The sequence below is a fragment of the Salvia splendens genome, chromosome 12 (assembly GCF_004379255.2).
Source record: "Salvia splendens isolate huo1 chromosome 12, SspV2, whole genome shotgun sequence".
NCBI classification, from domain to species: domain Eukaryota; kingdom Viridiplantae; phylum Streptophyta; class Magnoliopsida; order Lamiales; family Lamiaceae; genus Salvia; species Salvia splendens.
This window is the reverse complement of record NC_056043.1, coordinates 28,243,238-28,382,815: the sequence shown is the minus strand read 5'-3', so window position 1 is coordinate 28,382,815 and position 139,578 is coordinate 28,243,238. Positions and strand designations below refer to the sequence as shown.

At 37.8% G+C, this 139,578-nt stretch overlaps 12 protein-coding genes, 1 long non-coding RNA gene and 1 pseudogene across 20 annotated transcripts; 8 read left to right on the top strand and 6 right to left on the bottom strand.

Moving 5' to 3' along the window:
• The first annotated feature begins 4,794 nt into the window (after window positions 1-4,794).
• On the top strand, window positions 4,795-6,954 carry LOC121758814 (zinc finger protein ENHYDROUS-like). Its single transcript, XM_042154223.1, has 4 exons — window positions 4,795-5,131; window positions 5,219-5,615; window positions 5,707-5,900; window positions 6,163-6,954. Exons 1-4 carry the CDS (start codon window positions 5,023-5,025, stop codon window positions 6,831-6,833), a joined length of 1,371 nt encoding a protein of 456 aa, XP_042010157.1. The 5' UTR covers window positions 4,795-5,022; the 3' UTR covers window positions 6,834-6,954.
• A 25,669-nt stretch (window positions 6,955-32,623) lies between these two features.
• LOC121757314 (cytochrome P450 734A1) lies at window positions 32,624-37,067 on the top strand. Its single transcript, XM_042152857.1, has 4 exons — window positions 32,624-33,215; window positions 35,607-35,851; window positions 35,946-36,309; window positions 36,587-37,067. The coding sequence occupies exons 1-4, from the start codon at window positions 32,724-32,726 to the stop codon at window positions 37,001-37,003; spliced, it is 1,518 nt and encodes a 505-aa protein (XP_042008791.1). The 5' UTR covers window positions 32,624-32,723; the 3' UTR covers window positions 37,004-37,067.
• Window positions 37,068-40,050: 2,983 nt separating this feature from the next.
• On the top strand, window positions 40,051-46,279 carry LOC121759110 (probable protein phosphatase 2C 55). The gene is made up of 6 exons (XM_042154609.1): window positions 40,051-40,266; window positions 41,130-42,049; window positions 42,548-42,872; window positions 43,065-43,214; window positions 43,973-44,263; window positions 45,999-46,279. The coding sequence occupies exons 2-6, from the start codon at window positions 41,286-41,288 to the stop codon at window positions 46,026-46,028; spliced, it is 1,560 nt and encodes a 519-aa protein (XP_042010543.1). The 5' UTR covers window positions 40,051-40,266; window positions 41,130-41,285; the 3' UTR covers window positions 46,029-46,279.
• Window positions 46,280-51,115: 4,836 nt separating this feature from the next.
• On the bottom strand, window positions 51,116-51,702 carry LOC121757826 (annotated as a pseudogene).
• Window positions 51,703-60,818: 9,116 nt separating this feature from the next.
• LOC121759406 (thaumatin-like protein) lies at window positions 60,819-61,646 on the bottom strand. Its single transcript, XM_042154975.1, has one exon. The coding sequence runs from the start codon at window positions 61,617-61,619 to the stop codon at window positions 60,900-60,902; it is 720 nt and encodes a 239-aa protein (XP_042010909.1). The 5' UTR covers window positions 61,620-61,646; the 3' UTR covers window positions 60,819-60,899.
• A 7,343-nt stretch (window positions 61,647-68,989) lies between these two features.
• Window positions 68,990-71,179, top strand: LOC121759405 (arabinosyltransferase RRA3-like). Its single transcript, XM_042154974.1, has 2 exons — window positions 68,990-69,401; window positions 69,842-71,179. The coding sequence occupies exons 1-2, from the start codon at window positions 69,225-69,227 to the stop codon at window positions 70,952-70,954; spliced, it is 1,290 nt and encodes a 429-aa protein (XP_042010908.1). The 5' UTR covers window positions 68,990-69,224; the 3' UTR covers window positions 70,955-71,179.
• A 71-nt stretch (window positions 71,180-71,250) lies between these two features.
• On the bottom strand, window positions 71,251-72,021 carry LOC121759407. The gene has a single exon (XM_042154976.1). The coding sequence runs from the start codon at window positions 71,848-71,850 to the stop codon at window positions 71,374-71,376; it is 477 nt and encodes a 158-aa protein (XP_042010910.1). The 5' UTR covers window positions 71,851-72,021; the 3' UTR covers window positions 71,251-71,373.
• A 4,679-nt stretch (window positions 72,022-76,700) lies between these two features.
• Window positions 76,701-78,523, top strand: LOC121757335 (ricin B-like lectin R40G3). Its single transcript, XM_042152883.1, has 4 exons — window positions 76,701-77,181; window positions 77,268-77,390; window positions 77,887-78,115; window positions 78,230-78,523. Coding segments are annotated over exons 1-4 (756 nt in total). The 5' UTR covers window positions 76,701-76,779; the 3' UTR covers window positions 78,232-78,523.
• Window positions 78,524-83,025: 4,502 nt separating this feature from the next.
• On the top strand, window positions 83,026-85,613 carry LOC121757245 (J domain-containing protein required for chloroplast accumulation response 1-like). Of its 7 annotated transcripts, none has more exons than XM_042152770.1 (8): window positions 83,026-83,378; window positions 83,493-83,862; window positions 84,178-84,280; window positions 84,378-84,388; window positions 84,515-84,568; window positions 84,854-84,937; window positions 85,002-85,178; window positions 85,307-85,613. In XM_042152770.1, the coding sequence occupies exons 1-8, from the start codon at window positions 83,098-83,100 to the stop codon at window positions 85,343-85,345; spliced, it is 1,119 nt and encodes a 372-aa protein (XP_042008704.1). In that variant the 5' UTR covers window positions 83,026-83,097; the 3' UTR covers window positions 85,346-85,613. The 7 variants fall into 7 exon arrangements, with proteins under 7 accessions (XP_042008704.1, XP_042008703.1, XP_042008702.1 ...); XM_042152769.1 differs by having other exon boundaries at window positions 84,851-84,937; XM_042152768.1 differs by having other exon boundaries at window positions 83,027-83,378; window positions 84,842-84,937.
• Window positions 85,614-86,028: 415 nt separating this feature from the next.
• On the top strand, window positions 86,029-91,313 carry LOC121757391 (lysophospholipid acyltransferase LPEAT1-like). 2 transcript variants are annotated; one of them, XM_042152946.1, is made up of 9 exons: window positions 86,029-86,752; window positions 87,688-87,807; window positions 87,923-87,960; window positions 88,450-88,514; window positions 88,922-88,990; window positions 89,363-89,496; window positions 89,951-90,091; window positions 90,412-90,475; window positions 90,818-91,313. In XM_042152946.1, exons 1-9 carry the CDS (start codon window positions 86,264-86,266, stop codon window positions 90,835-90,837), a joined length of 1,140 nt encoding a protein of 379 aa, XP_042008880.1. In that variant the 5' UTR covers window positions 86,029-86,263; the 3' UTR covers window positions 90,838-91,313. The 2 variants fall into 2 exon arrangements, with proteins under 2 accessions (XP_042008880.1, XP_042008879.1); XM_042152945.1 differs by lacking the exon at window positions 90,818-91,313 and having other exon boundaries at window positions 90,412-90,701.
• Window positions 91,314-92,933: 1,620 nt separating this feature from the next.
• LOC121757188 (protein BRASSINAZOLE-RESISTANT 1-like) lies at window positions 92,934-95,031 on the bottom strand. Its single transcript, XM_042152704.1, has 2 exons — window positions 94,455-95,031; window positions 92,934-93,980 (listed from the first exon to the last, which is right to left on the bottom strand). The coding sequence occupies exons 1-2, from the start codon at window positions 94,746-94,748 to the stop codon at window positions 93,291-93,293; spliced, it is 984 nt and encodes a 327-aa protein (XP_042008638.1). The 5' UTR covers window positions 94,749-95,031; the 3' UTR covers window positions 92,934-93,290.
• A 13,765-nt stretch (window positions 95,032-108,796) lies between these two features.
• LOC121759155 (geranylgeranyl pyrophosphate synthase, chloroplastic-like) lies at window positions 108,797-110,348 on the bottom strand. The gene is made up of 2 exons (XM_042154661.1): window positions 109,689-110,348; window positions 108,797-109,513 (listed from the first exon to the last, which is right to left on the bottom strand). Exons 1-2 carry the CDS (start codon window positions 110,221-110,223, stop codon window positions 108,963-108,965), a joined length of 1,086 nt encoding a protein of 361 aa, XP_042010595.1. The 5' UTR covers window positions 110,224-110,348; the 3' UTR covers window positions 108,797-108,962.
• A 9,216-nt stretch (window positions 110,349-119,564) lies between these two features.
• Window positions 119,565-128,832, top strand: LOC121758328. Its single transcript, XR_006041414.1, has 5 exons — window positions 119,565-120,308; window positions 121,324-121,410; window positions 122,943-125,988; window positions 127,004-127,090; window positions 128,623-128,832. It is a non-coding gene; the product is annotated as an uncharacterized LOC121758328 (long non-coding RNA).
• A 2,016-nt stretch (window positions 128,833-130,848) lies between these two features.
• Window positions 130,849-132,520, bottom strand: LOC121758113 (pelargonidin 3-O-(6-caffeoylglucoside) 5-O-(6-O-malonylglucoside) 4'''-malonyltransferase-like). The gene is made up of 2 exons (XM_042153547.1): window positions 131,893-132,520; window positions 130,849-131,808 (listed from the first exon to the last, which is right to left on the bottom strand). The coding sequence occupies exons 1-2, from the start codon at window positions 132,351-132,353 to the stop codon at window positions 130,974-130,976; spliced, it is 1,296 nt and encodes a 431-aa protein (XP_042009481.1). The 5' UTR covers window positions 132,354-132,520; the 3' UTR covers window positions 130,849-130,973.
• Between the last annotated feature and the right edge of the window lie 7,058 nt (window positions 132,521-139,578).

Below are 139,578 nucleotides of genomic sequence, written 5' to 3'. Positions count from 1 at the left end.
CAAAACATATAGCTGGCATGAAAAATTTAATTTGTCATTTGCATACTGAAGTTGATTTTAGATTTAATCATACCATGACCAATTCAAGTAATTACAAACTGGATTTTAGATGAGAATAAGTACTAATATTATTTTCCAAACAATACATATGAATTTTCAAACCAAAATATTTTGATGTCAAATAACATTATTAGAGTTTAAGATTTTGATCACAAGATTAATAGCACAACGTTATGCTCAAGGAATATGTAGTAGTTACTCTTGTCAAAATTTAAATTAGTATTGTCCTAATTCTGATTATATAAATGACCGAACATGGGTGTCTGATTTGGATGACTTGATATAACTAAGATAATTAAGGTTTTAACTTTACTAGAATAATTAAGATGTCATGCATGATAATATGTTTATCAAAAGAGACTTCAACCTTTATCAAACTCTAGATTTTAATCGTATAGTTGCATGGAAATGGTAACTGAATGGTAAACTGATTCCATCATATTTATGACAAATTAATATGTTGTTAGCGCAACAAACATGAATAACGCGTTTTTATTATTTTCTTTATTATGTTCCGTAAAATAACCAACTTTGATATAGATGATTAAACTGATGCTTTAGTTTGATAGGCCTTTGTAATTTTTGATAGAAAATAGTAGAATCAAAACTTTGGAGGGCATTGAATCAAGCTTACGACTATATTATACTCCATCCATCCTTAAAAAATATGCACTTTGGGTTCGCCACAGATTTTAATGCAAAATTAGTAAAGTAAGAGAGAGGTAGAGAGAAAAAATATTTAAAGTATTGTTAGTGGAGAATGAGTCACACCTCATTAGAGAGAAAAAACTTTTCAAAATTAGAAAATGTGTATTCTTGTGAGACCGACTGAAAAGAAAAGAGAGCATATTCTTGTCATCTCGTGGGATGGAGTGAGTATTGGATTGGATGTTTTCTTCTATTACATAACACTCATGTTGAATATGAAATGTAATTCAAATACAACAATTTATTTTTTAAATCGTGATTTGGTTATGTCTTAACTAGACTCTAACTATAGGAGATATCTCCGTGATCCTTTATTTGATTCTTGTCTGGATCTTCTCTTGATTTTTAATTCTTACATTCATTTCAACATTTACCTCAAGTTGAGTATCATGATTCTCGATACATAACTTGAATCGATTTTCAATTTAAAATAGTTTATACTGGTATTGTTGAGTTTTGAATTTGATAAATAGTTTACATTCAGATTTATGATTTCTTCAGTTTTATAGTTTAAGTTCTTATTCATGAGCTGAGCTGCCCCATTGATAGTTTACAATTGCATTAGTTTTTTTTAATAGATTGTGTATGTTCTTTTCAAGAAGATGTCACATTCATAGTTTAGGCTTATACCAATAATAAGCTATCTCATTGATAATTTAGACTCATATCATGGAGCCGCTTCATTGATAGTTTAAGACCATATTAAAGAACTAATATTGATAATTGAGGCTCTTATTAAATAGTCGAGTTAGATAGTTTTTTTTATCAAGTCTAGGAGCCACTTCTACAAATATTGAGTTTTTTTTTTCAAAAAGCTATGAGGCCATTCTAAAATTTGTCAAAACCTCAAAGATTTGATTATATTTTCTAGAAACTGAAGGACTTGATTGTAAGTTCTGAAAATTAAAGAACTTTGTTGCAAAAGCCACAAGTGGGAAGATCTTGTTGAAAAAAAAAACCCTTTTATCTCATCCATTCGACGAGAATTCCCTTAGCATCTCCAATTATTGGGTTGACGTCCAAAAACACGCTATTAACATAAAACACACATATATTTTGATGCAGTTCTAGAATATAAAACTTGGTGGCTAGTTAAATTATATTTTTGGGTTTTATTTATTCTCTAATTAATAGAAGCAGTAGATGGAAAAATATTAATAGTTTTTTTTCTTTTACAAATTAGGGTTTTTTTTGTTATTTCCTTTAAGTATTATTTTTCCATAAGTTTATGATTTCTCTTTACATATATAAAGGTCTCATCGTTGAACTAAAAAGATAGACTTTGAATATTAAATTTACTTTGAGTTTTATACTCTATAGTTCTCAATTCATTGAGTTCTTTATTCTACAAGTTCAGTCATTCTCTATACGTTTCTGCGTCATTAATACTCCTCACTTCTCCCTTGTCACTGAAATAAGGGATTGCAATGCAATTTTTTGCATAGTTAATTCTCTCAACTTCTTGCCTTGAATTTTATTTGAAATTCTCCCATCTCTAAGATGTTATAAAAATCAACCGCTTCACATATGCTAATAATAGTTATGCAATTCATTAATCTTACAAGAGAAAGAGAGGATTGCATAGCTATTATTAGCATATGTGAAGCGATTGATTTTTATAACAGATTTTAGATGAGGGGAATTTCAAATAAATTCAAGGCAAGAAGTTAAGAGAATTAACCATGCAATAAATTGCATTAGCACTTCCTTATTTCAATGACAAGGGAGAAGTGCGTAGTATGAATGATGTAGAAATGTATCAAGAATGACTCAACTGGTAGTATATTTTTAATTATGCATTTATTGTTTTCTTATAACTTCATATTTTACAGTAAACAACGAATTAGTAATTCAAAAAGAAAATAAATGATTAACATTTGAGGATTTGACGAAGTTTTGAGTTAGGAAAAGAAGATACGTAGGAACGAGGGAAAGAGAGAAACATGCGTATCCTATTTTAACATATATTAGTTTTTTATTAATTGGTTTGATTCTTTAGTGTTGGCAATTGAAACTAAAAATATAACATATAACTGTCCCACATCGGTGTCAAGAGAAAACTGAAACTAGTATATAAGTCTAATGAGCCCCTCCTCCTATAACCAATTGGTTTTAGGATGGAACCCACGGATTGCTATCATGGTATCAGAGCGGGTCGCCGACTGTGGGTCATATTTAACTGACCCAGCTGTATATCTGGGCTGAAACCGAAAAAAATGACTGACCCAGCAGTATAACTGGGCTGAAAATTTGGGCCAAGTGGTCCCAACCGATCGAAAAAAAAATTGGACCGATTGTCCAATCGATTAGAAAAAAAGTCCAACCCCTCCAAAGTTCACCTTGAAGGGTTTGAGGGAGGGTGTTGGCAATTGAAACTAAAAATATAACATATAACTGTCCCACATCGGTGTCAAGAGAAAACTGAAACTAGTATATAAGTCTAATGGGCCCCTCCTCCTATAACCAATTGGTTTTAGGATGGAACCCACGGATTGCTATCATTTAGTGCATCAGAAGTGGCGCGGAATTCTCAAAAACACCTCCTGCCACGTCATACGGACTTCCCACTGCACTGCCACGTCATACGGACTTCCCACTGCACAGTGACGGAATTCCCCTGCGGAATTACCGACGAAATTCCCACATTAAAAAAATTTCACAAATTCACATATTAAACAATTTCCAGAATTAAACAATTTACGGAAATAAAATTTCGACACAAATAGGGGGAAAATTCAATTAAAAAAAGAAAAGTACATTTCACCAAATTAAAAAAAAATACATTTCAACGACGACCCATCGCTGCCATACTTCTTCAATAATATCTTTCTGGAGTCGAATATGAGCTTGTTTTTGGAGCATGTCGGCAAATGCACAGACTCGATCGACTTCGTCATGGGGTATCCCCATGCGTACATTGCTGGTGGCCACGCCGTGGCTTGGACCCGAAAAAAAAATATTTAATGCAATAAACGAGAATTCTGCGCGGACGTCCGTGGGAGTCAACGCAATGGCAGACGTCCGCACGGAATTCCCAGCGGAATTCCGCGGAAAGCCGCGGAACTGCGAATTCCTTGCGAGAATTTTGTATCCGTGCATGATACGCACAATAGCGGACGTCCGCCACGGAATTCCCGCACGCTGGTGGGAATTTCGCAGTGACGTCCGTCACTGCTGATGCTCTTAGAGAAAAATGTTTATTTTGATTATATACATATTTAAATTTTAATGCATGCATGTTTAAAAAATCTAATAAAGTCATTCTTCTCACGTTTTTCTTTCTTTTTCCAATCATCAATGAACTTCGACCATTTTTTGGTGGCAATTACCAAAAAATGAAGGGCCAGAGTTTTTGAGGATTTTGATAGAACTACCGACCAGTGAGGCGGCGACCGTGGTGGCGTCAAAGTCAATAAATCACAAAACACAACGTAATTAATTTATTAATATATAAATAAATATACGACTTGGGTCCTAAACTATCTCTGCATTTACAGTCGTTGTGACAATATATCCAATTATTTTTATTTTAACGACCGTGGTGGCGTCAAAGTCAATAAATCACAAAACACAACGTAATTAATTTATTAATATATAAATAAATATACGACTTGGGTCCTAAACTATCTCTGCATTTACAGTCGTTGTGACAATATATCCAATTATTTTTATTTTAACTTGTCGTTGGTGTATTTTTCGGGTGTGAAACAAAAATGGAAGTGTGGGTAGATGTGAGATTTTATTGAGAAATTTTGAGGTTTTGAATAAAATTCTCCCTATACAATGTGGTTCAAATCCCAAAGGAGCACTAAACGACAACCCAATTTGGCAGAACCCAGTGAGTTCCCCCGACAAATCTCAGACCTTGCAGATTCCGCCACGTGGACGGTCCGATTCACTCCACTGATACTTGATTGCTTCAGTCCGAAGAAGAAGCTGTAAACCGCGGTTAACTAGCTTTAACCATGGTTACCCACCACGCTTATCCGGAGCGATTTTAGACCTTGTTTAGTGATGAGCTTACACACAGCTTCTTTTCCCAATTATGGATTAATAAATTCAGTTTAAATCCATGTTTTTGTCTCTCTCTCTAGAATTATACACGTACAAAAGAAGTACCGTCGTGTGTGAACATTTGATGCTGGTCGTCGAGGGTGGCGGCTTCCTCACCTCCAAACACCTCAATTGTCAATCCTCTTTCCTCTCTCTCTCTCTCTCCACTTCGGAAGTTTCAACGAGTGATTTCGGAATTCCATGGTAGAAATGGAGATTTCATCACCGACTCGGAACGGAGCGAAATCGGAGCAGCTGGCGGAAGCAGCTCCACCGGTGAAGAGGAGGCGGAATCTTCCTGGAATGCCTGGTACCAAATATTAATGAAAAGCTCATCTCGTTATTTAATTAACTCAATGATTTTTTTTAATTTTATTTTTGGTGTTGAATGCGGCAGATCCGGATTCGGAGGTGATTGCGTTGTCGCCGAAGACGCTGCTGGCGACGAATAGATTCGTGTGCGAGATCTGCAGCAAAGGCTTCCAGCGCGACCAGAATCTGCAGCTGCACCGGCGCGGTCACAACCTGCCGTGGAAGCTGCGGCAGCGCACGAGCAAGGAGGTGCGGAAGCGCGTGTACGTGTGCCCGGAGGCGACGTGCGTCCACCACGAGCCGACGAGGGCGCTCGGCGACCTCACCGGGATAAAAAAGCACTTCTGCCGGAAACACGGCGAGAAGAAGTACAAATGCGAGCGCTGCTCCAAGAAATACGCCGTCCAGTCCGATTGCAAGGCGCACATGAAAACTTGCGGCTCTCGGGAATACCGTTGCGACTGCGGCACTTTGTTTTCGAGGTCAATCATTTTTTTTTCAATTTTTTTTTCTCTCTCGCATTTGAATTTTGTGATTGAGTAACGTTTTTTTTTGTTTATTTTGGGGGAATAGGAGGGATAGTTTTATCACGCATAGAGCGTTTTGCGATGCGTTGGCGCTGGAGATTAGCCGTCCGCAGCCTGACATAAAAGGCGGCGGAGATGTTGAGCCCTCGCCACCGCCTCCTGCTGCTTCCAGTCCGCCGCAACCGCCGCTGACTCCGTCTACTCTAGTGCTGTCTCCGGTGCTGTCCATACAAAGTTCCGGTGAATTCTTAATTATGGCTGCTTAATTAATAATGTCAGCATTTTCCTTGAATTTGTTGCTTTTAATTTTTGGAGAGAGAAAGAGAGAGAAGACTCATGTCAGGGATCTCAGTGAGGGGTTAGAAATCGTGACTGAAAGTAGGTGCTTGATTGCACTGCTTTTCCTCCCAATTTTACTTTTAACTTAGCATATGATTTCTTTTCAATAAAGACCTGCTGCTTTTCTTGTTTTATCCCTAATCTTTTCATCTCTTTACACCAGCTGGATTGCCGGAGAATCATCAGACAATCCACTTACAACCACCACCATCAACAGCACCCACCACCACCGCCGCCGCCGTCCCAAGCAGCTCTTCCGCCTCGAGCAGCCACATTCCCCCAAACGGAGGCGTTATGCCTATTATGCTAAACGCATCAACACCACCAGCCTTCTCTTCACCAGCTATATCACTCTCACTATCATCCCTCTTCCAATCCCCATCACAAAACCCCCCACGATCACACTACGCCGCCGCGCACCAGCCGGCTCTCTCCGCCACTGCATTGCTCCAGAAAGCGGCGCAGATGGGCTCCACCTCCTCCAAGTCATCCCTCCTCCACGGCCTCTGGCTATCGGGCCCGACCCCATCCGACTCTCCAACACCCGACAACGACTGCATCAAGCTCGAAAGCAGCTCCTTGGCATCCGGCCTCGGCCTCTCCCCCGGTGCCTCGGGTTTTACTGAGCTCATGATAAGCCCGCCCACCACTCTTGATTTCCTTGGGCTGGGAATGCCGGCCGGTGAAGCCCCTTCCGATGGCTTCTCCGCCTTCTTCAGCTCCATCGGTGGCCGCCTTCATCACATGCCGCCGCCTGCCGCTCCCTTTGCGCCGGTGAGAGCGGCCGGAGACACTTGGGATGAGGCGCAAGATAGGAAGCCTTCCATGCTATAGCTGTTTCTTTTTTGGGAATCATTTATATATATTTATTAATTTGGTTTTACTGAAATTGGAAGAGTTCTGTCTTTATGTTGTCAATATGCGTAGAATAATAAAATTCATATTTTGGAATGAAGCTCCAATTCCCTTTAAATTGAAAATGAAAGATCAACAAGGTTATCGAAGGTTGGATTTTGTACAAGATTGTCCCCTCTTGTTCTAATAGTCTCTATGTTCCATTTTAAGTGGAATGTTTCTATTCAATTCTAAATTTTTAAAGTTTTATTTTGTGAGTTAAGTGAAAATAAAATAAAATAAAATAAAATAAAATAAAAATAAGGATATATATTTTGAAAATGTGTTAATTAGAGTGAAATAATTGAATAGGTATCATTCCTGCATTGCAACAATGATTATTGAGACGGAAGCAAACTTGAAATGTAATGAAACAGTTTGCAGAGTGATATTTAATGTGTTAATATCGAGCCTAAAATATTAGGTTTCCCTTAATAATATTGATTGATTATTTGTGTTATGCCCTTTTACCATGCGATGCAAACACGTCGTCTTTGTATTGCAATTCAGATTCCTATGATTTCTGTATGTCCAGATCAAGATATATTAAAATAGGCGATATCTTCAACCATATACTAAATCTGATTTTTGATGTAGAATATTTCTACAATTATATTGCAAATTTAAATTTATATTTGCGTTTTTCTAAGAAACAACACCATATCCGGGTCTTAAGCAAAAATTTTTGAAAGAAATGCCCCCTCAAAAATTTATATTCATTTATTTTTCATTCTTCTTTAAATGCCTCTTTCTCAATACTTAAAATTTGCTTATAATATATTTTTGCTCCTCTTAATATCAATTTCCGACTTCGCCTCTGTCGAAGGTTTATCACTGTGAGAAATATGGGAAGCTCGATTCGGGTAGCAGAGGGAAGAGATCGAAGAGTGCTTCAAAAATACACCTAAGGACGTGGAGGTGAATCAAACAAGTAGAAGTCATCCAATGGGGCATAAGACAAAGACCGCATCTTCAACTTTCTCAACCGAAAAATAGGGTAATGAGCCTAATGACTGCTTAGGGATGTTTGTTGAAAATTGACTGTGATACAAAGATACACTAATCGGGCGTAATATAACCCAATGACGAACGGAGAAACTAAACGAAAATAAACTGAATTGAAATAACAAATTAGAAACTATAAACCGTAGATGTCACGGCCACCCTTACTAAGGATAGTGAAGACGGGGAAAACGTGACGAGGGGAGGGACTAAGGAGCGGGAAAGAAATGGGGGACACACAATAAAAGTTGATACTTAATGCAAAATTTGATTAACTTCCAAAAGGGAAAATACTTAAGTCTACAAAAACATTTTAGTTTATCAAAAGTAAGCAGAGGAATAAAGTCTCAAAGTATTTGACACAATAAAGTCATACGAAGTAAAGTAAACTCTTGTGACATCAGTTTTCAAAAGTAGCAGCGGAAATAAGTTATCAAAGAGAGTCATAGGATGACGCCTATGTATGAAGACACAACGCATCCAAATTTCCTAAGCCGACTCAACATCCATCGCAACATCCCACTCAACCTGCACATAAAGAAAACATATGCAGGGCTGAGTATTTGATATACTCAGTGAACACATGCCAAAATATTTGATAAAAGTTATGTCATCCATACCATAGTGAACTCGAGTTTTAACATTTTAGAAAGGAAGTATCATCGAGTATCACAAAAACATTTTCATAGCCTGGCCAGGCAAAACAATCTCCCCACTTTCTCAACAATCAATCATTCACATCCTCTTACCATAGTGCGACGAAAGTGTGGCCACACTATTCGCCCACGAGACCGGCCGACTAGCAAGGACGGCTCACGATCCCCTCTGTGTACATAGCCTGATAGGGTTTGCGGCCCTACTCAGATCCGAATTCGTTTATTATAGCCCTATAGCCTAATGGAGAGAACTCACAAACTAGGCATCAAGCACAATCTCAACATAGCCCTATAGCCTAACGGAGCAAGCTCGAACGAACTAGGCATCAGACAACAATCTCAACATCAAAACAATCACGGCATGACATAACACTTTAAACCACCCTTATAGCTCTACAATCATACTTTTGAAACGTAAAGAGTTTAGTAAAGAAAGCCCACCTCGCTTGCTTAGACAACACAATACACAACTCAAAAGCAACCTTCGTTCCTTGTGCTCACGTACGCACAACAACCCTTGTCAATATCACCACACAATCAGGTTTTCCATTATTACAATTATCATGCATGTTCTATCGTTCCTTTCATCCTTTTTTAGATTGCCCATCCCCAAACGTTCATCAATAAAAACGAAATGAACACTCAAGCATACATCAACATGTAACACATAGCCACATCATATGATACGTTTCTTATTCACATATGTATCATTTATTCACTCAAAACTTGACAACAAGTATTATTTTAACATGACAGAAATCTGGCAGAACTGCGCAGTCGTTTTGTAGAATCATTAAAAATCCATCCGATCTCCGTTAGGGCTGAAATTTTATCACAACACAGTATACACATCAAATATCATCCAGTTAAAATTTAACATCAAAATCACATCTTTAGGTCGTTCAAATAAAAAACGAAACTTACTGGACGAGAATACAAATTCTGACAGAACTACGCAGTTAACTTTAAAAATTCATTTAAAATTAATCTTTCGTCAAAAGAGGCTGAGATTTATACACAACATAGAAGACATCTCAAATTTTACTCAGTTAAAAATTCATGCCAAAATAAGATCGTTTGGTCGGTCAAACACACGTCGGAATCTACTGTCCGAACACCACAGTTTTTATGCTTCACAAATTCGAATTAGGGTTTATCTATCATTCATCCAAACACATATATTCATACTTCCAACACATAATCATGCTTCAAAATGATCTCACAACCAAGTTCTCATATATTCACATATCATTCACCAACGAATCATCCACAACCTCACACATACACATACATAAACGCATATCCACATACTTTCTCATGCAAAACATCAATCCCAACTGATTAATTTTTAAATCTATGATTTCTACACTCACTATATGCATGAGGGGATCAAGAAACATGGGTTCAATGGAAAGGATGAGAAAGAGAATTCAAATATACCTTTCTTGTTAAAAAACAATCGGTAAGAAAGATAATTGATGCGAATCTTCGATGAATCTTGAATTTCCAACTCCAAATTGATGCAAGAACAAAGGATTGGTGAAGAATTGGTGGAGAAGGAGAGGAAGAGAAGAAAAAAAAACGTGTGGGAGGAGAGAAGAGAGGGAGGCGAAAAATATGAGGGCTAGGGTTAGGGTTCTTTTAATTAATAGTCTAGGATAAATCCCACAATAAAATAAAATAATTAAATTATGGGGGAATAAAATAAAATCCCACAATTAAAAATGAAAGTAGGCGTGTGGAATGAGAGAGATCAAGGAAAAAAAATACTTAAATCCTCAAATCAAATAGGAATAGGATTTAAATTTGGTAAGATATGGTAAGATTTAATTGGATTTTAATTCAAGGAATGAGACAAACAAGATACCAATTAAATCCACAAAATAATTCCTTCTCCTAATTACTAGAAGAAGTCAAAAATCTCAAGGTATGGCCAAGGGGTCGAAAAACATGTAGAATAGCATAGGGATAATTAGGTTTGGATTTAATTTAGATAAATCTCCCAAAGCAATTAATTAAATCCGAGAAGAAAATATTGTTTCCAATAAATAGGAGGGCCGAAAATTTCAATACATTGGCTAGAACAATTATGCATGATCCCATTTAATTTAATTATACATTGGAAGCTTAATCACATTAACTCACAACAACTAATTTCACATAATTAACTCAAACACATAGAGACTCAATTTCCACAAAAGAAATTCTTATTCAACATCCACATAAATTAAAAATAAAATATAATAATAAGCCATCAAATAAAAATAATAATAAAAAAGTCAAAATTTTCCGGGGTGCTACAGTAGATATAATTTGTAAGCCGAGTCGAGGAGTCCTCTTTCCGCAAGATGAGATATGCTCCGGTAGTGCTCTCGGTTTGACGTGTCGTCCCCAAAGATAAACGGCTTCGTCTCTGAAGTAGCAGCACCGCTAGCAGCAGAGCTCCGGTTAACAGGAGTAAGGCTGGGGCAGAGCTTCGACGGGAAGACTATGCAAAGAGGGAGAGAGCTATGCAAAAGATATGAGTTTGTTGTGTGTTCAAATCGTATGCACGGCGTGCACCGAGACAATGATGTTAACACTTAAACACCTCAACTTCATTCGTTCTCACGTTTTGTGTCCATTTCATGCATTGGACACCACTTTAGATTCATAAGTGTATTGTTTGAAGCGGCCCCACTTCACACTTACATAGGTGATTCCTCGTTAAGTATCTTGCCATACTTGGTCTCCTTGAGAACATCATCTCAACAAGATCCTTTAGGGATCATTAAAAGTCATAGACTTAACCTCACCACTAGACAAGTTTTTCAACACTCGCTCTCTAGGGAATAGATGTAGATGAGTGTTTCACACGAACTCTCATAGCTTAGCTTTCCCATTGAACCAAGTTCTTGGGATCTCTAGTCATCATGGTTGGGTTACCACTATGACAATTCTTTAGTTTGTGGATTTTAAACCCATTCCCTCTAACAATTTATTCATTTGATCACGATTTAACCATATGGTTAGCGGATCCGCTAGATTATCCAATGACTTCACATAGTCAGATGTAATCACCTCTGTTGTGATCAAATGTCTCATGGTATTATGTCGTCGACGAGTGTGTCGAGACTTACCATTGTAAAAGCCATTTTTTGCCCTTCTTATAGCAGCTTAGCTATCACAATGAATTAACACTGGAGGCACCGGCTTAGACCACCATAGAATATCATCAAGGAATTTCTTAAGCCACTCGGCTTCCGCACTAGCTTTATCTAAAGCTATGAATTCCGATTCCATGGTTGATCGGGCTATACATGTCTGTTTCATGGATTTCCACGAGACAGTACCCCCCAATAGTAAAGACATATCCATTTGTTCAAAGTGAGTCTTTGTTATCGGATATCCAGTTCGCATCACAGTACCCTTCAAGTACCGGGGGGTATATCGAGAATTATAGCCCATGATTTTGAGTATATTTCAAGTACCTCAAAACTCTTACAAGAGCTTTCCAATGCACCTTGCTTGAATTGCTCGTGTAACGACTCAACTTGTTCACTACGCAAACAATGTCAAGTCTAGTGCAATTAGTCAAATACATAATGCACCCAATGACCTGTACATAATCTTCTTGTGCAACAGGCTCACCCTTGTTCTTGCTCAAGTGAACATTGAGCTCTATAGGTGTCTCAGCCGACATGCCAGCATAGGCGTTGAATCTCTTTAGTACTTTCTCAACATAATGAGATTATGTCAAAGATGATTCCTTTGAATTAGAATTTTTCATTCTAAAAAATCACATCGGCTAGACCCATATCCTTCATGTCAAAGTTTCCCTTTAACATGGTTTTCGTATAGTTAATCACTTAGGTGTTACTACCCATGATTAGCATATCATCAACGTAGAGACACACTATAACGTATCCATTATCAGTATTCTTAATATAGACACATTTGTCACATTCGTTGATTTTAAATTTATTTGATAACATCACACTATCAAATTTCAAGCAACGACGCTCGTTTCAATCCATAGAAGAACTTAACCAGTTTGCAAACCTTTCTCTCTTGTCTAGGCACTACAAAACCTTTAGGTTGTTCCATATAGATTTCATCTTAAGTCACCATTTATACTTATCAACTGTTCCAACGACCTTAAACTTGCTTTTAAGGAATCATTTGCATCCTAAAGGTTTAGCACCTTCAGGTAGATCAACCAACACCTAAGTGTGGTTTAGCAAAATTGAATCAATTTCGCTTTGAACAGTTTCTCTTTAATGCAGCCCGTCTGGGCCAGCAAAGACTACTTTTATCGATGTTAGTTCTTCATCCAACATAAAAGCAATATAGTAAGGACCAACTGTCTTTGGTGTACTGACCCTACTACCATGTCTTAGTATTGTATCGTTTGGATTGGCCTTGTTCGCTTGTGCGATTCTGGCTCTTCATCCGCCGATTCAGAACTAGTGGCTTCATCCTCAATTCTCATCTCAGAATTGGATGCAACATTTTCCTTGTCTTTGAGAGGAAATATATTTTTCAACAAATACTATATTTCTTGACTCGATTGTTATTCCTACGGTAGCAGTCGGTATTTCAGACTTGTAGACAACAAATCGATAAGCACTCCTATTAAGTGCATACCCAATAAAGATGCAATCAACCGTGTTAGGACAGATTGTAACTTCTTTCGGCAGAGGAACCATCACCTTTGTCAAACACCCCCACACTTTGAGGTATTTGTAGGATGACTTCCTTCTCTTCCACAACTCATAAGGAGTAACATCCTTATTTTTGGATGGGATTTTGTTTAGGATGTAGTTGGTTGTCAAAACAGTTTCCCCCCCACATGTTATGGGGCATCCCTAAACTAATTAGTAACGCATTATCATCTTTTTAAGAGTTCAGTTTCTTGCGTTCTGTAGCAGCAATAGATTGTGGTGAATATGGTGCAGCCGTTTTAAGAATTATACCACTTGTGTTGCATAATTCCTCAAACGGGGTTAAGTATTCACCTCCTCTATCACTTTGAATCATTTTGATTTACAATCCAAGTTGATTCCCGACTTCGTTCTTATAATTTTTGAACACTTCAATTACTTCATTTTTACTTCTTAAGAAATAAAGATAGTAACATCTTGTGCAATCATCTATGAACGTGATAAAGTATTTTATACCACTTCTAGTTTGCATGAATTTTAAATCACATATATCAATGTGAATTTTCAAGGGGTTTCATGTTTCGTTCAATAGAATGAAACGATAATCTAGTCATTTTAGCCTCAAGATAAGTCTCACATTTGTTTTGGGTATTGACTTCTTTTGTCTTTAGTAAATCCAAGTTTACTAAACTTTTATAGCATTATGATTCACATGTCCTAATCTATAATGCCACAAATAGGATGAAGTATTTGCATTTTCATTATTAGCCAATGGCTTTTCAACGCGGCGAATAGCCGATACACTTAGTTTAAAAAGAACCCTCGGTTACATAACATTTTCTGATGGGTTTTCCAAACTTATACACAAAGAACTTATCAAACTCAAATACAAGTTTAAACCCCTATTTACAAGTATTGATCCAGAAACTATGTTCTTGCGTATGTCCGGGACATGTAGCATTTTCTTAGAGTGATTGTCACATCGGACTCATCTTGAGGACCACATCTCCAAAGTCGACATATTTGGACGAGGCTTGGTTTCCCATGTTGAGCTTCCTCCCCTCAACAGTCTTGTAAGTGTAGAACTTATTTCTATAGGCACACACGTGGACAGTGACGCCCGTGTCGATATACCAACCACATTTGTTCTCGACGTGGTTGACTTCTTCAGTTAACATGGTGGCTATGTTTCATTTGGCATGTTTGATATAGTTGGCTCCACCAAGCTTCTTGGTTGGTGGTTTCATCTTTCTCCCGACATCTGGACGGGTGCCAAATGTCTCCCGACGGGTGTAAAAATTGCTCCCGACATCTCCTAAGGCACGGATGGGGGCAAAATTTCTCCCGACATCTCACATGGGATGTAAGGGTGCAAAACGTCTACTGACATTTCATAAGTCACGAATGGGGGCCCATGTCTCCCGATTAACGGGAGACCGACGGGTGCAAAATTTGCTCCCGACATTTCCAAAGGGACAGGCGTGTGCCAAATGTCTCCCGACATATTCTAAGGCACTAACGGGAGCGACGTTTTGAATACACTGACGGGTGAGAAATGTCTCCCGACATTTCCCATGCCACGAACGGGAGTCGAATGTCCTTCATGTCTCCCGACGAACGGGAGACGTCCCTTGGGACCAACGTGTGTCAAATGTCTTCCAAAATTTTCTACGGCACGGACGGGAGCAAAATGTCTCTCATGTCTCCCGATGAACGGGAGACGTCCCTTGAGACCAATGGGACACACCCAACGACCCTATCCATGGGAATGACGGGAGACGTCACGTAGGACTTACCGACCATTCACATTCACGAGGTCTCTCTCCCACATAGGAGTCAGCCGTGTTGATCCCAAAGGCATCAACTCTCGTGTTGGACCCGGCCACTCAATCCATTAGAGGATTCTATGGAGCCACTAAATGTGGAACCCCAGTTCTCGTGTTGACCCCTAAGGTCCCAACACACGTGTTGATCCCGAAGACCTCAACACTTGATCCGTTAGAGGATCTCAAGGAACCACTAACAGTGGAACCGTCAATTTGCGTGTTGGCCCCGAAGGCCCCAACACTCGTGTTGATCCCAAAGGACTCAACACACTATCCATTGGAGGATCTCGCGGAACCACAAAAAGTGGAACCGTTATTGTTCGTGTTGGTCCCGAAGGCCCAAACACCTGTGTTGACCTCGAAAGCTCCAACAATCGATCCTATCAAGGTTCCCACCACTTAATGTGGAACCATCGGTGCCACCAAAGGTGAATGCACCAATCAACCCAAACGGGTTAGTAATTTCTCATGGCTCTTTATGGGTAGTCATAGGTAATGATGTGGACTCGACGGGAGTCGTGGTCATGGTGGGGACCCAACGGGGAGCCAGCGGGGAACAGTGGGCACGTCGGTGTTGGAGTCGGGGAAAGTGGCGATGGCGAACGTAGCAACGGGATCCATCTCCATGCTAAGGTATTAGTTTCGAAAGTTTTAGATTTAATTTAAAGTCCAAACTCCTTCAATGACAAGTATATCTCGTCTTGCGATTGTTTGTTGAAAATTGACTGTGATACAAAGATACACTAGCCGGTCGTAATACAACCCAATGAAGAACGGAGAAACTAAACGGAAATAAACTGAATTGAAATAACAAATTAGAAACTATAATCCGTAGATATAATTTGTAAGCCGAGTCGAGGAGTCATCTTTCCGCAAGAAGGGATACGCGCCGGTAGTGCTCTCAGTTTGGCGTGTCGTCCCCAAAGATAAAACGGCTTCGTCTCTGAAGTAGCAGCACCGCTAGCAGCAGAACTCCGGCGAACGGGAGTAAGGCGGGGGCAGAGCTTCGACGGGAAGACTATGCAAAGAGGGAGAGAGCTATGCAGAAGATATGAGTTTGTTGTGTGTTCAAATCATATGCAATGCATGGAGTGACTGCCTATTTATAGGCCAAGTCCACCCATTGGGCATTGATGGAGTCAACAGCCATCATGTGTGCTCAACAGGCATTGATGGCTTGACTGTAACCGCCGGAGGTTAATGACTAGTGCACTAGCTATTGGGAGCAGAAGAGACTCGACGCATCTGGACACACTACACGACGGGATACACCATAGACCGTAGGGGTCCATCGGGGACCTTTTGTCTCCCGTTATGCGTCGGGGTCCAGCGAGGACCTTTTGTCTCCCATTATGTGTCGGGGTCCAACGGGGACATGAAGTGGACCAGGACCACCATGAGTCGGGGTCCGTCGAGGACAGCGTGGAGTTTGAGGTGGTCTAAAAAGAACAAGCGGGGCTTGAACCATGCTCAACGACCTGCTCTAAAGAGCAGCCCAAAGACCACCCAAAGACCAATTGCCAAGATCTAAGGCACACGGCGCCCGGCGCCCAATGCACGGGGCACGATGCGCGGCCCGCGCACGTGTGTGTGCGCGCGTGTGGGACCTGTCACCCATCTTATTCCACGGTAATTATTACACATAATAATTCATCTTATTAAATACTTCATCAAAGAAGTTTATCATCCCCGATGTGGGATAATTGACACTCAGTTAATTAATCCTTTAGTTTTTCTCATAGTTCATTTCTAGCTTTATTGTGACCAACTTTAATATATTATTTCTCACTCACCGGGAATCGGATTTGAGAAAATGAATATACTACGGTCATCTACTCGAAACGTAGATCGACGCTATTGCATTTAATTTCACAAAATTAAATGTCTTGTAACATTTATTATTAGTCAAAGTCGTTTGACCAAGTACGATTCCAACAAGAGATGTGTCTGATCTCAACAAGGAGCAGATCGAGTGATGGAGTACGTACTAAACAAGCCCAATAGCAGTGACGGCCCATCAGCCCAAAGCCCAAGGAAGAGTATCAGTTCGGCATTACCAAAGAGTTCGGCCCCAGCCTACAGCTCGGTAAAAGCCGACCAATCAAGCTCTACTCTCAGATCGGCAAAAGCTGCTCGGCAATAGTTCAGAAGTTCGGTCTCAGTATTCGACCGAACTGGGAGATAGTGGACTCATGCAGAACCTCCACGACCTCCACTACACGATCTATTTAGTGGTGTCAACTCATGCAGGATCTCATGCAGGATAGCGGACCAAACAAAGAGATAGTGGACCCATGCAGGATCTCATGACCTCCACGACATCCACTACCTAGTTAGTGGTGATGCCAGCCACGACCTAGTTAGTGGTGATGCAAGCCACGATCTTAGTTCAATGTATAAATAGAACTTAGATCAGATAGAGTTAGGTGCTCGAGAGATAAAATATCAAATAGCAAGTCTGTATTGTAAGTTGTAGAAAACAGATCAAGCAATACAACTCTGCCCTCTTTTCTTCCCGTGGACGTAGATTTACCTCAGTAAATCGAACCACGTAAATCTCTGTATCGTGATCTGTATTTTCCTGCATTCATCACCATCAAAAATTCGCCCAACCATCACTGGCGCCGTCTGTGGGAAACAGAGAACCAAATTTGTGATAAAGCGAATTTTTGACCCTTTTTCCACCCCAAAAAAATGCATACCAGATCACATACTACCCGTAATACCGTTCGTGAAAACCATGAGGAAGCTAGTCCAGCCCGCAGGTCCGGAAAACAGCCTCGGGAGACATCTACTTCCAGTTTTCACGATGAAGGAACAAGCCGCTCAAAAGGTCCACACACCGAGTCTTCCCAGCAGCCTGATTTGAATGAGGCTGTCAAGCTGTTCTTGGCTGAGAAGCAGGATGAGTTCTTAGCCTTCCTGCAAAAGAGCCAAGAGCCGAAGACGAAAACGGTGGATTCTCCTTCCTCATCCAGACATGAAAGTCACTACCGCAGTAGTGCCGTGTCTTCCAGGAAGAAGAATCCTCAACCCCGACATGTTCCTGTTCCTCCTCGGTACCGGAATCACAGGAGATCTCCATCTCCTCCATACCGAAGAGATGTCGGGTTCGCCATGTACGGAGCATTGAAGACTCCGTTCTCGGACGATATCACCCGAACTCCCTTGCCACAGAACTACCGAACTCCGTCGATGACTTATGACGGGTTAGTGGATCCTCATGATTTCTTGGGACGTTATCAGTATAATATGGCGAACCAAGGTCTCAATGAGGTTCACATGTGTAAGCTGTTTCCCGAGCTGCTTATCGGGAACGCAAGAAGGTGGTTCGATAGCCTCCCCCAAGGCAGCATTAGATCTTACCGAGATCTAATGGATGCTTTCCACAGGAGGTTCTTTCAGAAAGCGGAAGCCCGAATCACTTCGGCTCAGCTGCTTTCTACACGTCAAGGTCGCGACGAAAAGATCAGCGACTTTATGACGGGGTTCCACAAGGAATGCCTACAAGTAGATTATCTCAATGATCTACTTGTCATTTCGGCATTCCAAAATGGAATCCTGCCCGGAGCTCTCTACAGAAAGCTCATGGAATGCAGTCCGCAAACAGCTCAAGAGATGTGGGACATTGCGGACCAGTTTTCTCGTGCCGATGAGGCAGACCGTCGAAAACGGTCTTTAGACAGCTCATCTAGAGAAGACAAAAAGAAGCCCGATCATAGCGATCAGAGGCTTCCTCGCCGAACTCCCTCCCCACTAAAGGAGGGATAGCGGTCATCCGAGGTGATCAAAAAAGAGCGAGTGTTTGCAGATTGCGCTTAAAAGTGCCGAGCAATCAGCTCGGCACCATCAAGCATAGCAATCACAGCAGCCGGAGTCAGAGGCAGGCGAAATGACCGAAGTCACACCGGAGCCGAACTCGATGGTGTACGGCACTGAAGCCGTGATTCCGGTTGAGAACGGCATACCCAGTCCCCGAACTCTTAATTTCTCAGCAGAACTGAATGAGGACGGACTGAGAGCCGAACTAGATCTGGCCGAAGAAAGAAGAGAATTGGCCTGCATAAAAGCAGCCAAGTACAAGGAGCAAGTAGCCCGGTATTATAACCAAAGGGTGAAAAAGCTGCAATTTCAAGTGGGAGATCTCGTCTTGAGAAACAACGAAGTAAGCCGAGCAGAAAAGCTGGGCAAACTCGAACCCACATGGGAAGGTCCATATCGGGTGCCAGAAGTCCTCGGCAAAGGGCCTTATAAATTGACTCACATGTCAGGAGAACAAGCACCCCGAACATGGTACGTTTCCAACCTCAAGAAGTTCCATTTGTAAGAGACAGTCCGGTCAGTCAGTCTTGTGTCTAGTTCGGTCCTAGGGGTATGTGCTTTCTTTGTTTTTTACTTGTGTTTCATGTTTGTCTATGTGCGTTTTGTTTGTCTATGTGCGTTTTGTTTGTCTATGTGCGTTTTGTCTGTCTATGTGCGTGTCGTCTCTTACAAATGTTACTGAGGTATCTTGTTCTTCGAAGGCTGATCCCCTTTTTAGAACATATATAAGCCAACGATTGTGAGTCCAAGCTTCTAAGGAGGATACAAGACCACAATTCAGCTTAAGAAACAAGCAGTCCGTCTGAAACGAACTGCAACAAAGGGAAAGTCCGATCCACGCGATAAAACTCGCCGAATTAGGACAAGGGAAAGTCCGATCCAAGCGATAAAACTCGCCAAATTAGGACACAAGCTTAGTCCGGTCAAAGAAATTTACTTCATAAGACCAAAGACGAGTCCGGTCAAAGAAGTTTATTTCATAAGACCGAGGACCATGTCCGGTCAAAGAAGTTTACTTCATAAGACCGAGGACAAGTACGATGAAATTATTTCGCTGAGCTGTTAATACGCAGTGTTAGAGGCGAAATGAAAATTTCATTTATTAAATCTTGTTCGGCATACAACTCCGCTACCCTACAAAATGGCGTTACGCTATTACAAAGGACTATTCTACTGTCCAGGGTTGCTAAAGTTGAGCCACCTATTCACAAAATCCCCATGAAGCCGAGTTCGGGCGTTCCGGGCAGCTGAAGAATAAGCAGGTTGACGAGATGCTCTGATCGACCTGCCGCCTCTTCCCTGAGCCCGAGAAGCTCTAGCACCTCGGCGGCGAATAGTCTCTTCACGAATCATTTGCCGATCTTGCTCACTCATAGTCACCGCTCCTCTGCGAACTTCAGTCCGTCCTCGACTTGACGTCTCCGGTTGTTCCTGAGTTCGTTGCTGACTTGGAGTAGGATTTTGAGCAAGTGAATCAGAAGTTTGAGCTGGAGTGCGAGCATCTGTTGGCGGGAAATGCCTAAGGAATCTCTCGATTGAAGGACGCCGGGAAAGAATGATGTCGTACCGAGAAGCATAGCGCCGCAATGAATTCACGACTTGTTGGCAAACCGAGCTCTCCAGCGCATTGTTCCTCCGGAGTACATGATATTCCTCCCACAGTTCGTCAACTCGTTCCTGAACTTCAGAGATGGTCATTCCCCCGCGCCTGCAGATGAAATCCTCATACGCAGTCCTCTCAGCGACGGCGGTATTCAGCTCGGCCTCCAGATCTTTCTTTTCGGACTCTAAGTCCTTATTGTCGGCCTCCAGCTTCACTGAACGAGCCAAGAGTTCGTCATTCTTCACCTGGTCAGCTATGGCTCTTTTCTCAGCTTCGTCTAAAGCCGAAGAGTACAGCCGCTTCCAGTGAAGTACCTCCAGCTCCTTAAGAGTTCAGAATATAGAGCAGCTATGTCAGTTCGACATTTCAGATTACTGAGCAGGTAGTAAACCACAACAGGAGTAAAAGAGAGTACGAAAGGCTATACGAAGACACAAGAGCAGAAAGAAGATTTTTTTCATTCATAAGAAAAAAAATTTTCTACACAAGGGCTCCAAGGCCGTTTTACAAGAAGGAAGAAACTAAACTAAGAGAAGGGAGACGAAATCATACTCCGCCAGCTTCGTCTCCGCCTTCTCGGTGAGGTTCAGCTTCCTTCTCCTTGTCTGCTTCAGCTTCAGCCTCGGCCTCCCTGCTCTCCCCAGCCTGCTCGGCGCCACCGTAGCCGATCTGCTGCGCCTCCTGCTCGGCCTGCTCATCGCCGGTCTGCCGCTCATGCTGCTCGGTCTCACCCTCTCCATGGAAAATTGGAGCGGGTGAAACTGACCCTATGGAGGCAAAGATAGCCTCCATGTTCTCATCACGGTCAGCTCGGCAACTACGAACTTGGTCTGCAGAAAGCAGGACCGAGGACGAAGCAAGCTCCTCAAGCACCGGCAGACTCTGAAGCCGAGCTGCTATCTCTCGGCCGTACAGCGGCAGGATGACTTCGGGACCCTGCTCGGCTTTATCGGTCATCAGTTTCAGCAGATCACCGACAAAGGCCGAAAATTGGTTGCTCAGAAAGAGTTTCTCCGCGAAAGCACGGAGAGCCTCACCTTGGGCAACCACGGCGGCAGCATCCCTCCGTTTCGTCTGCTCTCGCTGGATGACGAGCTGGTTTTTGGCAAACTGAGCTTCATCCTGGGCCGAAATCCTAGCAGCTCTGGCTTTCTCAAAGTTTGCCTCAGCCTGCTCGGCCCGGTGACAAGCAGCCGCCAACTTCCTCTGCATCTCAGCATAGTCGTTGGACGCTTTGGAGAGTTCGACGGCGACGAGCTTGGAGAGCATATCGTTCCTCTGAAAATGGAAAAAGCAAAAAGTCAACAGAGGGGCTACAAAAAATACAGAGAAAAAAAAGCAAGGCCAGAAAATCAAGAAGAAAGTTCACCTCGGCGAAGTCCGTGGGCCATAAAAATGGCTCACAGATATGTTCCGAAGGAGGCGCCAAGACCACGTCTTTCTCTGGCGCTCTTGGGGGCTTCTGGGTCTTCCCCTTCCCCTTTGCCGAAGTGGACTCCGGCTTTTTTGGATCCGAAGAAGAGGTCTTCTGCCTCTTCGGATTCTTCTCGGCATCAGGCGCCGAGCTGGTAGCCTTCTCTTTCTCCGGCTCCTTAAGCTCGGAGGATTTGCGGCTAATCTTATTCAGCATGTACACTGCCAAAAAGCAAGAAAGCAAAGTTAGTTTTCGCCACAAAAGCAGTAAGGCACAAAAAAGAATTCCTCACCCTCGGTCTCTTCATCCGAAGACGAGGAGTCGAACACGAAGTCGCCCTTGACGAGCTCAGACTCCAGGTACTGCTTCCTAATCATAGGAATCTTATTGAGCTCGCCCTCGAGCTCGTCCAACGGTTCTAACCGAGGATGAGGAATCACGGACTTCGGCCCTCTCCAAGGAAAGCCCGGAGCCGCTGTCCTATTATAAAAAAAGAAGCGATGTTGCCACTTTGGCCACTTGGTTTTGCAGAAGGCCCTAAAAGGCTGTAAAGGGATCAAGTAAAACCAAGATCCTTTTCTCTTAAACTGGAAAAAATTAAGGATTGCCCTCAGAGACAGATCCTTGTCTAGCCTACGCAGTTCGGCAGCAAAGGCCGATAAGTGTGAAAAGGTGGATTATTTCCCCCACAGGGTGCGTAGGTGTCGTTCAAGCAAGGATGTATCCTACTGATCAGGATAAGGATCCTAACTAAGCCTAGACCCTGGTTTTCAAAGAATTCCTCAACCCACTTCTACTGAGTAGTATGGTGGTGGTAAGGGTCGAATCCCACGGAGATGGTGCGTTAAAACTACTGCGGGATAATTTGGAATGGTTGGTTAGCTACCACGCTCGGGTTGAGATTTCTACCTAGGCGAGAAATTAAAAGCTAAGCTCTACTGACTAGAATGGTGGAGAAATATTAGATGGCAGCTGTGTACGTGGATTTGGATAAACATCTTATAACAGAAAATATTCGGTGGGTCAGGGTTCCTATTTTGGTCTAAACGGAATATTCAGAAAGTAGTGGAAGTTTGGTGACTGTGCTGACAAGGTTTAACTAAAAGTAAAGGACAAAAGCAAAAAGCAACTAAAAAGGTAAATGGTCCCCTCCAAGCGACAAGGACATCATCTTCCTCAACGAACACATCCAAAATTCAGAAAACAAATTCAGATTCATCACGGAAAACACAGATCAATAACTCAAGACACGGATCCACGATTAGGAACTCCAAATCTGAAATCAAACACTGGATCTGAAACACCGCATGCTGGTCAACATAGGAAACAATTCGAAGTTCAAAACTAAACTGCATGCACAATTTCCACGCAATCAAACAGTACCAGATCACACTAACTTAGCGAAACTTAATACCTAAACGGAAATTAGAGATTCAGCACTCAAAACAACCAGAAAATTTAGATCTAAACTAGCTAGGCAAGTAGAAAATGAAGCGACGCAATAAACAAAACGGAAGTCAACTTCATACATTAAAACACGATCGAAACTTCAACAAAGTATTTCAAAAGCAGAAAAATATCCAACGGCAACAGAAATCCAACGCAAAGAAAAAAACGAGAAAATTAAACTACGAAAGCAAAGTAAAGTGTTTTGCCACTCCGGGCGATGAAACTCTAAACTACGGTCTTGCTTTCTGAAACGGACGATGACTGGAACTTCTGGAACATTCTGAACGTCAGGTGATCATTGCTCGGCGAGGCAAGAAGTAGGACACGGCTGAAAGACTGGAATCACCGAAGAGAGCTCTCTACCTAAAGATGTGATGAATTCAAGTGAACAAACCCCCTCTCTCTCTCCAACTTGGCTACCTTTTATAGGGAGGCTACCCTTGATTTTAGGGTAAATCCTCGTTGCAATTTGACTTCTTTGCCCTTAGTTGTGGGTAATTCGTCCCAGCTATCCGTCTTCTCCATCTCAAGCCGCTTTAGCAAGTATACAGATCAGTATGAGATCATGCTGGCGCCTTTTCCACCTGATCATTCCGGAACTTCCCTACTGGCCAGAACACTTATCCTGCACACTTTGAGCAACTGTTTTGCAAATATAATCATTCAAACCTATAATACTGACCAGTAACCGAGGCCTAGAAAACGACTTATCAAAGTGCCTCCAAGAGTTCGGAGTCACCTGACCTAAAGGGAGTTGAAAAAAATCTAGCAGCTCTACAAAGGCAGGGGGAAGAGGGAAACGAAGCCCGCATTCCAAGCCGGCTTCATAAACGGTGGCGTAACCCTCCGGCGGCGAGTCAGCCCTATGAAGGTCGTCGGGAATCGCAACCTTCCCCCCAGGAAAAAAATATTTTTCGTGTAAGGATATCACAGTATCCTTACTCAAGATGCTGTGAAAATACTCTACGGTCTTCTCCCCGGATTCCTTCCGGCTAGAAGACCCCTTATCCCCTTTCCTACCGCTACCTGACTCAGAAGAAGAAGAAGAAGACATGGTTCTTACTCTTTGAAAGTCTGAAGAAATTCTGAAGAAATTCTCGAAAGCGGAAGGAAATTTTTACGCAAAAGAGAGAGATTGCAGAAGAAGCAATAGCAAAAGTGTTCAACTGATGAAGAAAGGACGTATTTATCAGATTCGGAGAAGATTTCAAAATCATCGCACCGTTTCGAATCCCACCTTTTCAGGATTCAACGGCCGGATTTTACTGTCGCATTTAATGCAGTCACGCGCAAGGCACGTCCCCTGACGTCAGCCTCCCCCGTACCTTTATCCAGAATGCCGAAGTGACTCGCTTCGCCGAAGTGATTCACTTCGCTTTTCGGGGGGGGTAGTGATGGAGTACGTACTAAACAAGCCCAATAGCAGTGACGGCCCATCAGCCCAAAGCCCAAGGAAGAGTATCAGTTCGGCATTACCAAAGAGTTCGGCCCCAGCCTACAGCTCGGTAAAAGCCGACCAATCAAGCTCTACTCTCAGATCGGCAAAAGCTGCTCGGCAATAGTTCAGAAGTTCGGTCTCAGTATTCGACCGAACTGGGAGATAGTGGACTCATGCAGAACCTCCACGACCTCCACTACACGATCTATTTAGTGGTGTCAACTCATGCAGGATCTCATGCAGGATAGCGGACCAAACAAAGAGATAGTGGACCCATGCAGGATCTCATGACCTCCACGACATCCACTACCTAGTTAGTGGTGATGCCAGCCACGACCTAGTTAGTGGTGATGCAAGCCACGATCTTAGTTCAATGTATAAATAGAACTTAGATCAGATAGAGTTAGGTGCTCGAGAGATAAAATATCAAATAGCAAGTCTGTATTGTAAGCTGTAGAAAACAGATCAAGCAATACAACTCTGCCCTCTTTTCTTCCCGTGGACGTAGATTTACCTCAGTAAATCGAACCACGTAAATCTCTGTATCGTGATCTGTATTTTCCTGCATTCATCACCATCAAAAATTCGCCCAACCATCATCGAGCAACACAAAACGTACGTTTGTTGTTACTTTATGTAATTTTAAGTGTTTTACATAAATTTTTACAATTCATACTTTTAGTACTAACTGCTTAAATATTAAGTGTTTTTTTGCATGTACATAAATACAAAAACTGGAAATAAGCACTGAGAGCAGCTAAGTAGGAGAACTAACTAAAAACGGATTATAGAAATGATTTATTGATTATGATTTATGAAACTTTAGTAGTGGGAAATTGAGAGTATAATTTAGAAGAAAGAATATAGAGGAAATTGGCAAAGATGAAGTGTATATAGATGAGAAATGTCCTCCGCTGGGCCTCCGGTTGCTCGAAAAAAAGAGTGTGGAGTTGAAAATATAAGGATTCTAAATTTGGGTGAAATCAAATGTGGCCGTAGTGACAGCTAAGAGCATCTCCAATAGGTTAGGACGTCAAATAGCCCTCAAATAGCCTTCACACTGCCACATCATCAGCACTACAATTCTCCTGCCACATCAGCTTGCCATATCAACTGGACATCAAATAGCCCCCACATAGCCTTCACACTACCTATCCACATCACTAATAACAATTATATAATTTAATTTACACTCGTATCAACATACGGAATTTAATTTACGAGACAAATACGGAAAATTCGAATAATAATATTAAAATTTAAAAAGTAAATTAATTTAAAAAAAAAAGTACAATAATTAAAAAAATTACATTTAAAAAATTACATAAATTTGCATAAAAACTAACGCCTTGCAATCCTCCGCGCCCACAACTCTTCAACTAAATCCGACGCGCGTATATATAGTGTTTTCGAAAAACAAAACAAAATATTTTTTTAAATCCGACGCCGGTTTGGCGCCGATCCGGGACGCACAATGGCGCCCGTGAGGATCGGCGTCGGAACCGGCGTCAGCGCGGGAATCGGCATGGCGACGCCGATTTCGCCGACGCCGGTTCCAATGGTTCGGCGTCAAACCGGCGTCGGCGAAAAATCGGCGTCGCGGTGGTGACGCCGGTTATTGGAGATGCTCTAAGGGTATCCACTATGGGGAGCCCGCGGCTATAGCCGCGGATTGGGGCTGAGGGCGGGCGGGCTATAGTTGTCCGCCTGCGGGGCGAACACCGAAATGGGGGCGGTAGGGGGCGGACGGGCTTCAGCCGACTCCGGGGCGAGGACGCGGCGAAATGGGGGCGGACGCGGCTATAGGCGCGGCGCCTATAGTGGCTGCACCGACCGCCGCGGCTATAGCCGATTTTAATTTTTTTTTTACATTTCAATTTTAATTTTAATTTTAATTTTAATTCTACTTCGTTTATGTATAGCCCGATAAATTTGTTCATAATTACTTGAAACATTATAAAATGAAAATTGATTATGAAATTTAGGGGCTATTGGAGGTGTCCACTATAGTGGCGGACGCAAAATTTTGGGGCTATGGACAATAAAACTGGGGCTATGGATAAAAACTGGGGCGAGGCTATTGGGCGTGTCCGCCTTAGCCTTAGAGCGTCCACTATGAGTAGGACGCGGCTATAGCCGCGTCTGGGGCGTTGGGCGGGCGGCTATTGTGGGGAAGGTGGGCGGACAACTTTTGGGGGCTATTGGGGCGGCGGACGCGGGATAGCCGCGTTCGGGGCGAGGACGCGGCGGTAAAAATGTAGAACTTTGTATTTGGAATTTGGGGCTATTGGAGGTGTCTACTATAGTGGCGGAAATAGAATTTTGGGGCTATAAACAATAAAATTAAGGCTATGGACAAAAATTGGAGCGGAGCTATTGGACGTGTCCGCCTTATAGTGGATATACCCTTACTGTGGAAACTCTAAAAGAGTAGGGACAAATAGTCGGACAGATAATGGTGGTGCGTCAAATCCTTTTATTAATTACACCTATACTATACTACTACTATACTACTGTATTCTGTTGTTGTTGGGTCCAACATAATTAATGCAACTTTATCCTCTATCGGCTAATTTCATGTTTATTATTTAAGTCGGACACAGTGTTTCAGATGTTTGGATTTCAATTACGTGGAACGTCACATCTTGCATACTCACATTAAATGGAGGGGGAAAGTATTTTTCATTACACATAGAGCCATAGAGGTATGTGTATGATTCCATCATTTTAAACGGGCCTTCAAGGAAATCTAAAGCCCAAAGGAAGAGAAACGTTACGGGCTAGCTATGATTTGAAAATATTTTACTTTCCTTCCTCTTATCCTCTTGGTTTTCTTCCTAAGCCAATATTTTGGATCCATGACTAGTGCTCAAGTTTGGGTTTAATTTGTCTATCATTTTATATTTTCTATAGGGATATTGGTTCCTAAAACCATAAACTTTGGTCAAAGTTTAGTATTTCTCACGAACTTTAAAATTGATCTTAAAAATCATAAACACTGCACTTTGTTTGGTATTTCCCACGGCATGTCTATCACTATATTTGACTAACTTATGCGGCTTTTTTTTTATCATACTTGACACAATTAAATCAATATGGTTTTCTACGTAAATTTTTATCCTATTTGTTATGAACTTAAAAAGTTATTCTAAATATCATAAAACGTATCACGGTCGTCCACGTAAAATCAGGTTTTGATAAAAGTATCTTATTTGGCTTAGTGTGAGAAATATCAAACAAAGTGCAAAGTTTGTGATATCGTAGAACAATTTTAAAGTTCGTGGAAAATACTAAATTTTGGCCAAAGTTAATGATTTTAGGGACCAATATCCCTTCTCTATATCCACACGAATGTATAGTATTTATTAAGTATGAGTTTTAATGAAATATTTGATAGATATAGTTGTTAAATTCTCTAAATTCTGTCACACATCGACTTGGTGAAGATCCAATCTAATCTATATAAGTGTGGATAACCCTCTCCCTTATAAAGCCTTTTAAGAGGTGAGTGACCCATTTCTAATAAGGTATCAGAGCGGGCCCAAGTCGATGATGATTTTCTCTTATTTCTTATCTACCTCATGAGTGGAAGACTGATGTCCTTTTCGGCCCACATCGATGATGGTTCTCTTATCTCTTGCATTGCCTAATAATAGTTATGCCATATGAAATGTAATACCACATTCGATTACCAATTTAATGAAATAGTGATGCTACTTAAGAAAAATAATTTAAAAAATTATTAAAAGTGGCAGATTTTTGGGATAATTATTTGGATTCACTAATCTTAGCAGGAAGCTAGGATGACAATATCTTTTTATCCTTTTTATTTTATTTTCTATTATATTTTTTTTCTCTTACATTTTATTTCCTTTTAATTTAACAACTAAACAATATTGTAGTCGGAACAAAGGGAGTAGTTTGTAACTATGTAAATAGGAGTATACTAAATTGTCTCTTATATTTTATTTCCTTTTAATTTAACAACTAAACAATATTTTAGTCGGGACAAAGGGAGTAGTATGTAACTATGTAAATAGGAGTATACTAAAATTACACGTTTGATTTTCTAGACTCGTCATCTTCAATTACTGGTAGAAGAATATTTTAATTAGACTAATCTGAAAAAAGAAGAAAAAATTAGATTAATCTGGCTGCAAGCACGAGTCCAATGATGAGCACATGGTGTGTTGTCTGTAGTGGATTCACGATTCGAAACGAAGTGGGCGTAATATAGTATTACGGGTTAGTTTAAGGCAAATATGTGTATTTTTTTCAATATTCAGGGCAGCCGGAAGTAAACTGAAGGGGCGGACATAAAAATTTTATTTCAAGATAAGGGAAAATTAGTCGCACGAGCTCCTCTCTTCACTAATGCCACCTGCAACGCTGTCTCTTATCCGTCCATTAACCGTCTCTTAAATTACTATTCATGTGCCCCACTGTACTTTTTTACTCCATCTCTTAACTAAGGGACGGAACCTGCAACCCTCCATCTCTTATCCGTCCCTTAACCGTCTCTTAAATTACTATTCATTCAATTTCATTTTTATTTTTATTTCCAACAAATTCAATTAATAAAAAACACACTTCATTAAATAAAATAAAAATACAACTTAAAATCCTAAAAAAATACATAATTAAATTCCTGGCAAAATAAATAAAAAAATCATAATTTAAAATATTAGAAATTAAAATGCAAATTATTGACCATAAAAATTCCACGGACGGAAGAAAATCTTAGTCAAACCAAATTTATAATAGATGCGTATGAGAAAAAGCAAAAGTCATCGATCGCTGTTTGATGAAGTCCACGTCAGGTCATTCAACTCTGTATATTTTGATGCTCTAAATTCATTTTCATTTTTTATTTTTATTTCCAACAATTTCAATTAATAAAAACACATTTCATTAAATAAAATAAAATTACAACATTACATTTTTAAAACAATAAAACAAAACATAATTAAAAATCCTAAAAAATGAAAAATACATAATTTAATTTATACCGGCGATGATGTGCGTCTACCGGTTGCCAAAGTTTGCCCAAATATACTCAATTATATCATCTTGGAGTTGGGTGTGGGCGGTAGAGTCACGTGTCCTTGCACGAATAGACAACCGTTGGAGTGGAAAGAGAGATTATTTGAGAGGATTAGATGTGTGTTTGTGTGTGAAATGATGATGGAATAGGAGTATTTATAGAGTAAAAAAATTAAAAAATTTTAAAAAGGGAAAACGGTCAAAACGGTAATATTACCGCTTTCAAATTTTAATTTTAATTTTTTTTAAAAAAATTGAATTTTTTTTAAAATTTTATTTATTGCGTCAGCGTGAGGAAACCCACTCGCGGGCCGGCGAGTGGGCGTCACGCATTGCCCCGGAGCGCGCCACGTCGCGTAAGCGCGTGGCGAGACAGCTCGCGCGCTGTCTCGGTGGGATGGTGATGGGACGGGACGCTGCAACGCGTCCCGTGCCCGTCTCGTCACGGGACGATCGACGAGTTTAGTGCGAGGACGCGCTGGTCCCGAACCTCCGGGGCGATAGGCACACCGGCCGTCCCCTTGAAATTTTTTTTTTCGACATTTTTTTAGAGAGGAGGGGAGAAGGAAGAAGGATTTTTTTTAATACACGTTTTTTGTTATTATTGATTTAATTGGTTATAAATTTTCGGGGCTATTGGAAGTGTCCGCCTATAGTGGCGGAAACCTTTTTTTTTGGGCGCCGATAAAAAAACTGGGGCTGTGGACAAATAAGGGGGCGGGGCTATTGGGGACGTCCGCCTTATAGTGGATACTCTAAGGGTGTCCACTATGGGACCGTCGCGGCTATAACCCCGACGGGGGCGATCTCGGGGCGCCTTATAGTGGAGGCAACGTCCGCCCCGGGGCGGACGGTCATGCGGCGACTTCGGGCGAGGACTCTCCGGCGCCCCCTCGAATTTATTTATTTATTTATTTATTTATTTGTTTTTAAAATTAACTCTATAAATACCACTCCTCCACCACCCATTTTTTTCACCATTTTCACACACTCTCCCTTCAATCACTATCTACACTTTCACTCTCTAAAAATGCAAGGTGGAGACGACGAATTACCCGGCTCGTAGGAATCGGGCTATGGCGGCAATCCTTCACAGCCGTCGGGATATGGCTGCTATCCTTATCAGCCGTCGGGATATGGCGGGTCTCCGTCCCATCCGTGGATTTGGAGTCAATCTCCCCCTCCGTGGGCATCGAGTCCAAACCTTCCTCCATCTCAGTCGTGGAGGTCATCTCCCACGCCCCAACCTTTTCAACGGAATCTAAGTCGCTCGGTGTTTGGAGATTACAGACCCAACCTCGACGCGCTTAACCAGTCGCGTCCAGATTCCCCTTTCCTATCCAGCCAATCTCCTTACACCGAAGCAGATCACGACACACTGGATACCATGATGGGTCTGCTCAGTTCTGGCGTCCCGGATACGCCTACAGCACGGGTGGAAACGCCCGATCCGACCCGAAGCAGTGCCGGTGGCGATGGCGGTAGGGGCGGCGGCCGAGGTGGCAGTAGCGGAGGCGAGGGCAGCGCAGGTGGCGGCTCGGGCAGCGGCGTCGGCAGTGGCTGTGGCTCGTGCTCCAAACGGGGCACGCTCTACAACAAAGCGGAGTCCATTGCCGTATCGAGGGCATGAGATGCCATCACATCGGACCCCATAGTGGGCACCGATCAGACCGAGGGGAGCTTTTGGGGCGCGTCCTGATGGCATACAACGAGTTCAAAACTCGCGGCGCCCGAGAGCGCGACCTAGAACAGATCCGCAAAAAGTGGTCTAGGATTCTGCCGGCTACCAAGCGGTTCGCGAGCATATACCAGAACAACCTGCTCCACGCTGAGAGTGGCCGAAGCGAAGCAGACGTGAAGGCACTGTCGATGGGCCAATACAATACGGAGGGCTGGCCGAAGTTCACAATGTGGGAGGAGTATCTAATTCTCGAGCATTGTCCGAAATTCAAGGCCATCTGCGCGCAAGAGGTCACTGGAGTTCCTGGGCCGAAGCGTACAAGACACAACATTGCCGAGGACTACAGCAGCGGAAGCGGCTCGCAATCGTTCGAGCAGAACGACGAGCAAGTCGAAGAGCCCGCCCCAACACACACTAGACGAGGACTGCCCCCGGGTCAACAAGCCTCTATCCGCAGCGCCAGAGGGGCTAGACGTTTCTCCCGCCACTCGTCTGCCGCGTCTGGATTGCGCATCCCGCAGCCCGCCTCAATACCGCAGCCCATGGTTCCTGGTCCCCACGAGGTCTTGAGAGAGAACCTAGATGTGCAGTTGATGCAACAACTGCAGGACGTCTGCAGCAAATACCTAGCCACCGATGACCCGTACATCAAGAATATATACCAGAAGCTCATAACTCGGATTCAGCGTCGTCTAGGGTTGGCTGATGAGGCTCCTGGGGCAACGGCGGCCGGCAGCAACGAGGGAGGCGGAGAAGAAGAGAAAGAAGCCGACTCCGACACCGAGTAGACGGTGGCGGAGTTTTTATTTGTATTTTATTTTAAATATTTGTTGTATAGTTTTACCATTGCCAATACAAAGAATATTCGGTCCCAATTAGCTCGTTTTTTAACTATTTACATTGCGATGATTTTAATTATACTTGATTGATACTACAAATATTTTAAAATGAAAATTGATTATAAAATTTGGGGGCTATTGAAAGTGTCTGATGGAAACAAAAAACTGGGATGGTGGACAAAAATGGGTGGGGGTATTGGAGGGTCCACCTTATCGTGTACACTCTTAAGACAGCGTTGCGTTGTATAGATAGGGATTCTATTATGAATGGATCCACTTGATTAAATAAGTTGAACTCGTACTTCCAATAATTATTGCTCATTAAACAAATGTAAGTTCAGAAAGTAGAAATTAAAGGCTGTAGATAAAGTCTCTCTCTACACTCGAGTAAAGAAGAGAGACTTTCAATTTCAAATGTCTCTGTGGCTTCTCTCTCTGTTTCTGTTCATCATTCTCGTGTGTTGCTATCATCTACATAAATTTGTACGGGAGCCCCTGCGAATCCAGAAACACTTCAAACAACAAGGCATAAATGGCCCCGACTACCGCCCGATCTTCGGGAACACAGCGGCGGCAAGGCGGTTGCTGATCGCGGCGGCGGAGGCGGCGCCGATCCCTCGCATCACGCACGATATCTGCCACCGCGTTATGCCGCATTACTGGAAGTGGTCGAGTCTCTACGGGAAGAATTTCGTGTATTGGTTTGGGCGGAGACCTAGATTAGCAGTGGGCGATCCCAAATTGATCAAAGAGATTTTGATGAATAGCAACGGCAATTTTCCGAAACAGAAGATGAATCCGTCTTCCAAGGTGTTGCTTGGCGATGGGCTGGTTAATCTGGATGGTCGGAGATGGGAAGTTCATCGCCGGATCACTGCTCAAGCCTTCCACATGGAACGAGTCAAGGTCAATTTCTTCCCCTTTTCACTCTCAGCGTAAACTAAAACAGCTTCCTGTCATTTTTTATGAGCATTTAATAGAATAATTGTAATTATCGTAAATACTTTTTGATTAAATTCTATAATCATCTAATTTTAAATGTCGAATTAGCTTCTCACGAAATTAAAGATATGGAATTTAGTTATAGTAGATGTCTGTACTAAAATGACACAATTGATTTTTGAAACTTATCGCTTTCAATTATTTGTGGTATAGTTTAATCACTTAATGAGATTATTAATGGTGTAAGGTTCAGCTCACTACTCCCCTCTCGAGGAAAGTCAACTAGTGACCGTGAGCTGAATTATTTCATACAGTATTGTCTATTTTACAAAGACTTTATGCTGTCACTTCTTTAAAATCATAAATCATCTATTCTGTTGTCATGCAATATCTCAATAGAGTATTTTATGCACATGTAATTGTTAGGTATCAAGAATATTTAAAATTTATCTAATTTTGTTTGCGAACACTCGTGTAAGAGTGTCCACAATAGAGGCGCCGTGGCGGGGGAGAGAGCGCCGGAAAGGCGGCGAGGACGGGGCGGTGGCGGCGGTCTTCGGGGCGCAGCTGCGGTGGCCTATTGTGCGCCGCCGACCGCCGCAGTTATTTTCTTAATTTATTTCTATAAATATCCCTCCGTCCCGCGTCCCGCTTAAGATGACACATTTTCATTTTTAGTTTGTCCCAATTAAGATGACACATTTCCTTTTATAGAAACTTTCTCTCTCCAATTAATACATCCAACCACTTTTTCTCATTCCTATTAAAATATTCATCTTTCTTTCTCTCTCTATTTAATACTTACGCCCACATTTTCTCTCTCCAATTACACACTTTAATCAATAATTCCTAAAATCCTGTGCCGGCCAATGAATTTTCATCTTAGCCGGGACGGAGGGAGTACTACCTATTCCCAATTCATCTTTTTCATTCCATTCCAATTTCCAATCTCAAATTTACTCAAATCCACTCTCAGAAAATAGATAATTTTCGTTGTATAATTTTTCAATATTTGTAATACAACGAAGATTTGGTTCTATATATTTTTTTAATATAATATATTTTTTTCTAATTATTTTTGTCGAATTAATATTATTCTAGTCCAATTAAAATATACAAACAATAAAAAAATAATGTGATTTGTGGCCGTGGCGAGGCTGTTATTGGGCTTGACACGTTTTTGTGGCTGCGCTGACTGGAGGGACAAGTTTTTGTGGCTGTAGCGTGACGTTCCACCTTATTGTGGACAATCTAATATCTCATATTTTATGCACGAAACGATTATTAGGAATAAAATAATATTTAAAATTTATCTAATTTTGTTTGACGAACGTCATGTAATATCTCATATTTTATACACGAATGATTATAGGTATCAAGAATATTTAAAATTTATCTAATTTTGTTTGCGAAAATTACAAAATCTTCACAAACAACATTTATTACTCTATAATAGTTAAATAAATACTACCTCCGTTCCCTATTAATTGTCCACTTTTGTCATTTTCGTTTGTCCCCCATTAATTGTCCACTTTCATTTTTTTACCATAAATGGTAAGTATGTCTACATTTCACTAACTCATTCCACTCACATTTTATTATAAAACTAATATCTAAAAGTGAGATCCATATTCCACTAACTTTTTCAACTCACTTTTATTTACATTTCTTAAAACTCGTGTCGGAATCAAAGTCTACAATTATTGGGGGACGAAGGGAGTATCTTATTTTGTTATTTCAGATATACACTATTGCATGTATTTCATTCCATTTTTAATGTTATTCATTCTGATAATTCATTTTATTCACATTTTATAATAAAACTAATAATTACTACTCCCTCCGTCCCAGATAATTTGTCTCACTTTGACAGGGCACGAGTTTTAAAAAATGTAATGAAAAGTTAGTGGAATGTGGGTCCTACTTTTATATAATTTTATAATAAAATGTGAGTAGGAATGAGTTAGTGGTATATGAAGTCCACTAACAAAAATGGTAAAAAGTGAAATAGAATAAGCTAGGTGAGACGGATTGAAATGGAAAAATGGCAAACTATCTGGACGGAGGTAGTAAAATAAAGCGAGGTTCATGTTTCACTGACAAATTCCGTTCTCATTTCTTGAAGTGTGTGCAAATCCCAAATTAGATTACTAACTTTAGGAAGTACAGTAGTTATTTAAATTTCTAATACAACTATTCAGCGACATAGTAGAAAAATATGTATACAATGATTGGATAGAGCACTTGATTGCAATTTGTAGTTGGAAAAGTTTATCATTTGTGCCTTAAACATCAACTTAGTTGAAAAGTATTAGGTCTGATTTATTATTCATATGAACTTGGTGGCGTTGACAGGGTTGGATTCCTGAAATGGCAGCTAGCATAGAAGACATGCTGAAGAAGTGGGAGGTAAAAAGAGCAGAGAAAAATGAGTTTGAAATGGATGTACACCAACAACTCCAACAGCTCTCAGCAGACATCATATCTCGAACAGCTTTCGGCAGCAGTTGCGAAGAAGGGAATCGCATTTTTCAGCTCCAAGAACAGCAAGTCGGCCTCGCCTTGCAAGCATTGCGTAGTCTCTATATCCCCGGTTTCAGGTACTTCAAAATGACCTTGTTGTGCACGCGCATTTCACACCTCTGATAATTTTTGCTAACATTTTTGGAAAAAAAATTGTGTGCTGTTGTGTAGGTTTCTGCCGACGAAGAAGAACAGGATGAGATGGAGACTAGACCAGGAAACTCGTGAATCGATCAGAAAAATTATTGGGAAGCATGGCAAGAGTGAAGGAAACTCGAAATCATTGCTCACACTGATGATGTCTTCATATAAGAATGAGGATGGTGTTGAGGAGAAACTAGACATTGATGAAATTATAGATGAATGCAAAACTTTCTACTTTGCAGGGAAGGAAACAACAGCCAATCTCCTAACATGGGTGCTTCTCCTTCTTGCATCTCATCAAGAGTGGCAGACCAGGGCAAGAGACGAAGTCAATGCTACGTGCAGGGGCAACGCCCACCCTACCGCAGAAAATATATCCGATTTCAAAATAGTAAGTTTCCATCTGCAGCTATATGATTTCTACTTTTTGTCCTTATTGTTCTTGAACAAGTACTAGTCTTTATGCATGACATGATGTGAATCCTCACTAGAGAAGCACACAACCCTTTCCAAAAATGATTCAAAAGGTATATGTCATGTTTTTGGTGTGGTGTTGTAAACCAGAAAATGAGTAAACGTTGTGTTATTATGTGCATTTACCGTGATTAGGATAGAAAGATGTTATAATCGCTTCAATCTATTAACAGAAGCTGTTGTCTTTACTACAGTTGAGCATGATACTGAACGAGACCCTTCGGCTCTACCCTCCAGCAGTTGCACTAAATAGGCTAGCATCGGAAAATGTTAAACTGGCGAGCCTCAACATTCCTTCTGGCACGGATATGTACATCGCCATGACTGCTGTCCATCATGATACTGAGATATGGGGTGACGACGCAAATGAGTTCAATCCTTTGAGATTCTCTGAGCCACGAAAGCACCCAGCGTCCTTCTTTCCGTTTGGTTTAGGCCCCAGGATATGTGTTGGGCAGAATCTTGCCATTGTTGAAGCCAAACTAGTCTTGGCCATGATCCTGCAACATTATTCTTTCATGGTATCGCCCTCGTATCTACATGCTCCTATGCAGAGTATGACCTTGCAGCCACAGCATGGACTCCAACTTATTTTCAGCAGGATTGCATAGTAGGCGTAGCTAGCTATATTTGTGAAGACCTCCTCTATTAAATAGAAACATTTATTCCCTCTCATACTTTATTCTCTTCAACTAACACACAAAATAAAATTGTATAAATTCCTATGCCATTCAAGAAATGGGTCATTTTCTTTGAAACGAAAGGAATAGTAAATTAAATAAAAAATAAAAAAACATAAATAATAGATTAAAAACTAAAATAGTTAAATAAACAACCAAAATTATGTTGGCATGTGTCAATGACCCCTTACTTTTGTTGGGTTTCGGCTGTCAACACCTCAAAATGGTGTATTGATTTCAATATTTACCTTTCTTTTTGTCTTTTAGCATGTTATCCTATCAATATAGTGGTCACCTTGATATAAACTCTTTAACATTACATTTTTTACTTAGGCATAAGACCAAGTTTATCGGTCATGTGTGGCCGACGGCCAGGTCATCAAACAAATAAAAAATACTCCGTAGAAAATTACTCCATCCGTTTCAAAGAAGATGACCTCTTCCTTGGGCAGTATGAGATTTTATACAGTTTTATTTGATGTGTTAGGTAAAAAATAAAATAAGAGAAATAGAATAAAGTAGAGATAATTTTTTTTTATTTTTAATAATAAATCATATTGGATGAGACATACTAAAAAGAAAAATGAGTTAGTACTATTATTGGATTTCATGCTACTACGGTAAACCATGAAAAAGAAATACATGGTCTAATAATATTTTATTCTGAAAAAATCGTGTGACCTTATTTCTAGCTGAAATGCGTGGAAATTTGTGATATTTGGGAGCATGGCATTTCGCCTATAAAAGGGGCACGTGAAAATGTTTACTGAGGCACCACTACTACTCATAACAAAGTTTCTACCTGTAAAAATCATGGATTAAATATGCCCGGTCAATGGTTTTGACCAAAGAATAAATGTGACGAGACATTTAATTTTGTGAAATTAAATGGTATAGCGTCGATCTACATTTTACGTAGATAAATGTAGTATATTCACTTTCTCAAATCCGATTTCCGGTGAGTGAGAAATAGTGGATTAAAGTTGGGCATAATTAGCTTTTAATTAAAGCTTGGAGCATGTGCTTAGGGAATAATTAACTAGTGTTAATTATCGCACATTGGAAGATTAATACATCTTTAATGTGTTTAAATTAAGTGACTTTATGTTACTTAATAATTATAGTGGATCAAGATGGGTGAAAAAGCCCACACGCGCGCACACGCGCGCGCCGCCGCCCGCCCCGCCCGAGCCCGAGCCCGAGCCCGGGCCCGATCTCGATCTCGATATTGGGCTTGGGCTTGGGCTTGGGCTTGGCAATTGTTCTTTGGGCTTGGGGCTTGGCCCAAACTATTCTTTTTGGACCACCCCCGAGTCAGCAATCCAAGTGGCTTGACACGTCGTCAAGCGAGGCACAGTCACGACTGCCACGTGAGAAATCCACACGCTCCACATGCGATAGGCACACGCCTGCCACACGCTCGTAACCGACGGCGGTTACGAATCTGCCATGATGAGCCTTCATGGCTCGGTTGACCCTGCATGGTGGCTTGGCCTATAAATAGGCTAGCCATACCACTACATTAGTACACACAATTCCAAGCATCCTCTGCATCATAAGCTCTCTCCCTCTCTGCATTGTCTTTCTGTCGAAGCTCTGCCCTCTCCTCCATCCAGTTCGCCGGAGCTCTACTGATTGCGGTGCTGCATCAATAGAGACGTAGCCGTTTTACCTTTGGGGACGACACGCCAAACCGAAGAGCACTACCGGGGCGTATCTCGTCTTGCGGGAAGAGGCCTCCTCGACTCGGCTAAAGTCTATTTTAGCTGATCTCATATTGTATCTCAATATTATTTTGATATACTAAAACGCTACTTAGGAGTTCAAATTTTATAGGAGAGATTTTCATTTCTTAAAACGTTCTGTGGTTGTATTAATGGAGAAGACTGAAAAGTCCCAAGTTATAACTTATAAATATAATGGAGTTCTATAATATTTTCTTTCTAAACTAATTCAAATCCTGTATAACAATACTAAAATTCATAGTTTTTAATAATACTTCATTCGTTCACCAATAATCGTCTCATTTTTTCATTTTTGTCTTTCCACCTGTAAATGTCTCATTTGTTTCTGTATTCCATTTATTTAATCTCACCCACATTTGATTATAAAAATAGGATTCATCTTTCACTATCTTTCTTATTCATTTTTCATTATATGTCAAGTCAAACTGAATTTATTATGCATGGACGAAAGTAGTACATAACTATACTCATTTGATTATAATAAAAGTCGTCAGTCGTGCATCGCGCTGAGTTTGGATAAAACTCCACAAAGTAAGGGATTATCCTTTCTAATTTAATGGCTATGTTTGTTGAAAATGATAATACAGCAAATCGACATCAGATGAAATTGACATTAGAATTTTATAAGTAATATTCCTGGATTCCAACATTTGGATTTGGGAGAAAATATGTGGTTCTCCCTATTATGGTAGTATTGACTCTGGAGATATTAAAAGTAAGACAGTAAAAACAGAGTAGTAGTAGTATTTATATTACTGTCATGTTAGACAGCTCAAGTTAAGGATAACATAGAGTATTTATATATGCGTCACAACCCTAGTTAAGGATAACTTATTAACTACTCATTTTCTCCTACGTACAGGCTCAAATCAAAACAACATTCATTCCTTAAATGTTGGAGTTTAGTAAAGAATTAAAGATTAAAAGTCTTAAACATATGACATTTTTACGATTTTAGTTAAGAACATTACGTTTTGAATTATTTCGTCCAACATATTAGAAAAATGGCCGGAAGTAGTCCATTTTGGACGGCACTAGCCGTCAACGGTTGTTTAGCTGATTTTTGACCGAATTAAGCATTTAATTTAGAATTCTATAATTATTTTAAATAATTTGAATCAGGATTGTGATGGGGGAATTCTTCAAGAAACTAATGAAAATATTGATAAATACGAGTGTAGATAGTATTATTGATTATATGAATACATTTTGAATAATTTTCCGAATGAGATATATCTCCAAACAGGAACCTTCTGAATTTGTCGTTTCAGACAAGCCAACAGCCACAGCTCCACTCCAACCAACACCCAAATTTATTTGTGATTCAAATTCGGTGAATTTAAACCACCAACCCATTTTCTCTTTACCTTTATTACCGATTTCGTTTTGTAGGCGGAGGACCGTTTACGGTCACGCTGGCCGCTCACGAGATCCCTCAGAATATTAAAGGTACATATTTTCATCTTCTCCAGCTTTTCAATTTCGATTCATGGAAGGCGCGATTTCCTTTCTGCAGTGTTTATTTTTCAAGGATTTGTCCCTTTTTCATTTGTCTCACATATTTTCCCCTTTTATAGCTCTTGTGTTTGTTTGTTGATGTATTCTGGGCTACTGTCGTTGCCAATTTTTTTCTAGAATCAGTGCTTAGTCGATAAGCAGCAAATATTATGATGGGAACAACTTGTATTGATTCATAATTTGTGAAAGGTTTGGTGTTTTGCTCAAGGATTTGGTCTGGGCTGAAGTTGTTGATTTTATATCACGAGGGATTAGGGTTCGTTGATTCAATTTAGGGGTAATTTGTATGACGTTGGTGTGACCTCTTTCTTTCTGTTGAGATCCCTCCATTTGTCTGTCTGGTTGCTTCTCATATAATACAAGAAAGCAGACTGATTAGGCTGTATTGTTGAATAAAAAAAAGGAATTGCAAATGTCCAGATCGCAATTCTAAATTTTCCCATTCAGAATTGGCTAACTGCTAGTTTTGCATTCAATTAATTTGGCGTTTAAGTTGCTTAGTTCTGTTAGTATTCAAATTCTAACAAGTGTTATTGGCTTATCATGATTAAAACTGTTATGTAAAAATTTTGGAATAAATGGGGATCAGGCATGGAAATTTTCATTTCCAGTTCATTTTAAATTGTATAGGAGGTTGGCACCAAGTAGAAATTATGGGTAAAGCAATGAGGGGTGAAAAAATTAGGATTCTTTAGAAAAAAATTGATAAGCTCTTCTTTTGTTTGTGGAAAAGGAGAATTCCTTTGTGCTTTTTATTACATTCTCCCTGACAGTATGTTCTTTTCATTTGTCAGGTTCTTTCATTTAACATACTTAAGAGAGGCCGGTGCTCCTGTATTCTGGTTGAGATATATATATTGGGAGTATGAGATTATCTTCTCTTGGTTGTAGTTGTGATTGTATCATCTGTTTCGAACGGCTACCAGATTTACTTCAATTGAGCCAGGGAAATGCCATCCAATAATTTTTCAAGATTTCGTGGTGCAATCTGGCAAGGATTCTGGAGATCAACATATGGGCAAGAAACTGGTATTCAAGGTCAGATAGATGATTTGATTGGCCAGGGGAGGTTGTTGGTTGGCCGCTCTAGGCTCTTGCATTTTGTACCCTCTGAAACAAATAGTGGCTCGCATATATTTGTTCGGTCTGGTACACTTGCTGCTGCTCAAGTGGATCTACATTTAGCCAATCGAAGAAGAAACCTTTCAGTTGTTGAATCATTTTCTCGAGCAATTTCCATACCATCTATTTCAGGGCCTTCATTTCAGGTTTGTGGGCATCACATTGATTGTTTGCTATCAAGGCCTTCTAAAGTCTCTGGGATCAGCTCTCCGAAATCACTAATGGCTGGTTGTGGGTCCAGATTGCCTCACACTGAGTGCTCTATTGGAAATTTGTCTCCTAGACATGTTAAAAATGGTGCTGCTTCATATCATTCTTCTTGTGTGTATAAAAGGAGTAGTGTTGGATATTGTAGAAACGCTACCATGAGTTTGAGAAATAAAGAGCAGCCTAATAACTTCTTGTTGTATGCTTATTTCATATACAATGCCGCGAAGAGAAAGGGGAGTAGCAATCCATTCCTTGGATTTGGATTTGAGCGTTCTTATCTATCATCACCTGCATTTTCATCTGCCGGCAATGCACCAGAGGTATCATTTGAGAACTCCGTGAAGGAAGAACAGCGGTCAACCTCTGCTGATTCATCTGAGCTGTATGTTCTCTTCAATTTTTAAATTTTATTTCTATAAAAAAAATATTTTACATATCACAGAGCAACTATTTCTTTTGTTCTATTGCATCACTATTCTGCTAGGTCTGGTTAGTGGTTACTGACATTACTGTAGCTTCACCCACCGACTTGTTTAGTGGTTGGAATTCATCCTTTGAGGATTTCTTGTATTTTATGCTACATAGTTCTATTTAGTTTAACAATGTTCTAGGATTCAGGGGTGAGAAAAAAAAGTACACACATGTGGATGTCCATGCATATGTATGTACGTATAGATGTTTCCTTGCAATGCATCATGGACATTTTTTTTCCAGAAGTGCTAGCCACGTGATCCTTGTAAAACACTAAAACTAACAATCAGCCATGCTGGACCTGTCAATATGAAGCTTAGAATTTCATTAAATCCCCAACAAAACTTTCCAACTTTAGTAAAATCATTATGGCATCCTTTTATTCATACTATTTTGGGATTGGTTGCAGGAACAGTCCAATCGTCAGAGCTTTGAAGCTGAATTCAGGATCTTGTTACCTGCCCCATCCTGACAAGGAAGAAACTGGCGGAGAAGATGCTCATTTCATATGTTTAGATGAACAAGCCATCGGTGTAGCTGATGGTGTAGGTGGATGGGCTGATCTAGGTGTTGATGCAGGTTTGTATGCACGTGAGCTTATGTCACATTCAGTCAATGCAATTCAAGAAGAACCAAGAGGCTCTGTCGACCCTGCCAGAGTCCTACAAAAAGCCTACACTAGCACAAGGGCAAAGGGATCCTCAACTGCTTGTATTATTGCTCTCACTGGTGAGGTATGTGCATCCAATGTATAATTTGATAAACACGCTGCTCAGAAACCTTAAATCACCATACTTTTTTCTGGACAAGGCAATTCCTAGTATTTTGAAGCATTAATAGGTGTCTGTTTCTCCCAAAGACATGTGGATGAATGTGTTCCTTCCAACTTCATGTGGTTTATTTATTAAAATTTCTTTCTTGTGTAGGGTCTCCAGGCCATTAATTTAGGAGATAGTGGGTTTATGGTTGTTAGAGATGGAAGTACGGTTTTCAGATCCCCTGTTCAGCAGCATGATTTCAATTTTACTTATCAGCTGGAGTGTGGGAGTACTGGCGATTTGCCTAGCTCCGGACAGGTGATGTAGCTCCTTCCTTCGATTTTACTCTCTGCCTGTGTTTATGATGTCAGAAGAAAAAGTCATTTATGAAGTGTTACTTTTTTTTATTAACTGGAATCCTGGATGATAAAAAACTCTCCGGGGACTTGAAATTTTGCTATTTACTATTTAGTTGTGCACACCTTTCAAGGAAAATCTAAATTATGCTGTATCTTATTTTATCGATTATTTTACTCTTTTGCATACTTCTCGGAATTGTGTAGTATTTCAGTTATAGTTGGAAATGAATGGCGTATTATATTTGAGAGATATCAATGGTTTGCTGAGTGATCATCCTATTAGGGCCTGCATACTATCCTGACATTTTTCAATCAGACATCTGAAAGGTTTGCTGTTGCAGTTGGAAATCAAACTTACTAGTGTGATAAATCCACTTTTATGGGAAGCACGTTTATTCACTGCATGGTTAGCTTGTCACTAACATTGGCAGCTCTATTAGTAACTTTTGTTGTCCTGGAAATTTAGCACTTTGACCTCTTGTTGGCATATGAGGAAGGCATTATTAAGCAACCATAATCCTATCAGTGGACAGTGATAGCAACCTACATGGAATTATGGATTCATGATTGCCTTATCTTATCCGTAACACATAATTTGTAGCTGTTATTTATAGATTAGTTATACTTCTCCAGCCATTGGGTTATATATAATTCCGCATTTTTGTGTAGTTTAATTGGAAAGACAATGAAACTAAATGGTTCATGTGTGTGATGCAGGTGTTTACAATACCTGTTGCTCCAGGAGATGTGATAATAGCTGGGACTGATGGGCTATTCGACAATCTGTATAGCAATGACATTACTGCTGTTGTGGTTCAAGCTACAAGAGCTAGTTTAAAGCCACAGGTGACAGCACAGAAAATAGCAGCATTGGCACGGCAACGAGCACAGGACAAAAACAGGCAGACACCTTTCTCTGCTGCAGCACAAGAAGCTGGTTTCCGTTATTATGGTGGGAAGCTTGATGACATTACCGCAGTTGTTTCTTATATTACTAGTGACCACAAGGTATGCTCTCTCTGATATCAACTCAGAATCATACATGTTTGCATTTTATCTTTGTCTCGGTATTCACCAGCCTTAGTTCCATTCTTCGCCACTTCTTTCCATCATGATATGTTACAATTGTCCATCATTATCTTGATTGATAATGAATAGGATGTGCTTTGATTCGTTTTCAATTTGCTTCGATTTGTTTCCTTGTTTAGTTTTAAGTTGATTTACTTTCCTTGTTTAGAGTTTGTAGGAGTTCTATAAATAGCTCTTTTAATAAATAGCTCTTTTAAAAGAAGAGCTAGACATCTCGGAAAATATAGTGTTTGAGGACGGTACCGTAGGCCTCTTTTGATGATTATTAGGCCTCTTCGGAGGATTGTTCTAATTGACTTTTAATTTCTGCTCTTGTTTTCTCCTTTTGGTTTGTTATCGTTACTTTTGTGTCAACCACTTTTCACTCCATATAAGTGAATCGACATCTTTTTGGGTGATTATTAAAAGGATACTAGATTTTAGATACTTGCTAGTTGCTACTAGGGCCGGTAATTATCGATACAATATGAAAATCCAACACGAACACACATGACCGAAGTTAATGGGTTTGGATCAAGCCTTATTTTCAATACAATATGAAAATCCAACACGAACACACGCAACCGAAGTTAATGGGTTTGGATCATGCCTTATTGGGTGTATGTCCTTATTGGCTCGACCCAATAAGAACCCGATTAGTTTGGGTTAGACTTTATTAGGCTGGGTCCATATCGCATTGGTTCGATAACGAGCCAACCCGCACGATTTGTTTACCCTACTTGCTACCCCATTCACATGGAATAGGCAAGCATTTTTATGTAAGAGTAATTGGTCTATAACTAATTAGATACTCCCTTCTGTTGCAATTTAAGTCAACACTTTTTTAAATGCTCCACTCTAATTGACACATTTCCTGAAATGGAAGCATCATCATCTCTACTTTATTCTCTCCACTCAACTCACTGCAGAGTAGGAAATGCTCCCCTTAGAGTGAGATGGGGGGAGTATACAAAACTTTTGGCCAAATCATGAATAACACAATAAAATACTCCTTCCGTCCCACTCAAGACGTTCACATTCTTGAGTGGCACGAGATTTTAGGAGGAGTTTGTTAGGTGGAATAAGTAGAGAGAAAAAAAGGTAGTTGAATATTTTAACGAGGAGAGAGGAGAGAGAGATTTATTTCCAAATATAGAAAGTGGACATCTTGAGTGGAACAAACTAAAAAGGAAAGATGAACATCTTGAATGGAACGAAGAGAGTAATAGGTACATAGACTATCGATTTGTTACAATTTTATCACGAATTGAGGATCCAAAGTTTGATGTTGATGCAGACGCAGATGCCGAGATTTGCCTTCATGGACTCCTTATTTGACCAACAATACTACTTAGTTTGGAACGGCGTAGTATTGTTCATCAGACGATGAATCCATGTACATAAATCACGGCCTCCACATTAGTTTGGTATCTGGTGATTTAAGTTTGTGTTAATATCATCATAAATCGAAAGTCTATGAATTGTCATACTAAAACTCATGTTTGTGTGCAATTCATTAATTGAGTTTGTGCAATTACTAGACAATAACCTTAGATTTTGAGCTATGTAATATTCTCAGTATCTCGTCATAATCTGATAAGTGAAACCTTCCCAGCCTATCTTCTTTTTAAACGTGGCTCAACTTAAACCGGACTTGCGATGTATTCTATTGCAGGACAAACTCTCAAGCAAAAGCTCTGACTAGAGAAATAGTTTGTTGTGGCATTCGACTATTTTTGGAAGGAGAGTTTGCCTCAAAGACTCTCGAGGGCTTGAAGCTGTTATGTTGCTTTCATATAGTGAATGAATGTGAGTGTATATAATACAGTTATGTGTAGTTATGTGTTGGTAGGTATGGTGATTTCACATTATAAACGGATGTATGAAGCAAATAGAGGAAGAGTGAGAGTTTTGGAATTTATAGTAGTTGCATTATGCATTTAATCTTTCTCTTCATGTTTTCCCTTCTCAACTGTTTTTTTTATTTTTGCTTGAGATATTATTTTGGTGGATAATTTTCCATCAAATAGTAATATATTTCAAAGAAATAGATGGATTTCAATAATGATGGATGGTTGGATAATATTGTCGTTGCGTGTCTGTCATATTGGTGGAATTCACCAACTTCCTTCTTAGAGATGACACATTTTTAATCAATACTTCATCCCTCTTCAAAAAATTGACAAACTTATAAATGACATGAGTTTTAATTGGTAAAGTAAGACAGAGATGAGAAAAAGTAAGAGAGAGGGAATGTAATGAGTGTTAGTGGATTATGAGGTCTAATTATAAATAATGTGTAGGATTATTATTTGTTGAAAAACTTTTCATATTTAAACTTTGTCTAATTTTGGAGGACGATCGAAAATGGTAAAACTAGTCTATTTTTTGAGACGCAAGGAGTATCAGGCAAGTGTCTTAATAAAAAAGAATACATATTTTTGCATCAAGGTTAAGTGTCTTGATAGGAAAATTACAATCTATTTTTTGCTACAACAATATGTTTATCTATAAAACTTAAATACGATACCATAATAGGCTGCAAATTTATAGTAAAAAAATATTTTTATGATATCGTTCTAACTCCAATAGTCCAAACTAGTTGGCTTAGGATTAGGTGGAGTTGATCCAATTGACAAATTCCCAAATATATGTGAAAATGTATAATAACTTTCTTACATGCTGTTTAGAGGTAAAACCATTATAAATTGCAATCAAAGTGATCACATAAAGTTATGCTATATTTGTAGAGTAGGAGTAGGAGTAGGAGTAGGAGTAGGAGTTATAATTTATAAAAATGCACAATATGAAAAAGATGCGCAAATTGTGCTACTAAAACGACAGTCGCGTATACCACAAATAACTGATAAAGAGGTTAAAAAAAATGCAATCATGTTTTCTGTTTAACAATTATTTCAAACAATTAATATATAGGTCCTAGTTTGAATTGACAAACAATAATTTCTTCAAATAATTAAAGTATGCCTTAGCAATTATATTCTTTGTGAGATTTCTCGAGTATACGTAATTCATAGTATTATGTTTATATGAATTAAAATATGATAGAAAAATACATGCCACAATTGCAGGTTATTCATGTTATAAAGGCAATAACTATTTAGATCGTAGGTGAAGTATATCTCCTTGGCTATAATGGAGTATGTACAAAAAAGAATTGGAGTATAAAATATAGTGGGACCCTTATTACTAAATTTATTTTGACCGGCGACTAACACCTAGGGCTGCTGTTTGCGCAATAGTCCCTCCATTCTATAATAATATAGATAAGAGTTTAACGTACATTATTCTCTTTCTTACTATACCATTTCTCTACTTGAACTATTTATTAGTATCATTTTTTTCAAAATAACTTCGAAAAAAAAAATGCCAACAATAATGGTAGAGAAGTACTACCTATTCAATATAGAAATAAATCCCTTTAACTTTGGATCCTTTTGAATTACAACTAACAAGTCAATATTTTGGACTTCATTATATCAATATATGCATTTTATATCTCTACTTATACTTATATTGCTTGTTTAAGTAGTTGTTTTAACTTTTTTCCCCATATAGTCAAATTATTATACTTATTTATTAACATATGAGTATTTTTGTTGCTATATATAGTTTCTTTAATCTTTCTTATTAGGGAATACAATTATTTTAATGACTCGGAAATTGCTCGGAAGTTTAGATAGACAAATTAAATATGCAAACTCCAGTTGTACATGTTCACTGCCGGTATTCCTTTCCCATGAAACAAACTCACTTTATCATTATTAAAATAGTATAATATTTAATTATTTCAGATTTATGTTAAATAAATTATAGTTATGTTGTGTATAAACTAACAATATTATTTACCATAAAGCCTATGCATATAAAATAAAGAACTGTTCCTAAAATCACAAAATTTGATTAAATTTATTAGTTTATTTTGTACCTTTTGAAAATTAAATGACAATTATTTTGCTCGTGTCTGAACTAACAGCATTATTTGCTATAAAGGTATACCTATAAAATAAATTGCTATGTCCAAAGTCCAAACACAAGCAAAAATATGCTAAGTTTGAGATAGGAACTTGGAGCTATCTCATGAGTGAAGTAATTAGCTAGTTAGTATCCAAAATATTCACGCTACACAAATATAGATTATTTCCATATATTATATACTACATGTTCCCACTTCCCACTACTAATTAGACATGTAAAAAAACAAAACAATAAAATAGTAATATAAAATTTGTCGTCTAAGTATTTTTCACGTGACTACAATGTATAGCAAGTAATCTTCTAACAACCATGTAGATTTATATTATACAAATCCATCTTCACTTTTGCTTTACCTATCGAAAAGTAATTACTCATTTTGATAATTGATCCATCCCCAATTCTTGACTAGCTACACATCTTTTTTCAAAAAAACACAAAAAGTTTGGCAAAAACCATATCACAATCACCACGATTTTACGTAGAAAAGTAATCCCCACCGACAAAAACACAACTTTTATAAACCACCAAAACCCAACACACTAACTCACCATTAATCCAAAATGAATTTCATCACACTCTCTCTCCTCTCTCTCCTCTTCCTCCAAACCCATGCAATAATCTTCACCATCCAAAACAAGTGCCCCTACACCCTCTGGCCCGCCTCCATCCAAAATGAATTTCGGATTTATGCATTTTGTAATCATAGTCAAAAGAATCGAGAAAAATTTCCAACGTCGAATTTTAATGAGGTTCTTGGATAAGATTGTATAGTACGACGTACCACTTCCGATAAAAATATGGGCAATTGATATGACACGGAAATTAAGACAAAATTGGTAAATTTAGAGAGAGGAGAAGAATGGTAGTTAAATGAGTGTTAGTGGATAGTGAGACTTTTACGGTACAACCCTATGCTCGACTAAAGGAGACGGAAACAGAGCAGCTGGTGGAAGAGGCGGATTTCGATACAACCGGAAGTGGCGGCAAGGAGCCGGAGAGAACTATCGGCAAGGATCGATCGCGATGTCAGAGACGTCTGCCAGACCACTTTGCCCGACTTCACATCTCACTGAAGTGAAGAACAGAGGGAATTATTGTTCTTGCTTTATTTATACTTTTCAATTGTTGCTTTCCTTTTTGAGAACAATTATTTAATTATGGTTTATTTTGAGTCGAGCGAACTATAAGCTCCTTTCCGGGTTTTCTTCGTTGAGTCTTTCCCAGATCGTAGGTCGAATCAACCCTAGGGTCCATAGATATAAATATGCGTGTATTTTATTTCACTCTCAAGAAATAAAATATCTTTACGCAATCTTTTTTTTACACTCAAAACCCTAGTTCTTCTCGTCGTTGATCGTCGGGCAAACGTTCCCGCGACTTCATGGAGGGATTACTTAGCGTTAGGGAGTTTATCCTTAACAGAGACCCACATTATTAGTATTATTTAATGGTGGTATAAGTTGTTGTATGAGGGTAATAAATTGGGATAACTTTCTAAAAATGGAATGCACATATTTTTGTGGGACGGACGAAAATGAAAAAGTGCACATATTTTTATGGGACGGACGAAAATGAAAAGTGTACACATATTTTTATGGGACTGAGTACTATTGAACAGAAAAATCTCCAACGTCGAATTAATGAGTTTCTTGGATAAGATTGTATTGTACTACGTACTAGTATTTAAATTTTGAATATTATATGGTCACGTTCCTATATATATTTGATGAAAAGTCACCATAATTTATTGGCATAAGATAAAATAGGGAGTTGGGCATGCAATTTGAGTTGTAGGATGGATGGACACACCACAGTCCACACACTGTCCATCTCGAGTAAAGTCTTGGTCATGAAATTTGTGAAGATTCAAATAAATGTCCATTAATTTAGGATCTTACATCATAGTGACACAAATCTATATTTTCCACAAATATAATGACACAATTCATATAAAAAAAAACTATACGCGTATTCGAACTTGTAAAAAAAATATGAATCATATTTTTTATGATTATCAAAGACATGTTTATGTTGACGTATTTTATACATTGCCCTTTCAATATTTACAATAACATGTAAAATAGACTATTTAACTTGAAGAAGTATATATATATTTTTTCAAATTACTAGACTTGTGCTTTATTTTATAAATAAGTTGTTAATTTAGGCTTCTAATTGATGCTATACCATATGTTTTTTCTTCCGCATATGCTAAAAATGAACACGTATTTTCCACTGTTTTGTAGTAATAGAAAGTCTACAGACTACAAGTCAAGAACACGAGCAGGAAATTTAAAGATAGACTTAACTGTTAAAATGACCAAGAACAATACGTACATTTTTTTATTAAGAAAAATAAAAATAAAGAAATACCTATAAACACAGGTTTGTGCATTATTATTATACAATAAATCCGAACTACTCTCTTCGTCCCATTTTAAGAGTCTCAGTCACTTTTCTGCACTCGTTTTATAAAAATAAAATAAATAGTTAAAGTGTAACTAGTTTTTAACTTTTTGTCATTAATTTGTTGGAAGCCACTCAGTAGTCAGCTCCCATTGTTTAAAATATGATGTTTGGTTCGTTACACAAGATAATAGTGAGAAATAATAGAGCATATGTCAAATTAGACTTTATCTATGATTAGATTAATTGTAAGGGTGGAGATGGTAAGGTGAAAACAGATCGAGTTTTTGAGAAAAGAAAAATCCACATTATTGTGGAGTATTAATTTATTAATTCCACGAGGAAAGTTATTTAGTATGTAGGGATACAGAGAATTTGTGAGGCTCATACTCAGGGGCAGAAGACGACCCTATAGTTGGTCCCACCGGGGCAGGTGAAGGTGCTTGTAGGGTCATCCTTTGGATAACTGTATGCATCGGGGCACCTCTGCTTGAAAAACCTCGAGAGCTCGGTGCGCCAGTGTTGCAGCAGTACTCGTTGGTCTTGTACACCGTGCATGGGTTGTTGCACCCTCCCGGCGCCCGCAGCTGGTTCGGGCACTGCCCGTTGACATCTCCGGTGCACCGAATCCCGCGGCTGCACCCGCCGGAGTTAGGGCTGAACTCCATGGGCACGTTGAATCCATCGATCACCGAGATGTCGAAGAAATCCAGGTTTTGGTACTGGTTCAGCGCGTACTCTGCTAGTGTGTTTGGGGGCGAGCCGTAGCCGCTGCACACCAGCTGCCCGTTGCAGTCGCCGGTCTGGCACCGGCCTCGGCCTGCTCCGTCGAAGGAGCATCCGGTCCTCGGCCATATTCTGGCGCCCGCTGTGCCTGCGGCTTTGGAGAGAGAGAGGAGAGGGCAATCAGGAGGAAGATGAAGAGGGACCTCATTTTCGTTGCTAGGTTTTATTGTGGTGGCTTGATTGAAATGCATTACTTGGAGATCTATGAGAAGGTTCCTAGTACGTTCATTATTACTCCCTCCGTCCCCGAATAAGAGTCGCTAATTTCATTTTGGGTTGTCCCCCATTAAGAGTCACTCTTCATTTTTACCATAAATGGCAGTAGGCCCCACATTCCACTAACTCACTCCACTCACATTTTATTATAAAACCAATATAAAAATGTGGGTCCCACATTCCACTAACTTTTTCAACCAACTTTTCTTTACATTTCTTAAAACTCGTGCCCGGTCAAAGAGCGACTCCTATTAGGGGACGGAGGGAGTATTATTTATCATATCTCTATTATTTTGCTCATTAGTATTATATTATCGTATCTTTCCTATATATTGTTTTCTTGTTCTCTAAGTCATGGTAGTTTTATAAATAGGAGACATTGTATTCTTCTCATTCAATCAAGAAATATCAATTATACTTCTATTTTATTTTCATGCTTTTATTTCAATTTTGCATTGTTCTTGGTTTGATCGATGGACAAAGCTCCCGCGACTACCTTTTATCCCTCCTCCGACGATCGCAATCGCGATGCCGAAATCTTGTTAAGGGAAATAATCCCTTAAAATAGGTGCTTTCATCTTCGCAACTCATGGCTCGTACCAACGAGGAAATCATTTCCCTATGTGACCGGATAATGGCTTTATGCAACAGATTAAATAAGAAGTTGGACGAGTATGGCGAGTTTCCCTCGTCGTTCTACGAATAGCCTGTTCCACAGCCACCATATGGCCACCCGCCATTAGTCGAGGCCGGATTTCACCCACCGCACGCTCCACCGCCTGACCCCCCGGATTGGCAGCGGCCATACCGGCCTTACGACTGGGCCACACACGCTGCACATCAGCCGGACAGGTACCTACCGCCGCCTCCATACCAACCGGAGCCACCGTCTGACCTGCCTGCAACTTTCGTCGACTGCCATACAACTGCGCTTCTACAACACCAAAGCCCTAATTTTTGTGCACAGCCATAACCTGCATACCTGCACCCGGACCACGGTATGCCTTGATAGCAGATCTGTTGGGATCCACCAGACCAGCGGCAGGCGCTCGCAGCCACCTCGACGCGCTACACGATCGCCGGTTATCAAGACCTTCTGCCCGAATACCACCAGCCCTCGCGAGGCCCGAACCAGTGTGGCCATACCTCCCCACAGCCATGTCAATCTACGAGCTGGGATCTGCCAGGATAACCAATTCAGCATGGAATTTTGGCTTACGATTGGCAGCCCCCGACCGACTGGCCACCACCACCACCACCGCCCACATACGAGCCTGATCCCTACTATCATCTGCATTCGTCCCCGCCCGAACAGCCGCTCCAGCAGCACACCTATTGGTAGCAAAACCATCAGCACCAGGAGCCTGTGCTCGACCAGCCATTGCCGCCACGCTGGCCCTCCTGTTGGCATCCACCGAGCCACCACCATTCAGCAGCACCGCTGCCTGCTGCCCCAGCACCAGCCGCGATCTTCCTGCCATGCGGCCCAGATATAAGGTATGGTTCAATAGAGTCCCTTGCCGATGATATTGATGATCATGAATCAATGCAATCTCATCAAATTATTTATGATGATATTGTAACTGATCAATTACTTAATCAAGATCCAATTGGTGATGAAGAGGTGTTGACAGAAGTTGTGGAATTTTTGCAAGTAACCAATGAAAACAATTTGATATGGATCTGTCGAATGTGATTGCACAGAAAGATGTTACTCACTCTAGTGTTGATGTTAGTGGATCAATTTATGGCAGTAATGATGACATATATGATTCATGTAATGTTGTTTTTGCACGCCAAAAATCTACGCACGATGTGGAGCATGATAGGGTGGATAGTACAATGTTAGGCAATTGGTTTGATTCTTTGAAAGAGGACATGCATGGTTCCATTGAGGATGTGAAGAAGGTAATTGTTTGTGTATATGTGGATTTTCATGTCGGTAATGTTGCAAGTATTGTACATCATTCAACAAAGCTTGACGCCGATGCTCGGGCAATCCCTCCGCACAACGACATGCCGTCACCACAGCCGTGTTTGGGCATTCAAGGCCGTTTGGACAAGCTCTCTGTTTTGGGGCTGAATAATCACAAGCACGATATAGATAGACGTAGATCACCATTCACTCTCGCAATAGTCACACACCATGATTTATCCAATCTTCAATTTGAGGTGCAAGGTGTTCATTATTTACAATCTGCTACAAATGAGGGTAGTAGGCTATTGGTGTTAGATAGGAGGTGTAAATGTCTTTCCCAGGAGAAGACCGAGAGCCTTGCTAATGCTGGAGTGGAAGCTGGGGCTGTCATGCCGGAGTTAGACGTTTCCCGACTCTCCTTCCCCCAGTATAAACCTTCTTATGTGTGGGATAAAGTCACGCAGCTAATAGAGGTGGTTGTTGTGGGAAATGCTCTCTATCTTATTATTTTGAGGAGTTGGTTGTCCGTGTTTTATTATTTTACAGGTGATTATATGTTCTCTGTGTATTACAAACAAGGTGAAAGAGGACTGAGGTATCACTGTCCTTCTCTAGCGACCTTTTGTGGATTTGGTGAAAGGGGACGTTCAACTCTTCTATTTGGTGTATTTGATCATGCGTATTTGATCCAGGAGGTTGTGTTTTTCTTCAAATATTCCTTCTAGTTTATGGAGTTCTAATGGTGCAAGGGATAATTGTAAAAATAAAAGAAACTTTTAGGCTCAAGCTTATTAGTTCACAAGGCAGTATGTGGCTGACTATCCAGAGTTTCCTCCTTTGCTTTACCTTGGAGCAGTTGATATGAAGTTGCAACTTGATATATCGAACGAAAGTATCCCCATGGTAGTTGCTAATGCGTGCCAACTGAGTGATTTGTCCGCAAAACAAAGTTCTTGTTCGTTTGATCCAGGAGGGAGAATCTCGGTCGAGCTTCTGTTCGTGACGCTCGTCGTTGTGTCGTGGTTACTACCTTGAGGACAAGGTGGATTTCAACCATGGGGGAGTTGATACAGTCATTATTATTATTTATCATATCTCTATTATTTTGCCCATTAGTATTATATTATCATATCTTTCCTATATATTGTTTTCTTGTTCTCTAAGTCAGTGTAGTCTTATAAATAGGAGACATTATATTCTTCTCATTCAATCAAGAAATATCAATTATCCTTCTATTTTATTTTCACGTTTTTATTTCAATTCTGCATTATTCTTGGTATGATCGACGGGCAAAGCTCCCACGACTACCTTTTATCCCTCCGACGATCGCAATCGCGACGACGGAATCTTGTTAAGGGAAATTATGCCTTAACAGTTCCCATGGAAAACATTTCTGCTCTCCACCAAAAAATCCAACTGCATTTCACAACACTCACTCTCTCATCTCCTCAATAAACTTATTCTTTTTAATCAGACTACTAAAATTGCCAGAGGAAGAGATTGTTTAATGTTTCTTCACCGGTATAACTCTCATATGGATGCCAAGCAAGTTAGAATTATGTGAAATTAAACCCCTATCTGTTGCTTCTAATGCAAACTGATTAAAGTCAATATCATGTTGAAAATATTACACATAATTATTATATAACAGGATATAATCTCAATCTAACGCATTTCCCGATTCAAAAAAATTCTCCCTTCGTTCCATGTTAATAGAGTCATTTTTTTATTTAGGAAAGTCCAAGTTAATTGAGTCATTTCTATTTTTGGCAAAAAGTAATTCTCATTTTTACTTTGTTCTTTCTTCACCTCTCTCATTTTATTCTCTCTTACTTTTTTCACCAATCATTTAACACACTATTCTTAAACTCCGTGCCGAAAAGAAATGCCTCTATTAACAAGGAACGGAGGGAGTAACAAACAATAATAATAAAAGAAAGACGTGTGTAACTGTTCGGTTTTCCTGAATCGCCCGTTTATAGAATTTTGTCTGTTGTTCAGTTTGCAAGAGTTTATCTCGAGATTAAATATGTAGCGTGTTTGGTTCATGAGATTAAATCTGACAACTCAATCCAACTAAAATAGTCTCACAACCAAATCCTAGATTATATGTTAATATTATTTTATTTAGCAAACCGAACCTAATCTTAATAAATTAATTTTACCGGAAATTTTCACCGTGGATTAGTACCATTTACCAAACTCCATAGATTTGATCTACTTTCCGAGCTTTAGAAGTGCTCGGCATCCAAGCACAAAGGGTGATTTCCAAGCATGCCGGTTGCTCGAATGAGCATAGATGGGAATGGAATTTAGGTGAATGAAACCAAGCATAGATGGTAATCGCACTCTGTGTTCAAAGGGCAACATCTGGTATTTGTGGTCGGTAATTTTATACGTTCCGCAAATTTTTGTATGAAAATTAGCAGCGCTGATTTTTAAAACTTAGTGCGAAAATTGACCGAGCAAGAAGGAGTAAGATCGATATAGGGTCCTCTTATATTACTTATAACATCATAATCCAAAATTAAGACCAAATCTATACGTTTAGATTTTAAAATGTATGGATGAGATTAAATATCACGAATTTCAATAAATAATAGACAAAATATCAACAAAGGGGTAAGATCGTCATTTAGTTAACATATTATAATTTTCGTGATTTTTTATATCAACATAGTATATTACAAATATCAACACAATGACATGAGAATCTCAACATAAGTATCAAAAAATATCAACACAGTTTTATTGATATTGTACATGCATTATATTGAGATTGTTTGATGCATTTATTGATAAAAATCTATTTATCAACATATACGAAAACTGAAATAAAAATTATCAAATTTTATCATTCGAACGTCGTCGGAACATATGCAATTGAGATCTCGTTATAATCCTTATAAAATTATCTTTAATTTGATATATTTTTTACAAAAAATAATTTAAATCGAGAGAGTTACATAAATTTAAAGTTTTGAGATGATTTTGAAGAGCGAGAAAGAAGTTAGTTTTAACTGCTATATTTATGAATTCACATTAATACCCTTTGACTTTATTTAATTATTATTTAAATTTATATTATAATCCACTTGATATTATTTCAACCACTAGATCTCCCCATCTAACGGTTAGAAGTTGGTCTCAATTTTGGATTACTAATTAGTTAGCAATTGATTATCCCTATATATATAAATAGTAGACGTAATACATAAAAATAAAATTTTCTCAATTAAATTATTAATTTAAAAAAAATAATAACAATGAGGTTATTTAAACTGTTTTGTTTGGTAGTAGGGTCTTTTGTTTTGTTGAGGTTAATGGTGACGTGTCCTCTTTTTTTGTTGAATTCCCACTCAATTTTAATTTTGGATTTGTGTCATTTTACTCATAAAAATAATGAGATTATTTTCTGGAACAAAATAACACCAGAAAAACAGAATCTTATAGATAAACTCGCATCGCAATAGTTAAAACTTAAAAGTAACCAGAAAAATCTCCACCATCGAATTAATGAGTTTCATGGATGTGATTAATTGTGTTCTATGGAAAAATTTGAATATTATATGGTTTCGTTTCTATATAAATTTGCGGAAAAGTCACTATAAAATTTCATAATTTGGCATAAGAGTAAGTAGATAGTTGAGCATGCAATATGAGTTGTAGGATCATATGCTATTTTATGGCTCGCCTCTAAGGGATATTTAGGTTCTTCGAACAGTCGGTACCCCTTCCCAACTCTCCCTAAATACGCCAATATCGATGAACATACATAGCACATCTCGAGAAAAGTCTTGGTCATGAAATTGTACTGTTTAGGACCTTAGGTTTTACAATTTGTCAAGATGCAAAATAAATGCCTATTGATTAAGGTTCATACCTCATAGTCATACGTAAGGATTGACTTCATAATACCCACCGTATAAGCGTATAGCTATTGTTTTTCACAAATATAATGACACGAATCATATATATGAACGGTTTTTATGAAATAGACTATTTAATTTTAAGAAGTATATTTTCGAATTACTTGATTTGTGTTATAATATTTCTAAAACTAAGATGTTTAGGCTTATAAATCATGTTATGTTTTTTCCTCCGTATATGCTAACTGTTACGCAATTACTACAAGTCTCTTGTAGTACATGAGTATAATATTTAAGGCAGACTTGAGAAATTCAACTGTTAAAATGACCAAGAACACATTTTTTTTATTTGGAGAAAGTTAAAATGATGAAATACCTCAGGTTTTGCATTATAATGAATCTGAACTAAAACATTTACTATATTACTTTATAAATTATAATAAAAAATTTTAAAAATATATGTATATTCTGAATATGAAGATTGATCACTCGAAATTACTACGTTAAAATAATATTGAAAATATAAAAAAAATTGGTACAATGTTGACGCCTCGTCCACCTATAACCCAAAGCAGGCCAGGCTTCGGGTTAGATATGTTCATATAAAATAAGATTATGTAACGATACAAGAAAATTTTGCGCATACGATGTCGTCAGATTACTTACATTAAATGCATGATAAAGATTTATCAAAAGCAGATCTGACCAATATGTATAATAAATTCATTCTAAGACTTACTAGCCTACCTCTAAATAATGGAAGTTAGAGCATGCGCAGAGGTGGTGTCCGTCGCCACCGCCGTCCGCGCCGCTGGCACGGACGCCATCCGCCGCCGCTGCGCTTGCGCCGCTGGCACGGCGCTGCTCGATGTATCGAGCACGTCCGTGCCAGCGGACGCACACGTGGCGCTCTCCCATTCGTCAACGGCTTGACCGTTGCATTTAAACATTTTTTTATTTTTTTAAAAAAAAATCAGTTTTTTATTAAAAAAACCGATAAAAAAAAATTTTCACTTCCCCAAAAAAATATATCCGTTTATAACCGTTTTTTACACCTTTTTAATTTTTTTTCATTTTTTTTACCCAAAAAATACACACTTTCATCTATAAATACCCCCAATTTCACCCCAAAAATTCACATCAAACTACACAACTCCCATCATCATTCTCCAATATCCATTCTCATCTTCATTCTCTCATATCCATTTTCATCTTCATTCTCTCATACCGAGCGGTTCCCAACGCCGCCCCCAAGGAAGGAAGAAGGCGGCGGCCAACCGTCGTCGCGGCTCGACTCCCGAAGCCACTCCCGAAGCCGCTCCCGCTCCCTATGTGCCACCTCCACCCCCGAACAACTGGCTGTGGATGCTCTTAAGCCAACTCAATATGGCCGATAGGTCATCTATGACCCCCACGCAACTTGAAACACACGAGACCATGATAAAAGGTCTCCAAAAACAATTGGGGTTGATCCCACCGGATGCATAGTCTTATTAGGAGTTTAATTATGTAATTTTTAATTTTTAGGATTTTAATTATGTAATTTTTAATTTTAAGGAGTTTAATTATGTAATTTTTAATTTTTAAGATTTTAATTATGTATTTTTTAATTTTATTTGTAATTTGTAATATTTATTATGGTTTTTAAATGGATTTTAATATTATGGAAATGTTATTGTTTAATTGAATTTTATATTAATTGTGCTCGTCCTTGCGGAAGAGCACAGTTGTGGGTGTTGTGCTCTTGCCAGAGAGCAGGCATGAATAATACCGCCCGGGCCCACAACCGTGCCGCTGGCAAGAGCACGGTTGTGGGCCTGACCTCACTTTTTCTGCCTGCTCTCTGGCAAGAGCACAACACCCACAGCTGTGCTCTTCCGCAAGGACGAGTACAATTAATTTAAAATTCAATTAAACAAAAACATTTCCATAATACTAAAATTCATTAAAAAACCACAATAAATATTACAAATTACAAATAAAATAAAAAACACATAATTAAAATCCTAAAAATTAAAAATTACATAATTAAAATACTAAAAATTAAATAATTAAACTCCTAAAAATTAAAAATTACATAATTATTGGCTAATATTACCCCGAGGAAGACTACTCATCCGGCTGCACTAACCCCAATTATTTTTGGAGACCCAATATCATGGATATGGGAGAATGAAGATGAGAATGGATATTGGAGAATGAAGATGGGAATTATGTAGTTTGATGTGAATTTTTGGGTGTGAAAGTGGGGGTATTTATAGATGAAAGTGTGTATTTTTGGGGGAAAAAATAAAAAAAAAATAAAAAGGTGTAAAAAACGGTAATAAACAGATATATTTTTTTTGGGAAGTGATTTTTTTTTAAATTTTTATCGGTTTTTTAATTAAAAACCGATTTAAAAAAATATTTAAAGGCAACGGCTATGCCGTTGCCCAATCGCCCAACGCCACGTGTCCTGCTCGCTGGCGCGGCGCGAGCGCAGCGGCGGCGAGACACCATCGTGCCAGCGGCGCGGACGGACGCCGACTCTTCCGCCACCGTTGTGGATGCTCTTAGAAAGCCATCTTGGCCAAGTCCATTGCTAATAATTTTCGACACGATATAAAAAGGTACGATATTAATTGGTTTGAGTTTGTGTGCTTATTGGGTTGAATAGCCTAATAATTTCGTATTGGATTGAGTTCGATTCTGGTGACCATTAAAAATAGTACACCCTTCCTTCGCCCACGACAAAGAGTTCAATTTTGTCATTTTGTCGTGTTAACGAAAAATAGTCTCATTTCAAAAATGAGTAGAGTATAGGGTCTATTATTAAAAGTAGTAGGAGTAGTAAAAGTAAGTGTGACAAGCATTGGCGAACAGACAAAAAACGAAACTAGTGACAAGTAATAGCGGACAGAGGGAGTACTATATTTAATTTTATTCCATATGTTCATGTATATCAACTTTAGTCATGTAAATCAGGTTTCATAGTATAAAATCATGTTTTTATCATGCATATTAAGTTTTTATCATATAATATCAATCTTTAATCATGTAAGCGAATCAGTTTCGGATTTTTATCAAATTGTTATTGTATCATGTCAACTCATAGCATATCGTGTCGTTAATAGGTTCGTATCGTGTAAGGGTCAAGTTTAAATATAGCAGGTTAAGAGTTTTCTTAACCGACCGAGTTCAGTTTAGGCGTTGGAATATTTTAAGATGAATTTTGTGTACTACTATTAGTTAAGTTATGATAGTGGGAATAGAAAAAAATAAATCAACGGAAAATAAGAATAAAGATGATCGATGGAACATGTAATAAGTAGAAGCCTTATTTATTTATTTATTAATTCCGTGAGGAAAGTTATTTAGGGATACATAGAATTTGTGAGGGTGATGCTCATGGGCAGAAGACGACCCTATAGTTGGTCCCACCGGGGCAGGTAAAAGTGCTTGTGGGATCATCCTTTGGGTAACTGTAGGCATCAGGGCACCTCTGCTTGAAAAACCTCGAGAGATCGGTGGGCCCACACGGCCCTGTGTTACAGCAGTACTGGTTGGTCTTGTACACCGTGCATGGGTTGTTGCACCCTCCCGGCGCCCGCAGCTGGTTCGGGCACTGCCCGTTGATATCAGCGGTGCACCGAATCCCACGGCTGCAACTGCCGGAGTTAGGGCTGAACTCCATGGGCACGTTGAATCCGTCGACCAATGATATGTCGAAGAAATCAAGGTTGTTGAACTGGTTCAGCGCGTACTCTGCAAGCGTGTTTGGGGGCGAGCCGTAGCCGCTGCACACCAGCTGCCCATTGCAGTCGCCTGTCTGGCACCGGCCTCGACCGGCTCCATCAAAGGAGCATCCGGTCCTCGGCCATATTCTGGCTCCCGCTGTGCCCGCGGCTATGTTGAGGATCCAGGTTTGGCCGCTGTTGAGCTGGCGGCCGCCACCTGGGGAGGCGGCAGCCCAGACGGTGTAGGGGCAGTTGTTGCGGATGGTGAAGGTGGCGGCGTTGGCGAGTGTGGAGGAGAGGGCAATCAGGAGGAAGATGGAGAGTGACTTCATTTCAATTGTTAGGTTTTTGATGATGGGATGGCTTGGCTTGGCTTGGTTGAGATGCATTACTTTACTTGGAGATCTATTTATAGATTGTAGATTGTTACCTTACCAATGCTTGTGTTACGACTTACATTTGATGACTTATTCGCAGCCGCCAGCCAGCATGACATCCTATAACCTATGTAGTAGTAAATTGGGATTTATTAAACAAGAATTTTGACTACTTTGTTTTAAAGCAAGGTATTTTCGTAGATGAAACGGAAATGAGGTTTAACCTTAATTGTCAACAGAAATCCAAGGGTTGGGATAGAGAAATTCGATCTCTACCCTCAGATACAAAGTAATTTTAAATTCTTGGACCAATTGTCTTACCATTAGAGATGCCTACAAATCAACAAAAGGAATAGTAACTGAATCTGCCTGATGCCAATAAATATCCTTGATCTAATATAAAAAGACTGAAAACTGAATAGATGGAAACTTTTGATGTGGCCAAACCTTTGGCTTTTCATCTTGTGTAACCTCCAAATGCATTATGGGATGCCTTAATGCCATGACTCTTCATGTAGGCACACCTATCCTATAAATAGATGGAGTTTTGGGAGATGAGTACAACAACAACAAATATTCTCTCTACTCTCTCTAGTCTCTACATTCTAGTGTGCATCTTAGGAGCATTGCATTGCTCGGTTCTCGCCTCCAATTCAAGTTCGCCGGAGCCTACGAGTTTGAGGTGCTTCAACTCGATAGGAGGCAAGTCGTTTCATCTTTGGGGACATTACGTCAATCCATGAGCACTAGCCGGGGCGTATTTCGTCTTGCGGAGAGAGGGTCACCTCGACTCGACTTGAAGAATACTATAGTTTGCATCTCTTTACATTCGTTGTAATTTACATTGTTACATTTACCTTCCAGTTTTGTTCTTTCGTAATAGCAAGGGTTGTCCGTGTAAAGGCTGCAATATTACCAACAATCGCAAGACGAAATATTGTACTCTTGCTGAAATCATGTGGACCGAAGCTGGAGGGAACGTAAACAACACCATTGGATCGTCCTCTGCTGCCGCTAACACCTCAGTGTTGGCACCTGTTTCGACCTCAAGTGTCATGGCTCAAGTTGAGAAGCCTGAAAAATTTAAGGGCTCGGAATTCAAACGTTGACAACAAAAGATGTTGTTCTACCTAACTACGTTGGGTGTTGCCAACTTCCTCAAGGAGGATGCTCCAACTGTACCTGAGGAAGAGACGGACTTTTTATTTAATTTATTTTCCTATAAATTGCTTTGGGCATAAAAATAAGAATGTATATAAGTCGACGAAACCTATAGCTATATATCAAATCTATATCCTCTAAGTTAGAGGAAAATGGCACACTTTTTCCCAACATGTTTTTTCATCATCACTCTTCTTCTTTCCACTCCAGGTACAACTATTTCCTAAAAATATTATACTATCACTCAACCTCTACATTGAAAATTATTTAAGTAAAATTATTTAAACCTACATATGCGTATACATGCATGTGTTTTAGTTTGAGAATCTTGAATCCTAAATATAGTCACATGTATTTGATCAATACATCATACATGCAATAGACAATATATGATGTTAAATTGGAGTCACTAAAAACTTAGGGTTGAAGGTACTATATATGTTAACGTACAATATGGTGATGAGATTGACAGGCATGAGTGCGACAAGAATGACGGGTGGAGACAAAAATATTGGTAGTACTATGGTGCATAAACGTGTAGTGGATGGTATAACAAGGTGTTTAGTTGGGCTTGCTGAATGCAGCATTGGACAATGCGATGAGAATTGTTGTAAGAAGATGTGTAACAATTACTATTCTGGCGCTAATCCATTTCCCGCTTGTGAAGTATACCCTGGATTTCCCGGTCGTGTCTGCGTCTGCCAGCATGATTGCTGATATACTTCCTTAGTTTTTAGTCAAGAAATGTTTTGAATCTCTTGTCTATCTAGAAATAATAGATTAATTGAGTGTTGGTAATGGATTGTTTGAATTTCTATCTATTTTTAACACTGTAAAACTATACTTGAAAAAAAATAAATGACATCTTAAGACACATGAGTAATGAGACTTGTCATTGATCAATAAGGATGGAATATTACGGGAACTTGAATGAAATGTTCAATTTCACCTCAATCATTTAATAATGTTTAGGGATTATGTTGGGAGAGGAAAAGATTGTTTGTAATATGATGATGCAAGAGAAAGCAAAGATATGTTTAGAGCATCCACAATGAATGCCTCAGTGGGCGCCCTAGTGGTTCCCACATCAGCATGCCCCTTCTTTCTGCAATGGTTTCGCCCTAGTGTTCGCCCTATCTATTAAAATCAATTTGCATTTAATTTTAATATTATTATTTATTATTTTTGTTTTTAATTATAAAAATACTAAAATATATTATATTAAACACCACAAATTTTAAAAAACAACTACATTACTTAATTAAATAAACTACATCATACCTAACTAAAAAAACCTAAATTACTAAACTAAATTACTAGATTACTTTTAAAAAAAACTTTAAAAAACTACATTACTAAATTAATAAAAATCTAACTAGTCATCTAAGTTTAATAAAGAATAAAAAAAATGGAAAATGGGCGAGATCGGGCTCGGGCACGTCCCTGCAATGGGCGCCCGATCCATCGGGCGCCTGCAATGGAAACTTAATTGTAAAATTTAGATCAATCTTTTTTACAACTACAAGAAAACGGTCAATGTAAAAATATATATATGGAGATTATCTTAGCATATGCCAATGCAGATAGCATCATCAATTCATCATTACACTTAAACCACCTCGTTTATGAGTAAATAGTTATTATGTCTTTCAAAATAAGATCTCGACAAAGCCCTAATCGCACTTTATACCAATTAATTTATCATTGCACTCCCTGATCAAATTCTTTGCCATATTTGGACGTCTAATTTCAATATGTATCTAACTAAAAATCAAAAGTTATACTATAACATGTACTCAAATAGTATATGCTCTTATCCACACCATATACTGATCATGTCTTGCAACTTGTTTTATAATGATCTCATATTTTCCTTTATGAATTATCTCTTCCATTTTTAGATAAATACGCCATTCACTCTAAACTAAGACAATTTTTGCGTGTGATTTAAAACGATGAAAATAAGCTCAAAAGGATCAAACCCAATGGGTTAGCAATTAGCATGGTCTACCCACATATAGAACCGAATTGGACTCTATATATAATGCTCATAAAACCTAGCTTTCCTTGCCCACTTGTTGGCTTGACGGGCAAAAGGATCCTAATAGGTACAAGGACAAATTCACCACTTGATTTGATTTTTAATGTATACTAAGTAATTAATTAAGTGCATGTGTGTACAAAGATGATATGGTGTATCAAGCACTTACTTTATAATGATTTTTATTATATCTCGAGACAATTAATACCAACAACTTATAAGACAATTTATTTGATACCGTAATTGTTGTATTTCGTTTTGTATATAAAATGAGACTAAGAGAGTGTATATGCATTTTGTCCAAATCAATCTATCAAATTCATATGTAGAATATATATTTTCTTGATTGGAACCATGGCCAGTTTTTTCCACGTATGCATCCTCATCATTGCTAATGTCCATCTTCAAAAGTTAAAAAATATTTATTTTTAAATTAGGTTAGGAAATAAAGTCCTACAAATATTCATTCAATTTATACACACGTGGTATTTCCCTAAGGCGTCGTTAGAGCATCCACTACGCGTCCCGCGCATGGCTCGCGTTCCGTCCCGGAGGGACGGTTCCACCGCGGGACGCGTTGCAACGTTCGTCCCGTCCCGTAGCCCGTAGCCGCGAGACAAGGGACGCGCCGTCCCGTCACGCGCCCGGGCGAAGTGTCGCGCCCCCGATGCATGCGTGACGCCCACTCGCTGGCCCGCGAGTGGGCGTCGTCACGGATGACGCAATAATTCGTTTTTTTTAAATCGAATTTAAATAAAAAAATATTTTTTAAACAGTAATGTTACCGTTAATTTTTTATTTTCTTTTTTTTATTTTTTTATTTATTTACTCTATAAATAATCCTATTTCATACTCATTTCACACACAAACACACATCTATTCCTCTCAAATCCTCTCTATAACCACTCCAATTTCATATAAGAACGGTTGTCTATTCAGGCAAGGACACGCGACTCTAGCGCCAACGCCCAACTCCAAGATGATCTAATTGAGCACATTTGGGAAAACTTTGGCGGAGAAAATTAAATTATGTCATTTTTATTTTTTTAGGATTTTAATTATGTCCATTTTCTATTTTTTTGAATTTTAATGTTGTTTTAATTTTAATAAAGTGTGTTTGTTTTAATTGAATTGGGTTGGAAAAAAAATAAAAATAAAATTTAATGAATAGTAATTTAAGGGACGGAATAAGGGACGGTTAAGGGACAGAGCGTTGCAGGTTCCGTCCCTTAGTTAAGGGATGAAGGAATAAAGTACAGTGGGGCCCTCAAATAGTAGTTTAAGGGACGGTGGGGGGCAACGTAGTGGATGCTCTTAGATTGTCATGACCAGTTATCATATAATAATTCATTTAGTATTTAGTTGTGAGATTATTTAGTTGGAAGGATGTGGCTATGACTAATTATCACATAATTATTCATTTAAGATTAAGTTCTGAGATTCAATCTTATTATTTAATCATGAAATATAATCTTGTAAAAAAAAATGCCTTCAATTCATGTACTACTATTTAATACCATGTACATAAAAAAAACTCATATAAATTGTTCCTCAACAGTTAATCAGTTTTAACTACACCAAATGGAGTCGCCCGATCACCACACCACTCCTTGCCAAATTTAAATTGCGTTAATTCATCGATGGGTCATTAATACCTCGAAAATAATGTTATTACTACCTTCTACCATATAATAACACAAAATGAATGGCAAAAATTCATAAAACTCGGGAAAATTTGGTTGTTCTAGCATGGTATTAGAAATGGACCACTCACTCCTTAAAAGGGCTTATAAGGGAGAGGGTTATCCACCCTTATATAAATTAGATTGGATCTTCACCAAGTCGATGTGGGACAGAATTTAGGCAATGCAAGAGATAAGAGAACCATCATCGATGTGGGCCGGAAAGGACTTCGGCCTTCCACTCGTGACGTAGATAAGAGATAAGATAAAACCATCATCGACTTGGGCCCACTCTGATACCATTTTAGAAATGGGTCACTCACCCCTTAAAAGGCCTTATAAGGAGCAGGGTTATCCACACTTATATAGATTAGATGGAATTTTCACTAAGTCGGTGTAGGACAGAATTTAGAGAATTTAAAACATGGGCACTCAAATTAAAGAAATTACCATTATTTTGGAAGCTAGAATATCATACGTTATCAGGCATTAATTCATAATTACTATTGTAGTAATGATTCATATCACAGCATATCAACAACTTAATTAAGTCAAATCATGTTTATTATGTATAAAATGTGGCTGTATATGCATTTGTTAAAAGCAATCTATGAAATTGAGATAAGAGTAGTATACAAAATGAGCAGGTTTTTGGCAGTAAGTATGTTGTTGATGATGAGCCTTGTTTTGAGTTCAGGCATGAGTGAGAGTAGAATGGTGGGAGAGGAGAAGATGGTTAGTAGTTTGAGAGCAGGGAGATGTGCATCAGTGTTCCTAACATGCAGCATAAAAACCTGCAATTATAATTGTTGTAAGAACAAATGTAACACAGATTATCGAGGCTTTCATCCCTCTGGTTTCTGTGGTACAGACCCGGGATATCGCGGTCGCGTTTGCATCTGCCAGCGTGATTGTTAAACCATGTCTTTTGTTTCCTTATTAGCAATAATATTTTGAATCGATTTTGATGTGTTTTTTTCTTTGCATCAACTATTGTCTGTTGGAATGACATTGAGTTGTTTTGGCTGCTTCAGTTCTACGTTTTTTTTCTTTTTAAATTACATATGAAAACGTGGGTAACCATAGTAAAATTTACAATTTTTTACACGACAAAGAAAAAGATCTGTGTAATAAGTCAAGGCCCAAATCACACTTTAGCCCAATTATTTTATCTTTGCACGCCCCTATCCAATTCTTGAATCAGAATCCATCATCTAGTGTTAATAAGTCAATTTACAATTTACACTAAGGTAATAAGTCAATTTACAATTTGCTAAGGAATAGTTCCTTTGTACGAGTAAGAAACCGGTATTTTCCACGTGTTCCATATATAAGTTCTTTAGCATTTCTCGTATCATTTTTCGCATATCGGGATTCGGCATAGAGAAATGATTCTGGTAGCGATCACAAAAGTGTTAGCTCTGTAATTAGTCTACATGCAAGGAAAGGTTCATTATGTGTCGGTTTCAGACGGAAGTACTCTATTCAATTTATTTACTTACATTTTATTATATGACAAATGTATAGAAGTATGACTTATATTTTATTAATTTTTATAATTCGCTTTCTTTTATAAAATTAAATAATTTTTTAAAATTCAAGCCGATTAAACATCCATGTTTCTTTAATACATTCCGCTAATAATATTTGGACAACGTCAACCTTTTGCCTACATGGGGAACAAAAGGTTTTAATAGTGATTCGTACAAAAAGGTTCATCATTATTTTATAATATATTGTACATCACAAAATATGGAGTATAACTCAATGTAATAAATTGAAACACAGATGAAATATTTTATGCTTTTTTTACGTAACTAAACTTTAAACAATGAGAGAAGTTATAAAATTAGTGTAACAGGGAGTGTTTCATATGAAAACCATTTTTAAAATGAAAAATGAAATCATATTAGATCTCTAATACTCTACATTAATATCAGTTGATATCATAAACAATAAACTGGTAATCATGAATCGGCGAACTGATTCTATGATATATTACACTAATATCAATTGGTACCAAAAACAATAAACTGTTAATCATAAATCACCGAACTGATACTTAGTGAAAAAAATGGTGTATGTTTGATGATGTCAACTAATATTACTATATTTGCAAATTAATATCGCTCTATATTATCTTTAAGAAAAGTTATGTCATTATTCATTTCCTAATGTACCATCTAAAAAAAAGAGTTAAAAGTTAGGAGTCATTTTCAGATTCAGACTTCAATTAATAGTTATTATTATTTATTAGATGAAATGTCAATTCGTGATGACTGTTATATGTACTCTTTTATTAGAAGTAATACTAGGCTTAATAAACGTTGTTTAAGTCTAGTAAGAAATTATATAACCTAGTCAATGGAATTTGGCAGAGCTGGATATGACCTAGTCACATAGTCAACTTTCATCTCCACGTTCCGTAAACCAATAGCATTGAAGAAACACATATTGTGCAGACGCAACGCGAAACATAGAATCATTCCTCTCTCTACAATTCTCTAAACCCACGTATAAACACCACTTCTGTTGAAATAAAGAAAATTGCACCGAAAAAACTGGATTATACAGAGCATTGAAGAAAATAAATGCTCACGCCATAATCCCAACTCTCGATTTTCATTAATTGAGACAATCTGAAGATGAACAATGATGCGATGACATTCATTCTGTTTTTTGTTTAACGATTGAGTGCAATTCACGTTTGAAAATATTCCTTGATAGTTTGAAATGGCGTTAGGGCGGAGGGTGAAGAATTTGCAGTCATCACTCCGCGGATCACAGATTATTGCGGCGATTGGGATCGGAGTAGCCGTCGGATGCGTGTTTGCATTTTTGTTTCCCCATGGATTCTTCTCCACAAACCAGCTCACTAAAGTCCGCCATGTTTCCGATTCTAATTCGGAGGTGCGCAATATTTATTTGAATTTGTTTGCTGCCATTGATGTGCCTTAGTGTTGACTTTCAGCCAAGTTGTTTGATACGAATGTGCTTAAACAAGTTCTAGAAATGCATGAGTGGTTGAGGCGAAGTTGACTCTCTCTGCATTTGCTCGTTTTATCAGATCAAAATCAAATTGAGTTTTCATCATTTAATATAACTGTATGTTAAGTATCATTTTGTTGAATTAGAGTCATTAGACCAAATTTATGAATGTAGAGTGCTTTATTTAATTATGGCATTAACAAGTAAAATGTGTTGAGTGGTTCTCTGTATTTTTTGATGATTTTGTATTGCTGTGGTAAGATGAATTGATTTTCTGGTGTTATTGATGCACAATATATCAGTTAGTTTATGGGATATAAGGATTTATAGAGATCTTATCTATGGTGTGGATTGGTGCATAGGTTGATGCGGCATCATGTGAATCGACTGAGAAGATAGATCTTCTGAAGTCGGATATTAGGAGGTTATCTGATAAGAATGCTGAGTTGAAGAGACAAGTGAAGGAGTTGAATGAAAAAATGAGGTTGGCTGAGCAGGGGAACCGACTGGCGCACGACCAAGTTAAGGTGCTGAATGAACCACATAAGGCTGGACCCTTTGGTACTGTGAAGAGTCTAAGAACAAATCCAACTGTCGTTCCTGATGAAACTGTAAACCCTAGACTTGCAAAGATCTTGGCTAAGGTTGCTGTTAGGAAAGAGATTATAGTTGCTCTTGCCAATTCGAATGTCAAAGAAATGCTTGAACTTTGGTTCACATACATTAAGAAAGCCAAGATTCCTAACTATCTGGTGGTAGCGTTAGATGATGAGATTCTAGAGCTCTGCAAGGCGAACGACGTCCCTGTGTACCAGAGGGATCGAGATGAATCTGTTGACGCTATTGGAAAGGGTGGTGGAAATCATGCCGTATCTGGCCTGAAGTTTCGTATACTGAGGGAATTTCTGCAGTTGGGCTATGGTGTTCTTCTTTCAGATGTAGATATAATATTCTTGCAGAATCCGTTCGATCATTTGCATAGAGATTCTGATGTGGAGTCTATGTCAGATGGTCACAATAATATGACTGCTTATGGGTTCAATGATGTTTCTGACGAGCCTGCTATGGGTTGGGCTCGATATGCTCACACAATGAGGATATGGGTCTTTAATTCCGGTTTCTTCTATATAAGGCCCACTGTCCCTTCTATTGAGCTGCTAGATCGTGTGGCTGGAAGGCTTGCACGGGAAGATGCTTGGGATCAAGCCGTTTTCAATGAAGAGCTCTTCTTCCCTTCTCATCCTGGTTATATTGGGCTTCATGCTTCCAAGAGAACTTTGGATTTTTATCTCTTTATGAACAGCAAGGTCCTTTTCAAGACTGTGAGGAAAGATGCCACTCTGAAAAAAATTAAGCCTGTTATCGTTCATGTGAATTACCATCCTGATAAATATCCAAGAATGAAAGCTATTGTAGAGTTCTACTTGAATGGCAAACAAGATGCTCTAGACCCATTTCCTGATGGATCTCAGTGAACAGTCGAAGTCATGATACGCCACTTCTCCGGTGCTTATTTTAGTGTACACAGATCATCTCAGCAGAGAATCCCTCCCTTGGAGCTGAGCTGTGTATTTTGCGAAACGTCATTTGAAACATCTAATTTTCCTTCCAAACTTTGTTTTCTTATGCTACATCAGGTCTACCTTCTGTTTCATGTAATGCAGTTCTGTTTCATGTAATGCAGTTTTTTATTTACTGTATGAATATCTTGTTTGATGAGTGTTTACTCTCTATGAATGTTTCGCAGTATTCTTCTCTTAAAATTTAGATTATTATAAGAACAGCATACACATATTAGGTAAAAAATTCATTCGTTCAGGAAATGGTGAAAAACGTGTGATAGAATCGACTACTAGCTATTAAGATTATATATATTCTGTCAAAAATTGAACATTCATTCTTGATCAACTGAGGCAGGAGGCTCATTCGCCTCATCTGTAGCATTCTTGTGGCGTGGAGCTTCTTCGTCTTCATTGGCCTCATCTGTATTATCCGCATTTGTAACTCCAGTCGCAGAATCCATGGAGTGTGAAGGTTCACTGGAGGCAGACTCCTTCGGAGTCGAAGGAGAAGCAGAGGCAGCAGCGATGTTTTCCTGGGGTCGGAAAAAGACATAGATGTGGGAGCTATCTTCAACCCCATAATCTTTAAGAAAAGCTTCATCTTTATCCAACGAATAACGCTCCTCAGCATCGAGCAGCAGAATGAGGCGATCCCCAGGTAGATTTTCTTGCTTCCCGATTGCTTTCTTGAGGTCAGCTACGGTGGCATCCTCTCCCACCTCGACGTAGAACAGATTTCCGGTCAGTATCTCTGCCACCAACTTCATCTTCAAAACACTAGATTGCCTCTTCTCTTGTACCAGTCCCATTTCCACTATTATTTGAAGTGCTTGTTAGTGCAAATGGGGTTGTTTCTGCATTGTTTGTGGTTGTGGAGTGTGCATTCTGTGAAGAGAGAGAGAGAGAGAGAGAGGTGTTCACAGAGACTGCATTCTCGAGAGTTAGTTTGAAGGCATGCTTGGATTAGTAGGGTTGTTGAATTTGTGTCCTTTTAATGATCGAGAAAAATGTTTTGAACAAGTCAGTGGATCCACAACTGCATATATATGATGCTCGTATTATTTAGCATTGCAACTCTACATATTTTTGATATCTTGGTCTTATATAAAATAGTATATAATGTGATTGTGTTTTTTTTGGACAGCGAAATAACAACACGAAAGTTGTCTAAACATTCCTTATTTACATTCATCAGTGTTCTAGAGATTCTCATACGACTCAGTATTCTTGCTTGCCCCTAATTTTTCCCTTAATTTCTACTTAATGCAATTACATCTTGCAAGTTTGCGTATCAGTAATTATTTGCATATCTTTACTTTGTATCAACACCGATACTAAACCGTATTTTGTTTCAAAATAGCTACTGAACTTTATTTTCATGATATACGTATATCATTTCTTGTAACACGTCTCCTATTTAAAACGAAGATATGCAATTTGAATAATATACTTCCCCGTCCCACGATAACAGTCACATTTTGTCATTTTGGTCCGTCCTACAATAAGAGTCTCATTTCACTTTTTACCATAAATGGTAATTAGGTTCAACATTCCACAAACTCACTTCACTCACATCTATTACAACACCAAAAAAAAGTTGATCTCATATACCACTAACTTTTTCAACTCACTATTCTTTATATTTCTTAAAACACGTACTCATACCAAATGTGACTCTTTTGTGGGACGGAATGAGTAGTACCTAAAAATATGAACTTTGGAAACAACACGGATTTAATGCAAATTTGATAAAGTAAGAGAGATGAAAAGAAAAAATAGTGAAATTAGTGTTAGTCAATTATGAGACCCATTTTCTAAAATTGAGGGTTTCTATTTTTAAGAACCGATAAAGGAAAGAATTTTTATTTTTAGAAAATGGGTAGATTATAAATATTTTTAAATTTTGTTTGAGTGTATAGTAAAATAATAGTAGTAGTGTTTAATTCGTATGAGATCTAACTTGATAACAAAACTATTGTGCAGGAAAATAACTGTTGAGTAAATTAATAAGAATAGGTATTCGTATGAGATCTAACTTGATAACAAAAAAATTGTGCATGAAAATAACTGTTGAGTAATTAATAAGAATAGGTTAATACAATATCTGAGACCATCCACAATAGGAATAGCCCAGCAATAGCCCAGCCATAGCCTAGTCACTGCCACATTATCAGCACTAAAAATCCTCCTGCCACATCATCAAAACAAGCAAATAGCCCAGCAATAGCTCAGTCATAGCCTAGCCACATAATATCCACATCACTATTAACAAATATATACAAAATGAAATAATTAACAATCACACAATATACGAAATTTAATTTACGAGACATATACGGGAAAAGTTTAATAATAATATTAAAATTTAATTTACGAGACATATACGCGAATGAAAATGACGAGCAAAGCGCGTATATATAGTGTTTCGGGAAAAAAAAATTCTAATTTCGCGCTAGGCGGTGCGCTTGGCGATCCGGGCGCTGCAATAGCGCCGAGCGGACCGCCCAGCGCACTGCCCAGCGCCACGCGACCGCCCAGCGCTGCGCGGTTTCTCTCTCCATTCGCCCGCTGGGCGACTGCAATAGACCGCCCAGCGAACCGCCCAACGCCGGCGCTCGGCTGGGCGGCATTGTCGATGGTCTGATAGAAAAGTCAAAGTACTACATCTGAACTATTTTTATCTAGTATCCTCTTTTGATACAAAAATGATGCTCATTTGAAAAGTTAGATCAGTTTTTATTTATAAAGCATGAGCCAACTGAAATATATATATTTTTTAATTTTGAAAGTGAAAATACGTTTATACAGTAAATCATGAAAAATCATTAGTAATAACATCAACTTCTAATACGAATTAATCGTTTGCCTATTCTTCACGTTATTCGTGCACGGTCATATGTTGATTAACAATAGAAATTAAATGAGGTATTATTTCGTAATTGATTCACAAATCACAATGCAAATAACTGACACCCTGACTTGCTTTGGGTTGTGGGATTGACACTCTGAGGCCCATTTTATTCATTATATTTGTTTCTCAATACCCCATTTTTTCTTCGTTTTGTTTTCTTAGTATATGTTTTCTTTCTTAATATTTTATGTACATTTTATTTTGTATTTTCTGTGAAATATGTTAGTATTTTTTAAATTTTTACCTCAATGTTTTATGTATTTATTTATTTTATATTTCTGGTAAATATGGCTCTTTCTTAGAATGATTATCTCATAATTTTATTATATTTTTTCTATGTCATCACTATAGTTTCTGTACATTTTTCTTTTATGTGAAATTTAATTTTTTTAGAATGATTATTATTCATAAATTTTATGTTACTCCCCCGTCCAATCATAAGTGAGATACTTCTTTTAAGCATTATTTTCTACATTATTATCTCTCTTAGGCCTTAGCTAACTCTCTATTCACTATAACTATTAAAAATTAAATGAATACTTAAAAGAAGCATCTAGCTTATGGTGGAACAGTGGGAAAATAAATTTTAATATTGGTAAAATAAGATGAATTATATCATGACCTATCTAGTAAAAATTGACATTGATTATTTTAGAAAATAAATACTGTGTGTTATTATATGTATATTTGGTTTCTATCATGGTTGTTTTCTCGACATTGTCGCCTCTTTCGACAACTTGGCTATTTCGATTGACAGACACGAGTATATATCTAGATTCTATCATGCACTAATCACTAATAAGTTAGTTCTTTGTAGCTCATTAGCATCAATGCTTCTCACTAATCACTGATTAGTAAGTTCTTCCTAGCTGAATAGTCAATAGCATCAATACTTCTCATATTCTCCCGCCGCCCATTTTGCAGTTGCTTCTGACAATGAAAATACCGAAATATATTTTAGACTTGAACCCCCTCCCCTGTGTAAAAATCCTAATTCCGTTACTGGCTGCAATAATATAAAACATGGTACTATATCAGTATGCTACTAAACTCTCTAACTAACAGTAGTACTCTCACTTTCACTACTAAGAGCCACCCTCCTTACTAGCTCGCACAGACTGCGGAGTCAAAACAAGTGTGTTCTGGTCCGTCTTGTCTTCAATCAATATAAGACTAAAGGCTCATTTTGGTCCTTAACATATTGCGATTTTTTTATTTTAGTCCAAAACATTATCTTTTGAATTATTCGGTCCCTCACAAATACAAACGGGTCACATTTGGTCCATTTTGGATGGTTCCGTCAAAAATTTGACGGAAACCCTAAACCCAAACCTCCCTCACCACCTCCTACACGGCGTCCACCTTCCATCATCCCTCAGCCTCACCCACCGTCGTCACTGTCTCATCCCTCAGCCTCACCCCCTCCTTACATCATCTCCCTCACCACCTCCGCCACGGCGTCCACCTTCCTCGCCTCGCTTAACTCAGCAATCAATCTCCCGTAGACGCCTTCCGGTGTTGCCGCAGCCACGATTTGATTTGAGAGGAGGAGGTGGAACTGCGGCGGGGGGAGGCAGCCGTAGCGGAGGATGCCTGGACGACGACGAGGGTGAGGGGGAGGTGGTCGATGGAGGGGTCGAGGGTGAGGGAGAGGGAGAGGAGGCGAGACGACGACTTGACGGTGAGCAGCAGCGGCATAACATCGGGAGTCGGAAGCCGGCATATTTCCGTCAAATTTTTGAATTTCCGTCCAAATTTGGAATTTCCGTCAAATTTTTTACGGAACCGTCCAAAATGGACCAAATGTGACCGGTTTTTATTTGTGAGGGACCAAATTAATTCAAAAGATAATGTTTTAGACCAAACTTAAAAAATCGCAATATGTTAAGGACCAAAATAGGCATTTAGTCTCAATATAATAATCCCTCCTTCAAACAATAAGAGTTATATTTTGTTATTTCGGTTTGTCCCACAATAAAAGTCAGATTTAACTTTAATCATACTCCCTCCGTTTTTTAAAAATAGCAACTCTTTTCATTTTAGTACGTTCTTAAAAAATAGCAACTTTCAAACTTTCTATTTTAGGAAATCTTTACGTCCTTGTACATCAATTTATTTACCACTTATACCACTACAATTAACAACTTAAAGTGGACCCTATAATTCACTAACATTAATTCCATTACTTTTTTTTTCTCTCCCTCTCTCCTACTTTACCAAAAAAAATTTCTCTCTCTTTTACTTTACTTATTTTACTCATATTCTAATATAAAATTAACATAAAAAATAGACTTCATGTTCTACTAACTTTTCTAACTTATGCTCACCCCCTAATATAACTTTTTAAACTCACCATTCCCTACACTATTCTTTGCCAACCTTATAACATTTCTTAAAACTTAGTGCTATTAGAAAATGGTAGTCCTAATAATGAAAAATATGGAGGGAGTATTAAACCATTGTTATAATTTGAGTAGAATTGACTCAAAATTAGATAATCAACCCGATAGACATTCCTACCCGTATGATTGACCACGATTGTTAGCTTTCTTGAATTTTGTGTACACTAATGCAAGGATGGAAGATATTGCTGTGCCACCTACACCTTCTGCTTCCCTATCTGTCTTATTTCGTCCAATCACATCCTCACACGATTCAACGTCACCGACTTTCCCCTTCTCTCTCTAAATCAATAATTCAATTATTAATAACACATTTAATTGCAAACTAATCTCAACCACCCCATTATTAATCATTATATATCTCCGCCTATTCTGATCTGCTGAAAAAAGCACTCAATCGGCAACTCTAAACACCAAACACGAAGATGGACGGCCACCACCACAACACCCGCCACCACGATCGCCGAGAAGAAGAATACAACCACCCGCCTCCGCCGCCGCAAATTCACCACACCGGGCCAGCGCCGCCGCAAGTGCACCACACCTCTCACACCGGACCGACTCCGAACGCGCCGCCAGTCTACACAGTGAACGCCAATCCATCTCCGCCGCAAGTCCATCACACCTCCCACTCTCCTCCTCCGCCGCACGTGCCAAGCCACAGCCCGGCGCCCGCCGCCGCCCACAAGCCTAATGTTCCGGCCCACAACGAGCTGGCAAATAAACCTTCTGTGAGGATGTATTGTAAGGCTGAGCCCAATTTCTCCTTGACAATTCGCGAGGGGAAGGTTGTTCTTGCGCCATCGAATTCCGCCGATCCTTTGCAGGTGGGCTTCGATTATTTTTGTGAAAAATTCAATTTTGATTGCCAAGATCGTATTTTTTTTATGGGAATTTGATTTGGGAATTTCAGCACTGGATAAAAGATGAGAAGTTCAGCACGAGAGTCAAGGACAAAGAGGGCTTCCCGAGTTTTGCTTTGGTCAACAAAGCCACTGGACAAGCTATGAAGCACTCTATTGGTGCTACTCAACCTGTACTCTCTCACTCTCTTTCATTAGTCTGTTTTGATTGTTGAGTTATATCTTGAATATGCAAAATTCTTGAAAAGTTTTCCAATTGTCATTTTTCATCTGTGTTTTTGAAATTAGATTATTGATTTAGGCCAATGATTTTTAGTTATGAATTATTGCATTTCAGTGCCAAAACTGCAAATTAACTCTACGCTGATTCGATGTTGGATTGTAAGCTTCTTGATTGAACACAACTCATCTAAGATGACAGCCTCCATGCTTGATAAACCGGTTTCCAAATAATCAAAGAGGTTCTAATTCACTTAATTTATTTCTAGATTTAAAGTGTGGATGGCACATATGTACTGTCAAGTTTGATGTTACTATCCATATGTGAAAGACAATGCATTCTTTCAATCTATCTCTTAATCTAATGCCCTAGCCCTCCAAGATTCAATTTTCTTCTTGGTTTTGGTGCTTAAACTATTTGCCAAGATTCATTATTCTTGTCTCTAAAAGGTTGAGTTGACTCCTTACAATTCCAACAAACTCGATGAATCCATTTTGTGGACGGAGAGCAAGGACTTAGGCGATGGCTATCACGCAGTGAGGATGGTCAGCAACATCAAACTAAACGTGGATGCATTCAACGGGGATAAGAACCATGGTGGCGTCCACGATGGCACTACAATTGTGCTCTGGGAGTGGAAGAAGGATTCAAATCAACGCTGGAAGATCGTCCCATTCTGTAAGTTTCTCATCTATGCATCAAGTTTATGTGCAATAAGTCCTTTGTGTTCGACTGGTTTTTACTGCAACGCTTTCGTGTTTATGATGCCTGTGTCTTTCGTTGGATGTGTAGGATTGATTGCATCTCGTGGATCTCTTGCGTGGATGTGTGTTTGTTGTCGAGTGGGTTATGCTATGAGTGTGAAATAAACGTGCATTTGGGCTTCAACTGCACTCTTCTGTATTATTGAACAACAGTTGCTGGATTAAATGCTTTGTTTGGGGATGCATATGGTTTGTTCCTCATGTGTAACTCCTTTCCATTTCCTTGTATGATTGTACCTAAGTTTCTTACTGCCATCTTTTTAAGGATGAAACGTAGCTCAATCTTCCTTTTTCAATAATGAACATAGCTTAATTGGTGAAATGCATTACCTCATAGCTCCAACTAGGGGTGTCAAAATGGATATCGGGTAAATATTGGGTAATTGGATATCCGATATCCGATTTTTTGGGTTTCGGGATCGGATTCGGGTATAGGATTTTTTAATTATCGGGTATCGGATAATCCGATACCCGATCGGGTATACCCAAATTATCCGAATTACTCGATTTTTTTTTTAAAAATTTTAAATTTAATAAATTATGTTTTTATTCTATTATTTAAAAAATTAAATAATTATATCTAGTCCCAAAATCTTTCCCTTTAAGTCACATTTAGGGTTAATATATGAATTGTGATGTTTATTATTGATGAATGATGGATGCTATAACTTATGAATTTTTTATTTCTAAAAATTTGTAGTAGTTTTTTTCTCTTAATCGAACTAATTCAAGTTTGTATTAAATTCGAACTATTACAAGTTCGTATTTCTAAAAGTTTGTAGTTAATTTTGTTAAAAATAAAAATTCAAAATCAAGACTGGATACTCGATTTTTTGGGAATGGATACCCGAGTCGGGTATCTGGATACCAGAAATAATTTTTGGTTCGGGTGTCGTGTTTTAGATTTTGGGAAATTCGGGATTAGGTACCCGAAATTTCCGGATCGGATATCTGCGGGTACCCGATTTGACAGGCCTAGCTCCAACCACTAGATACAATTAGTAGTATAATATATCATATGAAGTGTGATCAAATTCATCAACGCAGTTTATTAAAAATGTTAACACATAATTTTGTTGACATGTCAATATGCTGTGTTGACATTATGTATTGATATTTTAATGTCATCGTGTTAATATTTTTAATAAACTGCGTTGATGAGTTAACCGAGTTAGCAACTTTAAAAGTTAGCAATATAATGCACTCCTATATCAGTATAAATGTGTGTAGAAGATTTATTAGTTAATTGAGTTTAATTAATCAAACAGTTTTCCTTTACTAGTTATGGCGTACAAAAGGCAAGGAGTTACATACTTACAAGTTACAACTAAAAAGAGGCCCAACAGTTTTTTTTTCCCAATGTTATGTAGAATAGGAAAAAGAAAATGAACAGAAGTTATTTTTTGGAAAGTAGTAACATATCTTTCAATCTTCACCAAAAATTATCGGTTTGTTGTATTTGTTTGGGTATTGATTATGACATTGATAATTCACTACTAATATTTGAAAATGATGGCGTCATTGTTGATTTTTTTAGTTTGATCTCTAGATTTGTTGATTTCCAGCTATTTAGTGGTAAGAAGGATTTATACAAGCACCACAAAAAACGTACACATAAAAATTGAGACTCAATTACCTAGTGATTGAATTTTTTTTAAAATAGCTATAAATTAGGATGCCAAAAAAAGAGTGTCCCTTAGTTGAGAATAAATTACCTTAATCTTTTGTTTTTATGACGTTTCAATTTGCATCTTTTAATTTTAATTGAGACACTGACACTAAAGATATTTTACGAAGCGTTGGTAATATAATTAGACACAAAAATTAATATCTTTAATACTTTAAAAAATATCCTTAGCTATTTTTTTTATTGTTGTAGTGAAGGACTAATGACTAGAAAATTTTGGTTATTCTGCAACACATCAAAATGCAATGTTTTAAAAACCGGATCGGACCGGCCGGTTCGACCGGTCGGACCGCGAACCGGTAGGTAGTCCGGTCCGGTTCACCCCTTTAAACCACCACTGCATTGAACCGCCGTGAATCGGTGGAATCGGCCGGTCGGACCGTGAACCGGAAACCGGTTTTCTATTATTTTTTTTCAAAATTTTTTAAAAATTGTTGTTGGTAGAGGTTGAACTCATGACCTCTCTTCTAGTTATGAAGACCTCTACCACTCCACCACATGGGCTCATTGAACAATTTGAACATTAAATATTTTTATACATTAACCATTAATTTTATCTACAAAAACTAATAATTCATTTTAATTTTATTATTCTTTAATATAATTGTTAATTATAATATATATAATTATCATCCTTTATATTTTAATGATGTTCTACTTACCACCTATATTATTATTAGTACCATATAAGATTCATTATTTACTATAAATAATTTTTTTATATTACATACTTAATTTATATACCCTAGCTATTGACATTAATGAATAATCTTATCTAAACTAATTAATAAGTACTTAATTCATATTTAATTATATATTATTTTATGAAATAAATTTTCTTAAATTAATATAAACATTATCTATTTTAATACATGAAATATTAAATTTTTTATCTAGACTAACTAATATTAAATATATATATCTGAATATATTTACTAAATTTTAATATTATTTATATTTATACATCACTAATTATCTATAAGGTTTAATGTTTTGTGATATATTATTAATTGTAAATCATTTACTAAATTTAATATATTTTTATATATATTTGCAACAGTAAAACGGTTAGACCGGTGGTTCGACCGGTTGGACCGGTTGAACCGTGAACTAGTAACGTCGCCGGTTCGTTAGCCGGTCCGGTTTTTAAAACATTGTCAAAATGATATGATTAACTATTTTTATATTTAATAGAAAATTTTGAAAGTGGTCAAATTTGGTTATTTTATAATCTATTATCGAAATAACTTTCAATGAATGAATCACCGAGTGACAAGTGGCACAAGCAGGGCACTTTTGGGTAGTCTATTGCCAAATCATTTCTTATTTTCTTTTGTCTATTATATCTTCTGTGGAGGGGAAAGATTGCTTCGACGAGAAAACTCGCAATTCACACTTTAAGTGAGAAAATGTTAAATTCTTTAAATATCTCGTACAATTTGTGATGCTAAAAAACAATTTGATTAAATTGTAAAGTTTAAACGAGTCCCTAGAGCAATCACTCCATACTCGTACATATATAATCACCATTGAAGAATACATAATTCAGTGTCATATTAATTGGACTCGGTATAGTGACTATATGTGAAAAAAAACTATACATGTATCATGTCAAACACACAAGACAAAAGGAGCTTAGACTTTGTAAGATATAATATGAAGTTCACTTTTTTATATAAGTTTTATAATAGAATGTGAGTGGAGTGAATTAGTGGATTATGAGACCTACTTACCATTTATGGTAAAAGTGAAACGTGACTCTTATTATGAGACGAATCGAAATAGAAAAATGTAACTCCTATTATAGGTTGGATGGAGTAAGAGCATCTCCAATAGCAATAGGTCAGCCATAGCCTAGCCACAAACTCCTCCTACCACATCATCGGCACTAAAAACTCCTCCTGCCACATCATCAGGACAAGCAATAGGCTAGCCACAATAAACAAAATTATAAAAAATAAATAATTAACACTCACACAAAATACGGAATTAAATTTACGACACAAATACGGGAAAATCCAATAATAATATTTAATTTAAAAAAGTACATTAATTAAAAAAAATTACATAATTAAAAAAAACTAACTTCGTGCAGTCCTCCGCGCCCACAACTCTTCAATTAAATCCTTTTGGAGTCGAATATGAGCATCCACTTGGCGCATGTCGGCATGTGCTTGGAGGCGGTCGGCTTCATCATGAGGTACCCCGCTTCGTACGGGGGGGGGGGAGGGGAGGGGGGGGCACGCCGTGGCTTGGACCGGCTTCATTAACGTCGTTGGCCCAACTAGTCAGTTGTACACCTTCATCTTCGACAATCATGTTGTGCATGATAATACAAGCGTACATTATATCAGCAATGCCGTCGACATGCCACAAACGCGTTGGACCCCTAATTGTCGCCCATCGAGACTGGAGCATACCAAATGCGCGTTCCACGTCCTTGCGCGCCGACTCCTGTCGTTCCGCAAAGTAGGTCTTCCTCTCATCTGACGCGCATCTGATCGTCTTCACAAAGACGGGCAACCTAGGGTATATCTCATCCGCCAAGTAGTAGCCCATATCATGCCGGTTGCCATTGGCGACAAAACTGATGGCCGGACCGACGCCCTGGCACTGCTCGTTCGAAAATTAAATAAATAAATAAATAAAAAATGAGCTGGCCGATCGCTCGCCGATCAGGAGCCTGCAATGGCGGTCAGCCAACCGGCTAGCGGATCGGCCAGCGCCCGAAAATCGGCGTGCGCTCGCCGATTTTCTCGCCAAATTGCCGCTCACCGCCTGCAATGGTTCAGCGAGCGAACCGGCCAGCGCCGGAAATCGGCTAGCCGGTCCGCTCGCCGCCATTGTGGATGCTCTAATACCTAAAATTGTATTTTAGCTTATGTTATTTAGCCTCTAAATTAGTGTACCAATTGATGTTTACCGATATTCCCAAATTACTTTGTGGGACACCAAAAATTGAAATTAACGAGAGAGTCCCCCATCTAATAATAGGAAAGTTGGCTCGCACTAATTAAGTTGTATTTTAGTACCGAAAATGTTGATTCAGAAAGAAACATGACATTTGATCCATCATGTGGCATCACATATCTCACAAAAATGTATCACTATCACCCTCCAAGTCACAGCCCCCCTTTCTTGAACCACTCCAAATTTCCAACTGATCGGTTCCTTTCATGCAACAAGCAGTTGAAAATGAAAACTAGCTCATGATGTTCAATATATTCAAGATAAATCTACTCATTGGTGAGATTTGTTTGTGGACATCAATGGATGTGTTCATGAAAGATGAAGATGGTTTGAGGCAGTCTGATCGTAGAGAATTCTCCAAAACAACATCATACACAGACTCAGGGGGCTTGGATTTCGGTGATGTTTTTGGGGGGCCGCCGCGGCCACACCTTCACGGTGATGATTTCTTTGATGACATATTTAGGGGCCATGAATCATATAGTTCGTCATGGAGAACTCATTGTCGTCATCAATCGAGGTACTATAATACCTTTGTCTGTTTTTTTTTCATAAAAAAAGATGATCAATCAAGATCATGTTCATTATGTATTTCAGTTTAGTGTAATTGTGGTTATAAACTTATATGTAACAGTTTTCCAGACAAATCTAGCAAATTAGTTGTGGAATTTCCTACCTATTCTTCAACAAGTGATCATGCTTTGGAGAATAAGAACAAGAGATTCTCAAATGATAAAAATGGAGGGCTAAAATATGGAGTTCATCAAAGCCCCAGAAGTAGTGCCACCTTCCATAGAAATGATGATGTACCAAACGTTGGAAAGGATTTGTATAGTCAGAGCAATAGGTATCATTTCAGTGCTGATAATGTGAAGGGATGCTTTGCCAAGATATTCAACAATGAAACAGATTTAAGCCCAAAATCCTATGTTAAGATGCAAAGTCAGAGTTGCAGGTGGACGGCAATAGGAATAGGAGTCAACCTAATGGAAAATCATAATCAAGTAAGTTTGAAAACATTGATACTATAAGGAAAATTATTAAATAAATCATGAAAAATGATCAAATTTAGTTAGTCTTACACTTTTCAAAATCTCAAAAGATGGAAATTTTGTCTCCTCTCCTCTCCGGTAAAATATGCGATCCTGATTTTAAACAACCACCCATCATATAACCATATATCACAAATAAGTCGAGATACTATAATTGAGATTTCATATCTTCTGTGATTTAATTTTCTGATTTTGAAAAGTAAATCGTGATTATTTAATTGGCAAATTTTCTTATCTTTAATACTAATTTATTTAAACTTTTAATAGGTGGATGAGAGTTTAAGAAAGGTGAAACCACAAGAATGGCCTTCAGCGAGTTATGCAAGAAACGATGCTAATTGTATCAATAAGAAGAACGCATTTTCATCAGGTTGGTAACATATCAATTACTAACTGTTTTTCCTTTATTCTGAGTCTCTGACAGATGATTTCACTTTTAGAGGATGATTCCAACGACACTTTTCAAGACTTCTTCGAGGTAAAATTGTTGTTGTCTTTTTTATGGAACTTCATGTGCAAGAATGGTTACTGGTCCCGGACCCACATTCGAAAGTGGTTCCAGATTTCTTGATTTTTAATTACTTTGGGATGTTGGTTTTAACAGTTGAAGGAGTTGCATGATGATCTTCAACAAGCTACACCATGTGAGGACACTACAGTAAGTGATATATATGCAACCAAGTTCCTCACGAGGTGTCATCCGTTGCTAACCTTCTTAACCCTGTTAACTCATAAATGCAGTGTTGACATTGAAATGTCAACATAAACTTGGTTGATATTTTAATAAACTGTGACATTGATATTTAAAATGTCAACACAAATTTGTGTTGACATTTTTAATACACTGCGTTGATGAGTTAGTAAGTTAGCAGTATAAGAAAAGTTAGCATTGTAACGCACCCCAGTTACTCACTATATATGATATGTAAAGTTGTTGCAGCAGAGGCAGGCGGCTGATGCTAAAATTCGGCGGTGGTCAGCAGGGAAGGAAGGGAACATTCGGTGTCTCCTGTCAACCCTACAATATGTGAGTTAGTAGTATTTCATATGCTATAGTAGTAGTACATGTTTTAACTATTTTTGTGACGAAGGTTCTTTGGTCGGGAAGCGGATGGCAGCCAATCGCGTTGGTTGATCTAGTTGAGGAGAATCCGGTGAAACGAGGTTATCAGAAAGCGTTGCTCCGCCTACATCCAGATAAACTTCAGCAGAAAGGCGCTGCTTCTCATCACAAGTATATTGCCCTTCAAGTTTTTGATATTCTTCAGGTATTTACTACTACCACTACTTGTCTAGTATTTTTTATCTTTACTCACATTTTTGTAAATTTTGTTTTCTGGGTTTAAAAATATATTTAGAGTAGTACATGTGAAGATTGTCTTCATTTTTGATACAGGAAGCATGGGACCATTTCAACAACACTTGTCCAATTTAACCATTCATGCAGGCATGTATGCATACTCGGTCCAGCATAGTGCACAATGCATATATCAATCTTAGCAAAAATAAATGTAATACCACATGTATAGTGCACGTTAATTTGCTGCTTTTTTAAGAATACCAAATTAAAACGCAATTACTGCGTTGGAACAAACATTTGAGTTGGTATATTTTCTCAATACTTGGTAGAGCATGTAAACATTAATATAATCCCATTTTCTCCCGCAACACAATTATAAAAAAAAGGAGTTATTTATGGATAACGATAAATCTATAGTAGTACGTAATATAGCTAACAATCCTAAATTTTAAATTTTGATCTACGCCAATTTTATTTAAATTAATTTATCATTAATGATTGTATTTTTTATTAAATAAATTGCTCGTATCCTGAAAATTAATCTTTTTGTAAAACTATAAATATTAAATTGAAAACTTAATTCCTTATAAATTATTACAAAATACTCCTAATTAATGTATAATGTATATTCATTGTACTGTGTTATTTAAAAACTAATTTCAATTAGAAATACCTAAAAAAGCTAACCATGTCATTGCTCAAAAGTCAAAACTATAAACATTCGTATATTTAGTGCAATATAATTCACCCAGACATAATCAGAAATTTTATTAATGTATAATTGGTCAAATAGGATAAAAAAAAACGAAAGAAACATGATGGGCCCACTCCGCCGTTAAAACATGACTGCACGTGTCGTCGCACGCACCCCCACGCGGCGCCCCGCATATCCCACTCACGCGCCAACTCCATTGCCCCAAATCCAAACAGAATCAAATTCACCGCAGAATTTATCTTCTTCGAATCACAACAACAATGTGCGCCCGCTGAAACTCCTTAACCAATTCTGCCCTAATAAAAAGAAACAAAAAACTTCATCTTTCTTGATTACGAATGGAATCGGAGCTCAAAGAGCTTAATGCCGCCGCTGCCCCGCCGCAGCCCGAATCCGATTCCCGCCCGCTCCTCAAACCCGAATCCGTGAACCCGGTTTCCAGCCATAGCACCAGCATCGACGAACTCGAGAAAAAGTACGCTCCCTATGTCCGCTTCGATGTCTACGGGCCCATGGGGCGTGGGGACCTTCCGTTGGTGGAGAAGTTTCTACTCGGATTGGCACTCATCTTTCTGCTTCCGGTGAGAGTGGCGGCGGGGACGGCGATCGTGGTGTTTTATTACTTGATCTGTCGATTTTGCACTGCGTTTCTAGCTCCCAATCGGGAGGATGAGCTGGAGGATTTCGCCCACATGGGCGGCTGGCGGAGGGCGGTGATTGTGCGGAGCGGTAGGTTTTTGTCCAGGGTTTTGCTCTTCGTTTTTGGGTTTTATTCGATTTCGGATACAAGTGGGGGTGGTGAGGTTGATGGAGCGGTGATCACTGAGGTACTTCATTTTTTTTTGTCTTTTTGCTGATGTTTAATGGCTTGATTTTTCTTGCAATTGATGTGCTCGTTTGATTTTTAGTGTTTTTGTTTAGTTAGATTGAGTAGTATGGTATTATTGCCTTAGATTTAATTAGTATTAATTTTGTTTTAATGAGTTTGGGCATTGCCTGATGCGTTTTGTTGCATCTGAGCTTACTCAACTGCTTGTTTTTACCTAGTTCACAACGGAGTTTACAGTTAGCTTTATATGATAGTGAAAACAACATTTTGCGTGTAATGAATTGGTGAATGAGATGATTGGAATGGCATTGGATGAAATGTGTTACTAGAAAAGCTAAAGAGGATGTCTAAATTATGTTTCAGCATTCCAGAAGTACTCCTACTAAGTAACTAAACAAGCTGAGACATTATCTGAGATGGGAATCAGTTTGCTTCAAAATAAACAAAGAGATCATTTCCTGCCTTGCTTACCGGGCATGCTGATAATGTTCCGGGGAAGAGAAATTCAGTTTTTTCTCTAGTTGTCTTTGTGATCCGACTGAAAATTGCGGTAGTTACCAAAAATTGAATGGGCAGTGCTTTGGGGGATGGGCTAAAATTGCAAAATTGGCAAATTTTTTAGGTTCAGAGGGAGTAAGATTTAGCATTTCGCTTAAAGATGTGGTGATGAGGTGTCTTAAGTTGGTAATACACTCTTGAAAAGGCTGTTTGTTTGAGATTTTTCAGTACTTAGTCTTTTCTTTATGATGAGTTTATAAAGATGATGTTACAATTAGCATATAATCATTTGATTAGTAGATCAAACTTTTTACTGATTGGGTTGCTTGCATCATAATTATTTTTTTGATAAGATTTTCTTCCTGAAGATTCAGAAAATATGTCTGGCTATGTGATATTCTTAATTTGTCTAATGAGTTTTTTCAATGTTTTCAGTCTGCAGATAGTGATGAATCTGAAGTGTTGGAAGGATATGGGGCTATTGTATCCAACCATGTATCTTACTTAGATATATTATATCATATGTCTTCCTCTTTCCCAAGCTTTGTTGCCAAGGTGAGTTAATACTTAATACTTCCTGTTATAGTAATATGTATGTCTTCCACAGGCGTATTTAACTCAATGCAATGCTAACATGCCTAATGTCTTCTTTGTTGATTTGCTGCTGTAGAGATCTGTGGCTAAACTTCCTCTTATTGGTCTTGTAAGGTGGGTTCTTATATTTCAATACGTAACAGAAAACCTGATGTTTGCTTCTCCAATATGTATTTGTTAGAAAAATACAAGTGAAATCCAATTCCTACATGCTCCATGTGCTGTTATTGTAACACATTTCAGTTTCAAATTTGTGAATGTGATCACATCAAATTATGGAGTTCCACTATTATGGGGTTTAAGATATAGGAATTTAGGGTCTTTTGAGTTTTTGCATGAATAATCCTTTTGCCAACCCACTAGGAACTGGTAACTGCCTTTATGTCCCACTTTCAGATTATTTTCGCAATCTAATATGCCGGTACATTTCCATTGTAAAAAGTACTGTACAATTTTTTTCTACTTTGACATCTTATGGAGCAGGATAAGTGTATTTATTCTAGCATAGATCTTGCTCACCCACTTTCTTGGCTCATATATGTATATTATTCCAAGATGCATGCCACAGGTGTAACTATTTACCTTATCATTTTCTCATTACAGCAAGTGTCTCGGTTGTATCTATGTGCAGCGTGAATCAAAGTCATCAGATTTCAAAGGGGTTTCAGGTAAATCTTCTTTCACTGCACCAAGTGAATAATTTGGCTGTAGATTATAAACTTAAGGAAGTAATCCTGGGATGGGTGGAAAGGAACAATAAATCCATTTTTATGATGAAATGCTATTTTAGTTTGTCACCTTAGTGTGTCTGACAAAACAAAAAGAAACCTACGTGAACCACATGAAATTCATTACCATTATAGTCAACCCTTAAGAGTAAAGGCTGTTCAATGAGATCACGTAATTCAAGGCAACAAAGCCTAATAATTCCTGTAAAGGATAATTACTTCAAATCAGAAACTTAACAAGTATTTATGTGAACATGCGAAAATCTGGTGTGCACAGGGCATGCTTTCTGACTGTACTAGATTGGATCCAATTATTTTATACTCGAGGTGTCTTTGTTGTTTTGCAGGTGTTATCACTGAACGAGTTCAAGAAGCTTTTCAAGATAACTGTGCTCCAAAGATGCTACTTTTCCCAGGTTATCTTTGTGATACATTTATATCTTCTGGTTTTTGCTCCCTTTCCAGACTATTATCTGTTGACTTAGTTAATCACTCTGATCCATGCCTTTAAAGAACGAGATTGTAGTGAGAAATAAAGATACATTTTCTGAATAACCAGTTCTGCATGATTTTATGACAATACAATGCATATTCATGACAGTATTTTCTTCTGGGGTATACTGGCAAATGAATCAAAAGGTAAGCATTGTAAATTGCTTCTTAATCTGTCATTTTGGAGTAGTTTGTAAAATTTGCTTATTCCCTCATTAGATGGATTTCACTATCTTAGATGTTCTAGTTACAAGAGAAGCTCTAGTTTGTCTAACTAGTTTTTTGTCTTTTAACAGAAGGCACAACCACAACTGGCGACTACCTCCTCCCATTCAAGAGTGGGGCTTTTTTGGCAAAGGCTCCAGTAGTTCCTATCATTTTAAGATATCCCTATCAGAGATTTAGTCCTGCATGGGACTCTATATCTGGGGTGAGTTGTTCTATTGTGCTCTGTTAGAGTTTATTATTTAGTTCTCTCGGTGAGATTTTCATCTCTACATATGCTCTAGATCTGCCTTGGTAGAAAGTTAAATTTGTTGGTGAAATTTCTTCTGTTCAATTTGGGTTTAATTGGTTATTTTAAACTATTTGATACTCTCAACCTGTATGAGACTGTTATGTTATCTTTTGATCCCATAAAAGTGAAAACCTAACGCCGATAGAAGAAATCACTGGTCGTCTTTATGATCTCTAAATATTCAGCTTTGGTGGGATTTTCCAGACTGTTGTCCGTCCTTATATACGTCAGTGGTTACCAATGACAAGGAGTGGTTTTTATACTGAACTTTAGTGGTTACTAATGACCACGGAAATGCTCTTGTTTGTGTGCAGTCGCGGTCCAAATAGTCCCATTACCGTGCTCATGAAGTTTATATCTTTCACAGGTGCGCCATGTGATTCTTCTTCTATGCCAGTTTGTGAATTACATTGAAGTGAAGAAGTTACCAGTTTATCACCCCTCAGAACAAGAAAAGGCAGATCCCAAACTTTATGCTGAAAATGTGAGACAGCTGATGGCTCGAGAGGTACCTATTTTCTGAACGTCAAGCTATTATTATTAAGTGTCAAAATTAGCATCAATTGGTTGCTTGTGTGGAATCATATAAAATTTCTTTTTCTAGAGTCCACTCTGTCATTTCTTGCATTGATGAGTCGGGCTCCCACTATTACTTGACCAAATAACAGGATGTCTAGCAATTGACTACATCATATCATATGCTACTTATTACTGTACTTAGTAGGCAGAAGCTTATAAAAACTGAAAACTGAGGCCCAGTTTTTGTGTAAGGAATTTCCGTTTATTACATTTATCTGAAAGGAATTTCTCGTTGCTCTTATGCTGCAGGGCAATCTGATTCTTTCAGATATTGGATTAGCAGAGAAACGAGTCTATCATGCCGCTCTTAATGGTAATATAAGTATGCCTACTGTTTTTCATCAGAAAGGGGATTGATAAATTCATTGCCTTGCTGTGAATGTGTAGCTAGTCCATTGGTTTGCTAAAAACTAAAATTTAGGCTGCCGGATGCTTACCTGGAGCCACAATCTGTTAGAATTATGTTAAAGATCTGTAACTATTTTATACACAAAATGATGGTCCGAATGAGATGTTATAATGCTTCTTTTCATTGTGTTTGTCTCCGTATCACTAATTCTTCATTTCATGCATGGCCTAGAAATAATAATAGCCCTAGAAGCCTCTGGTTAAAACTGTGGCTAATCTGAATGGATCTCTTTGGTTGTTCCTGCAGGTTTATTATGTGAAAGATAACCCGAGTCCGACGTGTATATATTCATATAATGAATGTATTTTTTGACCCCATAAAAGTGAAAATTTAATGCTGATAGAAGAAAATCACCGGTCGTCTATATGATCTCTAAATATTCAGCTTTGGTGGGATTTTCTCTGTGCTCTCTTTGTTCATATATTAGGCAGCATTACTTAGAAGTGATCATGGAAAGCTCGGTTGGCAGTGGACATGGCCATGGGGCTATTACTTGCGAAAGTTACGTTTATTTGATTGATTAGAGCAGTTGTGTATATAGCCGGGAAACCTCATTCTTTGATTATATCTAACAGCTTCTTCTACTAGTTTAGGTTGTCGGATTCGAAGGTTAAACTGTTATAGAATCTTAGTTTCACTCACAGCTAACAGTCTTTCAAAGCCTCAACAGTGTATCAAATTGGGGATTATGTTGTGATAGTTTTTGAAGCTATAATCATTTTTTTTTGTTGTTGCATCATAATTTTACCCTTGAAAAAAGCAGGCAGATATAATGCATTACTTATTCCAAATTTCTGTATGTGATGAACTCTTTTTTTCTCTCTTGAGTTCACGTTCCGATGTTGCTCGGCTATTGGTCGATGGAGGAGGAGACGACGATAGTATCGCTGGCGGAGGGTTAAATTTGTAACAAGATTCAAAATTTGAGATTTAGTATTGAATTATGTATATATTCTCAAGTGTAGATAGTAAAGAAGTAATAATGCAAAGGTCTAATTCTAATATGTTTGTGTATTGAAATGTTTGGGACATACAATAAATGAGATACAATGCATGGAACCATGGGTCTGATGTAACAACTCCAACATGCGACCTGGAAAATAAACCATGACAGTTACAGTTCTTTTGTCTTTTCCATATGTTCTCTTCTTCCTCTTATTGATTTTTAAGTACAAACATCACCAACAATCATATTTGTCGAAGCAAACTTGTCGACAAGGAAAATAAGCAGGTCGTTCATTATAATGTGATGTTTGCGTTCCACCTAAAATATGACCAAATAATATTTAGAGGAAAAAGAGAAAAGTGGTTTATGGGCTTTTCTAAAATATGTTCTGATCATACACCATAACGAGGTTTCAAAAATTGCACAACATAAAGAAAAGAGTTGGGATGGAGGTAGCAACCTTTGTGAAAGGTTGATTTATGAAGTTTTCGCCTTTCGGCAGTATAAATAGCTTCAATAAAAATAAGTGTGCATGAGATCCTCTATCTCATAATTTTGTGTCTCACAATGTCCCACAAATAATTTATCTATTTTAATAACATTTATTTTGAAATAAATATTTTTATTGCACAATACATTATGATTAATATTATAGTAAAAATAATTATAATTCTACAAAATTACACCATAATTTAGGAATATTTTGGTTAAAAATAATTCTTTTTGTTGATTATTCTAAAAATGGTGTAGTTAATTCTATTTTTTTGTAAAATATTGAAATTATTAGTGTAACCGCGGAGTGAATTAATTCCCTTTTAGTAAACCCTAATCATGTCTTGACAAATTTTGATTGACCATCAATATCAATCCAAACATCATCACACTTTGGATGACCCTAATCCCGAGCACGATCATATCTAATCATAGTGGATTCATTTTTGTGCGGATAATTGTGGTGAAATATCATTGGTTGACCAAACACATACTCCTATAAAGCATGAGCATAAGATAATAATGCAACCATTTCTTTTCTTTACAAGTAGACCAACACCACAATCATTCATCAAGCACTACATGTGATCAAGCCCACATATTACGCTCACTTAACAACAAAACAAAATATACAAACCCCCCAAATCATTTCCACAAATCCAATCTTTTGAATTTCTTTATTTCATCTCATAACTAACTTATAATGTCTAATAATACACTGTATTATTGCCAAGACCAAGTTGTCTGGGGCCACTATTAAATCACAAATCTGAGTAAATCATGTTTCATAAAATAAGCAAGTGAATCGCCTCTTCATGTTGATGCTGCAGAGAATCAAGAAATGCAATCAAATCTTGCATCAAATTTCAGTAGATGCAAGAAGAAAAGTGATCTGATTTCAACAAGTGAGCTGCTGCATACTGCTAAAAACAATGAAAAAACTAATCTTTGATTAAGAAGAAACATCAAAAAGTTCACACATGGAGTGATATCATACTAGTCTATAATGACCTTGATCACAATCCAAAAAATGAGAACAAATATCTACATGTAATAGAACCCCAAGCAACTTAAAATGGGGCCAATAATAATAGCTAAAAGCATAAAAAGATCAAATGAAAGGCCAGACAGAAACAATATGAATGAATTATCCAACCTAGAGACGAACCGATACAAGCTTTATGGGCCAAGGTTCGTCTCCGAATGAGAGTCTTCCATGAAAACTAAAACTTGAGCAGAATTAGGCATGCCCTTTTAAGCCTGCAGCAAGAGCAAGGAATGCTAACGAGCATTGCCACTTCCTAGGGTGAGCTCAAGATCATCCATTCCCACCTCATGGATCCTCTCTCCTTCCCACGGCTTCACTGCCATACTCTCAAAGTCGAACTCAGCAGCCTTGCCCTTATCCAACATGCCATCCTTGGAAGGAATGGGTTGAGCCACGGGTTTCATAAGATTGAAGGTGGGAGAAGTAGGGACCATGTTGGCAGCATTTGAGTAGGCTTGGAAGTTCATCCAGCGGCAGGAATCAACAGTGGAGGTGTCAGACTCATCACACTCCGGAATGGTAGCTGGAGTGAAGCGATGGACACGAGTTGGGCTAGCCGGGGCAGAAGCAGCGTAGAAAGGTATATTCAAGGCAGACATGGATTCCTTTGCAAGAGTCTCCAAGTTGAAAGTTTGCTTGGGGACTCTTGTTGGGGAGGAGAGGGGTGGGGTAACAGGAGCACTGTTGGATATTCGAAGAGGTGGCAGAGACGAAGGGAACGAGTTCATGAGGAAGGCGAATGGGTGTGACGAAGCATTTCCATCAAGACGGGATGGACTGGGGAAGGACGACGACGATGGACTTGGTTGGTATGAAGGAATGGGACTGCCAAAATAGGAAGATGGTGGGCTTGGATTTCTTGAAGAACTTGGAGTAATGTTGGTTGAGGTGCCTCCTATTTCCATTGGGATTGGCTTGCATCCCTATATCATTAGTCCAATTCAATCAAATTAACACCCAAACAAATATGGATTTAGGCAGAGTAAACCTTCACTAATTTATACTCCAATTAACCTGCTTCTAAACTTCTCTATAACGAAATTATTCTTCCAAAATTGAAATTCTAGTATTTAACTATTTAATCCAAATGCTAAATCCATTCCTAATTTTTCTGTACATTCAAATATGGAGCAAAAATATATAACTAGAAAGTAATGGAAGAAACGAAATAGAAAACCATCTTTACAAACCTTTTCGTGTGGGGAAAAATAAATCATTATGTAGAAACCAAGAGACAAGCATCACAATCAACAGATCCAAACAAAACCAAGCAAAACACACTCTAAATTAAAATTCCAATCATCAACAGCCACAAGGAAACCAGAAGAAAATCAACCTTAAAAAAACTAAAATCAAATTCTAAATTTCCATCAAAATGAAAGAATAGTGAAAATCACCTTGCGATAGGTAGTGCCGTCAGGCTCAACAACCCAACCCGCCTCATTGCAGAGAGCTTTGAGAACTTCGTTGTTGTCGCAGTGCTTCGGCAGATTGTAATTCCCCTGCGCCCTCAGCCCTGTATAAATCTTAGCTGCAATCGCCCTCCTCCTCCTCTCTCTCCTCCTGTTATTCTCCCTCTCTCTCCACGAAGGCTTTCTCCTCCCCGAGCCGCCGCCGTCTCCGACGCCAGCTCCGGCAGCAACACCGGCGCCTGACGATGAGGCTGTCGATCCTCCAGCTTCCCACATCATAATTCCCCGCTCTCTCTCTCACTCTCTCTCTAGATCTGTGTGTGAATCGAATTTTGGGAGTGATGGAAGATGAGTTTATGCTTTATAGGGTAGAGGAGGGAGCTGAATTTGGGGATGCAATGCTGATGAGGAATTAGCTTTGCCAAGTGTTGAATCAGAGAGAGTGTGAGTGAGTGTGTGTGTGTGTGTGTGTTCATATCATGATATTAATGTGCATGTTTTTCTTTTTGCCTTTTTCTTTTATTTTACATTTACAGAGATAAAGCAATAATTGAGGGAAATGAATGTTGCACTGCAATTCAGCTTGTTCGCTCACACGCTTATTTTTCGTGTTTGCACTTTTGAAGCCATTCCATCCGGTTTCGGTTTCGGTTTCGGTTCAATGTTAAACGAGAATTGGCCCGAAAAATTTCAAGGGGGTTCGGTTTGAACTAAAATCAACAGATTCAATTCTAGTTCAAAATTGAAGATTTTTTCAATTTTTTTATTTTTTCTTTTTAGCGTTTCTCAATTTATTTTGGCTAAAATCAGCGTTCTTGTCGATTTATTGATAAAAAAATTTGTAATGATAACAGGTACCTAAACTGCGAAGCTCATTCCAATTCGGCTCGTTGACCACAATTTCGCTACTAAATTGTTTACCATCAATTCGATTCCAATTTAATCATGCAATCCTACTCATTTATCTGGATTTTCAATATTAATTTAAAACAAGATAAGTTTATAGTTATACTATTTGCTATAGGAATTTACCCATTTTTACCTAGTACTATTACTCTCTTTGTCTTCAAAAAAATAATCTACTTTTATCATTTTGTTTTCTCTCTCAAAACTAGTTAACTTTCCATTTTGTATAAGTTTTTTATTAATGAGATGGACTATATTCTCCATTAACAATCTCCAATCATTTTTCTTTATTTATTTCATAATTTTTCAATTTCACACTAAAATCAACATAATTTCCTCTATTTTTATGGCACATATGAAATAGTACTAGTTATTAATAGTTTATGTAGTAATTTTTTTAATTTATACTAGTAAAATACGTGTTTGATACACTTATCTTTATGAATTCAATAATACTTCGACCTTATTCCACAATTGATAAGTGATCATGTATATATGGAGAGTACACACTAAATCTCGATAAGTTACGCCACGTTATTTTCTGTCATAAAATTTCAGCATGTGTATTTTGCTACAAATTACATTATTTGTAATAGTAGTTTATAAAGCGTGTCAAAATTTTAAATAAAAATTTGAAATTTTAGCATAAGTTCGTGTAAATATTTGAAGTTCTATTACTATCCGTCCTGAAAAGTAGTATGAACAATTGCATAATTGGTAAAATAAAAGAGATGAGATAAATGATAGTGTATTACAATATTAGTAGAAAGTGAGTTCCATATCATTAGTAGTGTAGTGTAATGACATTAGTTGTAATTAAAATGATGTGTAGGATAATGTGTTGTTTAACTATTCTAAAATTAGAAATTTCATATTTTTCAAGAACGGACTAATAAAGAAATAAATAGTTCATACTTTTCAAGAACGGCGAGAGTAATATATCGAAATGTTAGTGAAACACGAAGAAAGCATGACATAACTGGCTTCTAGAAAATGAAATATTTCGTGTTCATACTAAATTAGATTCGCAGTTTATTATTCGATAGAATGGGGATGTAATATTTATGGCAAATTGTCATAAATATTTTTGGTCAGATTTGGGTATGTGCTTCAATTTTCAAAATTGATTGTAAAAATTATTAAGCTTTTAAAATATTAATTTTCTCACTATATCTAGTTTGGATGAAATTGTATCAAATGACATTCAAAATATTCGGCGTGGAGAAAACTCAATGGTAAATTTTAGTTAGTAGGAGTACTATTATTTTTCTCAATACAGATAGCATATAATCGAACCACATTATCAATTTCATAAGCATGTGCGTCACATCAACGACATATCACGAATAGCCAACCGATGCTCATGTGAAAAACTAAAAATATTGTTGAAAATGGTTTTTAATGTCATTTTAAAAATTGTTGTAAGAGCCAAATCTTGACAAAAATTCATGATTTTTTCAACAATTTGCATTAATATTTATATCACTACATGTAACTGATAAGAGTAGTATCCTTCTGTTTATCATAATTACAAGTTAATGCTGCAATAATTAAACATAAAATGGAGGTATTAATTGTGTGAATAATAATTGTATATAGTCAAAGTCCAAAGATAAGGTCAGCACTCAGTTATTCCACAATACACTATTCCATTCAATTTTTTTTATCAATGGAGCTTACATTTCATTCATTAAACTATAAAAGTGGGACTAATATTTTTACACCTATTATAGTCATAACACAATTAGTAAATGAGATTTTTACTTGTAAATGAACGGAATAACCAGCACAAGTTTATTTATTTACTTTAAGCTATTTTCTCATACTGAAATAGATTGTGGGTGGAAAAGGCAAAAGAGAAATCTTTGGTGTATCACATTAAGTGAGACTAAAATTGGATTCAATTATTATAGTTAGTACATGGTATTTTTAATTGTAAATAAATGGAGTAACTATTTACTGGCACAAATTTATATATTTATTTATTTATTTATTAACCTACTTTATTCATAGATTGAGGGAGGAAAGGCAAAAGAGAAATCTTTGGCGTATCACATTCACAATCACATTACTGCAAAAAGAAGTTTTTGGACAAAAATTTGAGCTAGTGTTGTTTTGATAGAAGCGTGGGACCAGAGTTGTCTCTCCTCGATTGTCGAATTGGTCAACGAACCAATCATGTCTTTCCACGTCAGCTGGAGCCTGATATTTACCCATACTTCAGACTTGGTGTAAAAATATTTGGCAGGAAAGCTGCTCAAGATTATACTCCATATTTATAAGAATAGTGCTAAATGGCCACGTTATGACCAGCCATAAAAATAAAAAATTAATAAAAGTTAGTGCATTTAATGTCATTTCGGTGAAATTAATACCTCTAAAAAGTATAAATTTTATTTGGACAAATGTACCCTTAATTATGACATACTATAAATATGAAGAAACTAGTATAATTTATTCAATTGGATTATACATTAACTCATGTTGCATCAAATTTATATAAACAAAATCAAATTTAATAATGTTACATGATTAATTCAATTTTATCTTATATTTATAATACCAACGCATCGTGATAAGTATTTACGCACGAATAAAAGTATTGGTCCGATATTGAAATATTGGCATATTGCAATGATAAATTCAAATTTTTATTTTTAGCTTTATTTGTTAGTAAATATATTAAAATATGAAAATGATATTACATAAAAGATAAATGCATTAATATGTAGACTGTGAGTGGATTCTCAGAGGTAATATTATTATGATTTACTTTATTTAGTGGTTTAGCATATTTACATGAATTATAAAATATGAAATCATGATTTACTTTTTATTCAAATATAAAATATATGTGTCATTGTATTATTTAAATATTTGTTTGTTCTTTAAATTAAATTATTGAAATAAGTAAAAGTTGTAAGCTAATACTTATGGAGTACACAGTGATGGTGATGGTGATGGTGATGGTAATGATGTTAAGTTATGTAGTAACGGAGTAGCACATAGTATTATAGTCTATATTAAGTAATAATATTAATTGCTATTATTATTAATTAGATTATATCACAACTTAATTGGAAGTATATAAACATATAAACTATTATGTATAACGTTACATTTTGGTACATATTTTAATGCACAATTGGTAAAGTAAGAGAGAGAAATAAAGAGAGAGTATTGTTAGAAGAGAATGAGTTTCACATTCTCACTTCAATTGAGAGAAAAAAGTTTTCCAAATTAGAAAGTATATATTCTTGTGAGACGAACTAAAAAATGCATATTTTTGAGGCTTATAGATTACTAATATACAAATGCAATATGGGAATGATTTTGATTTTTATAAGAGAGTGGGAGATTGCCAGAGACTTATGGGAATGGGAATTTCATGTTTAAAAAAATATTTTTTCTATTTTAAGATTTATTTTTAAAATAAAATTTAAGTTAGAACTAACATAATGTGTTTAAAATAAAAAGAAAAGAATAACTATGTAAACACAACTATATCATAGTATATACAAAATAATTAGTATATTGATTTATATAATTATATTATAATACACCCTATAATTTTAGTATATTTGATAATCTTAAACTATAACATAATAAAAATATTATAGACTATTTGATTTTAAAAATAAATTACTGAAAACAGAAAAGTAAAAAATAAATGAATAAAAGAAAGAAATGTAAAAATTGGAATAAAGAAATGAAACTAAAAAACAACTACAATTAAATAGAAAGGGTAATAGTGTAAAGTTATTGGAGCAATTAATAACCTATTTTAATCATTAATAGCCAATAATATCAAAATTTACTAAAATGCCACTTTATGGCCAGCCACATTATGGCTGCATAGCATTTCCCTATTTATAAAGAGTAGTACTAAAGGGTCACATTATGGCCAGCCATAAAAATAAAAAAATAATAAAAGATAGTGTATTTAATGTCATTTCATTGAAATCAATACTTCTAAAATGTATCAATTTTATTTGTATAATTGTACCCTTAGTTATGAAATATAAATATGAAGAGACTAGATTTTATTCAATTGGATCATTAGTTAACTCATGTTGCATGAAATTTATATAAATAAAAATTAATATTTATTAAGGTTACATGATAATTAATTTAATTCTTTCTTATATTTATAATACCAACGCATCGTGGTAATACTTTTATTTTTCATATTTACTTAAAATACTCTAAATGTTTGTATATTTACAAATAAGTAAAATTGAGCTTTGATCAATATACTTATTTATATTAATAATCATGGGTTAATATTATAAATGATCACTAAACTACAGAGCAAGTATCAAATTAGTTCCAAATAAATTTATTTCATAACTAATACCAAACTTTATTGATTCCAACTTGGTATAATAGGAAAACATTTTTAAAAGGACAAAATTTTAATCTTAAATTAAAAAATAGTGTAAAAATAAATTATTGAAAATATAAAATTAAAAAAATGAATGAATCTAATAAAAGAAATACGTATAAAAGTGTAAAATTTGGATTAAAGAAATGAAATAAAAAACAACTAGAATTAAGTAAAAGGGTAATAGTGTAAAATTATTTGAGCAATAAATGACTTATTTAAAACATTAATAGTCATACTATCTAAATTTACTAAAATGCCATTTTATGGCCAGCCATAACGTGACTACATAGCATTTCCCATTTATAAATTAGTACTACTAGCTTTCTCAATTTTTGAGGGGGAAATATCAAAAAAAAAATTAGTAAATGATTCAATTATTTCGGAAACACAAATTTTGAAACAGAGTTATGAGATAAGTAGGCAGTGTGGGGCCTCATATTTGATCCAGAAGAAAACCATAGCCTCAATTACTTTCGTATTCATGAACTTTTGAAAAATTATTTATAATTTCTAATTTTTAATTAAAAATATAAATATACATGGCAAATTAAAAACATGCATGAAAAATACATTTTCACGTAAATCTTATTTATAGAAAGAAATTTAGCTCAAACACGCTTAAGTGATAAGCCTTGAGCTGAGCCAGGCTTCAAGCTGATCTCAAACAACTTGACAATTCTATAATCAACGAGTTAAAAAAAAGTATACTCCTACATAGGTACAATCAAATCTATATTAGTAGATCCCAAATTTACAATACCAAATTTATTAGTACAATAATTTAGGTGATGGGATTTAATCAATTTCAACATATTTATACAAAGGCATCCAAACTTTTATTTTGCAAATGAATGTTAACTAATTCACCGCAAACTTTTCAGTAGTTCGATGTGAGCAAACCAACATAATTTTGATCACGTGTTCATCCTCTTTACGCAGTATACAATACTCCAAATTAAAAGGGTCTGAAATAAATGTGAAGTATTGGAAATATGTGCAAAATACCTATTACAAAGTGGCCTACAATATTAAGTAATTGACTGTAAGACAAAAGATATCAAATTCAAGCAATTTGATGCCTTTTGATTTGTTACATAAAAAAATATTCTGATTTCTTTTGAGGAAGGAGCAAAAATTTTGTGGTCAAGGCATACCACATGGCAATGTGATATGGTATGTCCCACTAATAATACTTTGACAAATGGATTTATAGAAGTCCAACTAAATACTTTCATCCTTTTCTAAAAATGGACATTATTATAAAATTTGGAAAGTCAAAAAATTAATACCACCTATATAATGAATACATGTATAACACACTTATATATTTTGTTACCAAATTAGTTGTCAATAAGAATGCAGACGAGTATTTAATATAACACAATTAAGGTCATTTGCCACCTTTATGTTTAATAGTATAATTATTCATATATGTGCAATGGTAAAATAATATAAAAATGAAACTATATAATTATTCCTAATTTCGCATAGTTAATGTAATGCCACTGAATTTTATTTATAATTTAATTTATAGTTACATTTTTTATTTGTGATTTTTCGCACAGTTAGTGTAATGATAACTTAAATTTGTTGTTTACTTTATTTCGCATAGTGTGATTTTGTCTCTCCGTTTTGTGAAGAGTGTGTGATCAAACTGACTTTGTTGAAATCCGTGCTTGAACATGGCTTGGCAGAACCGGCCGAACCAGACTCGGGGGGACTGCTTCAACCCATACAAGGTTTTCCGCAGTCGACATACTTCTCCTTCTCCAAATTCTCCGGCGAAGCCTGATGGGACCTCCATGTATACTTCTTTATTCTGTTCTAGCTCTCCATGTAGGAAGGCGTTCGTTACATCAAACTGGTGTAGATTCCAGTCTTTGCACGCTGCTACAGATAGTAGTGCTCGAACAGTCTCCATCTTAGCAACTAGGGAGAACGTCTCTTCGTAGTCCACTCCATACATTTGCATGTATCCTTTTGCCACGAGTCTCGCCTTGTATCTCTCGATTGAACCATCTGCTCTCCTTTTTATGGTGAATATCCACCGATATCCAACTGGCTTCTTTTCTTTTGGCAACGCACACTTCTCCCATGTGCCATTCTTGACTAGGGCATCTATTTCCTTTTTCATAGCTTCTCTCCAGTGTTTGCGTTTGCTTGCCTCCTCAAAAGACTGTGGAATTTCTTCTTCCTCATATAGAGCAGTCTCGAAGGCCCGTGCCATTTCCGATAGGTGACTTTGTGCAATATTAGATACTGCGTATTTCGCCTTTCTCCCTTTCCAGTCCGGTGAGTATCGTCGAGGAGGCACTCCTCTTGTTCTCCTTGGGGGCAACTCGTATGGATCCATTTCACTTATTCCACTGGTTCCGCTTTCCTCATTATTTCCCCTATCAAGGTTAGTACCGTCCACAGGTATGTTATCAGAATCTGAACTGGTTACCTCAGGAATCGAATGCGGGGTTGACGGTTGATTCGTATCACCTTGCTCGTCGTTCTGTATTACCGGATGTGACGGCCCAACGGTGTTGCTAGCTTCTTCAGGTGGACCAACATCTGTGACAGGATTTGGTTGTGACTCTCCTCCTGTCTATGGTTCCCCTGATGGCTCTCCCCCTAATTGGTAGTTTTGAGTATCTGGTAGCCAATCTAGGAGGTCATTCTTTGGACTATGGTCTGAAGGTTGTGTCTCCCCCTAACTACTAGATTGGGTGAAGAAGTATTCCCCTTCCACAAAATCACAGTTCATGGTGGTAAGTATTCTACGGGTCTTAGGGTCATAGCATCTGTAACATTTTTTATTTTTTCCATAGCCTAGGAAAACACATTTGAGAGCGCAGGGATCAAATTTGGACCGCTCGTGTTTAGGAATGTGGACAAAGACCGAGCATCCGAAAACTTTAGGTTCTAGGGATAGAGATGATGGGATGTCGAAGTGTTGGGAAAAAATATCTAAGGGAGTTTTGAAGTTGAGAATGCCAGTAGGTAGACGATTTAGGAGGTACACAGCGGTTGCTACAGCTTCTGGCCAAAAAGACTTCGGTACTTTAGATTCAATTAAGAGAGCTCGGGTAATTTCGAGTATGTACCTGTTTTTCCTTTCGGCTACCCCGTTTTGTTCTGGATTGTACGCATACGAGGTTTGATGGACTAATCCCTTACTCCTAAAAAACTCTTGCATTTTATTATTGACAAATGCCCCCCCCCCCCATTGTCTGATCTAAGTATATGGATGGTGTGTTGAAACTGAGTTTGAATAAGATTATAGAAATCTACGAACCTATCAAACACGTCATGTTTATTTTTCAAGAAATAGATCCAAGTCATGCGGGAGTAGTCATCAATAAAAAGCACAAAATAACGAAAACCTTGTCTCCCAGGGATAGGAGCGGGACCCCAAACATACGAATGTACTAAAGCAAATGGGGATTTTACTCTCGTGTTGTTCAATTTGAAGGAATGTCTATGGTTCTTAGCCAACACACAAGTATCACAATGAAAGGAGTTCAAGGATCTAGCTAATTTAGGAAAAAGAAGACGAAAGTATCCCAAAGATAGGTGCCCTAACCGACGATGCCAAAGCCAAGCCTGTCTGTCTGTCGGTCCGGGAGTCAGCATCATTGTAGCACTCTGTTGGGCTATCTCGTCCACATAGTACAGTCCGTCTCGCTCAGTGCCACGCCCAACTATTGTCCCCGTCTTGATATCTTGTAACATGCAGAAACGAGGTTGCATCAGTAATTTGCAGTTCAGTTCTCTAGTCACATGACTTATTGATAACAATTTATGTGATAAAGACGGAACAAAAAGACAATTCGAGAGGCATAGAGTCGGCGAGATATTGATTGTGCCTGCCCCCGTAACTTGTGCTAGGTCCCCACTGGCAGTTTGGACATAGGATTTTTTTAATTTGGCTATGGAAACAAAATCGGAGGCTTCAAAAGATATCGTGTCTGTTGCCCCAGAGTCAAAAATCCATTGAGGGTCTTTTGGACCGGAAACAGTTGTAGAGGAACAGGCTAAGGCATCAAAGGAGTTCCGGCAGGATATGGTTGGCTGATAGTTTCGGAAGGTTGGGGTGCAATTTGCAAAGTTTTTGCAAGTGGGGGGTCAGTTTGGATTTTTTCGGAAGTTTGGGGGGTGTTCTTTGTGTTTTTCTTTCGGTGGGGGTGAAACTGGGATTTTTGTGAATTCAGGGGATGGCTTTGGGATTTTCGGGAATTTTGGGTGTATTTTCATTTTTGTCGAAACTTTGGGGTGTATTCTCGGAAATTCGGACAAAAGGGGTTTTTTCTGCAATTTTTTGGTCAACTGGGGCGGATTTGGTAATATCATAATTGACTAGGGGGAAATTGGTAGGGATTTTTGGTGTGAGGTTTATTTTGGGATTTTCTCAAAATTGAGGGTCTTATTTGCAAAATGGAGGGGGTATTTTTAGAAAACCCCCAAATCGGACAGAAGTTGATCCTAGCCACCTCTAATACTTTCTCCTTCACTTCTTTCTTCTTCCCCACCGCAAAGCCTCCGCCGCCAACGCTCTTTTTGGATATGTGACAATTGGATGGCGGCGGTGGATCGGTGCAATCCGTCGGAGCGCTGGCCCCACACCTCCTCTGCTTCTTCCTCCTTCCCCACCAAAAAGTTGCCGACGCTCCTTCACCCACCGAGAGCTTTAGCGCCGACGAACCATTACGGTTAGGGCACTGAGCGAAGGGGCGGTTGATGAAGGGTATACCGATTTGGTTGGTAGCTGAGTCGTGCGTGCCTGACCACACGGTCTGGTTGATCTGGAGCTTGTCTGGATTGAGGGCGGACATCCAGTTTTTTCGATCGGAAGGCGAACCATTGCGGTGGTTACGCGAGCGGGAGTCGGTGGCGCTGCCAAATTTTTCCGTTGTGTCAGGTTTAGATTCACCGTCACTGGTCTTCTTCGAATGGTAGGAATTTTGGTTTTGATTTGTGTTGGCTTTGTACAAATCAATTAGATTTGAGATTGTCTCGATCAATAGCTCGAGAGTATGTATTTGGCTAACCTCCATTTGAGGTTTTTTGCTGATTTCCTGCTTTGATACCATCTTAACGATGGTAATCGAGAGACTTGAAAAGGCTATGCATATTAGAAGCTTTTGGGAGAGAATTGTATTTCTTTTTGATGTATTAAACCACACGGTCCTTCTCCCTACTTAAAGGGAAGATTACAATGTAATTTTGGTAGTGAATCAATCTATTCTAGGACTATGTATTTCACATTAATTTCATATCAATTACATATCATTCTCCACTAATTACTTCTCTTCCTTTGGTAAGTCTTGACTTTGGTATATTTGACCGTAAGTAGTATTATGCAAATGTAATACTTTCCAGTATTATGCAAATGTAATACTTTCCAATGATTTAGCCCTTCCTAACCATATCGTAGCCTACTAAATTTCTGTTGATGTTACTACAGTTACAAACCTTACTCTATTCTTCCTAATAAAGCTGTATTAGTCCCCTATACTTTGTTTAATTAGTCCTACAACATATCTTTTCGATTTCCTAACACATTCAAAGCGTACAAAAATTTAATTAAAGTTTCTAATAACCTCTGCATTCGTTTATTTATTATTGAATTGAACATAGTAATTATTACTACTATAAATTATAATATTGAATTTTAGGTAGATTTTGGTCCTTGTGGATCTTGTGTGGTCTAACATCATAGATAGATGTGATAATGAATAGACCAAAATAAATACACTATTCTTTGCCATTAGGCACTAATGAACCACAAGGGTTCTCCAGTTCCATATTTAGTGTATTTGTAATATTAATTGAGTCTAGGAGAGAATTAGGTGAGGATGAACAATTTTATTTTTAGTCCGTTTCTGAAAATGGTAAACTTTTTAATTTTGTAAACTCTTTTTTTCTCTAATGGGGTGAAATTCATTCTTCATTTATAATACTTTAATTACTTTATTTTTTCCATATCTCTTATTTTATCAATTATGCATTAAACTCGTGAGTCGTGACAAATCAAATGTTCATACTTTTCACTGAATGAGAGAGTATATTATTTTTCTAAAGCATACTTGTACAATATTGTTGGAATTTTTTCCTTGCAAGTACTAATGAAAAAACCAACCTTTTTTTGTAATTATTTTTACTATTTTCTGAGATATGTACTTCACAATTTTTTACTATTTCTTTTAATAATATATATATATATATATATATATATATATATATATATATATATATATATATATATATATATATATATATAGGTTTTATAATTGCGAGTATGATATTCTATTACTATAAATCATGGATAAGTGCTACTATTATTTAAGGAGCTCTTAAATATTTTCATAAATTTTTCAAAATTACTAGTAGTAATATTTTTTAAGTTTTAATCAAACTTCTTAAGTTTTGCACGGGAACTATAAACAATGATCGATCATTTTATACAGTTTTTGACTTTTTGTCTACATTTCTATAGCATACATAGTCATTTTTAAATTTTAAATTCACCGCAGTGTTTTATTATCTTTATGCAGATTAGAGTTATACGAGTATAATTTAACTTAGGAAAATTAGAATGTTTATAATTTATAAATATATAAGAATAATTAATCTTGTTAAAATCCACACAGAATAAATTATATTAGAACATCTCCAAGGGAAGAGATAAATAGAGAGATAAAATCTTATAACTATCATATTTGTCTTCTTTTCACGAAAAATCATTCTCCAATGGAGAATGTATTTGAGAATGTATTATAGTTTATGTTTTGAAATGTATTTTGAACTATTATTATATTTTAGAAAATAATTTACCTTTTTATATATCTTTTTCCTTTGAAATATATTAATTTTTAAAAAGATATATCTCACTTTTTGAAAAGATAAATAGAGGATATATTTCTTTCATTTACCTTTCCTCCTTTTTCTCGTAAGAGTTGTTCTTAGCATCGTTAAAATGACTAAAATATACCATGAGAGACGAAAAGCACTGAACTAAGTTTTCTTGGAAAATAACTATTCATTTATTATTCAATATTGGCAGGGCTCGAATAACAGTTAACACCAATTGGTTTATATGTCACACTCATCTCGATTGCAGCCGCTCACATTAAATATTAATTTGCTTTCCGATATTTTCTAACTACATAGTCATATTTACTAAGAGCATCTCCAATGCAAGGATGTCCCACTCGGACATCCATTAGAGCATCAGCAATGGAGGCGTCAAAATCGCGACGCCGATTTTTCGCCGACGCCGGTTCTGACGCCGAACCATTGCGACCGGCATCGGCGAAATCGGCGTCAACTTCGGCGTGGCCATGCCGATTCGTGTGATGACGCCGGTTCTAACGCCGATCCTCACGGCGCCATTGTAGGCCCCGGATCGGCGTCAGATTTTAATTTTTAATTTTTTTTCGAAAACATTGTAGGCCCCGGATCGGCGTCAGACCGACGGTGAAGATGGGCTGGGCGACGACGGAGACGAGGACGGCGGCGATGAGTGATTTTTTTTTTACTTTTTAAATTGTACTTTTTAATTTTTGTACTTTTTTTAAATTATTGTACTTTTTTTTAAATTAATGTACTTTTTAAATTTTAATAGTATTATTCGAATTTCCCGTATTTGTCTCGTAAATTAAATTCCGTATGTTGATACGATTGTAAATTAAATTATATAATTGTTATTAGTGATGTGGATAGGTAGTGGTGCGAATACGAACGGGAAATTAAATTAAATTAAATTTACGGAAATAAAATTTCAACACGAATACGAACGGGAAAAATTAACAACTTCATTAAAAAAACATACATGATTCGAAAAAAAAATTACAAGTGGTGCGAATGAAATGAAGTTCAACTAGCCGTATATATAGAGTTTAAAAAAAAAAATTAATACCGGACGTCCGACCCACGCCACAATGGCGGACGTCCGCCCGCCCGTCGCCCGGACGTCCGAGGACATCCGACGTCCTTACGGGACGTCTGTATCCGAGTTGCTTCGTTACAATGGCGGACGTCCCGGTCGCCCGTCGCGGATGTCTAACCGGACGTCCGCCATTGGAGATGCTCTAATAGTATTATAATTTTGTCATTCATTGATTCGAAAACCAACAAAGTGTATAATACTAATTAAGCTGCTCTAGTTCAAAGCCTCGTTAAATCTGAGCAATATAATATACTTGAACTAATTTGCTAATAAGTTAGTTACACAGTCAATTTATCAATGTAATGCTGATTAATTTAGTTAAGAAGTCCAAATTAACCGAATATTTAAAGATGGAGTGAACATGCTGCTACGGCTACCTGCGTCAACCAAAATGTAGATTCACTTTTTTCTATTAACCTCCAACAAATAAATACTATCCATTCATGAAAAACAGTCATATTTTCTATTTTTATAGTTCATCAAAATTTGTCTATAATTTATTTCCAAGTCTTACTTTTTACTAACAAAAATTCAATCTTTTTTTTCTCTCTTATGTTTCTCATTTTTTCCACTAAAACTTTTGTCATTTACAACTGTTTTTTTCTCTCAATCTCTCTTATTTTAACTTATTTTGTACTATTAAAGAGAAAGTATTTTCATTTTGGTCGTTTTGTATGAATAGAAATTTTCTATATTTTTTATTTTATAAATTTTTTATGCATTAAAACCCGTGTAGTTTAAGTTTTTATTTTTTAAAAACGAAGAAAGTATTAAAATTTCATAAAGACAAAAATCAATCTTCTGACCATTTATGGATAAGGAAGGATGAATGTCATGGGTTATTCAATATTCAAAATTCTGTAAATAAGCTTTAATTTTTCTTCAAAACCAAGGATTCGCAATCTAGTGTCATAGACTGAAAAATATTTTTGATAGATGGTGAGAGACATGATAAACGTATCTCGTATTATTTCAATTAGAATTAGTTATGTAACAAATTATAACTTCTTCTATCAATCAGAGTCAGAACCAACTTTGTATGTGAGCAAAAGAATCATTCAAGAGGCTTTCCACATTTAAAAACTCCACAACCAAAGCTGTTAACAATCTTAGCTTTTATCATTCCAATTAACAATGATCATGTAACAAGATACAAATAATTTGACAACCAAAAGAATTGCTATGATATTTCAATTCATTGCATAGCATAGCATAATATCATCACTCTTCATTTCTACAACAAACACACAACAATTCAGCAAACCTAGTTCTGCCTATGAGCAATGTAATCGGCCAGCGCCAACAGCGGGGCCGACTTGCTCGGGTCGAAGCCATCCAGCTGCGCCTTCGCCTCCTCGTTGAGCTTCTCCGCAAACTCAATGGCCTTCTCCAGCCCCAGCAGCTTCGGATACGTAGTCTTGTCGGTGGCCAAGTCCTTCCCGGCCGTCTTCCCTAACTCCTCCGACGACTTTGTCACATCCAAAATGTCATCCACAACTTGGAAAAGGAGACCAATTTTCCTAGCAAATGTTCTTAATTTCTCGACTTGTTCGCTGCTTCCACCTCCCATGATTGCCCCCAAAACTACCGATGCTTCTAATAATGCTGCAGTTTTGTGAATGTGTATGTATTCCAATGTCTCTAACCCTACATTTGCGTCGCCGGTGCAGTGGAGATCCACCACCTGCCCCGCCACCAGCCCCTCCGTCCCGATCGCCTTCGCCAGCTCTCCCACCGCCGCCAATATCCTCTCCGCCGCCACCCCAACCGTCGCCTTCGCCATGAATTCAAACGCGTACGCCAACAGAGCATCACCTGAGACAGAGGAATCAATCGAGATTTAATCACAATTGAATTAAACGTTACAAATTGGGGATATATACTGATTTTGGTAGCGAATTGAGAGACAATTTCGAAAATTAACACAATTGATGCATTAATTGGAGTGTTGATTGAATAGGAAATGGAGGATTTAGGGTGAAATCCGCACCTGCAAGCACGGCGACGTTCTCGCCGAAGACCTTGTGATTAGTAGGCTTGCCGCGGCGGAGGTCGTCATTGTCCATACAGGGGAGATCGTCGTGGATGAGCGACATCGTGTGGATCATCTCGACGGCGCAGGCGGCGGGGATCGCCGCGGCCTGAGCGCCGCCGACGATGTCGCAGGCGGCGATGCAGAGCATGGGGCGGACGCGCTTGCCGCCGGCGAGGAGGGAGTAGCGCATCGCATCGTGGATCATCGGCGGATTCCCGACAGCGACAGCGTCGTCGAGCGCCTTGTTGACGTGGTTCGCCTTCTCGACGACGTAGGCGTTGAAATCGAAGGGAGCGTCGTCTCTGCGAGTGGTGAGTCTGGCCTCCTCGACGGTGAGGACGGCGGAGACGCCGAGGGAGGAAATAGGCCTGCGCGATTTGAGGAAAAGGGGTTCGAATTTGGGGTGGTGGATGAATCCGATGGGGGATTTGGAGGGGAATGGCTGCTTGAAGAATGAGAGATTCTGGGCCCACGCATCGACCAGATTCATAATGAATTGTGTTTTTGGAATTTGGGGTTGTTGAATAGAGATAGAGAAGTTGCAGTGAATGGAAAAAAGTAGAGATGCGAGCACATATATAGTGTGAGAGTGAAAGAGAGAGGAGATCAGATAGGGTTTTGGATGAGGGCATTCAAAATGCACCTTCACACTATGGAGTATGGATGATGTAATAAACCAATTTTGTATTCAACTCTATTCGCCTAACTTTTTTTTATTTTTTCCATTTTTGTTCTCTTATAAATCTTTCTCTCATGAACACTAAGCTCAACCATCATCATTCACTAACAATATTACTCCTTAATCACTTTTTTAATTACTCCCCTACTTTATTAATTTCACTTTAAAATTTGTACTCTAAGTCTCTATCTTGGAGGACGAAGGAAGTATCATATTTCTAAATATTTACTACTCTATATAATACTATTATAACAATAATAAAAATAACAATAATAATGATGATAACTCATAATCTTGGTTCAATAAAAATAGTTAATAAAAATGGTTAATGTATTTTGTAAGCGAAAAAATGATCTCACATTAGTTAATGTAAATAATGGTGGATTACTTTTAGAAAATAATGATCTCATATTAGTAAAATAAAATTATTGTTCCAATCAATAAAAGTTGCTATCCTTATGAATAAAATTTATTATCCTTGTAAATAAAAGTTAATGCTTTGCTAATAAATGTTATTATTCTTATAAATGAATAATTTGTTCTAATGTATAAAAAGTTAGTATTAATTTTTTGAATAAAAGTTGTGAAGAGACAAATGGAATTAATCGAATGCGTATTGTAGTCTGTACGTGATAAAATGATATAAGTAATATTTTTATTGTTATAGAAAATTAGAATTTAGCAAATTGGAAAAGAGAAAATTTGTTGATGGAAAATTATAATTGGAGAAAAAGAAAATGAGAATTTGTTGATGGAGAATTATAATTGGGGAAAAAAGTGAGAATTTATTTATAGACATATACTTAGAGAAGATGAGAGAGAACTTGGCAAAAAAATGAAATAAAAATCTTTGAAATGTAATTAAATGCTAGGCACAAATCTCATTAACACTCATTTTCCTTAATTAAAGACATACATACGTTTTATACTATAAGGGTAAAATAGTATATATATGTAAAACATTGATTTAATAATAAATATAATATAATATAAAATTACTATTTCAACCCTATAATAGCAATGCCATAATGTTAAAAAATAATTTCTCTTACTTTTAATACTCTTGTAAATCGAGGTAAATGAAGTTACAGTGTAAGAAATGTTCCCAACTTCATAGTTAACATTAAATTATTTTGAGGAGACACCTCAAAATAATAAAGTATGCTATTTGGCATTAAGTAAGTATAATAATACTAGTAGTAATTTATTTTGGACTTTGCAACCTATCAAAATAACTTTTTATTTGATCTTAAAGATAATTATGTAAATAAATATAGTTTCAGGTACTTTTGGTTTTGTATAGTTACAATTAGATATCCAGAAATAATGACGTGCACGATGTTTAGCTAGGAACTAGGACATTTTTTTTCTAAAATATTGAGGCGACTGGAGACTTACTTAGAGTATCTCCAATGGAGAAAGATATATTGAGAAGGTATATTTCTCATTTACTTTATCAAAAAGGTTAATATACCTTCTTAAAAAGTAATGGACTCCAATGAAAGAAGGTAAATTAAAAAGACAAACAAAAATAACTAACTTTTTACCTTTTCTATCAAGAAGAGGTAAAGATACCTTCTCGAAATGAAAGAAGGTATAATACCTCCTCAAATACTCTTTTCCCTTGGAGCATGAAATTTTATGAAGAAAATGTAAATATGGTAGTTATTTCTATTTACCTCTCCATTTACCCTTTCCCTTATAGATGCTCTTGCAAATGTACAAGTCACACCGTAGAAAACACTGATTATATCAAATTTGAAATAATTTACACCTTAATTCAGCTCAACATACTCTCAATTAAACAAAATTAGATAAACTAATTAAGTTTTTGTAGTGTTAGGTAAATTCTGCCGTAACATGCAAATTGTTAATTTTGAAATCAACCTCAGGTTTCCGTGGTATGACCGTAACGACCATTATATGAAAAATATTCAGCAGTCATCAAAATTGAATATCAGAATATATTTGCATAAACTAGTAGTACTATTAAGTCAATAATTGTGCATAAATTCAACGAATCCATGTTTTTAACGCACAGCCAAAATAGACCAGCAACAGACAACAAACTGAATGAATGAAGTATGTCGTCTGCTAGTAATTAACTCACAAATTTCCAGTCAATTGATGTATCTGTCATCAACATATGAATTTGCATGCTCATAATTAATTGGATAGTCCAACATTGATATTTAGTCAATAGTCTAAAATTATTAAACTCCTCCATTTCTGACCCTAAAATTTATTATTGTTGTACGAAATTGACTAATAGTAGTAACACACTAACAATAATTCTATAATTATGAAAATTGCACCAATGGAAGTAGAATCAGTAGACACTACAAGTGTTAAGTAAAAATAGGTTATTTCTAATAAATAGTATACTATCAAACAAAAATATCAAAGTGTCGAACCAAAATTCACAGAATTCAAACATTTTTTTGTCGCTCCAAATACTCTCATCCGCCCCGTTATATGTGAGATATTCTTTCGTATATGGATATTAAGAAAAGTTGAAAAAATAATGTAAAGGGGTATGAAAAATATATATTACTACTATTTAAAGTTGCGAATAATTAAGGAGTCTTAAAAGAAACCATCTCACATTATATGAGATTGCCTATAAAGGAATATGTGCTATATAATTTAGGATTTGATAAGACGAAAATGTGCTATGAATATGAGTCAAAGTCATCCTGCTTAATTTTCTAAGATTCTGAGTGATATGCTTATTTTATTGTTTAAGTCGAATTCCAGTTTACATTTTTTAAGCATTATAGCAGATGATATAACGTCGTTTTAACTTTTAACCGAGTCTTACATTGAACAGTTGCGACATCATCTAGTAATATTTTCTATTCTATTTTGACACTCAGTTTAGAGGGAACCAAGCTTAACGAGCAAACTACAAAGTAGAAACCAAAGGTGCATTTTAAATAAATCGAATTAAAAAATTTCGGACAAATCCCTTTATTCTGAGTTACATGTAGCCTAGGACAAAAAAGTACTTTAAAAATTTGAAATGCAGAGGATCAGTACCCCAGTAGCGGACGCAGAAATATTTATCGATAGAGGCTGAAATTTTTAAATTTTATTTTAAAGTATACTTTTATGTAATTTAGATTATTTGTAGGGCTTTTCCATTATAATTTACACTAAACTTGATTAATTTTAAAAAAAGTAATAGGAAAATGATTTTTAAAAAAAACAATATCAATGAGGGCTTTAGCCCCTCCCTCCTCTTACTTGGGTCCCGCCCATGAGTACCCGTGTGAAGCGAATAGCCACAAAAGAACGAGAGATAGGATTGACAAATCGGACGCATTAGGTCATTATCAGAAAATTCAATAACAACCCAATCTTAATAAAGTCTATCTGATCAAACTCAACCCAAAATCATCAGGTTTTTATCGGGTCAACCTGATAAGGACTCAAGCCCATTTACTATGTGTATGTTTGTGTCGTATAAGAAAAATTTTGCCCTACCGTTAACGATATGATACCATTCAAGTTGACACGACAACGACTCAAACTTAATATTACACGATTAAAACTTAATACTATTACATGATAAGATTCGATACTATTATACAATTAAAACATGATATAATACGATCAAAACTTTATCACTATTTAAATCTAAATAATAACATTAAAGTATAATTTATTTTAATTAATTAAAATAATACTACATCTGTACCAACTAAGTTGAGTCATTTTTTTATTGAAAAAAATATCTAATTACTTTTACTTTATTCTCTCTCTTACTTTACCCTTTCTTATATCTCTTACTTTATTTTCTCATAATTTATTTTATCTTAACACAATTTCTTCATCTCTTTGCGCCATGCCAGATTCAGAAATTGATAACTATGGGGTCGGATCGGACAAATATACGGAGTAATATTTAAATAATTATTAGTCCCTTCAACCTATAAAAACATGGGCAATTGAAATGACACATGAATTAATGCACAATTGGTAAAATAAGAGAAAAGGGAAAAGGATAGTTAAAATATTGTTAGTGGATAGTGAGACCTATATTTTTTTAGTGTTTAATGAGTTATAATGGTAGGCATAGTGGTATAAGTTGTATATAAATTGATGTATATGAGTAATGATATGAGGATTACTTTCCATAAATGGAAATGCCCTTTATTAGACGGACGAAAATGGAAAGTGCACAAATTTTTATGGGACGAAGGGAGTATTTAAAAAAATATATATTAAAATTTAAAAAAACATTATGCCATACTCCATTTTGTGCAAGATAGTTGACATCAATAAATATTCACAGTCTGCCAACAGCTTAAAATTGTTTCATTAAAACATTATTTACAATAATTTGGATAGATTTGATTAAAAGTATTAAAAATCGTGATTACCCAACTATTTATCCCTTGTAGCTTTAATTGAGTCTCATTAAGGATACAATATGTAAAATAATGAATTCAAGAAACATAATTAATAAGAGAAAACATAGAGAATATAACAATTGTTGATTACTCCATATACTATATATTGAAAAAATAAAATAATAATGATCAACTGTAAAAGATTCAATTTAAAACACTTGAATTAATGATGGAACTTATATTAATATTGAAACTAAAAATAAAGCTACCGTTAAATTTAAAAATAAGATTTAAATTAGTTAGAAATATAAGCTGAAAATGAAACGGGTTCAATATTAATCAACAACAAAAAAAGGAAGGCCCAGTTGGCGAGCCCATTTCACAGAAAACTAGTAAGACAAAGATCAGTTCTCTTTCCGACCATAACGCGCCGCCCGGGTTTTGGATATAAAGGATGGATCAGAGACGTGAAGGCGGTGGGGTCGGCTACCCCACCTAAATCCGCCGCTGCTTTGCGCAAAAGAATTGTCTCAATTTTGTTAAGACAGAGGAGTATTCATACCCAACCTGAAATTATCGAATTTTTATTAAGTTGGTCCGATAATGGTCCAAATCAAATAAGACTTGACCAAAATCTATTAACTCAGAGTTTTTCGTGATGGGTTTTCATATCGAAAATTGTCGGACCTAATGAAAAGACGAATGGTAACTTAAGTCTTTAATTCATTTTACACATAACTCGAGATCCCACTAGTATAGCATAGTTAAGCAATACTATGTCGACGGGATTAGAAATGAGACAAAATGTGAACAATGTAATCACAGGGCATCATGGACGGGGTTATGAAAAAGAAATACTCCATGTTCCATAGTAGTGGAGTCATTTTGCTATTTTAATACGTTCCATAGTAGTGGAGTCATTTCTCTTTTTAGTAAATGTCGACACATTTATTCTTAATTACGTTACTCTCTCTTACTTTATTCTCTCTTCATCTTTCTACCTTTTTTCTTTCCTACTTTATTCTTCATTTACTTAACTCAGTAACACAATTTTTCTTAATCTCCGTACCGGAAAAAAATGTCTTCACTACTATGAAACGGAGGGAGTATGATGCTAAAACATTAAGCAAGTTTTTGTGACATCCTCAATTTCAGGAAGTACACATGATTTTGAGGATTTGTGGAAGGAGATGATTTTATTTGCAGTAGTATAACAAAACATTACGCCATTTAAATTTTAAAAAATCTAGTACAAGGAGTGTTCTTGTATTAAAGTTTGACACTTTGACTACATAATAACTGCATATGTACATCTTTTGCTTTAGATATATTCTAACTATATAGTAGTACTAACATTTGCGATGTTATAGTGAAGAATATGTGTTAAAAGATAGGAGTATTATTCATTCAACTTGTTTATTCAATTACAATAGGTACGCCTCTTTTAAATAGGGCAAGGGTTACATAAAAATGGCAAGATTTGCCCTAATACTCATTCCCTAATTAATTTCTTTTTCTTGCTTACCTATTTTCCTTACTTACATATTTTCCTTTCTAACACTCCCCCTCAAGTTAAGTAATGGGATTACCCATACTTAACTTGTCCAATACCTCATGGAAGCTTCTTGCATCGACAGCTTTCGTGAGTATATCCGACAACTGATCTTCAGATCTCACAAAAGGAAGTTCTACTGTCTTGGCCTTTATATTATCCTTGATGAAATGTCGATCCACCTCGACATGTTTTGTCCGATCATGCTGAACTGGATTTTCAGATATACTGATTGCCGCCTTATTATCACAGAACAACTTACATGACTTCTGTGAGTTTAAGTTCAACTCAGTCATCAATTTCCTCGGCCACAGAATCTCAGTCAACCCACTCTTAATCCCTCGAAATTCAGCTTCTGCACTTGACAAGGCTACCACTTTCTGTTTTTTGCTTCTCCACGTGACAAGATTTCCTCCCACAAAGGTAAAATATCCAGCAGTTGATTTTCTGTCATTTGGGTTCCCTGCCCAATCAGCATCCGTGAAGCCATGAATCTCTAAATGTCCATGATTCTCGAATAGAATCCCATGGTTTGCTGTCCCTTTCAGATATCGAACAATCCTCAGTGCTGCTTCCCAGTGAGCTACTTGAGGTGCATGCATAAACTGACTAACTACTCCAACTGCATAAGCTACGTCGGGTCTAGTGTGGGATAGGTATATTAATTTCCCAACTAAACGTTGATATCTCGTGCGGTGAGTGGCTTCAGCTCCTTCAACTATCCGCAGACCATGATTATGAACCATAGGAGTATCTGCTGGCTTACAGTCCAGTAGTCCTGTCTCGGTTAACAAGTCAAGTACATATTTCCTCTGACTGATGAAGATCCCCTTCTTTGATCTTAGCACTTCTATACCCAAAAAGTACTTTAGTAATCCCAAGTCCTTCATTTCAAACTCTGCAAACAAATTCTTCCTTAGCTTGCTTATTTCCTCTTCATCATCTCCCGTGAGAATCATGTCATCTACATAGATGATGAGGCATGTGATCTTTCCTTCTCTTTTCTTCAAGAATAATGTATGATCAGAGTTGCTTTGTTCATACCCATACTTCTTCATTGCCTCAGAAAATCTCCCAAACCAAGCTCTAGGTGACTGCTTTAGCCCATATAGTGTTCGTTTTAGTTTGCAAATCTTTCCTCCATCAAAATCTCCAACAAATCCAGGTGGTGGCTCCATGTAAATGGGCTTCTTCAGTTCCCCATGTAAGAATGCGTTTGTCACGTCGAACTGATGTAGTGGCCATTCCCTGACTGCCGCTATTGAGAAGAGGACTCGAATAGTACTCATCTTTGCTACCGGTGAGAATGTTTCAGCATAATCAACTCCATAAGTCTGAGTGTATCCTTTGGCCACAAGTCTCGCCTTATACCTTTCAATCTACCCATCTGGTCTTCGTTTGATAGTGAAGACCCATTTGCATCCCACAGTTCGAACTCCATCAGGTTTAAGACATACTTCCCATGTATTGTTCTTCATCAGAGCCTGCATTTCTACTAGCATTGCTTCTCGCCAGTGAGCAATTTTCATAGCCTCCTCGGCCGTATATGGGATTTCTTCTTCTTCGTAAAGTGCTGCTTCAAACGCCCTAGCCATCTCTGTTAGATTTGCTTTAGCCAGATTCGCCATAGAATATCGGCTTCTACTAATCCTCTCAGGAATGTATCTCTTAGCCGGGACCCCACGAGTAGTTCTGTTGGGGAGTATATAGTGGTCGGTATCACCATCAATTGCTGCATTCTCATTCTCGTCTACACCAAAAGTGTCAGGGGTAATAACTGTATTATCTGAGCTAGTTTCAGGAATTACCTCATATATCACTGGGGGAGGACTCGATTCAGGCGTGGGCGGTTGAGGAGGCTCTACAGCAGATGTGACTGACTCGGCAGTGACACTAGCTTGTTCTGTTGGTTCCACGATCGAGATACTTGGATGTGGCATCGGCGAACTGAGGGGTCCAATTTTATCACCCCCCTGAACAGCACTCTCCCCTGACCCCGAGGTTGGGTGTGATAGAAGTATTCACTTTCTAGAAAATTACAATTCATGGTTGTTATAACATTCCTAGACCCCGGGTGATAGCATCGATAGCCCTTCTGATTTATCCCATACCCCAAAAAAACACATTTTATTGCACATGCAGAAAATTTTCCTCTTTCGTGTTTCGGTACATGCACATAAACGGAACAACCAAAGATTTTGAGCGGAAGTGTGAGAGGTGGGGGAATATCAGTAAGGGATGCGAGAGTCTGCAAAGGAGTTTTCATACCCAAAATTTTTGTAGGCAAACGATTAATCAGGTAGACAGCAGTGGCAACAGCTTCGGGCCATAAAAATTTAGGAACATTTGAGTCAAAAAACAGGGCTCTCGTGACCTCTAGGATTATCCTATTCTTTCGTTCAGCTACACCATTTTGTTCATGAGTGTAAGGACAAGTATTTTGATGAACTAACCCCTTTTCTTTAAAAAAATCGGTCATGTCTTTGTTAACAAATTCCCTACCATTATCGGATCTAAGAATTTTGATCGTGGTTTGGAACTGTGTCTGGATCATTGTAAAGAAACGGGTAAATTTTTCAAAAACGTCAGATTTATGCTTCAAAAAATATACCCAAGTCAATCTATTGCAGTCATCCGTAAAAATGAGAAAATATTTAAAACCATGATCACCAACAATAGGAGTTGTACCCCAAACATCGGCATGCACTAGAGAAAAAATAGTCTTAACGCGAGTATCACTTGATCTAAAGGTTTGTCTGTGGTTTTTTGCCAAAACACAAGATTCGCAAGTAATATCCTTAAAATGGGAAAACTTTGGAAAAAGCAATTTTAAATAACCCGAGGGTGGATGCCCCAATCTGCGGTGCCACAACCAAGCTTCCCGATTTGCAGATCCGTGAGCAAGCATCGCGGTGCCACCTTGTTGAGTAATCTCATCCACATAATAAAGACCTTGACGCTCAGTGCCATGCCCAATTATCCTCCTCGTTCTGATATCCTGTAATACACAGAAATTTGGATGCATTAGTAACGTACAGTTTAATTCTTTCGTCACGTGGCTGATAGACATAAGTTCATGAGATAATTTGGGCACATAGAGACAATTTGTAAGCTTTAGGGTTGGGGATATTTCAATGGTTCCACTCCCACCCACAGCGGTCAACTCTCCATCGGCAGTTTGAATTTGGCTTTTAGTTGCCCCATTAAATTCAGAAAAATCTTTCATATCGTAGGTCATAGTTGTAATGCCCCAAAATCCACCTTAGACGGAAAAGTTAATTTTTGGTGCAGTAAATCGCTGAAATTAGGGTTTTCGGCGAATAATTCGAAATAAATAACAAAATAAATTTTGATAATTCAATAAATCATGGAATACTGAAATATAAGTCTTAAATAAGTGTTAGAAAGGATATGTGAGCAAAGAATTGAGGTTTAATGAGTTTTAGTACGTTTTTGAGAAAAGTCGTCGATTAGGGTTTTTCGACGAATTTGCCGAGAAATATTAGGAATTTCCATTGGAAAATAATTTATATGGAATCTAGAGATCAAAATAAGTGTAATGTGAGTAAGATTGAGCAAGAAATTAGAATTAAATCGGTGCTCGTATAGGAAACGCGATAGAAGGGCATAATGGTCTTTCTAAATGAATTAAACTAACATAATGTCCTATATAAAAAGTGACGTTTTTTTTAAGTATATTAGGCATGAGATGAATTCAATTTTTTTTAAGTGTGAAGCATAAAGAGAATTCTAGAGAAATTATATAACAAGTGGCTTAATAAAAAGGTGCCAAATGGCAAAACTATTGCCATACATTACAATAATTGATGAAGACTAAATTAAATACCAAAAACTATCTTCTTCTTCCTATTTTTTTCTAAGAAAAACCGTCCACCATGGGAGAGGAAAAGTCTTGAGGTTCTCAAATAAGTCTCACCCCGATTTTCTGTCGAACCGTCGATTTAATCGTGTAAACGTTATGAAACCAAGTAAGGTCTTTCTTCCTATGCTATTTTTATAACATGAAATTCAATTCATATTGAGGTTAAAAATCTGAAAATTTCGAGCTCCATAGGTGTTGGTGGATGCATGGTTTTATGTTCGATTAATTGTTGAATACGTAGTGTATGGACGTCGTATGCTACGTTTTGATGGGTAATTTCAAAGTAAAATTGCCATGGTATGAACTTGATGTTGAGACTGAAAATATACCTCAGAGTTTATGGTTTGGTGGTTAGATGTTAATGATAGATGAAATAAATGATTTAAGAGTTGAGTTAACATGAATTGAAATAGAAATTTGTTCAACAAGGTTTAATCCCCTGTTTTTCAGTGACCTGTTCCGAATTGTTTGGCATGAGTAGAATAGTGTAAACTTTGGTTTAACAATTTCTATAATAACTATAATGAGTCTAGAGGATCCCTGAATTTTATGGAGAATTAAGGAGCTCGTTTACTATGTTTATAAATTGTTATAACAACACAGCTACGAACTGTCAAAATTCTGGTACTTTGTCATGTTTTGGTATGTGTTATCCGAAATATTCAGGGAATTTAAGGTCGATGAAAACTTGATTGCATACTTTATAAATTAACTATAAGGTGTTTAGTTGTTCTCTGAATTTTGTGATTAATTAAAGAGTACAAATACTATTTTTAAAAATTGTGTAGAAACTATTGCCAGAAACTGCTCGATTTTGGTAGTCTGTGGTGAAAGGAGAATATCTCTCGACCCATTAGGAATTTTTGAGTGAATCTTGTTGCTTTGTAAACTAGACTTCCAAGGGTATTTGAAAATACTAGGTTGCGCCTCTAAAGCCTTTTAAATGATTACGTAACATTAACGAGAAAACAGTCCAATGTAGTGGATATATTAAAAGTAAATTGGTAGATCATGGAATTACTTTCATCTAGGATATTAGATGAGGATAAAGGGGAGAATTTTTAGCTTATAGTAATATTATTTCTCGATAAATTAATTTGTGTTATAATTCTATGAGGTAGCTACACCCAAATGTAGCAAATGAAAGGAAAAAGGATCGGCGAAAGAAGAAATGTCGAATGGAAAGGTTTGGAAATATCGTCATCCAGGTAGCATGCTCAACACTTAAATGGCCTAATTCTCATGTGCTTTTATGTGATTATTATGTGACCTATTGTCTTAGTAAATTATGATTAATTATGTGATAAAAGACTTGTGGAGTAAAATATGAGAAAATGATGAATTGTTGAATGATTTGGAAATATATGTGTTGGTGTGAGAAATGATTATATGAATTTGATAAGTAAATGGATATGATTATGTTTGTAAAGTTGGAGGTAAATATGGAAATGTGCATTAAGGTAAATGTGATATCTGATATAGGCTGATAAGATATATACGAATATGATTACATGTGATGATGTGTGCTCTATCTGTGATGATGTCTGATGTGTTGTGTTCTGTTGAGAATTGTCTGAAATAAAGTATATGTATGTGTGACTGTGCTTACGCCTTGATGAGATGTATACGAATATGTAATTGCAGTATGTGATCTGTATATGTTGCTTCTGACACAAAAAATGTAAATTTGGATATGTGATGGTATTGAAAGAGCTGGAAATTTATCTGTTTATCTAATCTGATATGGTATGAAAAGAAGATACTGATGTGTTATGTTAGTAATTATTGAGAATAAGTATTGATATGAAAATGGGTATATTTGACTGTGTTTACGCTCCGTGCTTGAGTGTGTTCTGTGGGTACAATTGGCATGCCATAGGACAGCAGCGCTGCATCATCTGTGATCTCTCGTCTTCTGGATAACCGAAGCGAGGATCGTCTGTTATCTGATCTGTCTGATCTGCACCCTATGGGTGGTCTGTTCTCGGGATTATCTGTCTGCATCCGAAATGGATGGTCTGATTATCTGTCTGCACCCTAATTAGGTGGTCTGTGCGGAGTCCTCTCGAGGACAAAATCCGCGTCTGTATCTGATTCTGATCTAGTCCGCGTACCCTAGTCTGTCACTAAGCACATTAAGGGGCCATATGTGAAAATTATGTGATAGTGTCGATCAAAATATTCGTGATGATATATGTGACAATACGTGTATGATAATATATAAGTTATAATATGAGATTAGGTGAAACATCTGTTATATTATACGTGAAAATGGATTATGTTACATGGTTATATTGAATTTTGATATAAATATTGAGAATCAGAGACTTGCAGACATAGTTATGACATATGGGAATTATTGTATTATTATACCCCTCTGATGACATAGTTTGGAAATTTGAAGTCGTGGACGAAGATTTGACTACTGGTACGGGTATGTTGATACGTGTGATGACATCTGTGATTTGTCTATGTTAATGTGTGGATACCATTTGGAATATTAGATGCTTCATATAAATGCTGATGACTGTTGATAAATTCTGGGTTTGATATTGCCTATTGTTGGATTCTGGGTATGTGTTGGTTATAGAGGAGATGCTGCCCAATATATGTTAGAAATTAATAAGCAAATAATAATATGATATATGCAGTAATGATTGGCAAATATAATAATAAGAATTTAAGTTGTATGATTATTGATTGTTAGAGAATTGTGGTTGAAGTGTTGAGTGTGCTACAGGTTAATTGGATCGGGGATTCCTTTGGATATTTCTTTCGTTTCTTCGCCAGCACTGCATCCTCGGTGGGTCACTGATCACTGCGGCGTTTGTGTCCATTTCTGTTAGATGTGGCATGTATAGTATTTGAATATTTGTAACAGCTTCCGCTGTGTTTGTAAATAGTGTTGGAACTTTTGCTGATAGGTTAATGAATTAAGTTTGGTTTTTAATTGACCATAATTTATGGTACCGTAATTGTGACATTTCCTATTCGACCGTTCGCCAATCGGGTAGGGGGTGTTACAAGTTGGTATCAGAGCCTAGGTTTAGGTGTTCCTAGGCTCTTGGTGGGTTTGAAGTGTGTTTAGTAACATGCCACATAGGGTGTCAGTCGTATTCGATATCAGTGACCTGATGCAGTGGCTACAGTATGTCAGTATAGAAGTTTGTCAAACGAGTATTTGATAAAGTATAAGGTCTAAAGTTTACCAAAGTACGGGACAAGAATTCCCGTGTGACCGAGAAAAGTGGTTATATGGGACTGGCCACCCCATATAGCTCGAATCTCGGTAGCGTCATTTTGGATGAAAAAAAAAAGCTATAAGAATGGTGAGTTGGAAGAAGTAGAAAATGCTAACAAATGAATTTACGTAAAAAGTTGTGAAAAGAAAAAAAAAAAGAAAAGATACAAGAAGATGAAAATGAAAATGAGCTAAGGTTGGAAGGAAAATGATGTATATGAATGTTATAAAACAATGTGTGATTCTATGTGAATTGTAAGATAATATATGATGTAATGTAATTATCTGAAATGAAGTACATCGGTCTTCATGGTTATTGGCGCCCTGATAAAGGCTATATGCGAAAAATGTGAGGACATGTGAGTTGTAAAAATGTGGTGTGATGAGAGAGTTCGGTCAGGCCTCATGTGGGGCATTTCGCTTAGCCCACGTACCCGAGTTTGTTGATAAGCACATTTGGGACAACATTGCGATAAGGTGTATGATATTATATGCAACGATATGCGAACTAGATCATGTGATAAAATGTGTTATAATATGTGGACATAGAAAACATATATGATAACCCTGATATGTGATATATAGTCTGATATGCCTTGATATATATGGTCCATGTAATTAGATTTTGTTATATGCGTTTCTACTGAGTTCTGATATTAGTGTTATGAGTTCGAGATTTGCTGTTGTGATGACGAATATTGAAATGTGAATGTTCGAGGTTATAGAATGTTATGTGAATAAAATAGTATATGTGCATGATTGAAAATTGAATGAATGATGTGATTTGAATATGTGTGTCCTAATGAAAGATACTAAAGAGTGTAAGTAAAAGAGAAGAAAAATGAATGTTATGTGCTAACAAGCACTAAAATAAATACTTGTGATTATACGGGGTGTAATAAGTTGGTGAAAGGTGAATGAACTTATATGAGATAATATGAGTATGTTACTAATGATTATATGGAAATTTTTGAAAGGATAAGAATGGGATATATCCTTTGTATTTGATTTTGATAAATCGTATGGATATATGATAAGTTTTATACGACGAAGCGGGCTATCTGAATGTGAACATGTGAATTGATTGATACCTGATATGGATGAATATGTGTGCTCTAAATGAGCTAAGCGTACGTGAAAATGAAGTGTATGAATATGTGATGTGAATGGAAGTATGAAATCTATATGGATTATATGAGTACTCAGAATCGGGCAATATGAAATATGATGTGATGTGATGTGACAGGGATATAAGCTAAGTAACTGTACATGATATAAGAAGACAACAGGAATAAGTTAAAAATGAACTAGAATGGCGTACGGGATAAATGAGTAATAAAAATGGTAGCATTGTCATATGAATGCGGATGGGGAATCTGAATGTGAAAACGCTGATTATGTGATTTTATATGCTATATGATGAACGATTGTTGGAATATGAGCTATGGATTTGAAAATGGAACTTATGTTGAAATCTGTCAGATAATAAAATGTAAAGAAGTATGCGATACAATTTGATAAGTATGCTTATATATATTATTGAATCTGTGACATGATGGAACTAATAATCTTAATATGATATATTAGGGCGAAATATGAAATTATGTGACATTATATGTGAAAGGTGGATTATGTGATTTTAAGTACGATTTTGTGGCTTGATGCGGAAAATGAGGATACGCTACGAATAGGAAATGACGTAATGCCATGAAATGACATAAGAGAAACCATAGCGCTTCAGGAGTACGGAAATCTGATGGAATTTCGAGGACGAAATTCTTTTTAGGGGGGATGAGTTGTAATGCCCCAAAATCCACCTTAGACGGAAAAGTTAATTTTTGGTGCAGTAAATCGCTGAAATTAGGGTTTTCGGCGAATAATTCGAAATAAATAACAAAATAAATTTTGATAATTCAATAAATCATGGAATACTGAAATATAAGTCTTAAATAAGTGTTAGAAAGGATATGTGAGCAAAGAATTGAGGTTTAATGAGTTTTAGTACGTTTTTGAGAAAAGTCGTCGATTAGGGTTTTTCGACGAATTTGCCGAGAAATATTAGGAATTTCCATTGGAAAATAATTTATATGGAATCTAGAGATCAAAATAAGTGTAATGTGAGTAAGATTGAGCAAGAAATTAGAATTAAATCGGTGCTCGTATAGGAAACGCGATAGAAGGGCATAATGGTCTTTCTAAATGAATTAAACTAACATAATGTCCTATATAAAAAGTGACGTTTTTTTTAAGTATATTAGGCATGAGATGAATTCAATTTTTTTTAAGTGTGAAGCATAAAGAGAATTCTAGAGAAATTATATAACAAGTGGCTTAATAAAAAGGTGCCAAATGGCAAAACTATTGCCATACATTACAATAATTGATGAAGACTAAATTAAATACCAAAAACTATCTTCTTCTTCCTATTTTTTTCTAAGAAAAACCGTCCACCATGGGAGAGGAAAAGTCTTGAGGTTCTCAAATAAGTCTCACCCCGATTTTCTGTCGAACCGTCGATTTAATCGTGTAAACGTTATGAAACCAAGTAAGGTCTTTCTTCCTATGCTATTTTTATAACATGAAATTCAATTCATATTGAGGTTAAAAATCTGAAAATTTCGAGCTCCATAGGTGTTGGTGGATGCATGGTTTTATGTTCGATTAATTGTTGAATACGTAGTGTATGGACGTCGTATGCTACGTTTTGATGGGTAATTTCAAAGTAAAATTGCCATGGTATGAACTTGATGTTGAGACTGAAAATATACCTCAGAGTTTATGGTTTGGTGGTTAGATGTTAATGATAGATGAAATAAATGATTTAAGAGTTGAGTTAACATGAATTGAAATAGAAATTTGTTCAACAAGGTTTAATCCCCTGTTTTTCAGTGACCTGTTCCGAATTGTTTGGCATGAGTAGAATAGTGTAAACTTTGGTTTAACAATTTCTATAATAACTATAATGAGTCTAGAGGATCCCTGAATTTTATGGAGAATTAAGGAGCTCGTTTACTATGTTTATAAATTGTTATAACAACACAGCTACGAACTGTCAAAATTCTGGTACTTTGTCATGTTTTGGTATGTGTTATCCGAAATATTCAGGGAATTTAAGGTCGATGAAAACTTGATTGCATACTTTATAAATTAACTATAAGGTGTTTAGTTGTTCTCTGAATTTTGTGATTAATTAAAGAGTACAAATACTATTTTTAAAAATTGTGTAGAAACTATTGCCAGAAACTGCTCGATTTTGGTAGTCTGTGGTGAAAGGAGAATATCTCTCGACCCATTAGGAATTTTTGAGTGAATCTTGTTGCTTTGTAAACTAGACTTCCAAGGGTATTTGAAAATACTAGGTTGCGCCTCTAAAGCCTTTTAAATGATTACGTAACATTAACGAGAAAACAGTCCAATGTAGTGGATATATTAAAAGTAAATTGGTAGATCATGGAATTACTTTCATCTAGGATATTAGATGAGGATAAAGGGGAGAATTTTTAGCTTATAGTAATATTATTTCTCGATAAATTAATTTGTGTTATAATTCTATGAGGTAGCTACACCCAAATGTAGCAAATGAAAGGAAAAAGGATCGGCGAAAGAAGAAATGTCGAATGGAAAGGTTTGGAAATATCGTCATCCAGGTAGCATGCTCAACACTTAAATGGCCTAATTCTCATGTGCTTTTATGTGATTATTATGTGACCTATTGTCTTAGTAAATTATGATTAATTATGTGATAAAAGACTTGTGGAGTAAAATATGAGAAAATGATGAATTGTTGAATGATTTGGAAATATATGTGTTGGTGTGAGAAATGATTATATGAATTTGATAAGTAAATGGATATGATTATGTTTGTAAAGTTGGAGGTAAATATGGAAATGTGCATTAAGGTAAATGTGATATCTGATATAGGCTGATAAGATATATACGAATATGATTACATGTGATGATGTGTGCTCTATCTGTGATGATGTCTGATGTGTTGTGTTCTGTTGAGAATTGTCTGAAATAAAGTATATGTATGTGTGACTGTGCTTACGCCTTGATGAGATGTATACGAATATGTAATTGCAGTATGTGATCTGTATATGTTGCTTCTGACACAAAAAATGTAAATTTGGATATGTGATGGTATTGAAAGAGCTGGAAATTTATCTGTTTATCTAATCTGATATGGTATGAAAAGAAGATACTGATGTGTTATGTTAGTAATTATTGAGAATAAGTATTGATATGAAAATGGGTATATTTGACTGTGTTTACGCTCCGTGCTTGAGTGTGTTCTGTGGGTACAATTGGCATGCCATAGGACAGCAGCGCTGCATCATCTGTGATCTCTCGTCTTCTGGATAACCGAAGCGAGGATCGTCTGTTATCTGATCTGTCTGATCTGCACCCTATGGGTGGTCTGTTCTCGGGATTATCTGTCTGCATCCGAAATGGATGGTCTGATTATCTGTCTGCACCCTAATTAGGTGGTCTGTGCGGAGTCCTCTCGAGGACAAAATCCGCGTCTGTATCTGATTCTGATCTAGTCCGCGTACCCTAGTCTGTCACTAAGCACATTAAGGGGCCATATGTGAAAATTATGTGATAGTGTCGATCAAAATATTCGTGATGATATATGTGACAATACGTGTATGATAATATATAAGTTATAATATGAGATTAGGTGAAACATCTGTTATATTATACGTGAAAATGGATTATGTTACATGGTTATATTGAATTTTGATATAAATATTGAGAATCAGAGACTTGCAGACATAGTTATGACATATGGGAATTATTGTATTATTATACCCCTCTGATGACATAGTTTGGAAATTTGAAGTCGTGGACGAAGATTTGACTACTGGTACGGGTATGTTGATACGTGTGATGACATCTGTGATTTGTCTATGTTAATGTGTGGATACCATTTGGAATATTAGATGCTTCATATAAATGCTGATGACTGTTGATAAATTCTGGGTTTGATATTGCCTATTGTTGGATTCTGGGTATGTGTTGGTTATAGAGGAGATGCTGCCCAATATATGTTAGAAATTAATAAGCAAATAATAATATGATATATGCAGTAATGATTGGCAAATATAATAATAAGAATTTAAGTTGTATGATTATTGATTGTTAGAGAATTGTGGTTGAAGTGTTGAGTGTGCTACAGGTTAATTGGATCGGGGATTCCTTTGGATATTTCTTTCGTTTCTTCGCCAGCACTGCATCCTCGGTGGGTCACTGATCACTGCGGCGTTTGTGTCCATTTCTGTTAGATGTGGCATGTATAGTATTTGAATATTTGTAACAGCTTCCGCTGTGTTTGTAAATAGTGTTGGAACTTTTGCTGATAGGTTAATGAATTAAGTTTGGTTTTTAATTGACCATAATTTATGGTACCGTAATTGTGACATTTCCTATTCGACCGTTCGCCAATCGGGTAGGGGGTGTTACAATAGTATCAGTTGCCCCACAATAAAAAATCCACTCACTCTCCTTATGGTCAATTTTACTTTGGGCAATGCATGCAACAGGTATATTTTCCAAGGGTGCAAAACGATTTGGGCTTAAGACGGAATTTTCAGACAGTTTTGGGGTCAAACGTGGAATATAGTCTTTCTGGGGTCCTAACTGTAATTTTCCCGGGTCATATTGCATATATTCTGAACTATAAGGACCAGAAATTCAATTACTCATGCTTTGGGGTTTATTCTGAAAATCAAATTGGGGATCGGGGTTTCTCAACCCCAATCCGTTACCTCCATATGACCCGCCTCCTTTCTTCTCAGCGAAGGCTGCCTCGCCGGGCCTGCCGCCTCCACCCGGTTGAGGACCGGTATCTCCTGCTCTCCCACGGGTGTTAGTCATCTCCCTATTCTCTGCTCCTTGCGGAAATAATCCACGTCCATCTTCGACTCCGATAGCTAATCGAGCTTTAGCCTTTTGAGTTTCATCCCACCATTCCGGAAATCTAACGAGGAGGACACAAGTATCTCGAGTATGTCTTTGTTTTCCGCAATGAGAGCACCATAATTTTGATTTGTTGGGTTTTAAACCGCCTTGGCGATTGGGCTGTTGCGCGGCGGTTCGTGGTGGTGGCTGTTTTGGTCGCGGTGATGGCTGGTTTCTGACGGCGAACCCGTGTCCGACTTGGCCTGATGATGATCCATCGTTGATTGCGCCGGTCTGGGGATCGATGTTTGCTGCTGGCATGATTTTCAACCGCGTAGCTTCTCGTTTTACCAGACCGTATGCGGTCTCGGCTGAGGGCAACGGAGTTTCCTTGAGAATATCCCTTCGGATCCCGTCATATCTTGCATTCAAGCCTGTTAGGAATTTGAACAGCCGTCTTGTTGCTACATACGTTCAAAGTTGGCTAATCCCCTTGTCGCAGTAATCCACAGGTTGATGTTGGCATCGGTCAATTTCGACCCAGATTCCGTGGAGATGTCGCCAATATGTTTCTATCCCATGTTCCCCTTGCACGATTCTGCCTGCCTTTTCCTCTAGATCGTACAACAGATATGGATCTGCAGTACTTTCGAATGTAGTTTGTAGGCTCTCCCACCGAGCTTGCGCGGTTTGGTGATGTGCAAAGTCGACAACAATTTCTGTTTCGACGTTGTCAATTATCCATGAGAACATTGTCATATCGGCTTCCTCCCATTCTGTGTACCCCTTCATTCTAGGTTCCGGCGGCTGCAGTGTACCGGTGATATACCTGTTTGCTCGCCTTCCCACGATGGCTACTCTCATCAGCCGTTTCCATAGGGGATAATTCATCCCGTTGAGTTTAACGGCTAGAGTAACATTCTTACTCATCTTTAATCGTGTCTCCTCCATATTTGGTTTCTCTTCATCGTCTGACATGTTGCAGGTTGGGAATAACCGCCTTCTTGGTCGGGAAAGGTATTAGGCTATGATGATTTTGTTCTGAGCCTTTGCTCTGGTACCATGTTGAAAGATATGAGTATTATTCATTCAACTTGTTTATTCAATTACAATAGGTACGCCTCTTTTAAATAGACCAAGGGTTACATAAAAATGGCAAGATTTGCCCTAATACTCATTCCCTAATTAATTTCTTTTCCTTGCTTACCTATTTTCCTTAGTTACATATTTTCCTTTCTAACAATATGAATCTGATCAATCTCTTCGATTGATATCAAACTAAATAAAATTCTCTCATATTAATACTCTTTTGTTCAATGGCCTCTACCATTCTAACAGTGCTTTCGATCTTAATACGTAAAATTTGCACATTACAAACATTGTCTCCTCATCCTTTGGGAAAACATTGCAATTAAATGCTATAATCAACAATTGTGAAACTAAAATATAAACTGAAGTGATAAACATAAAATTATAAACCTAATAATAACGTGGGAGAAGGAAAGAAGAAAAAACAAAATCAAGCATGGATTATATTAGTACTCCTACCAAGAAGGCAAAAAAACACATCAAATGGAAACAGTTAATACACAATCTCAATAGATCAAATTCAACAATCCTCACACAAATCTAGCCCAAAGTGCCTGCACTGAGCCGGAGAATCTCTTTATCCTGTCGGAAAAATTGCATGTCGCATTCTTGCAAACACACCCACGCTTCGATACCGTCGTTGCTTCTGTTGTTTAGCATAATTATATAATCCATGAGCGGCATTACTGCTACGCTCACCCACTCGGGCTTTCCGAACCCAAAATCCAGCTCGTAATCGCCAAATTTTGAGAAATCCGTACACCATATCACCTTACAATCTTCGGTCTCGCCTTTCTTGCTGGCATCCAAGAAATTGTCGACCAGCAATTTCCGACCAAACTCTTTGTCCCCGAGCACCCGAGCGCAGTCGCGGACGCCCTGCACCGTGGCTTCGCGGATCCTTGACGCCAAGGCGGGAAAATTTCCCCCTTCAGCTTCTGCCGCAGTGTCTTCTGCGGCTATGTCGAGGAAAGAACCGGAAAGCCACGTGCCAAAAGCGTTCTTTGGCACGGGCGGGACAGTTCTTTCCCGAATATTGATGAGCTGCCCCATGAGGGCGGCTCGGGGTTTCCCGCGACGCGTGATGTCTGCGCGGAGGAGGGCCTGGACGAGGAAGGTGGAGACCGCGACCACCCTTGACAGAGGGGGCTCGGACGTTGTCAGGCGCTGGCGGAGTTTCTTTATGGCTTTGCTGTCGAAGACGTAGCGCTCGGCGATGATGTTTTCGTCAGGTCCGTCGTCGTGGGGAGGAGGATTCTCGGCGGGGAAGTAGGAGTGGTGGTCGAAATAGGGCTGAATTAATAGTTTTCCGGTGGTCTCTGCGGCCGTGGCCCAGGCCGCGAGGAATGAGGAGAAGGAGGCGGAATCGACGACCCTGTTGTTGACAATACTATAAATAAAAACAATAAATCTGAAAACAGTGTATAAGTCTCATGGATCACACTCCTTGTATCAGTACCTGTGCGAAACGCATGCAGCTATGGCCAAACCCCCGCACTGAAACCTGTTGATTTGGACGGCGAGGATTGGATGGGTGGGCCCATCAGCGGCGGTAGCGTCAACTGGGAGTAGGTGGTTCTGTTGCTGGGGATCCAGGTGGCTTTTCAGGATAAGAGAGAGATCCGCATTGAGTTGAGCGGTCGAAAAGAGAGCGCCTTGGTCGTTGCAATCCACGTGTTGTTTCTCCTTATTGAACCTCCCTGCTAGTGGGTAGAAGTTGGATAGAATTTGAGACATTGATTCTTCCAACAAAAAACATTTGGATTCTCCGTCGTCACATGAATAATAAAGGATTCGAGTGTGATTGACAGCTGGGTTGATTTGGTCTAAGAGACAGATTTTGTAGCGGCTGAGATGTGGCGGAGTAGGCTTACATGGTTTCACTAGCTTCCGCGTAACCACCTTCACCTTCATCTTCATCTTCACCGTCACCTTCGCTGGTGATTTTTTTTACCGAAACGAAGGAGAAAGAGAGGGAGAGGGAAGGAGACGTTGGGATTGGCTATCACGGTTTCTGTGAGTATTAAAATAGGGAAGAAAGAATACGTTGGAGCCTTGGAGGAATATACTGTATTACTCTTGTACTAATATCTTTTTCTGATCTTTAAAAGGTACTACTACTTTACTACTTATTACTCTACATGACTGATAAAACCACGTTTATAAAATGGACATATGTAAATTTGAGTCATATCCAGCTGGATAACAGCGAAAATAATTATAAATTTGAGTTTATTTTAAGAAATTAAAAGAAAAGTTGGCGAAAAAAAGACAGTGAAATGTAGTTCCTACTTTTTTATATTAATTTTATAATAAAATGTAAGAGGAAAAAGGTTAGTGGAATGTGAGGCCTGATACTATTTATGGAATATTCTAACCAAGACTTCTAAAGTGGGACACTCAAAAATGATAAACCGGAACTCCTAAAGTGGAACGAAGTTAGTATAATTTCTCCGTTCATTTTAAGTAAACCGTTTTCTTTTTTTGAATGTCCTACTCTAAATTACCAATAAGGACTAAGGGATGTTATATGTGATCCTTAGAGCTAAATTACATATTTCTAAAAATATTGAAATATCATCCTCTCTACTTTTTTTTTCTTCACCATATCTTACTTTATTCTCTACACTTAACTTATAAAACACAAAACATGCTCTCTATTTTATCAAATAAATGGTCCACTTAGAATAGGATAAAGGGAGTAATTAAATGTAGATCTTGATAGTCAATGCTCGTACAACTCGATATTAAAATACAAACGTACTATGTACCTTTTCTGCTTTTGCGTGCTAGCTACACACCATGCAAACAATGTCTTCTTTCAGTCAGTCAGCCACGTGATTGATTTCACAAAGATAGATCAATATTCGCCTAAGTAGTAGCCTATATCGGTCCATCGTAGACTCGTAGCCATTTAAGTGCATGTTATTGTCCGGTACTCCCTCCGTCCCAAAGAAAATATGACCTTTCCTTAGACGGCAGAGGATTTCATGCAACTTTATTTTGCGAGTTAAAATAGAGACAAAAAGTGTTCTCATTTTTAGTAATGAGTCATCTCGGTTGAGACAAAACAAAATGAAAAGTGAGTCATCTTTGCTGGGACAGAGGGTGTATAACTTTGGCCAGCGATATCATGAAACAATCGTCAGATAATCGGATGTGCGCCATTGTCGGTGCAAGTGTAGGCACTTCTCCAAGTCATCAGACATTCTTCCTATCCCAATGCATGCAATCGATGTTGTCGAGCACACGGGGAATCCATGTACCCATTCGTGCATAATTATCAATAATTAAGCATTGCGCATAATTTATTTTCTCAAGTAAGTATCGCGAAAAGTCTCGATGAATCCGCACAAAAGTAGAGAGAAATTAGAAGAAACGTGTTCTAAATTTAAAGGGGATAGTGATCAAATTTATCTTCTCTCATTCCTTTTATATGAATTTTATTTTATTTTTTATTTTATTTTATTTTATTTTATTTTATTTTATTTTATTTTATTTTATTTTATTTTATTTTATTTTATTAAGTCTATCTCAAAATACTCCGTACCAATCTTCTCTCATTCCTTTTATATGAATTTTATAACACGAATTCCTAGATTGTTTGTATGACACATTCCATAACATATACATGTTCAAGGATGGGTGGTATATATACAAGGGAGCTGCAGATGATGGAAGTAAGTTATATTGCATCAACTTAAATAAATGTGTATTTGTTTGTTGATATAAATATTTTCTTATTACAGGAAATACGAGAGGAATTGCGCTTAGAATTACGACAAGATATACATCAATGCACATCTAAGGCATTTTCTTGATCCTAAACTTAGATTAGGCTAAGGGCATCCGCAATGGGCGGACGATGGCACGCCCGATGGAACGCACGATGGCATCGTCCGCGCCATCCATCGTCCGCACCCATTGCGGGTGCGCGCCATAGGGCGCGGACGATAGTCGCGCCCTATACTTCGGTCGCGGAGGATAGCGCGGACGATGGCCATCGTCCGCCTCATTGTGGAGGTCGCGGACGATCAACCGCGGAAGATAGCACGCGGTTTCATTTTTTTGTAAGGTAGAATTCTGCACACTGGTGCGCCGAAGAGGACGAAGACCACTGAAGCTGGTGATTACACGAGCAGCGGCAGCGGCAATCACCCGGTTGACCTCAACCGGACGTACGTGGATGAAGGGAGTTCCGGCACACCGGTGTCCGTCCGGCGTCCTCCCCGACGTCAAGGCTGCGAAGGCCAAGGGGAAGGCGACCGCGACCTCATCGTCGACCGCTGCAGCCCAAGCTTCGGTCCCGGTAGAGCTCTCGACCCAGACGGCCACCGCGTTTGAGTCGTTAGCAACAGCGTCGATGGCAAGGACGATGTTGCAGACGCACAGGGCCCTCAAGAAGTGTACCGACCCCGACGAAGCCGAATATCTCCGGGCGTTACTCGATGAGCTGCGTCGGAAGTTGGGAATTGGTCCGACTTAGTTTTTTTTTTATTAGTTCAATGATGTAACTTTTTTTTATTAAAACTTCGCTGTTTGTTATTTAGACCGTTTTTTATTTACTCGTTACTTTTTATTTGAAAACAGTTAAATTAATTCAACAAAACAATAAAATGATGATGTGGCGCGGCATAGGGCGCACCTTAGGGCGCGCCAGTGGGGATGTAGGAGGACTAAGAGTGTCCACTATGGGGAGCCTGCGGCTATAGCCGCGGGTTGGGGCGGAGGGCGGGCGGCTATAGTGGGGAAGTTGTCCGGAGGGCGGGCGGACAACATTTGGGGGCGGTAGGGGTGGCGGACGCGGGATAGGCGGGGTTGGGGTGAGCCCGCAGCTGGGGAGAATTAGCCGCACCTATAGGCGCGGTGCCCATAGGGGGCGGATAACCGGCGCGGCGGATTCAATTTCAAATTTTTTTTTTATTTACCTCTATAAATACCACTCCCCACCACCTATTTTTCACCATTTTCACAAAATCCATCCACTCACTATCTACACAACCACTCTCTAAAAATGCACCGAGGCGACGACGAATCACCCGACTCTCAGGAATTGCGCTATGGCAGCAATCCATCACATCTGCCGGGCTATCCTTCGCAGCCATCGGGATTTGGCGGTGGCGGAGTTTTTAGTTGTATTTTATTTTAATTATTCATTGTATAATTTTACCGGTTTGCAATATAACGAATATTCGGCCCTAATTACCTCGTTTTCTATTTATTTACACTGCGATTATTTTAATTACAAAATTTGTGGGCTATTGGAGGTGTCCACTATAGTGGCGGAAATAGAATTTTGGGGCTGTGGACAACAAAACTGGGGCTATGGACAAAAACTGGGGCGTGGCTATTGGGCGTGTCCGCCTTATAGTGGATACCCTAATATGAGTATTTCAGTCAATGCAGCTGGAAATCGAAGAATTGCGGGAGCTGGTAAAGGTCCTTGGTCAACAAGTTCGTTAGAGGAGAAGAAGTGAATAGATTTAGTGTGCGTTAGTTTTGACATTTACTTATGTTTTTTGGAAGAAAATGGAGGGCTTATTTTTTCTATTATAGCTTTATGGTATGCAAGTTATGAAACTTATCATTTTGGAAGATTCAAATTATTAGTTTGGTTCGAAGTATAAAACAATACTTGATTTTTTTATTTTGTGTATAATTTTAATTTTGTTATTCTTTTGAATAATTTCATATAATTTTTAAAAGATAAACCCTAATATTAATTTGTAAAAAATATTTAAAAATTACAGATTTTTCTGAAAAAAAATATCGATTGTGCTCGCAAATTGGCTAGCTAGAAAATATAATTATTTTCGAGCACAAAAGAAGATCTCACAAAGTATTAATTTGACTACCAGATCCATTTTGAAAGCACCGATCAGTGTGCTCGCAAATGTTTGCGACGTAGCTGATGGAGCACACTTCATGCTCGCAAAGTGCTTGCTAAATGACGTTTTGTAAGCATATTTGGTTAAATACAAGCATTTTAGTGCTCGCAAAACACCCTTTTTGTAGTGTAGACTTAGACAAATTTTGGTCGGAACAAAAAGAAAAAACTTTTGTGAATGGAGGTGGTACATATCTTCAAACCTCAAAAGATTATATGATAAGTTGTACATTAGAGATCTCGTTGTTCAATTTAAGGGAGAGTGTTAGAATGAGAAAAAAAATAATTAAAGAAAATAAGGGAGCCGGTTCGCGACGTCGTTCGATTGGGACGAGGGCTAGAGGCAGGGAATGGAAACATCAACTTAGACTCCACACATACATTGTTAAAACATCAACTTATTCATAAACTGCGGAAAAACAGAATGTCATACTCATTTCTTGAAAACACACTCAAATTGCTCGCACGAAGCAGGAGAATCTCTTTATCCTGTCAGAAAAAAAATTGCATGTCCGATTCTTGCAAAAACACCCATGCTTCGATACCGTCGTTGCTTCTGTAGCTTAGCATCATTATACAATCTGACACCATTGTTGGCGTTGGCTTTGCGAGGCTGATCCAGTCGGGCTTTCCGAACCCAAAATCGAGCTTGTAATTGCCAGATTTGGAGAGATCCGTCAACTATATCACCCTACAATTGTTGCCATTGAAGAAATTACCGACCAGCAATTTCCGACCTAACTCTTTGTCCCTGAGCACCCGCGCGCAGTCGCATACGCCCTACACCATGGTGTGGCGAATCTTGGACGCCAAGGTGGGAAAGTTGTCCCATTGAGCGTCTGCCGCAGCGAGCTCAAGGGAAGAAGCCTTAATTCACGTGACAAAAGCGTGTTTTGGCGAGCACAAGGGAAGAACCCTTAATCAATGGCCAAACCCCCGCATTGAAAATTGCTTATTTGCACAGTGACAATTGGATCGGTAGGCCCATCTATTGGGGATCCACGTGGCTCCTCAGGATGAGAGAGATCCACGTCGACAAAGAGAGCGCTTTGGTCGTTGCAATCCACGTGTTGTTTCTCCTTATTGAGCCATTGATTCTTCCAACAAAATACATTTAGATTCTCCGTCTCACATATTCACATGAGTAATAAAGGATTTGAGTGTGATTGACGGCCGGGTTGATTTGGTCTAAGAGAGAATATGTAGCAGCCAAGATACGGAGGAGTAACTTTGCATGCTTAAGGGCATCAGCAGTATGCACCGCCACGTCATCATTTTATCCTCCTACCCTTCCACCTGCAGTGGGGCGCCCTAAGGGGCGCCCTATAGGTTTTACTATTGTTTTGTTAATTAGTTTAAATGTTTTCAAATATATAAATGTAAACTAATTAAAAAACACAACGATTAACTAAAAAACGACAAATACTACATTGATTTAAAAAAAGTTACACGAGTTAGAAATAAAAAAAAAGTTGACTACTCTACAAAAGTCCCAACTTCCTGCGCAGCTCATCGATCAAACCCCTAGAGGTATTCGGCTCTGGCCGGGTACGTACACTTCATGAGGGCGTTATGCTTGTCCAACAACGTCCGCGCCATCGAGGCCGTTGCCAACTCCGCGTAAGCAAGTGCCGTCGGGGTCGGGATCGGCTATGGGGGGGCGGCTTGGGAGGAGGATGTCGCATTCGCCTTCCCCTTGATCTTCGCAGCCTTGACACCTACGGGACGCTGGGAGGACATCGGTGTGCCGGAACTCTCATCCCCCGTGTACGTCCGGTTGAGGTCCACCGGATATGCAACACTTTTGCTGCTCGTGTAACAACCAGTGTCGGTGGTCTTCGTCCTCTTTGTCGCACCGGTGTGTAGAATCCCGCCTTGGAACTTCTACTTGTCCTTCAAGAGCGCCCAGACATTGAAATGCTTGAAGTCGCCGTACATGGACTGGTACGACAATAGCGCGCTATCGCGCACATCGCTCAAGCTCTCGCCGCTTCCCTGCTCCCTCGAGCACTTCTCGTACTCCGCCGCGAACAGGTTGACTTGCTTCTTAACCTGATCCCAGTGCTTGCGGAGCTGCTCCCTATGGCGCTTGTACACGCTCGGCGGCTTCGCCTCATTGTAGCGCTCAGCGATGCGCTCCCAGTACGGAAGCTGTTTTTGGTTGATTGCGAATACAGGGTCCTCCGAGATATCCACCCAACACCTTGCCAAGACGAGGGTTTCATCCGGTCGGTAATTCTTTTTCCCGGGGGCGTACTCTTCATTCGTTGCCGGAGGTGGAAACTTGTACGCCCGGTACTTGATCCGCTTCTTTCTGGCAGGGGCAGGGGCGGCAGCAGCGGAGAGGGCGGCGGGGCGAGTTGGAGACGGCTCCATGTCAGACATACCGTACGAATCCGTACTGAATTCAGGATCATACTGCGTGTCGGGGTCGAACGACCGATATTCGTCAGGTTGTGTACCCGGCCAACATGCCCCACATTCAAACATCGAACTATTGGGACTTGAGTAATCACCGGAATCCATTTTCTAGTGTAAATTGAGAGTGAAAATGCGAATGAAAATGTTACAAATGAAGGTGGGGTAGGGGGTATTTATATAAATGAATTTTTCGAATTTTAAAAATAAAATTTAAAAAAAAACGTGTTGCATCGTCCGCGTCGCCCACAGTGGGCGGACGATGGCGCGGACGATGCCCTATCGTCCGCGCTTCGTCCGCGGACTATCTATCGGGCGAGGACGACGCATCGTCCATCATCCGCGCACCCACATTGGCGGACGGTGGCCCGCCCGAGGCATCGGGCGGCCTATCGGCCGCCCCACTGTGGGTGCCCTAAGAGCATCCACAATGGGCGCCCTAAAGTCCGCCCTGTGCTCCGCCACATCAGCATTCTATCCTCCTACCCTTCTACCTACAGTGGGACGCCCTAAAGTACGCTCTATAGTTTTCACTACTATTTTGTTAATTAATTTTTTATGTTTTCAAATATCTCATGCAAAATTATAAAAAACCACTACGATTAAAGGCAAATCTCACATTACTAATTTTAAAAAAATTACAAGAGTTAGAAATAAAAAACAAGTTCACTAAATCCTACATTACTAATCCTTCATTCCCAGCTTGCGGCGCAGATCATCGATCATCCACTTGAGGTATTCGACTTTTCCCGGGTCCTCGCACTGCATGAGGGCATGGTGCGTGTCCAACAACGTCCTCCAGTTGGCGGCCGCCACCAACTCCGTGTAGGCATGTCCCGC

Coding starts and splice junctions, on each gene's coding strand:
- LOC121758113 (XM_042153547.1), bottom strand. CDS start 132,353: ATGAAGATGAAGGTGAAGGTGGTTACGCGGAAGCTAGTGAAACCATGT. Junction 131,809..131,892: donor GCTGCATGCGTTTCGCACAG/GTACTGATACAA, acceptor TGTCAACAACAG/GGTCGTCGATTCCGCCTCCT.
- LOC121759110 (XM_042154609.1), top strand. CDS start 41,286: ATGCCATCCAATAATTTTTCAAGATTTCGTGGTGCAATCTGGCAAGGA. Junction 42,050..42,547: donor TCTGCTGATTCATCTGAGCT/GTATGTTCTCTT, acceptor GATTGGTTGCAG/GAACAGTCCAATCGTCAGAG. Junction 42,873..43,064: donor TTATTGCTCTCACTGGTGAG/GTATGTGCATCC, acceptor TTTCTTGTGTAG/GGTCTCCAGGCCATTAATTT.
- LOC121757188 (XM_042152704.1), bottom strand. CDS start 94,748: ATGATGTGGGAAGCTGGAGGATCGACAGCCTCATCGTCAGGCGCCGGT. Junction 93,981..94,454: donor ACGGCACTACCTATCGCAAG/GTGATTTTCACT, acceptor CTAATGATATAG/GGATGCAAGCCAATCCCAAT.
- LOC121757391 (XM_042152945.1), top strand. CDS start 86,264: ATGGAATCGGAGCTCAAAGAGCTTAATGCCGCCGCTGCCCCGCCGCAG. Junction 86,753..87,687: donor ATGGAGCGGTGATCACTGAG/GTACTTCATTTT, acceptor CAATGTTTTCAG/TCTGCAGATAGTGATGAATC. Junction 87,808..87,922: donor TCCCAAGCTTTGTTGCCAAG/GTGAGTTAATAC, acceptor TTGCTGCTGTAG/AGATCTGTGGCTAAACTTCC.
- LOC121758814 (XM_042154223.1), top strand. CDS start 5,023: ATGGTAGAAATGGAGATTTCATCACCGACTCGGAACGGAGCGAAATCG. Junction 5,132..5,218: donor GAATCTTCCTGGAATGCCTG/GTACCAAATATT, acceptor TGAATGCGGCAG/ATCCGGATTCGGAGGTGATT. Junction 5,616..5,706: donor TGCGGCACTTTGTTTTCGAG/GTCAATCATTTT, acceptor TTGGGGGAATAG/GAGGGATAGTTTTATCACGC.
- LOC121757335 (XM_042152883.1), top strand. CDS start 76,780: ATGGACGGCCACCACCACAACACCCGCCACCACGATCGCCGAGAAGAA. Junction 77,182..77,267: donor ATTCCGCCGATCCTTTGCAG/GTGGGCTTCGAT, acceptor TGGGAATTTCAG/CACTGGATAAAAGATGAGAA. Junction 77,391..77,886: donor CTATTGGTGCTACTCAACCT/GTACTCTCTCAC, acceptor TGTCTCTAAAAG/GTTGAGTTGACTCCTTACAA.
- LOC121757314 (XM_042152857.1), top strand. CDS start 32,724: ATGTCTCTGTGGCTTCTCTCTCTGTTTCTGTTCATCATTCTCGTGTGT. Junction 33,216..35,606: donor TCCACATGGAACGAGTCAAG/GTCAATTTCTTC, acceptor TGGCGTTGACAG/GGTTGGATTCCTGAAATGGC. Junction 36,310..36,586: donor ATATATCCGATTTCAAAATA/GTAAGTTTCCAT, acceptor TCTTTACTACAG/TTGAGCATGATACTGAACGA.
- LOC121757245 (XM_042152764.1), top strand. CDS start 83,098: ATGATGTTCAATATATTCAAGATAAATCTACTCATTGGTGAGATTTGT. Junction 84,389..84,514: donor CTTTTCAAGACTTCTTCGAG/GTAAAATTGTTG, acceptor TGGTTTTAACAG/TTGAAGGAGTTGCATGATGA. Junction 84,938..85,001: donor TCCTGTCAACCCTACAATAT/GTGAGTTAGTAG, acceptor TTTGTGACGAAG/GTTCTTTGGTCGGGAAGCGG.
- LOC121759155 (XM_042154661.1), bottom strand. CDS start 110,223: ATGAATCTGGTCGATGCGTGGGCCCAGAATCTCTCATTCTTCAAGCAG. Junction 109,514..109,688: donor GAACGTCGCCGTGCTTGCAG/GTGCGGATTTCA, acceptor CCTCTGTCTCAG/GTGATGCTCTGTTGGCGTAC.
- LOC121759406 (XM_042154975.1), bottom strand. CDS start 61,619: ATGCATCTCAACCAAGCCAAGCCAAGCCATCCCATCATCAAAAACCTA.
- LOC121759407 (XM_042154976.1), bottom strand. CDS start 71,850: ATGGGACTGGTACAAGAGAAGAGGCAATCTAGTGTTTTGAAGATGAAG.
- LOC121759405 (XM_042154974.1), top strand. CDS start 69,225: ATGGCGTTAGGGCGGAGGGTGAAGAATTTGCAGTCATCACTCCGCGGA. Junction 69,402..69,841: donor TTTCCGATTCTAATTCGGAG/GTGCGCAATATT, acceptor ATTGGTGCATAG/GTTGATGCGGCATCATGTGA.